At 41.7% G+C, this 144,179-nt stretch overlaps 2 protein-coding genes and 1 long non-coding RNA gene across 5 annotated transcripts; 2 read left to right on the top strand and 1 right to left on the bottom strand.

Annotated features, from left to right (window-relative positions):
- The first annotated feature begins 34,379 nt into the window (after positions 1 to 34,379).
- LOC135503285 (metabotropic glutamate receptor 3-like) lies at positions 34,380 to 78,880 on the top strand. Of its 3 annotated transcripts, none has more exons than XM_064796792.1 (11): positions 34,380 to 34,955; positions 40,514 to 40,837; positions 58,342 to 58,451; positions 59,295 to 59,455; positions 60,843 to 60,881; positions 64,982 to 65,131; positions 65,803 to 65,912; positions 66,979 to 67,178; positions 69,957 to 70,710; positions 72,363 to 72,482; positions 74,430 to 78,880. In XM_064796792.1, exons 2-11 carry the CDS (start codon positions 40,609 to 40,611, stop codon positions 75,740 to 75,742), a joined length of 3,186 nt encoding a protein of 1,061 aa, XP_064652862.1. In that variant the 5' UTR covers positions 34,380 to 34,955; positions 40,514 to 40,608; the 3' UTR covers positions 75,743 to 78,880. The 3 variants fall into 3 exon arrangements, with proteins under 3 accessions (XP_064652862.1, XP_064652864.1, XP_064652863.1); XM_064796793.1 differs by lacking the exon at positions 34,380 to 34,955 and adding an exon at positions 37,810 to 37,914; XM_064796794.1 differs by lacking the exon at positions 60,843 to 60,881 and having other exon boundaries at positions 34,382 to 34,955.
- A 197-nt stretch (positions 78,881 to 79,077) lies between these two features.
- Positions 79,078 to 127,819, bottom strand: LOC135503287 (uncharacterized). Its single transcript, XM_064796795.1, has 6 exons — positions 127,675 to 127,819; positions 89,393 to 89,439; positions 87,712 to 87,903; positions 87,023 to 87,166; positions 85,726 to 85,992; positions 79,078 to 85,175 (listed from the first exon to the last, which is right to left on the bottom strand). Exons 1-6 carry the CDS (start codon positions 127,724 to 127,726, stop codon positions 84,924 to 84,926), a joined length of 954 nt encoding a protein of 317 aa, XP_064652865.1. The 5' UTR covers positions 127,727 to 127,819; the 3' UTR covers positions 79,078 to 84,923.
- LOC135502957 (uncharacterized) lies at positions 104,533 to 110,376 on the top strand. Its single transcript, XR_010449841.1, has 3 exons — positions 104,533 to 104,653; positions 105,023 to 105,175; positions 110,220 to 110,376. It is a non-coding gene; the product is annotated as an uncharacterized LOC135502957 (long non-coding RNA).
- Positions 127,820 to 144,179: the final 16,360 nt, after the last annotated feature.

The raw sequence follows: 144,179 nt of genomic DNA, 5'->3' as shown, positions 1-144,179 counted from the left end.
CATTGGAAATGGTAATTGTCATGGTCCAGTGAAGTATAGACACGCTGTGACATACTGTATAAAGTCTTCAGGTGCCGTTCCGTCTTGGAACTAGCCGGTCTACATTTTAGATGTAACCCTCAATAAATATGGCTGTCAGCATCATAACAAACAAGTAGCTTTACCCATATTTGATCCATCAAATATCTGGCGTGGCATCGTCATCCAGATCTCACACGGTGTCAGAGGTTTAAACCGAACCTAAAGTTATACTAGCTCCAAAGATGGGTGATAAAAAAGCCAGTTTGAAGCAGCCAGACGGGCCGAACATCATGGAACAAACCAACCTGAGTGAGGGTTGGAAACGATGGTACCAACGCTTCAGCCGGACGCTGTAGACAAGACAAAGAAAGTAAACACGTTGCCTCATGTTCTGGGCGATGAAGGCATCGAAATCTACAATAACTTTGAGTGGGCACCAGGTGATCCTGATGCCGATCCAGTCGTGCCAGCTGAAAACAAGGCTGACTTTGATACAGTTGTGCACAAGTTTGAGCAGCACTGCCAAATCCGTGACCCGCAATTAATGTTGCGTGAAGCATTCTGGTTTAAGTTTAGCCGCCAAGAAGGACAGCCGTTTGATAAGTTTCTCAATGACGTCCGTACGGAAGCCCAGGAATGCAAGTTCCCAAATGTGCTTGAGGCAGTGCGGAACAAGCTCGTTTTCTCATGCCTGTCGGACACTGTGAAGAAACGCTTGTACAAAGACGGTGCTGCCCTCACATTAGATGAGACAATCCGTGTATGTCGTTTGTATGAGAGCACCAAAAAAGAGTTTGACTCCCTCAAGCCACCCAGTGCTACATCTGTAGACTATGTTTCTGCCAGACCAAAGCAGAAATTCGACAAAAAGCCAGCGTCGCGTGAAACCTATCACACAGCCTCCGGTCAGAGGTCATTGCCAAGTGACCGCTGTGGTTTGAACCATGGGCCTGTATAAAGGAACAGTGCCCTGCCCATGGTAAAACGTGCAAAAGTTGCAGAGGCCCCAATCATTTTGGTGCTTATTGCAAAACACCTAACAGACAAGGCAGGGGTCGTCGAGTACTTGAGGTTGCATATCAGGACGTCGACTATCAGGAGGACTGCCTATTTATCGAGTCCGTTTCACACCAGATTGGGGATGTTTCATCGACTGACGCCCCTAGTGCATGGTACACCACTGAGACAAGACCACTAATGAATATTCATAGGTTGGAGGGTCCAGGCTTATCTATTAGACGAGTGCATGTTTTTTACTCTCAAGTACATATTTGGAGAGGTATTGAAAAAATATTTGCTGTGGCAAGTCTACAGATATAAATAAATTGTTTGGTAAAAAAATAATGTTGAATTTTGACAACCTGGCCATAGGGAGTGGTTCAAATTTGGAGTGAAAATGGCCGAAATGGGTAAAAATGTCCACTTGTGTCAATTTAAAAAAAAATTCCGTGGTCAATCACCAATTTAAATCGCACCAGTTACTCGCAAGACTAACCCGTATATCATATCCGAATTTCAGTTTCACTACTTGACGCATTCTTTGATGGCGGGCATTTGAAATAACTGGAAATGGCTAGGAAAATCAATTGTGGTCTTGTCTCCACTGTTCGCATTGGAGATGCAAAGGTCAAGGTCAAGGTGGAGACTGGAGCCGAAACGTGTGTACTTCCGAGCCGCGTCTATGCAAAGCTTAAACGGGTCAACTGCGCACCGGCTGTCCAGCACTCGCCAGATAATCTACGTGCATATGGCGGTGGTAAACTCGACCACCAGGGAAAGGTTTCGCTCAAATGCACGGTGGGACCAAAAAGTGGAACTTTTGACTTTAACATCACAAACGTCCACTCGCCGTCTATTCTTGGACTCCAGGCATGCCAGGACCTTGGACTTGCAAAGTATGCCCTGGACCTAATTTAGCTATGAGTGGACTGTCCGTTGAAACCGATGAAGCGGAATGGATCATTGCAGAGTTTGATGATGTTTTTAGAGGTCGTGGTAAACTACCAGAGCCGTTTCACATCGAAGTGGACCCCAGTGTAAAACCTGTGGTGCATGCCGAGCGGAAAGTGGCAATTGGCATACAGCCGAACCACAAGGAAAAGCTCGATATCCTTGTTGATAAAGATGTCCTAGCTAAGGTCGAAAAACCCACCGATTGGGTTAATAGCTTAGTTATTGTAGAAAAAAAAGATGACAGCATGCGCTTGTGGTTCGACCCAAAAGACTTGAATCGTGCAATCAGGAGAGAAAGATTTCATATCAGCACGCCGCAGGAGGTGATCGATAAGATCGGTGCTAACAAATATTACAATGTGCGTGACATGAAAGACGCGTACTGGCAAATTCTTCTCGTGAGGAAAGTTCGTTGTTGACAACATTTAACACTCCCTTTGGGACGTATCTCTTCAAAAGGATGCCATTCGGCATCACGCCAGCTTCCGAGATACTGCAAAAGCGCAACCAGCAGACATATGGTGACATCCCAGGAGTATATTTCATAGCAGATGATATGATCATCGGAGCTGATGATGATCATGACGAAATCTTGTGCAAAGTCCTGACACGAGCTAGAGAGAACAATCAGAAGTTCAGTAAGCCGAAACTACAGTTAAAGAGAGCATCAGTTGCTTATGCTGGTCAGGTGCGACGGTGTTAAACTGGATGAAAACAAAGTTTCAGCCATCACTCAGATGCCCCAGCAAGTGGATCCAGAAGGGGTCCGTAGATTTCTTGGTTTATTGAACTACCTTGCCCCATTCATTCCGCACATGTCGTCAATCACCGCTCCTCTTCGCCAGCTGATCATATGGGGGCCCGAACAGAAAGTAGCTTTCAGTACTTTGCGCCGCCTGGTGGCCAGTGAACCAGTGCTTAGGTTCTTCAATCACAAAAAGAAAGCGACATTACAGTGTGATGCATCGTGCACCTGATTGGGGGCCTGTCGGCTACAGGAAAGCCAACCTATAAACTAATTACGCCCAAATTGAAAAGGAAGGGCTAGCGATTCTCTATGCAGCTGAAAAGTGTTATCACCTTATCTATGGCCGTACTGTCATAGTCCATTCGGACCACAAGCCGTTGGAGGCAATCTTTCAAAAGCCGTTGTATAAATCGCCCCCAAGACTGCAACTCATGATACTGCGCGCAATAAAGTACGATTTGCACATTAAGTACCTACCTGGCAAGCACATGTACACTGGCATCTGGGGACTCTGGTGAACAGTTTGCCGAGGCTGACAAACAGGTCCACACGGTGGTCACCAGTTTGCCGATATCCGAGAGCCGCAGAATGCAACTCCAAACCGCAACTCGTGAAAATAAAGTGCTGCAGGAAATCAGTCGCTATGTTCACTTTGGCAGGCCAAAGTATAAAGGCAAAGTGTCACCAGACGCCCGGTGTTACTGGCCCATTCAAGAGCAGCTCCATATGGCAGAAGACATTGTGTTTAGTGACCACAAGATTGTTGTTCCGGTCAGTTTGAGATCAGACTATCTCAAAATAATTCATGCAAGTCATCTCGGCATTCAAAAATGCAAAGCTCGCGCAAGACAGGTACTTTACTGGCCTGGACGGTCATCGGACATTGAAAGGCATGTTGAAGGTTGCGGTACTTGCAAAAAGTTCAGTCGCAATCAGCAAAAGGAACCAATGATCGCACATGAAATCAAGGGTCGCCCATGGGCCAAGTTAGGCTCAAACATTTCCACTTATGAGAAAGACTATCTGATTGTCGTGGACTACTGGTCGAAATATCCTGAAGTTTTTGAGCTGCGATCAAAAACTGCGACAGTTGTCATCCAGAATCTGAAAGAGTGCATCTCGCGACATGGCATACCTGAAGAACTGGTCGCTGACAATATGCCATACAGTAGCCGCGAACTCCGGTCATTTGCAGACGAATGGGGTTTTTAATTGGTAACTTCAAGCCCGCGGTATCCCCAGAGCAACGTTCTTAGTGAACGTAATGTACAGACTGTTAAAAATCTGCTGAAAAAGGCGATTGATGATAGGGCAGATCCATTTCCCGCGTTGTTAGATTTACGCGACTCGCCAGTATCGGGCATGAACTATTCACATGCTCAAATGCTAATGAACCGCCGCCTCCAAAGTTGCCAGTGAGTGAGGATCTCTTGAAACCAGTGATCTCTGTGGATGTGACAGCTCAGCTCCGCCAACGCCAGGCCGTCCAAAAGAAATACTACGACCGTGGGGCCAGAAAGCTTCCTGAGTTAAAAACTGGAGAAAACGTGCGTATTCGTAAGGACTGTCATTGGCAGCCGGCTGTCGTTAAAGACAATCATGAGACCCCCAGGTCTTACGTTGTCATATCCGATAATGGCACTGATTACCGCCGTAACAGGAGACATATCCGTCAGTCACCGGAGCCGTTTGTCCCAAAGCAGCCTGAAGTCGAAACGGAGGATGCAGACCCCAGCCACAGACAGAGTCGACAAGTGATGATATGCCCGTGACAAACCCATGAACTCCAAATGTTGCGGAGCCCATACAGCCGAGCAGAGTCAGTGGCAGGACCAGAACTCTACCCATTTGGGCCAAGGACTATATCATGACATAAACGGTGCTAACCGTAAATGTTGGCCACCTTGGGTTCTAAATTCTAAAATACCTTGGTACCGTAAAGTCAACTTTTAAATGGTAAATGCATAAGCCTCGTTCTGAGAGCGGAGTGTTTTGGACACGCAACCAAGATGCTCTACCAAAGTTCCCTCGGGTTGCACTAAAATGTGGAAACCATGCACACGTCACGTCAATGGAATTTCGGCTCACTTCAGAAGTTTGAGGCGCTCAAAACACTGCTTCAAACACAAATCAGTCAAGGAAGCATCAACCACCCTAAGTTTTTTAATGAGCACTACACATATTTGCCGAGAAAAACGCTCCAAATAGCCCATTTGCGCGGATTTTAGCATCACTTGAGCGAGCCGATGCGGACTTCCTATGCGCGCTGTACAAAATGTACATGTCTCATTTTCTGTAACGTTGCCGTAATATAATGTAAACAATGGCGCTACCGGCGCTCCGGCCGGGCCGGCGATGGATGGAATTTGCCAAATTCGCACATATTCAAGTTATTTTCGTGGCCTATCTTTTTAAGTTTGAGGTATTTTAGAATAGAAATTGAACCCTCGGCTTCGGACCTTGGTTGAGTTACCAAGACACTCTCGGGTGGAGCTAAAATTTCGTCCAAATCCTCGCCTGTCGGCTCGGGTTTGGACTGTATTTTAGCTCCACCCGAGAGTGTCTTGGTAACTCAACCAAGGTCCTCCGCCTCGGGTTCAATTCCTTAAACAATGTAGTTTCAGTGATCGAGCCTAAAGGCGCTTCTAAGACAATATTCTTCTTTCAAAGACTTTGTGTCTGCGCGCGAAGTTATGTTCATTAGTTTTCATGCGTTATTGTTAAAGTTAGTGTTGCGCAATTGCTCCGCGTTACTTGTGTGTGTTTCATGTAGTTAGGACAATCGTTTCGATCCGCGCCAAGTCAGCATAGTGACATCTATAGGCAGTGAGTTCAAGCATCCATGTTCTTGAGCGTTGCCATATATCATATTTTGGTTTTCAGTTAATAGTTGTATGGTTTTATAGTTAAAAGTGCTGGCGCCAAGTTGGACGGTTCAAAAGACTACAAAGAGGGGTGTGACATACTGTATAAAGTCTTCAGGTGCCGTTCCGTTTTGGAACTAGCCGGTCCGCATTTTAGATGTAACCCTCAATAGATATGGTTGTCAGCGTGTTTAACGCCGGGCAACTAGGCACATGCTCGGCGACCAACTGAGCTATAAGGACAGGCTTTTAGCCCACAACATGGCGCCACTCTCACACAGGCGGGAAATGTCAGATTTGTCATTTTTATTCAAATGTTTTACCGGTATGGTTGATTTTGACACAACCAATTATTTACTTTTTAGAGAAAGGAGAGGGGACCCTTTTATTCGCTGCCGCAGTTCATTTAGGACGGAAACTTTTTGCCGGTCTTTTTTTAATCGTGTCACTTACAGCTGGAACGCCCTGCCCATGCGCGCGCGTTGTGCGGCGAGTCTTAATGTGTTCAGGCGCTCTGTCGGCGTTTACTACAATGAGCTGTTGACGGGGCGCTTTGACCCGGTCAATGCGTGCACATGGGTTGGGCGTTGCAGATGTGCTAACTATAGATTTTAAATCTCTCTGTGCCTGTTTTTTTTTAAAGTACAATATTGATTGATTTTTATCATTATATGTATTAATTTTTAGGGGACCCCTATTATGGGTCTATGATCCCTCTGGGTGTCCCTATTGAGTGCCATCATTGTGTTCCTTCGTTTGTTTGTATTTTTATTGTTTATATTCTGTACGCTTGTATATTGGTGCTCAATAAACTTATATTAAATTAAATATAACAAACAAGTAGTTTTACCCATATTTGATCAATCAAATATCTGGCGTGGCATTGCCATCCAGATCTCACCAAAGCCTATCGGCGTCAGGTTCACAATGGGACTGGTTAGACTACACGCCACTCAAACTTAGGTAATATCGAGGGCCACATCCCAAGTGAGGTCAAAAGGACAACACAACAGAGCAACTCCCTTCTTAAACCCAAATGTCATGTCATGAAGTTGTCAAAAAATGTGTTTTATGGTGTACTTACTTCGTTTATGGCTACTTAAAAAGAGTAAGTAAATTAGAGCCACACTAATGTAAATAAATGTTGTAGTTCATGATGTAAACTTCAAAAAAAAACTTGTTAAAAATGTACTGTGCAACATTCTGATCCTCAAAATCACATTCGCTACTAAAATCCATAGGATGGGCACCAGGACCTGGGGGTACCCTCTCCCTCACTTTCAGACTCAAGATCGTGTGTACGTCACCCTGTATAGCGTAGCCTATATCAGGCTGTAGGCCAATATTGTACAGGTCAGATAGTCAAACTACCGTCATTCCTCCTCAGAATCGCTATTTACTATTTTTGCAACAACTTGATCTCAACTAATTCTTCCTTCGATTCAAATTTACCGCTTTGAAAACTTAGAAGGCGGTCCGCACTCACGGAAATATTCATTCGACGCAATACTCTATAAGGTGGCACTACACCGTGCGGAGGACGGTGTCAAGGGCAACGTCTAAATGGCCCCGGGCAACCGACAGGAGGTAGTCTTTCAGTTCCTGATGAGGCATAATAATACTTCACAGGCACCATAATCCATACATTTCTGGGTTCATATGAATCCAGAGAAGAAGTCAGCATTTTCATTGCATTTAATTTTATAAGTTCACCGATAGGTGGCGCCACCTTTGACACCACTTGGATCCTGAAAGTGGTAAATAATAGACCAAGAAATGGCACGATGTGTGCGATCTTCAAACGGGCCTCAATCGGTTCAGCTAACCCGCACCGTCTAAATGGGATTTCACTCCAGGTGAACTGACCTTGTCGGAACCGACCCGGGGTGGGTTTAGGCCGGTTCGGTTAAACACGCACCGTGTAAAAGGGCCTTATGACATCTGACCAGTGCATGGAGCCAATTTGACTGTTATCTCTGGTGCAGGCGGTTGTCTGTTGAATTATTTCTGAAAGCCATCATTTCTGAAAACCACCTCTGACATCAGTTCAAAGGGCCCAAATTGTCACACTGCGTAATGAGGGATACTCAGAACGGCAAATTAGTGACAGGGCAGCTTGCAGTAAAAATGCTGAACACAATTCCATTGCCAAATTTGATAACGATGCCTCATATTCGAATAAGAAAAAGAGTGAATGTCCAAGGAAAACCATCCCTCGATATGACAATCCGATGAGAAGAATGGTTACCAAGGATCCCGCAGCATCCATTCGACAAATTAAGGCTTAACTTCATTCTTCAGGGACAAATGAGACTATAAGAGCTACCGTTTCACGCCGCCTGAGCAAGAATTTGGGGCGAAGTTCCGCCAGCCAGCCCGTAAGCCATTGCTGACAAAGGTCATGAAGATGATGCGACTTAACTCTGCAAGGAAACACAAGTCCTGGACTGGTGAAGACTGAACAAATACATGTAATTGAAATGAAATAATCAACAGTGCAGCAGTTCGTATTATGAAAGCATGATGTCTGCATAGCAGTTGGCAAACAATTTGATTTAAGATTCACTGTCGAAACCATAATCTCTCCCCCCCCCCCGAGCCAGATGATGTGGGGTGTAGTGCGCATGCCTGATCGTATTCATGCAGTCAATATAAACAGAAGGGGGAACACAAAATATCAGACATTTCTTGCTGGAATGTTGTCATAAAAAAAGGCTCCTGAATGTTATAAACATCCAAATGTTGAACATTGAAAATAAAAATAAATTGTTTTAATAATTACTTGGTTTGAATTTCATTTTTATGTGACCCAAATCACATCACTTCCTTCAGTGTCACGTAAGGTAAAATAATGTTCAATATTTCATGACATTACTTTACCGGTGACGTGAAATCGCAAATGGCGACCATCAAGTTTTTGCTGACGAAATCGGCAAAGAAAAACAACATATGAACGGCGATTAACGCCAAGATTTTGCACAGTGACGCTGTAAGTGAATTGAAATATGCCCAAATACAAGGTAGGTTGCAATAAGTGTGATTGTTAAATCAACGAATAGAAAGTAAAAAGCCTTTAATTTCTAGTCGGGCCTGGACTCGCTTCAAACATTTACAGTACATGACATGACTGTACATTCATTTGCTTACGAGTCTTATCCACCGATTGAAAATAATTAGGATGCTACAATACAAGCACTGAAAAGATGATGGAGAAAAGCCGTTCGTGCCTTGAGGGTATTTATCAATGAAAAAGACCCCGAAATGCTAACAAAGGGAACGGCGGGAAAAGTCTTGTCGTGCCCAATAATGCGCCGTCACCATCTATAACGGCACTTTGATAAACTGTCAAAGGGAGTCCGCGGGAGAGAAGCATCGTGCCGACCAGGTACCGTATCGACCGAAGTAATTATGTTGCAGTAATTGAAACAGGTATTCAGTATGATAAAGCAAATATTTCATCCTATGCGAGGGAAATAGTGTTTTTACCTGACAAATAATTTTCAATATTTTATGCCTGGACGCGAAATATGCATATTTCCACAAAGGCATTGCATAGGCAACAACACGTTTAGGAAATGAATAGATAAGCACATGCTGCACCCACATTAGTCATCACAAGGCTCCATGCGCAGTGCGGGGAAGTCATAAAAACAATCCACTATACCCTGGCATGCCTGGGTTTAAGGGAATCTGTATCTCATACCTAATCTTGAAAGCACCATTCAGAGTGTAGACTAGCTGTACCATTGCAATCATTCCCCAAAGCATATTATTCAAGCATATTCTCTCTGCCAGAATTGGCGTCCATTGGAAAGGTATTGCATGAAGATTATCTGATAATTATCATATATCACATCAATTACCGGCGTCGTAGCCCTACTGGATTTTGTCGGAGATATATGGAATTCACTATAGGCTACTGCGCACTTATCTCTCGTGGGTGGCTTTTTCCGACTTATTAACGGTTTCTCTAACTTTTTTCCTCATTTTTCCGACATTTCTCCGACATTGTCCGACTTTTGCCCGACTTTGTCCAAAAGGTCGGATTCCCATAAAACCTGTGAAAAAAACCTAGGTCTTCCCAAAGTAGGCCACAACAGATCAAAGGCCTTTGTTAAAAGTCAGGGGTTTTGAAGAGGGAGTTGCTTCAACTGGGTTTGTGTGGGGAGGGCTCACCAACAAGATGGTCAACAAATGGACAAAAGGTAACTTCAGTCAAATAATTCATCAGCGAAATGGTAATGAACGCAAATTTGCAATGCTAACCTACGAAAGCCCAGAAGGCTCATCTGAAATCCGACATTAACCAATTAGAGGAAAGCTTCCAAAAAAGGTAAGTGTTCATTTCGATACTAATATAGCGGACATAGCTCAGCGTACATAGTACTAATGACATTGACTGGTTGCCGTTCACCCTCCGGTGAGGGGCTGTATTGACAATGTTGTATCAAAGCACTGTACTAGCGGTTCTACCATGTCTACACAATACTGCTCGTTTCAGTATAAAGTTTACAAGGGGCCGGTAGCATATTCAATAATGGTACATTTGTTTATACTATTGACACCTACTTTTGAGCAGCAAAAATCATCCCTTTTTGTTCCATCCTGTAATACTTCGTGCGGAGTCTCGATCCATTACCTTCTTTTATGCTTTAAAAATCAATAAAGCATACATTTTTACACTTTATTGTGGCAACATCTTTTATGTTTTCTGACGAATCAATATCAATAGCAGGACACCAACTGTCAACGGGCGATTCTGCCATCTCGCTGCATCAGGAAAAACGGCATACGAAAAGCTACGAATTACCAAGTACAGAGTATGTAAATGTATCTTATCGAGGATGGTTTTTCAAAGGTTCATCCATTCCCGACTGTTGACCAAAGAAGGCGTAAATCATGGGAAAAGTCGGTGCTACGCGGTGAGCAGGATTGAAGAACTTCACACACAATTGTGTGTTCGAGTCACTTTGCGGACACGGATTATGTTCAGCAAACCACATCTGGTTCGTGATAACCCCTTTTTTGCACCTTGTGATTTATTTCGTGCTCTGGGGCCTAGACTACACTCACACTCGCACTCACTGGCTCATCCGGCCTGTTGCATGCACACTCGAATGAAAAGTGTTCGAGCATTCAAACTTCATAAAGCATACATTTTTACACTTTATTGTGGCAACATCTTTTATGTTTTCTGACGAATCAATATCAATAGCAGGACACCAACTGTCAACGGGCGATTCTGCCATCTCGCTGCATCAGGAAAAACGGCATACGAAAAGCTACGAATTACCAAGTACAGAGTATGTAAATGTGTATTATCGAGGATGGTTTTTCAAAGGTTCTCTGATTGCTTGTGCTGCTAAGTATGATCACTGATTTAATACATGTCGAGCGAATGAATTCGCACATGACATCATGATGACACCACATACAATCATAAGTAGTACTTAGCCGTTCGTATGGGCTGCGCAACCTACCTAGTATTCCAAAACGACGACAGGAAGATATATTGACACCATCCACTTTACCGCTATTCAACTATTTTGTGAAATAGTTCAGGACACCAAATGATTCACTTAGACAAACGTCCCTTCACACATTAAGCGTAATTTCACTCGCAAAAAAACCTTTAGTTCGCTTAACCGTCCACATATTTTGGTAAGGTTACATTGCAATCTTTATGTGATATTTTGTTTACACAGTAGGTGATTGTTGGATTCTACCATCAAATCTTCGCTTAACATCTCTGGGGATGGTATTGATGCCATCCATTCCCGACTGTTGACCAAAGAAGGCGTAAATCATGGGAAAAGTCGGTGCTACGCGGTGAGCAGGATTGAAGAACTTCACACACAATTGTGTGTTCGAGTCACTTTGCGGACACGGATTATGTTCAGCAAACCACATCTGGTTCGTGATAACCCCTTTTTTGCACCTTGTGATTTGTTTCGTGCTCTGGGGCCTAGACTACACTCACACTCGCACTCACTGGCTCATCCGGCCTGTTGCATGCACACTCGAATGAAAAGTGTTCGAGCATTCAAACTTCAGGGCCTACATCACATTAGACTGGATCATGTAGCCTGGACTGAAGTGTTGCATGCCATAACCTCTACCACTCCCAATCCACATGCTTGTGTCTTTGTTTTGTAGTAGTATACTGGTACTGTAGGCCTGGTTATGTACTCCTACATACATGACAATCAATGCACAGGTCAAAGTCGACAAAGAGGACAAAGCCACGCAGGGCCCGGCTAGGCAAGACACATTATAAGCTCCCGAATTATTCAAAAAATTTTAAAAATTTAGGAACAGTATACTGTACCCTGTCCCACAATGTCCCGGAGTCCGAGGCTAAGAGAGGTCAAGGTCGGCCTACAGACCAATATATTTTGTAAAAGTTCATTCTTATCAATTGCAGGAACAGTCCACCTTCAGTTCACAAGAAGCTAAAGAAAGATGATCATGTATCCCACCTTTTCCGACGGAACACCAAAGTGACCCCCAGTGGAGCACGTAGAGTGGAGAAAGCACAGATTCGTGCGAAGGAAGCCGAGGTCAAGCTGAAGAAAGCGGAGGAGGAATTTGTCAACGCAGTTGCACCGATTGGAGCAGAGGAAAAGGTGTTAATGGTTGCAGATGCAGACAGTGAGGTTGGTGAAATACCATGCATTGCCAAGCTGTAAACCACATGGTTATGTTATTCGGTCTTAATCCTCGGCATACACCACTTTCTTTCAAAATCTATCATGTGTCTGTCCCAACAGTATTCATCACTGAAAAAATATGTATTCGTTTCCATCACAGGTAAGGACATGGTTACTTCACACTGACTATCACCCTTCATTTGGAAACAAAAGCGACACAGACTGACAACAAGAGCTGGTTTTGTTTGGAGCAATTCATGAATGATGAGAAAGTTTTACACTTCTATACGAGATGGAAACGCATGGCAAATTCGTTTTTCTCCTGGATATTCATAGGCCAGCAGCTGCAGCTGATCTGAAGTATTACTAGGGTTCAAAGGCTGCGCTCAGTGAACCAAATCAGCTCTTTTTAATGCTTACGAAACTGTGACGGCCTACAACCGATTTTTGAACTCTCTCACTTATTTGAAATCAGCGAGAATGCGAACGTCTTCACAACGTGGGTAAACTTCATTGCTGCTGACATGAGTAAAGTTGAATGGTGGCCCTCACGAGAACTTGTAAGATACTTCATGCCCACTGACTTCTAGGGGAAATTTCCTTCCACCAGGGTTATTTTAGATGAGACTAATGAGTGTCAAATTATGAAACCAAAGCAGCCAATTGCACAATAGATGACATTCTCATCATACAAAAATCGTAACACTGCCTAGGTATCGCTAGTGTCGTACGTTTCTGCAAGGGACGGGCAGATTATTGAACGGCCTTAAGGGCTAGTAGGGTTAATGTAGGTCAACTAAGGTGATGTCACCTATTCGTGTGTTCCAACATACTGGAACTCTCCAGTCAGTGAGCTGAAAGCCAACATTTTCCCCAAATTTCTCCATTTACAATCTCAAAATATTCAAAAAACCAACAGCATCATAAGGTAATATCATAGCTATATGTACATAAACCGTTTGAAAGAGGTCATATCATTTATACCTTTATTTTCACTATTTCTATACATTGCCACCCCTTGTTCATACACTTGCCTGCATTGATGCAGTGTATTGTATTCAGTCCAGAGTTCAATAATTATTTACATCAGATTTCTCCTCGTCTTAATTTTGTCAAATGTACTACATGTACTTGCCAAGCTCTGGAGGCAATCACGTACATTACATTTTGAATGATTTGTGATTATAAATGGAGAAATGTGGGGAATAACTTGGAGAGAAATAGATTGAGATCTTCCATGTTGGCTCTCAGCTCACTGACTTGAGATAGAGTTCCAGTATGGTAGAGGCTAATTCCCCAAAGCGCCAGGGACCTTCATTAATATTCATATATGACGTCATATTAACTTTTACGCTGTCAATGAGATCACGTGCCATTTGTTTACACCCACAATGTCACATGGTTCCTGTTACTGCTATTTTTAGAAATCCACATGGATGAAGTACTATAGTATACTCAAGTAGTTATCTGTATTTAAAAGTTTGGGGGTAGCCAATGTTCTTGAAATTTTCTTGTGAAAATATTGACAGGTCATCTTAGTACTTTGTTCGCAGGGTAAAATATGGGTTTAATTCTTATATCATGGGATAGTTTGGGGAGTTTGGGGTCTGCCCAACCACAGGGAATAATCTTCGACTCCTGATCTGGGTGTGGCCCAGTGGTAAGGTATCCAGAACTCAAGGCCTTGTAACTGGGAGGTGAAAGGTGTTAGGGACCTTAAAGGTGTTAAGACCTTGATACGCATTTTCACATCGGGGTTACTGAAGGCCAGTTGGGTACAATACTTGTTGTAACTTGAAAAAAGAACAGTTAGTAATTAAAATTATATTCTTGAATGCAATTTATTCTAACAGAACAACAGTCATTACTGTGGTCACTTTTTATAGTTTGATCATGTTGGCAGTATTCTGAGATGCAAATATGAATATAAAATATAAATCTGATAACTAGCAAATAAGGTCCACAAAGATTTCATGACTTTTAAAAACCATGCAAACCCCTCCGAAAAGCAGACCTATACCCTACAAGTACAGGATTGGACATCTGCAAGCTGCCTCTAGTGCAAGTATCAACTCCCCCCCCCCCCTTATTAAGGGTCAGAAATCCACACCTCATCACTAAAATGCCAAAACAGTTCGTTAAAGCAGCGACACCTGAAAACCGTGCAACATGTACAAAGTAACTAATACACAAGATTTCGAAATACTATCACCACAAGTATTGGAAAGATTGTCAGAGTCACCATCCAATCATGGGGAGTGTAAATATACACGTTGATACTTGCATATGCCTGTAGGATTCAACATTTTGGACAGATCCAGGATAATCCATTAATCATTGCTTGATTGGAATACTTGCAGAATATTGATGATACAGGGAATCACATCTGTCACACGCTCTAACTCCCTTGTCGCTGTACTTAGGAGCTGTCGAACTGGTATTCTCAGCCATGTTGAAATTCCCGCCGGTGACGTAGAATCACATGATCTATGATTAATACATGAATATTAATGAAGGTCCCTGGCGCTTTGGGGAATTAGCCTCTTCCGTTCCGGTATGTTGGAACACACCAATATGTGGCAGCGCCTTAGTTGACCTACATTAACCGAACTAGTCCTAAACAAACTAAGTTCAGTGACAAGGTCGATAAGGGTTTCAACATTGAGGATTTGATGATTCGAGAAGGTGTAGATGTGAATATTTCAACATTTTTCAAGAAAAGAAATAGACTATCTGGTGATGTTGTGGCTCGAGACAGGACGATAGCCAGTAAGAGGGTCCACAGAGAGTAAATCATTGTCTCTTTGGCCACACTGCCAGCATTCTTTTCTCCGCTATGTCAAGAGTTCTGCCCTGAACAATCTCCTGCTTCTGATTCTCCGTAATCAATGTAAAAAGGATACACTTCATAGTGTGTATTCCAGTTTTTGATTTGACCTAATTTTCAAGGTCACAGAGGTCAAATAGCCGTAAGCTGGCAGATATCTCTGGCATTGACTTGTTGTTATCAGAATTCTACTCTACCCACCGTAATAATCATACCTGTGATAATCATTATTACAATGTTAAAATTGTTTAAAATGCTATTATTTTTGAAGTACCGTAATCAATGTTTTGGTGAGTCTTGTATTTTGTAAGTAAGACTAGTGTTGAATCGTATATGACGAGTTTGTCCTTTATTTGGTCTGTTGGAGTGTTCTTCTCGGCAGGGAGGCTTCAAGCCACAATATAGTTTGTGATGCATTGTTCCCTTTAGTTGCTGTCCGTGCCATCTGAGAGCCTGAGATGTAGCAATAATGCTAATTATTTGAAATCCAAGTATAGAAAAACACCCACCAACAATAACATTGATCTTTTATGGGATTATAATTATGAAATGTCAACAATATAAAATATCACAGCAACAATGTGGAATTGCAAAGTCAAATGCAAGAAACGACATGAACAGTTCAGAGATTGGACATTGTAATAATGAATGGACTCAGTTCAGCAGATACAGATAATTTCTGTAGCTTATTCTGAAACATTCTAGTGGTAGAAGAATGTTTCAGTGTAGTCTCTATACATAAATCTATCAATCACAGTTTGTTTGAAATGTTCATAGGTACACATCAGCTGCCCTGCACCTGGTAAACATAATTGTGCTTTTTCGATCTTGACACTGTTGTGAATCAATCTGGTACAGCCCGTACTTAATTTATGCTGACACCTAACTTTATTGATTGTTGTGTATTGTATCCCTCCGCCTACCCGATGACGGGTCTATTTTGTAATAAGCAATCACATTTGCCAAAACCCTTTGTCAAGTGAGGTAATTTCCTTTGGCTGCTCGCCATCGTCTTCAATTTAGAGTTCTTCTTCCATTCCCAATGTCAAAGCCCTGATATTTGGTGCCGAAGCCCGGGATAACGCGTAGGTGGGTTGAAGATTGGAAACATGGATGACGCTCTTGATCAAGTCGAGGAAGACCCGGCTAAATCTTAGCTCACGCGAGCGGAGAAGAAATTGGCTACGATAAACCAAGATGGCGGCGCTGACGTGGCGGAACTCCAAAAGGCGATTGAGGATTTCAACCGACGACAAACTTCCCATCTGAAGGCCGAGGAGCTCGCTGAGAGTTTTTGCGTCGATATCGATGCTTCAAATCGTATTATTGATGAAGCGGGCAAGCATCTAGACGTAGTGTCTTATGAACTAGTTGAGGCCAACCGTAGAATAACGTTTTTGAAATACGAGGCTGCTTGTATTAACTCGATGATTTACGCAGTAGACATTTGTCGGCATCCGACATTTCTGCTGAGCCGGATGTTGATTCCGGTTCCGGTAAATCGAAAACTTCAGTACGTCTTCCAAAAGTTGAACTGCCCATGTTTTCTGGTGATGCCTTGTCTTTGCGCATACAAAGCCTGTTGAAGATGGGCACAACTCCTTCCAACGACATACGTTTACTTTCTTCATTGTATGATCTTCAATCTCACGTACGCAGTTTAGAGGCTCTTGATGTATAAAGGGCGATCGTTATGATATGTTTCTTACTCCTATGATTTTTATCTTGTCATCCCATTTTTAATCAGACTGGGGTGGGCGCGTAACAGCGAAGGCAAGGAAGCTGACCTCGATTTCTTCTTGAAAGAGCTCCGGAGAAGAGACTACTGCGAAACATTCCGTGACGACATGTCTCCAGCCCTTTTCCTACTGCTGCAGCTCTTCAGTCGACTTCAACAAACCCTCTGTCAAAAGGTAACGGTAACGCCAATTGCCAGGATCGTTCTCGCTCGTCTATAGTTTGTGAGGTGTGTAGTAAGCCTCAAGCTACGTCCAAATGTTGCAATCTTGTGAAGGCCTCTTTGCCTGAGTGGAAAGATAAAATTCGATCCGCTATGTTGTGTTTTAGATGTCTGGGCAAGTCGCATATTACCAGTGAATAGTTCTGCAAGGTGTAGTAAGTGAGGAGCAGTCGACATATCCAGGAGGATTGAAACGGGAGCAGTCGAAATCGAAACAGGATCGATCGACCTCGGAACCCAACGTCGTTACAGGTGCTCATTCATTACATGAAAATGTGTCACATGTTAGCGTTTCCAATGTGTCTGGTTCACAGTGTGTTGAAGATTTGAAAATGCGTACCATTTTGCCCATTGCGCGGGTTAGGTTCCATAGGTGTTGCCGAGACCACTCTATTGTTCGACCACAGTGGATCGGATCGCAGTTATGTAACTAGCGATTTAGTGAATAGAATAAGCCCAGAGTTTGTGTGCTCTGAAAATATTGGGTTTACTTCATTTGGTGGAGGTGTTGCGAGTAGTGATATAATGAGAAGTGCTTACTCGCTTCAGATTGTGAGTGCAGACCGTCGTGTCAGTGAAGATGCTGTTGTTAGGCAGTACCTGTGATTTGTGCCCCCTTGCTTCGGCCACAGATACCTGATGAAGTTATGACCTTATTTCCAGGTTTTGAGCTCACATGTTTCATTATGTTGCTGGTGAGACATCCATTGACATCCTCATTGGTATTGACAACTACTGGGATTTCATGAAACCTGGTTGTAGAAAACATAACAACCTTGGCTTGGTTGCGCAGGAAACCATATTTGGTTGGGTCCTATATCCGGTTGTCTGAACAGTTTCAAACCTAGCCCAGGTTTTACTTTTGGTAGTTCATGTATCTCATGCGTTTATATAGAAACGTATCTTTAAGATCAAGACACAATGCAGTTTTAGAAGAATGTGAATCTCTTGGTTTCATACAGGAAGTCAGTGATGATGAATTGCATACTTGCATGAATCCAGTGTTTTACATGCCTCATCATCATGCTGTCAACGAAAGTAGGACAACCACAAAGGTCAACCAAGTGTTTGACGCTTCGGCCAAGGGTTATAACGGCAAATATTTGAATGATTAATTGGAAACTGGACCGTCCTTGATTCCTAACTTGGTTGAGATGCTCATCGGATTCAGATGATGGCAGTTGGCATTTACCGCTGATATTTCTAAAGCTTTTTACAGATATGTGTTTGTCCTCAAGATCAAGATGTCCACAGGTTTCTTTGGGACCACAATGGTAAGATTAGGACGATGACATTTACAAGGGTGCCTTTTGGTAACAGAAGTCCATTTCTTTTTAATGCCACCCTCAAGCACCATCGATCTACTTATCCTAAGTCTCGAGCTGTAGATGAGTTGACTAAAAACATTGATGATTTTCTGTCTGGAGCTGATTTTGAACGTGAGCTTTGTGAATTGTATGAAGAGTCAGTAGATGTCATATCCAAAGCAGGTATGGTTATGTCAAAATGTCACACTAATGGTCAGTCACTTGTGGATAAATTCAGTCATGAGTTTGCTTCAAAGCATTTGGTAGATCCTACTGTTAAGGTCCTTGGCATGAAATAGTTGTCTGATGAGGAATGTGTTGGTTTCGATGGGTTTGACAGGAAACTGTCTGATGATATACCTTGTACTAAACGATCTGTACTGAGCTTCATACCTAAATTATTTGACCCAATGGGTCTGTTGATGCCTTTTTCAATAATGGAAAAAAATCCTGTTCCAAGACATTTGGATAGAAGGACAAGATTGGGATGAACCCTTGACCGGTGAGTTGAGTGAGAGATTCTCAGCTGGTTGAGAGGTACCGGGACACTGTTGAAGAAGAGAGTACCTCGTTGTATTTTCCCTGACTCCTTATGGTTGGAAACTTCGGAAAAACTAGAGCTTCATGCATTTTGTGATGCGTCTGAGATAGGCTATGGCTCGGTGGTGTATGTGAGACTCCTTTGTTATGTCAAAGGCTAGGTTTGCTCCTTTGAAGAAGAAAACTATTCCTCGCTTGGAATTGTTGGGTGCGTTGTTAGGAGCCAGACTGCTTGTGTTTGTTTGTAATGCTCTGAAGTTGTGGACTGATCGACAGAGTTAAGTACTACTGTTGGACAGATTCTATGATTGTGTTGGTTTGGATTCGGAAGCGGGTTGCTAAGTTACCTTCGTTTGTAGCCAACAGAGTAAATGAGATTATATACTGAGTTGATCAGTCCTGTTAACTGGTATCATGTAGATGGTTGTGATAATACTACTGACCTACTAACGCGGGGTTTGGCTGCTGAGAAGTCGTTATATTCCCAACTGTGGGAGTTTGGTTGTTGACGGACCTTCCTGAGACGAAAGTTCAAACTGCATCGGTCATGATGTATCCAGGGTCTGAGTGTGAACAAGAACCTGTTCCCTCGTTATTTCTGTGTCTCGACCACAGAAGGCATTTCCTAGTGGTCAGAGTTCCGTAATATATGTAGGACCATTGTCTTTAGAAGAACTTTCTCAGGCGAAGTTGTTGTTGTTCAAGTTTACTCAGGTTGAGTATTATCACTCTGAAAAGTGTGTCTTAAAAGCCGGTCGTGGTATACCATGTCCTTCTTCACTTCTTAGGCTGTCACCATTGCTGGGCAGTGATGGATTGTTGAGGATTAAGGGAAGGTTGCAACTGTCAAGTCTTTCCTACGAGGAGAAGCATCCTATTATCCTCCCATTCTGTCATCTCACCTTGCTTTTGTTTCGGTTCCAACATGTGTTGTTGAAACATACTGGAGTGAAAGCACTTGTTTCGAACCCGAGGTGTTCTTATTGGATAGTTGGTGTTAGAAGAATAGCCAAATATGTGAAACAAAGATGTTTCTGTTGTCAGAGAGAGGGCTATTTAGCGTGTAATAGATCAATTGCCCCTTTGCTTGCTATAAGTCTAAAGCAAGCAGTTGCTTGCACTATTACTGAGTTGGACTATGCTGGCACCTTGTACTGTGCAGATGAACCTGGTTTGAAGAAGTATTCTCGTCTTTACATGTGCTGCAATATGAGCAGTTTATCTTGAGTTGACTGACTCCATTTCACTACCCGATTTCATATTAGCCATTCGCCGATTCATAGCCAGGAGGAGATTGCCTTCTGTCTTAATTATTTTTGAGACAACGCTAAAACTTTCATTGCAGCCAAGTTTAAATGGAAGAAGCTATTTGGCATCGATGGAAGCTGATAGTACCAAGATCCCCTTGGTGGTGGGGAGGCTGGTGGGAAAGTTTGGTGCGTTCAGTAAAAACCGGACTTCGGATCATCCATTTGTAAGGTTTCATTGACTAACCTGAACTAGATACAGATCTCGCCCCCTCACCTTTGTGGGCGACACTCCAGACTCCTCCGTCTCATTTCCTCATTGGGAAGACTTCTAGCTACACTCCAAAAACCTCGGTCTCGAATTCAGAACCCATTGTGTCAGCTGATGACTTGAGGGAGAGATCAATACTACGTAATCTAAGATTGGACCAGTTCTGGTCTTAGTGAACCACTGAATACTTGAGATATTTGCCTCCAGCTTTTAGTCGATTTGATAACAGATCTAGATAGAGGCGAGTTAAAATTGGTTCTATTTTGCTAGTGGAAGATGATAACGTTCGTAGATTAGAGTGGCCTCCAGCTGTAGTCACTGAACTATATCCTGGTTATGATGGAGTCGTCCGCTCCGTTACTTTGAAGGCAACCAGAGGCACACTCTCCCGATCTGTACAGCGATTGCATTGTGTAGAGGTGCGTGATGAATATGTCCAGAAACTGGTGGCTTCAACAACAGCTCGGAGGATAAAAATCCTTTTGGTGGCGTCTTCCGATATTGATACAGGGGATAGCCAACCTGAGGAGGCGGTTCAGGTCAGTCCTACCAATAGTGGTTCCACTGACACTGATACATCAGTACAGGTAACACGATCTGGCAGGGTTGTTCGACCTAAAGTAAGGCTAGGTTTGTAAAAGGGTATACTACGTGCGCTGCCCTTATGTGTGTGCGATTCATTCAGTAATGGAATGATGGATGTTGATACTAATTCGTGACACGTTTAGCTTATTATGTTTTACTGTAGTGTTTATAAGACTGTTAAGACTACTGTAAAATATGCGATATATTGAATGAACTTGAGGCATTGTAAACGCGCGCTGATGTCTCTCTTCCCTCGAAGTGACTCTTGGACTAGAAGATGTGTAGCCATGCCTCGCTTATTACGCGCAAGCTAAAGTCTTGTGATGATGTAAGGGTTTTGCATTATATTCACTTGGTATCCATAACATTTAGGCCTACTTCTTCTTTTACCCTGCTTTAGTGGGTCCTAACAATATCTGAGTTGAATACTATTCTGCCTAAACAGCTCTCCCACATTGGAAGTTATAGTTATTGTTCTGTAACACTAGGTTTGTATGCAACATTAGGGAGTTTCCGCATCGCTTAACATTACGATTACGATTACGATTTCAAAGTCGAAATCGTAATATTCTCAAAACCGGCATGAACCAGAAATTTTGTTTCCGCATTCACACCAACGACTGTACATGGTGTCCTGTAGTGTAGGCCCTATACTCTGCTCGCATGCTCTGGGTGCACTTTTTTCGGCGCTAAAGGTTATTTACCAATGAGTTGCATAAGGTTATTTACCAATGTTTCAGCTGGTTAATAATTAACTCTAACTACCATGTAGGATTTTGACTTCCTCCGATAGGGAGAGTGTGTTGGGAATCAATCTGGAACAGCCTATACTTAATTTATGTAGTGACCTGACTTTATTGATTGTTGTGTATTGGATCCCTCCGCCTAGCGGATGACGGGACTATTTTGTAATAAACAATCACATTTGCCAGAAGCCTTTCGTCGAGTGAGGTTCTTTCCCTGGGCTGCTCGCCACCGTCTTCCATTTAGAGTTCTTCTTCCGTTCCCAATGTCAAAGCCCAAGCTTGCCATCTTATCAGCCTCACTACCTGTAGGAAGCCAACGGTGGTCTCATCAATGATGCTATCTTTGGCGGAATAAAGGCTCTTCACCTCAACAAGAGTTTTGGAATCCACAAATGCGTCAGGTGATGCTGCCAAATACGGGTGGTCCTCCATAATGAATAATCCACAAGACTTCCCCTCCAATCCCATGTTCTCATTGAACTTGTCTATTGCCGTTCTCTCGTATTTCCGTCCATGGAGAATAGGAGCTGTTCCTATGTCTTTGTGAGTAACCAGGCCATGTACCAACTTGTAATCATCTCCTCTGGTTCGTTTGCATATACTGCCGAAGTTAGATGATGTCATTGTAGTTCTTAGCTTGCCGCACCTTGTTCTTGGCGTGCGTTCTGTTCGCTTCTTCAATGGACTGAATATCATCGTCTGTTATCACGGTAACATGAACATCATATCGAATATTGAACTCAATGATTATATTACCCAAACTGCTTGCAAGGACCAAGTTTTACAACATCAAGTGCCTTCATTGATTAGCAGACCGTCAGCTTCGCAGAGGTGGTGTGGATTACATGCATCCAGAAATTATCTGTTTCCACCAGCGGGAAACCACATTCAATGCAATTTAGCTTTTTCTTTGCGGAAGACCGCAACAATTGTCATGTTTGAACGAAAACTGCTCTGGCGGAAACAGGCCATAATTTTCTCAAAACATGCATCTTATCTCCATTGTGTCAGTTTCTTTACAATAGTCATGATCTGAAGTCAAAGCTGCAGGATTGGCTGGGGGAGGGGTGGGGGGGGGGGGGACAACTGCATGACTGGCATGCTGCTGATCTGGAACAGGAGTAAAACTGTTTTCAACACTATTTTAACATTATTTGCGATTATTATTTGCAAGTAAGAGGTAACTCCAGTTCTCTTTTCATGAGATTGTAGAAAATTAAAGCGTACCCTTTGGTTCAATGCCAGGTTCCTAATCATGTCCATTTTGTCTTTGTTCCCGATTAAGGCGGGCTTTCGCGATTCGTATATGAAATATGTTTGCTCCCTCAATTTCTGGAATGGTCCACATTGCATGGGGCTCCCCTCTGAATGGCTTGGCGCGATGAAACTGCTGCAGTGTCTGAAATAGTGAACACAGAAATTCACGTTCTCATGATAATGCGATGGCTTGGCATGTTGCTGATCTGAAAAGGAGTAAAGTTGTTTTCAATACTGTTGTGAAATAAAATTGCAGAGTTTTTACTTTTGTGGAGGGTGAAGGGGTCCAATGCGAATGTTCCAACCAACCCGCGTGCATGTCTCTTCTGTGATAATGTTTCCATGCTCCCTGAACTTGATTAATGAGTATAGAACAGCTGCCATGTGCTTACAGTACGCAGTGTGGGACAGTATGAGTAGAGGCATGTCTACTTCTGCTTATTCCGCACAAGGCTAGGCCTACATCCGTGCTCTACGGCAATGCACACTCACATATATACCTAGTAAAAACGTATGGTAATGGTATTAACGTGGCATAGGCCTTCAAATGGTATAGGCAGGCCAGTTTGTCGTAGGAAAGACAATTTGGGATGTCCATCGATCCTGTTCCGTTCATGTATACAGTCACTGACTATCAGTGTCACTGTCGTAGGCCTATAATGCCTAGCGACCATATGATAGAAAGGTGCCCTAGCTGAGCTACATGCGCTCCTATATGCCCACCTGTCTGTGTCATCATGTCATCATGTCCGAATCCGCCAAAAGAACTCGAGCGTATTGCAATACCAGTATGTTGCTCTCTTTCAGGGTTGAATATTATATGATCAATTCAAATAAACACAGGGAGAACCTGAAGCCTGATAAACAGATGGAGCTTCCAGATAATAATATTGTTATACAATGCTTACCGCAGTTCGAGAAGGGTTGGGAGAGAAAATATGAAGAGCTTTATCAACAAAAGTGGGTCTAATTTATACCTGAATCAATAAATAAATAAATTTAGTCAATCAATGAGCATTGAGATATTGGTAATGTTTATGACGTTTATGACATGACGAGTTATACCTTGACTAGATGTTTATGTTTAAAATCTCAGCTACTGCAACTTGTATGGGCTGAACAGCGATTGACATTAAACGTATTTTTTCATTTCATTAGAATCGTGTGGATTTTTAAGACAACGAATGCCTGTTATTTCAATGCGGCTGTGTGGGAAGAAGTGTAAAAGAACACGACGTACAAACTTGCCATTTGTGTAAATTCTGAAAACACTGTGGTCCTGGAGACGCAGTGTGAATGCGGTGCAGTACAGGCGTCTGCAGTGCAGCGCATAGCCAAAGCCGGCCGGACAATGCATGCATGTTACGTGTATTGAGATGATCGATCGCGATGCGTGTCATGTCAAAACTGACCAACTCACCAAGTCTGAGCTTAGCCTTGTTAGCCACGAAGTTCCTCCTTCCGTTCAGCAACCGTCATTTTTTCGACCTCCATAATTACTGACTAAATTAAAGTGTCATTTTGACTGACAATTGGGTTATTTATTTCGGAGGTAACATGCATATTTCTATTCATTTCCGAATTAGTCACCGCAGCGCCACCTATCGTCATAATCTGGTTGACGTTCAGGTAGCTCATTGGTAGTTTGCAAGACAAATTGGTGTTTGCTTTTTGTTGTTTTTGTTGTTGCTTTTTGGGAGGGGGGTGGGAGGGAGGCTCTGAATGTATCCCAAGGAAGACGCTCCGGGACTTCACAACACGCTATAAAATGTAGGCCACGCTTGTAAGACTGTTTCCTGTTACCAGTGCCGAAGGACTCTAGATATCATGATCAAGGCCGTGTACGAATTTCAGCGTTCGCAAACAAATACATCAGTCTCATTCATTCAAAGGACTGTGGAGAGACAAGAATGTTATGGGTAGTTTCTTGATAGCCAAGCCGTTTCAGGTTAAAGATCGAGGTTCGTGATTCGCCTTTGGTGGTTCCGTGCTTTTTCTTTTTATTAATGAGTACCAATATGTGTTCTGCTCAGCTATTGCTAAAAAGTTTGTAATGTTAGATTTCACTCCGAATTTACCAATGAAAGAAAATGGCTGCAACTGCGCTTGTACGAGTAAATGTTTTTGAGCTGACATACAGCAGATACGTAGATGAACGTAAATCGGGAATGAAGCGGGCAGCTGATTCTGTCCTTCAGTGCGGGTTAACATGCGCGATTACTCAGGAGTGCCAGGCATTCTCCATCATAGGTCATGTCTGCCTCTGGGTTTTCCCATCGAACAAAGCAACATGGAATTGTAGCCGGAGGAAAACTGGTGTAAAATACCGTTATTGGGTGATACAGGTACATGTATAATACCGCTTTTTCGTTTCAGGATATCTAAATTTACAAATTTGGCTACTAGATTTGAAGAACCAAAGAATAATATAGCAATATGATTTAATTTGGGGCTTTTTTAAAATTAGCAATGATTTCATTCGGGTCATTGTTGTAGTTCCTGAAAGATGAATTGTAAGATTTGGGAACTTGAGGAAGGCCTAAAGGCTAATTGCCTTCAAAGAAAGGACAGTTTTATAAACTCATGCTGTTATTTGTATCAATGTTATTACATACATACAAAATAGCATACAAATAGCATTTATATAGCGCAAAATCCAATTAGAAAAATTGCTCAGCTGCGCTTAACAAAAACACTGTTCAAATAGTTTGGTTTTTAATCTTCTTTTGAACTCGCTGACGGTGGAGCTGTTGCGGGTGTTAGTGTCCAGCGAGTTCCATAATTTGCTGGCATAAACTGTAAAGCTTCTGCCACCAAAAGTCTCAAGGCGATACCATATTAACATATAACAGTGATGATAGTTACAGCATGAGTTTAAAAGTGTCAAATTGTATAAGCAAGATAGACAAACTGAATATTGTAAGTAATTCCTCATGTGGTCCTAAGCTCCTTAAACGACCATTGGTATTAAGCGCAATATTACCCTGCTGTCGGCTACCCAATCACATCCTATTCTACATTAGTAGTTTCTATCAACAAATTGCAGAAAAAAGGAAAAAAATAATCTGACTGAAATATCACGCTTTTCCGATGTTCACTCTAATTTTACCAAAGTAAGCTCTCCATGCGTCGATCCTTTCCTTTGGAACGATGCATTTGCAATGCACTTCCTCAAGCCATGGATCTGCCGTGTGACGTCTTGGTGTACATATTGATTTTCCGACGTCACAGTGATGGCGCTTGTTGAACCCGCTACTGCGGTATCTTCCACATTCGCCTAATCCACTTTCGCCTAATCCACATTCGCCTAAACCTTTTTCGCCTAAACCTTTTTCACCTAATCCACATTCCACATTCGCCTAATTCCCCTTTCGCCTTATTCCATTTTCGCCAATTCCTTTCTCGCCTAATCGTTTTTCGCCTATTCCATATTCGCCTAATTTTGGCATATACCTAAGCCCCTGTGACACATAAAATGGGTCCTTCCAAAATACCATCTCTGATGGTCAGTGATCTTAACTTGGGTTATGGAATATTCTTATTCATAATATGGACCATTCCTTTTCAAAAAGCCATTTCCTTGGTTCAGTGATCTTAGCTTGGGTTATCCATAAAATGAACCATTCCTTTTCCAAAGGCCATCACTCAAGTTAAGTGGTCTTAGCTTGGGTTGACAGGATTTCCACCCCTTTGAATAAATGATGAATCATCAATTATTTGTTTGTCTTACATAATTTGTGCTGATGCTTTTACTGATGCTTTTACCTGTCTAAACAAACTGAGATGGAATCGATCATATATCTTGATTTGATTAATGTCAAAAAGATTATGAATAGTACATTAATGCGCACACTTCTTTTTTCTGGGTTGAAAAGCATCAGTTACTAGCAATAAACCCTCCGACCCCCATCCACTAACCCCCCCCCCCCCCCCATCAAGTTAGGGCAACCCCTTAGTAACAGGACCTGATATTCAGAGATCCCCCGCATCACTTAAAAATTCTACTCTCCATAGTCTATACCTTGGGACTCGATTATGAAAATAATGAGCCGGTGATTTTTAAAAAAAGAGTCTACCGTATAGCTCAAAATCCCTCCCCCCAACCCTAACACCTGGCACAGGAATCTTAACCCCTTTGACTGGAAGGGTCCAAGTGATAGGGGTGGTACCTGTTAGGCGAATATGGAATTAGGCGAAAAAGGAATTAAGCGAAAAAGGAATAGGCGAATGTGGAATTAGGCGAAAGTGTAATTAGGCGAAAAAGGAATAGGCGAGAAAGGAATTAGGCGAAAATGGAATTAGGCAAATGTAGATTAGGCGAAAAAGGAATAGGCGAATGTGGATTAGGCGAAAGTGGAACAGGCGAATGTGGAATTTTTTAGGCGAATGTGGATTAGGCGAAAAAGGATTAGGCGAATGTGGCATAAACCGCTACTGCGACTATGGAAATGACGCTGCGTCGTATTACTAGCGGGCCAGGATGACGTCATCCTCATGCTGACGTAATCAGTGGTTTTAGATATACTCCGCCTATCGACATTTCAAACACCATGTCTTTTTGTGGGGTATAGCGGCAGGTAAAAACGCCCAATCAGAGCGTCGCTCTGTATTAAAAGCGGCTTTTGCTCGAGCAACATGCACAATGCCCTTCCCACGCCAAAGTCATTATCAAAGCGATCTTAGAATAACCGTCATCAGCTTAAACGAGAGTTTCTGAGTGGAAGCCTAATAGTCCACATGATCTATCCTTAATAGAGTAACTGATCCGCATCATACTTTTGAACAGGAATTAAGTAGGTTAATTTTTTTAACGCCCGAGAAAAAGTACGATAAACAGTAGGCTGAATCGGCGGTAGTATGGCGAAGTCCGCTTTTAAACTTAAGTTATCGAAGGCTCTTTCTTGGATTGCGTGTCCCCCGCCGCAAGTTTGTTTCATTTCGTAATAAATATACAAAAACACTTTAACAGAATGTTTGAGAGCAAAAAATCGATGAAGACTGAAGAATCAAAACGTTAGGAACGTGTTTTTTCTGAGGGTTTTGTATACGAGGTAGGGGTATAGCAAAAACCTGATCTCAGGATGGGGAGACGTGAACTCGGATCTCGGCGCGCATTCACCTGGTGGGAATGGCCTTTCGAGCCAGGACTTGTGCCCACTAAAAAAATGAATAACGCGTTTTTCTAATATCTAAGAGATGAAACAAAATTGGAAAAGCATCACACACGTTCAGAAAAATAGTTTACTGATTAACCAGAAGAACAAACATACTGCTAAGCAATAAAAAGCCGCCTATTCCTTTAAGATAAAGCAGATACATATATATACCTATTTGTCATAGTGCGAAATCCATTACTAAACTAGGCAGCCATTTTAGGCATATATATATATTATGTGACAAAAACGAAACAACATCCAGCCAATATAATATGATCGATAGCCATTGGGCCCAAAAACATTGTTTTCAGAATTCGGTACCTCGTACTAGATAATGTGCAGTTAGTGCTTATCATTCATTTATCACCTCTAACTTTATTGCAGATGGACAACGAACTATATAACATTAACAGTATTTCGTAACTCCAGAAATACCAGCACAGCTACAGTCCAAGTATCAAAGGACAATATCCAGTCTGGACTTCCAATTGGTACTACCACTTGAAGCTGAAGTGCTTTGTCGGTATAGCTCCTATCCGAAGCGTAGTGACATCAACTTTCAATGTTTATGTATTTTCACAAGAAAATGATAAGTCGCCATATACATTAAAGCACAATTTCTTCATAAAGAATCTCGTTGCTATTGCTGGCGAATATGAGGACGGGGTTATCGGTATTTGCCAGCTTGACGCACTGCAGTGGCAGCAATATGACCTACAAGCACCTGCATTTAGTTTAGATGGACGCAACCGCCAACAATTGTTGCTACCGTACAACAACTTCAGAAGTAGTCGTGGCCCCGGTAATTCAACATTTCGATATCTTCAGTTTACAGTTAATAGGAATATAGTCGTCTTTGCACTAACCTATCTCCTTGGTTTAAAAACGTTTGTCACTTCTTTGAACTTGTTCAGTATCAGAAATCTTGGTGTTGCCCTGAAACTTAATTTCTTAAAATCTCTCGGAGGAGCAAAGTATGCAACAGGTTTTTTATCAACGTTGTTTTCCGTCTCGCTTCTTTATCCTCAGTTTGACTCTGAAGGAAACGTATTCGAGTTTACATTCAAACCTTTCAAAATAACCATAACGGAAAGAAAATACATGTACAATACGGTGCGAATGATTCAACTTGAGGAGAATAGGTTAAGAACAATTACTTTTGCCAGGATATTTGGAACAAATATTATTGGCGTTACTTCAAGACAGTACGGTTGCGGCAATTGCTATCTAGAATCTGGCAAACGCAGAATTGAAAAGCTGTATATGCTCGAAGCGGATTCGTGCAGGGACAAGTCATCAGCTCTAGCATTTTCCATCAAAGCCAGACTTCGGCTCATCTCTACCGTCGTTGGCCAAGCTGCATTTTTATTCTTCGTCGACGAAAAGAATCGGCTGATACGTTGGCCGAAGAAATACAAATTCAGGAAAGGTCATACATTGAAAGCGAAAATTTACATCTAACACAAAGAGAAAGTTTTACATATTCAACAATGGTAACAATGGCAGTGACAGTTGTAATTAGTAACCGTGACCATGACTGCAAAATGAATCTATCAAATTAGAAAATAATTGTAATTTAGCAAAAGAATGAAAAGTTTGTTCACTTGGGAATATTGTTTTTGGTCAGACCGTTGTAGCGAATTTGGTGGTTCCTCATTTTTCATTGTTTCCTGACAGAAAATTGGACAGGTAGCGCGGTGGCACAACAGTTAAGCGTCGGCCTTGCGTCGGGTAAGTCCTGGGTTAGATACCAGGCCAGGGCCACTTTGTAGTTCTCAACTGGCCTGAAATGTATGTGCGTGCGTAAGATTGGGCGTCGCCCTTGGTTCCCCGGAAAGGCTCCTGGATAGGATGGGTAATAGTGATTGTTATTGTAAAAGCGATTGGAGACAGTAGATAGCACAGTGAAAAGCGCTTTATATAGAGAACTCTCTGATCATAATTATAATTTATACTTTGAATATGGGGAAACAGAGAAAAACATGTCTGTGCACGTAAAAGCAACCTATGCCCCCGGTTTCTCAATACAACCGCTAAGTATTAGTGACCGAACTCTACTTGGCGGCCACTCATGGTAGGCGGTGGCATTTATAGCGATTGCAGCGCGACAGGCCTAACGGAGCAAACTTGGTGGAAGGCTATGTTGCCGGTAGTTCAGCGCCCGCCAAACCATATAGTGAAGCTTCCAACAACCCAGCCCTGGTTTATTTCGGGAAAGCAATGTCAGGCTTGAAAGAAACTGGGGAGACTTTTAACATGTTTATTACCAGTCAACAACGTAGCACAAAAGATTTTTGAAGATGCTTTTCGATCGGAGGTTTCGGCTGCAGACCATTGTGATGTTTCTACGTCAATGTATAGAATATTCAGCTGGGATTCATTACTGTCAGTAGTTTTGTTGACATCAGTTGATAGATGCACGATCGCGGCGTGGACGAAATATTCGTCATCCGCTTTAAACTGATCATGCCGGTGTAATGTTTTTGAGTGTTTCTGTTTTTGAGTGTTTCCCCTCATTGTTTGGGAACGCTCAAAAATAGATTGACGAGTTTTTCTGTGTATCCCCCCTATTGAAAAGTCATGGTCTCTCTAGCTGCCTATTGTTTGGAAACACTGAAACATGGGGAACAACCACAGATGTTACACCGGCATGGCTGTCATCAGCGGAACAGCGAGAACATTTCACTCGACAATTTGAGGGAGGTAGATAGGGGCGGAAAAGGAGCACTTGCAAAGGGAGGTAATGCTGACTTCACGGCTAACTGTTCCATGGTATCTACGAACTACGCTGAACTGCTATTAAGTCCTGATTCAGGGTTCAAGGCAGGATCAGGGATAGCGGGTCCCTGAGCTCCTTCGCACACATCCGGCACATCCTTTGGGACCGTTGTCACTGTCGTTTGGTCACCAACTGTGGGTGTTAGTACATTGTACAGCCGTTCAGCTTTTATTTCATTTACTAAGCTCTCCAGTGTTCACATAACGTTCAATACGGCTTGTTTGCCTACCTAAACCACCGTCCGATTCGACACGACTCTGTAATTTATGAAACTCTTCTTTAAACTGATCAACTGAACCCGGTTGTTGTTCAGGTGGCAGTGGCCTTGGCCTTGGTGATTTACGTTTAGTCGAACTAACCGACGGAGTTTCCACCTCCTTGAGTGGATCTGGGTGATCTGTTGATGTTCTGGCTGATTTAGTTCTGCATGAGCGATGAGGCTAATGCCGACATTTCTCAGCCCAGGGGTTGTAGCACTGGTCTCTTGCAGTTCACGTGCAATGACGTTCATTTCTTTCTGCGTGCTTTGGAACCACCGATGTAACGATTCATCCGACATAAGCATATCTAGTCCATCTATGTTGCAACCTTGACTTGTGGTACACTACAGTACTGTTACTGGAACGTGATTTAAACGATGTTGTGGCTCACAACTTAAACAAACTCGACTGTAGACAGGATTGAACACTTGACACCCCATGTTACCCCTCATTGGCGGACCCCTTTATTCCTGATAACGATCTTACAATGACGGTTTAACTGGAAATACAAAAATAAAAACCCCTAAGTAAACAAACTTGACATACAAATTATAAACTGTCTCCATAGTCCACGTCACAACTGAAGACAACATATTTCACACCGTACGGTAGTGACACCTACGAGAAGGACGACAAACTAAAACTGATATCCACTGGTCCCAAATTACCAAATAAACCACAATAAAATGCACTGACTGGCAATGTCTATACACTAAGCGTTCATAAAGATCGCCTGCACCCTCAAAATGGGTAATTAATCTATTAAAATTACGAGTAGCAGAGAAATACTTGCTTTTTAAGTTGGTGGCGGGAAAACCTCGAACCACCCCCAGATAACTGAGGCACTTCTGCCTAAACACCACTTACACAGCCAAACTATGGGGTACCATACACATATTTCTTTCCTTCACATCGACACTTACATCACAGTTGTCCCTTCCACTGGCTAAATCGAACAAGGCGGCACAACTGGTGCCAAAACCCCAACTTTATGGGACAATTCTTCAATACTTCTTGGCAAATTCATGATATTGATGTTGCGTCGTTTCCTCCTCGAGGACACCGATTCCACCTCGGACGCGGTCCTCCGACAAGACATGAATGGCTTGAATGGCTGCACCACTCAGGCCAAACACATGCCTGTTGAGACCTTTCGAGAAACCATTAAGGGCTGAGATCACTATCAACTGTTCAGTGAGATCATGGGTCAAATGTAATAAAATGCTAAAAAGGCCCTGTCATGCTTGACTAAGGTGTGGAATGTTAGTTTTTTGGTTTGTAAACATGATATTAGGATTTTTTGATTTGGAAGAATGTTAACTAACACACTACACACTAACACACTACAGGTCGATTTTGAAATAGGAACTCCTGGGTGGAATGACATGGTCTTGGAGGCGGTAAACATGGCTCCACAACGTGTCAAATTCTGACATGTCTCAGACAAATGTCAATTACACAAATTAGAATCATTGGAACTGTTTTAAATTCAGACGTTGTCAAGATATATGACTATGCTCATGGAAAGTTTGAAAAAAACACAGCATTGAATTTTTTTACATCAGGAAAATGTATGTACATAGAATGTACAGGGAATGTATGTGAAAGTTAATTGTGTACAGGGCCCTTAAGAGACAATCGCGCAAGATGTTTGGTACTGCTGATTAAGAGTAGATGGCAGCACCACCCCAGACAGTCACAAAGGCTTTGAAATACCACCAAATGTTTAACTGACCGGTTGAAATTAGCTTGCGCTCAAAGTATATGTCATCTTCCAAACATCCCTAAATATTCTAGTGCATGTAGTTGTAACCATAAACTTGGTCATCTCCATCTTGTATGTATATTGTGTATAGGTTATTAAGTTTGAAAGTTGTATTTTTGTCAAACTGTAGTTTTTGTAATCGCCCTCTATGTACTATGTAATGTAGTTAGAGACTTCAACTTGAACTTGTCACCTACCTGTAGAACTGTAGAGAAACCATTACAATACAATGCAATAATATATTTGTATAGCGCCTTTCCAGGTTGTCCTGCCCAAAGCGCTGTTCTCCTCATAACTGACTATTTGAAATAGGTTTGAAACATTCTGAGACAATCATACAATATGTCTGGTTCTTCTGGTTGAGGGTAGATGACAGCACCACTCCAGACAGTCATCATAACTGTTGAGTACAATGTATCTTCCAATACATCCTTCTCGTTTTGTCTCGACCAACACTTGCCTAGTTAGCAATCAACATTGTTCGCTTATCACGCATAAGTCTTATTGGTAATTACCGGGGCGAAACTTGGTACTTACAGATCCACAAAACGCAGTATCACAGCTGGACTGATTTACAAGTCCACAAAAGCAGTCTCGAACGAAAAAGATCTCCGATATACAATGGTAAATGGCGAATCCATCCTGCACCATGGTGAAATCGGATTACTGGAATAAGCATAATCCTTTTAAGCATAATTTTATTTTGCGTAATCTTCAACCTCGGCATCAGAAATGATTCGTCACTTAGCATACACTGTTGCTACATACTACATTAATATTTAGCATGGTAACGAGGTTCAAGGGGAGAAAAAGTTATTTCCTGTTATAGAACCCGCTCATGCCAATTCGCCGCATAGCAAATTTTCAGGGTGATTTTCTGGTTAATTTCTCTATCATTTTAATAAGTACATTTCGATATTTCCAACTATAAGTTTACCTCTGAGAAAATAAAACAAACACCCATACGCCTATCCGTTCCCAGATTTCCTATCTAATCTACCTGGCAAGTGGCTTGCCTTGGCCAAGTTATTAATCTGGTTTCATTCACTATTAACAATGGCTGTGGTGTCTTTTTTGATTCCTCAGGGCTTAGTGAATATAATAGTACATGCATCACACTGCCATGTCACGTCATGTGTCATCACAGCAAAGACAAATTAAGACAGTATCCGATACTGGCCTACATATGATTATCCAAGACTCCCCGGGCAGTCCATTGCGTCATTCTAATTGGATCTCCTAGCGACTGGACGAGGCCAATCCAATGCGCCCGGAGTGTATATGCAGCGGCGCGCCGCTCTCTCGCTCTGAAATCGCCATAATGAATGCAATTTAAAGCGAACTTCGTACGCAGCAATACCTTCACCGCGCCTCAGTCGTTATCAAACCAATTGATGCATCATCAAGTCAAACGCGAGTTTCTGAATGGAACATATAGCAGGCCCTATTGTCCACTTGTTCATCAGGCCGAGTATAGCTTACTTTTTAATCAGGAAATGAGAAAAGTGCATTTTGACCGTCCGGGAGTTGTAGAAAGTAGGTTAAAGCGCTGGTCGTGCGAAATCCGCTTTAAGTCAGTGTGACGTCACCTGCTCCACCGTGGCCGGCATGTAAACATTGCTCAGCGAACACATTGCTTTGAACACACAATAACGCCAAGTTATTCAACCTACTTATTCAATACTTTGCTATTCAGCACAGTGAGATACCCGAGGTGCAATACAATGTAGAGCAATTATGGCCTGAACCCGGAAAAGCTGTGTTCTACGATACATGTTGAGTTGTTTGCTCTGCTTTGCAATGGGATATTCCAGTTGCCTGCTATAGGACTAATAGGTGATGAGAAAGGATACAGCAGCTACGGTGATGATGAGGCAGTCAGTTTTAATACTCTAAAGCAGAACGAGAATTAGTACTGGCGTGGGTTATTCTGGGACCAGTTCCAGTGATCGACAAGATACGAATGTTATGATACTATGCTAGGCCGCCATGGATGATGGAGTAACAGCACCCACGGTGGTAAGTTCATTTTGAACGACGACTGCATGTTTAGGCTCCGGCCAATTGGCTCTTCGACCAAAATCTCCATGAAAACGACGTTTTCGCCGACTTCTTTGGACAGTTGCCAGTACATGCCTATCTATAATAAACTCTCTGATAGTGACTCACTTTTGCCAATCTAAGAAACAGCAGAACTCCTCCAAAATCCCAAATAGTAAAAGTATTCCCCGGATGACGTTATAGTTTCACCTTGAAAAGAAACTTTATTGCGACTCGCAAATGCACATTTTGTGCTAAAATTGGCCAAAAAAAAGACCGAGTGACCTAGATGCCCGCAGCAAACTGGTGTTAGAGGGCCTACACGTATATAGGACCCGGGAATCTTAGAATGACCCCGGCCTATACACCTTTCCAGAAATGGGGCGCTGTGTGTCCGAAATAGTGATGTAATAAGGGGAAACTATAGGCCTTATGGTGGAGGGACAAAGGAGATAGTCATGGTTGACCAACACACTTGAATGCCTTAATGACGGACAAGGGGGAAAAAGTTAGTTCCAATGCAAGCCACCAATTTTGGGAAGCATGTATAGAGGTCCGTCCAGTGCCAAATCGTCGGACGGGTATTGCATGTATGATATGCACGTCTAACCCTAACCCTAACCCTAACCCTAACCCTAACCTTAACCCTAACCCCTAACCCAGCAATCTGAGTGGCTCCGACGATTTGGCACTGGACACTAGTGTATATATCAGCTGCCAATCAATCCCGGTAATCCTAGCTGTCCATTCCAGCAATATCTAGTCACAATCAATTGGTCGTACTAAAATAGAGAAGTCTTAGACTCTGACTTCTGACAGGCCGGTGTGCAAGGGATAGTAGTCCTAGGGCTGATAGTCCGTGTAACAATAGCCCGCATTGCTAAATGTTTTGGTTAGGGTTAGCGGTACAATAGATCATGCTGCTTAATTGATCAAATACAATGCTACCGGACTATGATTCCAGGGGGACTATATCCGCTGTCACACCGGTTCACAGGCCGCGATTATATCAGTTGCTTAATATGGACTGCGGTAGTTTTCGCAAATCCCCGAAACGCCTACCTTAACGCCTATCCTATTATTTGACCTACTGATAACGAAGTCGAACAATGATATAGGCGTTTGCGTCTACGTTTCGGAGACTTTGCGAAAACTCCCTATTGTTCACCTTTGATGCGTAACAAGAAGAAAGAACACGTTGTCACTTTTCACCCTCAGTTCGTGTTTTCAACCAGTCAGTTGACTCATAACAAGTGAAGCATGATTGATGCTTGTAATGTATATACTGTACAGAGCTCCATTCGTCGTCCAATGATGAAGTCATTAACAAAATTCGAACCCCTCTATCTCATTTACTCACCACTGGAAAACATTTAGAATTGGGTTTATATGGTCAGGTAGGCGTACTCTATCCCACAACATATTCAGATCATTTGTAGCCTGCATGTTGAAAACAGGTGACAACGTGAATCACGTTTAGCGCCGACATCTTGGGGTAGATCAGGCAGGCAAATCCATGTTTCACTTCAAATCCCTGGCGGTGGACCCTGTTGTAACCTGGCAATATACATACATGTACTTGGTGGTACAGTCCTTCCAGAAAGTAAATGTCCACCTTTTTTCAAAATATCACAGACATAAGATATTTGAATGCGGTTTTCAGCAGAGTGTTATGGTATATTTAGTTGGTTATATATATATATATTGTATTTGGATGCACCTTATTCCATCCCTTCATTACGTATGTAAGAAACATTTCTAAAAAGGTTCAAAAATCGCTTTTTTTATTTCATGTGCTTTTTCAAAAAGGTGTGCTTATGACAATCATTTGTTGGCACTTGCAATACCATAGAATGTGTTCGATAGTCATGACAAATGCACATTTTTACTTATGATGTTTATGTTATTTTTTAATCTCTTCCATAATATTTGATAAAGACCCCCCCCCCCCCCCCCCCCACAATCCTTCATGTCTGAGCTGAGTTGGCCCGGACTGACTGCATTGCTGCCCATGAGGAGTGTTCTAAAAGGTCATCAGCTGTCTGAAAAAATACTCCCCTGTAGCGAGCTAAAACTAATCTTCAAATTGAAGAATTTAGCAAGAATTTTCTAGTAATGAAAGCAAAAAAACCCTTTGTTGCATCATAGTTCACCCATACGTTGTGAAAAAGAACGAAAATAAAATAAAATAAAAAAGTTACTCTTTGGGCATTTTTAGAATTGCCTGTTACATAATGAAGAGACAGGATTAGCTGGGCCCAAAATACAACATATACGTGGCCAACTAGATATACCCTTCTCTGCTGAAAACTGCATTCAATTATCTTATTCTATCTCTGTGATATGAAAACAAACCTGTGAACATTTACTCTCGGGTAGGACTGTACATGTAGGTCATGACCAACCCACATTATTGACACAAACACAAAACTATGAGTTAATTGAGCATTATGGAGTATATAGATGGTTTGCGAGAACCCATTTTGGCCATTTTGTTGTGCCCTTTTCACAGGCAATGCACGTTCATCTTGACATAACGTCTATTGTTCCACCACTAAAATCCTTTCAGTTTCACTAAAAAAACATCATAAAAAGGTATCTTTGAGGGGGCGCGTTCATCAGTTGCAGCTCGGTCGGCAGAGATACCATACACGAACTATGAGAAAACGCTGATGTTTTCGGGAAGATGTTTCAGGACATTACTCCTGACCATTTATCTAGAGGTGAGCGGCGGGGGGGGGGGGGGGGGGGGGGGGGGGGGGGAGGGGCAAATGTTCCCCATAGGGTCACCAAGAAACATGCGTATTATGTAGATTTTGGCTGATTTTCAGACTGACGATGAAGACAAGTTGTGTCCTTCGCCCCATTGACAAAATACCAAGGTTAGGATATTATTACAACACAATAGAAACAAGGTCCATCGTCATTTTCTCTCCAGGTAAACATGTATTTTTCTTTGGCAAATCCATATTGAGGCACTAGAGGCGCTGATTTCGTTCCTTACAAGAGGTCCGTCGCGTGCCAAATCGTCGGACGGCTATTGCATATATTGTATACACTAATATATGTCTAAACCTAAACCTAACCTTAAACCTAACCCTAACCCCTAACCCAGCAATCTGATTGGCTCCGACGATTTGGCACTGGACACTAGTGCAACACCTCTAGAACTAGTAAGTTGCCACCATCTTGAAAAGGAGTACCGCGGATGTAGATCAGGAAAGACTCTTTCTTATTGCTGTGAGGCTATCGCATCACCACAAAGACCGCGAAAATTATTGCTGCCATACGCTGCGTATGTAGTTCTCAATGCAATCATCTTGAGACCAACCAGTGAGTGTCAAATTTTACTTATAAAGATCATATTTGGTTATCTGTTAATAAAACACACTGTTTTATGAGAGAAAGTGGCACTTATCAGCCTCAATAAGATTTACAGTCTGAAATGGCCACACAGTTTATGAGGATTGTCAAAACCCTGAATCTCTGGATGGCGGCAATTGATCAATTCCAGTGTCTGTATTTTTAGCTCAGCTGACAAAGTCAGCAGAGCTTTTCTAATAGCTATTCGTTTGGTGTCTGTCCATCCTCTGTGGACAAAATTGGGCATTTTGTAACCGTAAGACCTAGAGATTTCAATTTTGCATTTCTGGATACTTCTGGTCAAACTTTACTTTCAAAACAAAATTTGTCGCCATTCGACCTACTTCCTGCGAGCGAGAGTGCATGAAGGAAACTGGCCTATATCGGCCTAGGAGCAGCAGAATTAGTCGAAATATGCTCTAATATTAAGATAAAATTTTTGAAAATCTACTTTATTGAGAAAAAGTGCAAAATTTTAACAGGAGAGGGCGCTACCTGCCTTTTAATTATTTCTGCCGATTCAAATTCCCGCCCGATGACGTCAGCCATCAATGAAGTCTCCTATTTGCCAGTTCTCAAAACATGGCAGCTACACAACAAAAGCAGTAGCTCCAGGAATAAATCACTGTTCACTTCAGCTTCGTAATCGATTGTACCCCCACTTTATTGTGTTTTGTGTGGTGTTCCTATTCAATCAACGATGTAAGGCCTTATTATGTTGGTTTTAATTGAGAAGGTGCATTATAAGCGGCCTACGAAATACCGAAGCGGAGACAAAATGGCGGCATCCTGGAGCTCAATGACACTCAAGTACCCAATTTTCTGCTTAAAAAGTAGTCTGGTAGGCGATATTATCACTAGTTCGTTTCAGTGGTAGTCATAAGGTCTTTAGGGACTACTTTCAGAAATTAGTTCTTGAAAATTTGGCCACATTTCTGTGAAAACGATATCGGAAGTGCATGCTCTGTTCGCGATGACATCGCCGATGTATTTTGAAGTGGAGAATTCCCACAGTATGTGCAGTGAATCGGCATGATTCTGTTCGCCTATTAAGTCTTAGTTCTACGATTCTTTCATGAGTAAAAGGTAGACATTCTAAGCAATACAATAATGTCACTCCCATAAAAATTGATTGGAAATTGAGGGAGCTACGGCATTCTGTTCGGCAACTGGCAGCGCTGAAAAAATACATTGCATACTGTTCAATACCAAATGGCACATCTTAAAAAGCGCTCATTGGACAACGTAGGGAATCACCAGAAATGACGTCATCGCTGGTCTAAATAGAAAACTACGGTGGCGCAGTAGAGCACAAGAAAAGGTTTAGCATTAACTTCGTCATGCAAGCTTCAGCAACAAAACGATTTCTCATGAATGATTTATTTGATCATCATAAGCTTGTTTCCCCTGATAGATAAAAAAATGATTTACAATTTCCATCAAAGTTTTCTATTTTGTGTATAGTCACATGTTATCTAACTGGCAAGGAGCCAAGCAGTTTTGAATATTCGCGGGAAAATACTTCGTACTTGTAAACGAGGCTATGACAATGAGGATCCTCATTCATGGCATAAACTTCATGTTTCGGTAAATATTTTCATACGATGATTTCACCCGAATTATGGTCAGGATTGAGGAATGAACAGTGACATAATTATGTCAACCAAAAACATTGGTACCGTAGTGAACGCAAAAGGATATCAAATACCATGGAGCATGCCATTTTCATGCATAATGAACTAAACACCGGGAAGATATTAATGATATTAACTCAGCTGAGCGCCAGGCCCTTGGGCCTCTTGTTTAATTTTGGCACTGGGGCGAGTTTGAGGCAAACCGATTCCTTTTGCCACCGTGGTTACTGGTGGTCAGAAAGAATATGGAACTCACTGGCCAGATGGTCAGATGTTTGGGTGTTAGTTCGTTGATTTGGCCATAACTGGTTGGTTTCAACATTACTGGTTGATTGCACAATGTGGCCAAACCTAGATTATTTATTATGTTTCTTGTTGTTAAAAGTTTGGAGAACGGGATATAAATGTAACTCACTTCTCATCTGGCCATCTATCGATTTGAACTGATTTTAAAAGATACTTGGTCGAGCGCATCCCCCCCCCCCCCCCCCAGAAAGAATCTAATTTTCTATTGCAAACTATTTTTCTCTTTTTAATCAGATGAGATGAGAGAGGCAAAGACGATCACAAAGTGAGAAGAAAATTACGTAATACACTGCTCGAACGAATAAGACGGTCGTACCACTTTCTACAAAATGACCCAATTACCGGATTATCAATTGACTACAATTTTTCTGGTGCTGATATTATTTTGCCAACTACTTAAGGGGCAACTGGGTCCAGGTGCTGACGAGTATCGCTCTAGACGAACTTTGAGCTCGAAGAGAGCTTTTCTTGATGGGGACTATATCATTGGCGGAATCTTTCCTGTGCATACTGGGAGGAATGAAAATAACACTGCCTGCACAGAATTCAATCCAAAAGGTAAGTTCATACTCTAAGGTTCATCGAAAGGACTAGTGAATGTGGGGGTCGTATCTTACGTCTTCCTCATTGTTATTGACTCACTTGGCTGAGTGATCTATTAAATCTCTGCAGGCTATCTTTTGTCGACCCGATTTCTTGGCGATGGCTTAACCAAAATTCGTGCAAGAGGTATCAATGTGTTTGTGGTGATGTCTAGTGCTGTCTCGTTGAATCAGAAATGAACTTCAATGTCCACAAATATGTGTTTTCGCACTTTTGGAAATCGAACCTAGAAGCAGGGTGCAGCTGTGGTCAATGCTAGTGTACATGCCTTATACAAAGAGATGATAAAATAGCCACCTGTGGCGAGCATGACATTTTGTGGTGCGGATTCACTGAATGTGGTAAGTTATGCATTGGATGTATACGCGCAGAAAGGTGACTATTGAGTTTGAGGGTATCAACAGGAAGCATGTCTGTAAATATATGGGCCGTGAAAACCGCAAAAAATATGTACATGTTTTTGTAAGCGGTCGTCGCTCGCGCAAACTTCTCTTGCATGTTTTTGTGAAAGAGGACGTCGAAGAACGCGGTCGAATATCAAAACAGACGTTGGGTGGCGCTCGCGCAAACTTCCCTCACATGTGTTTGTGAAAGAGGACGTCGAAGAACGCGGTCGTATAAAAAAAAAGACGTTGGGTGGCGCTCGAGACGGGTCATCCTATTTAGCGTCCAGTGGCGACCATTGGCGTCCAACGCGAAATAATAGGGTGTATATGGTTAAAAATGTTTTCAAGCTGCTAAAGCACTTTCACGATCTTAGTATGCGTCCAGCAAAAGTACTGGACGCCGTGTTTGTTTTAGCTGCCGTTCCTTGGGTTTATAGAAAAAGCGGAATCGGGATCTGGCATCAGGTTGGCATACTAAGATCGTTTTCTGGTGATGATTATTCAAAAACTAGGTTTGCAAACTCCACCAAACTTCTAAATCTTGTTTATTGAAAGTGTTTTAGGAGCTTGAAAACATTTTTAACCATATACACCCTATTATTTCGCGTTGGACGCCACTGGTCGCCACTGGACGCTAAATAGGATGACCCGTCTCGAGCGCCACCAAACGTCTGTTTTTTTATACGACCGCGTTCTTCGACGTCCTCTTTCACAAACACATGTGAGGGAAGTTTGCGCGAGCGCCACCCAACGTCTGTTTTGATATACGACCGCGTTCTTCGACGTCCTCTTTCACAAAAACATGCAAGACAAGTTTGCGCGAGCGACGACCGCTTACAAAAACATGTACATATTTTTTGCGGTTTTCACGGCCCATATAAATAGCATGCACATTTGTAATCGAATCGCGCTCGTCGCATTGTTCATAGGGTATTGTGGATAGGCAGGCGGTGGTGGTCTCTTAAGTCACTAATACAGTTTCTGACCTTTCTTAGCATTACTTAGCATTGTTGTGTTTTGAGGACGGATTGCTGGTATTTGTGATCGGCTAGGTACTATCCTCACCAGATTCTTCAGGCCTTTTCAACATCAAGGATTGCATTTGGACAGTGTCCTGTAGTTACCATAGTGCTAGCAGACGACAACAAATGGAGTAGTAACATAACTGTTTATCTGTCTGGCTTATACTCTAAGTAACAAGCATAGATTTAAAAATCTATGATTGTTAGCAGTAAGAGACACATACTGACGATCTAAACTGACGGAGACTATCACCTCTGCGTCTATTATAGTAGTGATACATCGGTTACCGCACTCAAGGGTGATGCATTCTTAGTCTGAAAAAAATCTTTTTTCTCCTGTTAGGCGAGTGAAGTCCTATATGCTGTTTCATAACATTTGAAAATTCAATAGGTGTGGTATATCCTCGGGGATATATCATGCATTAAAAATTAGAAATTATTGAGAGTTGCGGATCCAGAAATCTTTAGAAGGGGTGGGAATCAGTGAAGGTGCCATCTTTGAAACCGAGGTGGTACGACGGCCCTGACCAAGAAATAATTTGATTCATAAGTGTAAAATATGTGGTTTTCCGGCCATCTCTAGGACCAGCTAAACTTGGGCTGAGTTAAGCACAATACATTATTGCTCTGGGAAGGGAAGGGGGGGGGGGCGACTAGTACTTAATGCGCAACCCTCAAAATGATCCACCACCGATTGATATTGAGCATGAGTAATCGACGATGTTTTCTAGATGTCCCAATACTACACAAAAAAATATTGGCCTCGATCATTCCTAGCCACAGAAAGCAGGCGACTCAATACCACTGTTGTCAAGGTCACCATCTGAAGCAACAATGAACTATCCACCAAAGTGAGTCCTTGTCGCCAAATGGCTTGTCATCTTATGATATTGTTTTTTTGTGCCAAAGAACTTCCCCCCCCCAAAAAAAAAACGCCCCCAAAAACGTATAAGCCAACTTCTCGCCTCCTGTTTAAAACTCGGGCGCATGAACTGTTAGCTAGATTTAGCCTGTTGAAGCAACCTTTACACTAGAGGCGCTGATTTCGTTCCTCACAACGCCTCTAGTACTAGCAAGTTGCCATCATCTTGAAAAGCAGTACCGCGGATATGGAAAAGGAATGTATTTTTCGATTTTCAAAGAGGCTATCGCATCACCACGGAGGCCGCAAAATTGGATGATGCCCTACGCGACATTTATAGTTCTCCATAAAAGCACCTATATATATATATTAACACTGACCAACAAGTGTGAGGTTTAATTTACAAATATCATATTTGGTTATTTATTGATAGAATAAACCGTTTTATGAAAGAAGCTGCACTTATTAGGCCAGATGACGCAGTAGATGACGTATAAGAAAAACCCTGAAACTCAGGATGCCGATATCCAAGATGGCGGCATTTGATCAATTCCAGTGTCTGAAATTTAAATTAAAATTCGTCACTGTGCGAGTTTGCTGATGAACAACTATAGGTATTCCTTATTCAGATCTAGCATGTCATGATACTTCTTGCTTTGATACCAACTTAGACAATTAAGGGGCATGGCTTAGCAACGTTAAAAATTAAGGGGCATGGCTTAGCACTCTTGGAAAATAGCTGTAATCCTTCTCCTCGTGTAATGTCTTCATATTACATGAACGTGTGCCGAAACAATCTCATCAAGTTTTGTGCTGATTCAAGCAACCTGATCATAGTGCTGTTGTGCTGATTTAAGCAACCTGATCATAATGTTGATGTGCTGATTCAAACAATCTCATCGTAATGCTGTTGCTAATTCAGACAATCTCATCATAATGCTGTTGTGCTAATTCTTTATTTATTTATTCGTACACGTAGTGAGTACAATTGAAAAACACATGTGGAATGCCGTGCAGCGTGCGTATATACATCATATATGTTGGTGCGATGTGAAAAAGTACAATAGGGTACAAAGATTACATTATATTTGATTATGAACAGGCCAGCCAGGTAATCACATCTTTCATTTCATTTCTTTCGAATATCCTGTAATCTCCTCTGTCCCTCATCATTAATATTTCTTTAAGAACTTTCGCAGTGTCATTAGTTTGGACCTCATACAGCTGCCTAATCTCGTCTACCATGAGTAGGTTATGCTTATTAATATCAAGTTGTCCACAAATCACATTTACGTTTCTCCCCACATTTCATCGACTTCCATTAATGGCAAGAGTTGTACAAGTTCTTACAAGTTCGTTCTCACTCTTCAGAGCAGTTATAATAAATTTCAATGATCAAGAGAACAACTCTTTTTCCGGGACCACGTCACCGCCTATCATTGGAAGCAAGGCCGAATGTAATATATATGGAATGTAAACAGCTTTCTAATGCATTTCCTACATGCAGTTGTGACCCTTTTCAGAAACCTGGCGGAGAAGTCCCATAAAACGCAAGCATCTGAACTCATAACATAAGTTTTGAACAACCGGTACTTGACCTCCATATCACAATGCCCAAATGCACTAATTGGTTCATTTGTTTTAGCGCACATATTAGAAATAGCCTCATTAATCACTACATGATCTAATTCAAACAATCTCATCAGAATGCTGTTGTGTTGATTTAAGCAACCTCATCAATGCTGCTGTGCTGATTCAAGCAACCTGATCATAATGTTGTTGTGCTGATTCAAACAACCTCATCAGAATGCTGTTGTCCTGATCAAGCAACCTCATCATAATGATGTTGTACTGATTGAAACAACCTCTCTATTCATAATGCTACTGTACTGATTCAAACTTCCATATCATAATGATGTTGTGCTGATCAAGCAACCTCATCATAATGATGTTGTACTGATTGAAACAACATCTCTATTCATAATGCTACTGTACTGATTCAAACTTCCATGTCATAATGCTGTTGTCCTGATCAAGCAACCTCATCATAATGATGTTGTACTGATTGAAACAACCTCTCTATTCATAATGCTGCTGTACTGATTCAAACTTCCATGTCATAATGCTGTTGTCCTGATCAAGCAACCTCATCATAATGATGTTGCACTGATTGAAACAACCTCTCTATTCATAATGCTGCTGTACTGATTCAAACTTCCATATCATAATGATGTTGTACTGATTGAAACAACATCTCTATTCATAATGCTACTGTACTGATTCAAACTTCCATATCATAACGCTGTTGTCCTGATCAAGCAACCTCATCATAATGATGTTGCACTGATTGAAACAACTTCTCTATTCATAATGCTACTGTACTGATTCAAACTTCCATGTCATAATGCTGCAGTGCTGATTCAAACAATCTCATCATAATGATGTTGTGCTGACTCAAACGACCATGTCATAATGTAGCTGTGCTGATTCAAGCAACCTGAGAATAATGCTGTTGTCCTGATTCAAGCAACCTGAGAATAATGCTGATTTATCATAATGCTGATGTGCTTATTCAAGCAACCTCATTAATGCTGCTGTGCTGATTCAACCAACCTGATCGTAATGTTGTGTGCTGATTCAACCTCATCATAATGCTGCAATGCTGATTCAAACAATCGCATCATGATGCTATTGTGCTGATTCAAGCAACCTGAGAATAATGCTGTTGTCCTGATTCGAGCAACCTGAGAATAATGCAGTTTTTATCATATTGCTGATGTGCAGCTGATTCAAGCGACCTCAACATAATGGTAGGTGATAAAGCTTGGAACCAGTGAAACCTTGAAACCAGTGATAAACCTTGGAATCAGTCCTAAAAATGCATAAAAACATGAAATAATGCGATTTGAACCGGTAGTTGATAAAACTTGGAATCAGTGAAACCATGTAACCTGTGCTAAACCATGGAATCAGTCCTAAAAATGCATAAAAACATGAAATAATGCCATTGGAACCTAAGGTGGTTACGAATCAATATTTGGAGCTTATTTTACATGATCAGATCGGAATTTGACGGTAGTTTAGAAATCAGTCGCATTTCCGATTCAACAATCTATATTTTAGAACAATCCAGTCAGACCTCGCCTCCTGATCTCCTAAATATGGGCATGCACGTCACGACACGCCCACCACACACCCATAAGATGGACCAATCAGCGCTCCGCTTCCTACGCCACCACACGGGGCATAACTGAACTACGGAGCGGTGTGATCATACAGGGTGATACAGAGAAGATTGACTATATCATGCAGTACCGGCTGGCACTTATCCGTACATCATCTTAAACATGACAAGTGTATAAGAAGATTTATTACCGAAGGTTTTAGCCGGGTTCGGAGATGAAAAATGAGAACGATTTCCTTCACAGTGAGCGATTTCGTACATTTTCATGTACACATCGAGGGATGTAGATATATTTTCGTGATGTCACCAGTTCTAAGCGGACACATTTTTTTTAGTGATTCATGTATACATGTTTGTCCTATATACCAAGCTTAATCAAAGCATTATATATACAAAATGATTCTTCTAATAAAAAAGTTTTATTTTGATAGTATATGGAATACAAAACAATCACAAAACCTTTCTTTTGCTTTCATTGAAAAGAAATCATTAGATATTTGCAATTGCGGCCCGTCATGAATATAAGTTTATTTTTTAACGACAACAACGCATTTTAAATGCATTCCATGATGACGTCATCCTCCACAAAAAGGTGGTTTCTGGAACTACTGGCAAATTGCTATCAATAAAGTCAGCTGGGACGAGATTGGCAGTTGGAAGGGTATAAATTTTGCAAGGAACGCACCCGATTTCACGCGGTACTTGCACAGTGATTCCACGGTTTAGTACTGACTATTCCATGGTTTAGCACAGGTTACATGGTTTCACTGATTCCAAGTTTTATCCACTACCATTTGAACCTAAGGTGGTTACGAATCAATATTTGGAGCTTATTTTTACATGATCAGATCGGAATTGGACGGTAGTTTAGAAATCAGTCGCATATCCGATTCAATAATCTATATTTTTGAACAACCCAGTCATACCTCGCCTCCAGTGTACATTACTGATCTCCCAAATATAGGCATGCACGTCACGACTAATGCTGTTGTGCTGATTCAAGCAACCTGAGAATTATGCTGTTTTTATCATAAAGCTGTTGTGCTGATTTAAATGACCATTGGCATTATTAAGGGCAATAATACCCAGCTGTCGGCAGCCCACCAGTCACCTCCTATTCTACATGTAGTTTTCATCAATATATTGCACAATTAAAGGAAAGATGCAAATCTGACTGAATTATGATGCTTTTCCGATGTTAACTCTGATTTGACCCGAGTTAGCTCTCCATGCGTCGACCCTTTCCACGTGGAACGATGCACTAGTAAGGCGTTGCCTGGGGTAACCGGAAAAACGCCGACCGACCGACCGACCGACCGACCGACCGACTGACCGACCGACCTTCCGACCTACCAACCCAAGGAGTTTCGTAGTTGAGTCACAGGTCTCTTAAGTCAATGTGATACATGTATATCCAATCCACGATAGCAGGTCACGTGAAATGAAATTGTAAACAAGCGCACGTGCGCTGGTCAAATGACAACAAATGCATGTTGCGCGTTGCAGTTCATGCATTGCATCGGTCGAGACACTCGAGTAGAAAAACTACAGTGCATAGATTAGGCCCAAATCATGTTTTCATATCTACCGACCATGTAGACATAGCATATCTTAAGAGTATCGTTATCAGTTCCTTACCGGGTGAACTCGTTTTCCCGGTATAATTGACTGGAGATGCTGCTGTCAGACACGTCGGACTCCATCACGTCCATTGCGCTGGGCACTACACAGATACATGTGCTATAGAGAAGCGAAAGGGATACTGCACTATGACGGTAGGTTGGCAGGTCAGTCGGTCGGTCGGTCGGCGTTTTTCCGGTTACCGGGCTATGAGGCGCGAATGGGATGCCGTAAGTGAGGTTGTCAGAGTCGGCGAGTAGGTCGGTCGGTCGGTCGGTCGGTCGGCGTTTTTCCGGTTACCGTTGCCTGGAGCCATGGATCTACCCTGTGACGTCTTGGTGCTGAAATCGATTATTCCGACGTCACGCTGATGGCGCTTGATTACCCCTCTGATCATAAAATGTCTAGCGGGGTGACGTGAACTCGGATCACGGCGTGTACTCACGTGGCGGGAAAGGTCTTTCGCGTCAGGACTTGTACGTACTAGAAATAACGAATAACGCGTTTTTTTCGAAAGCATCAAACACGTTTAGAAAAATGGTTTATTGATGAACCAGAGGAAGAACAAACATCCTGCAATAAAATGTCGCCGTTTCTTTATTGATTGATGTTATTTTCAATTCACGATTACAGGTCATGTGATCTTTGAGATTTCGCGGGAAAAGAAATTGTAAAAGAAGTACTTGTGAAGCTCAAGTGTCAACAAATGCAATACACGTGGGTTGCTAAACTTGGGTTATCTCTCTATTCCTTCTGATTGCATGCGTTCCTTGATAGCAAGCCCTTCACAGTCCTGATATTCAAAACTGCCCCAAAAATACTTCGGAATCAAAGTGAGCTCGGTGGTTGTATGAAATCTGGAAATCTTTGGAGTTTTGCGGTTTTTTACAATTTCATTTCCCGCGAAATATCAATAATCACAGGTAGTTGATAAAGTATGGAATTAGTGAAACCTTGGAAACACTGATAAACCTTGGAATATTCAATGTAAACCATGGAATCACTGTGCAAATAGCGCGGGAAATCGGGTGCGTTCCTTCCACGATTTATACCCTCCCATCTGACAGTCTCGTCCCAGCTGACTTTATTGATAGCAATTTGCCAGTTAGTTCAGAAGCCAACATTTTTAATGTGGAGGATGACGTCATCAATTGGCAATGCGCTGTGGTCGTTAAAATATTTTATTTCTCTTCAATGGAAGCAAAAATTAGTTTTTATGATTGTTTTGTATTCCATAGACGATAAAGGAAATTTTCATCCGCAAACTTCGGTAATAAACATACATTAATAGGCTTCTTTTATTCATCGTTTGTTATAAAATATCAGTCAATCATAGACAATTAGGCCTAGACATAGTCGTCAACCTTATCCATGCATAATGCATGACAGGCCCCCAATTTTCTCTGTATCACCCTGTATGAACAGACCGATCCGTAGTTCAAATAGGCCCCGCGTGGTGGTGGCGTATTTATAAGAGGAGCGCTATTGGTCAATATTATGGGTGTGTGGTGGGCGTGTCTTCCCATATTTGGGAGATCAGTACTGTACACTGGAGGCGAGGTACAACTGGGTTGTTCTAAAATATAGACTATTGAATCGGATATGCGACAGATTTCTAAATTACCATAAAATTCCGATCTGATCATGTAAGAATAAGCTCCAAATGTTGATTCGTAACCACGTTAGGTTCGAATGGCATTATTTCATGTTTTTATGCATTTTTAGGACTGATTCCAAGGTTTATCACTGGTTCCAAGGTTTCACTGATTCCAAGCTTTATCAACTACCATAATCACACAACTTGCGATCATGTGTTGAAAATAACATCAACAAACAAATCATGTCCACAATTCTCCCTTTCGTCCTCCATAAATGACACTTCCGTCCACAATTCCCGGCTATCTGATTGGTTGACTGCTATTGCTGAATAGACCCACACCACAATTCAGCTTTATGCCGTGGCCTAATTCACGAGATCCGAGGTTTTGATTGGTTGATTTATGGTGCACCATAATTGAGAGCTGCGCCACACCGCAATTCAGATTGTTGCAGTGGCATACTTAGGAAGTCTGTCCATTCGCGCCAGTAGTACTGGTAGATAACACCAACTTAAATCTATACGTGGAGAGGCATTCCCTGAACCAGGTGTAACTGTGGCTGTGACAAAAACAACGTTCATCATAACCACCTGGCTCACTTTGATTTCCTAGCAACTATCCTGTGTCCGGTCCGTGGGCATAGATTTCGGCCGTATTTAGCCGGTTGGAGGGGTTTGGGGAGGGACACCGTATTTTGGCTTTGTGTTTGCCCCCCCCCCCGTACAATTTCTCGGCCCTGTATACTTTTTCCCTCACCAAAAAGCGACTGCGACAACTCATGCAATACTATTTAGTGTAAACTAAAATCCTTACTCCGTTCCTTCAGTGATACGTTCAATGATAATAGTCGACGACGATGCAATCGCTTTAGTACATTTAACATGCATTTAACATACACTTGTGTGAGTCCTCCGTTCCATTACAGCAGTAATTGGTGTCTCCATGTGATTAATGACCAATTAAATGATACATCCCCAGATTAGTAAGTAAAGCAAAAGGGGCTAGTGGAGATTGGAGTTTTAATAGCGAAACCGAGTGACAATGCTATTGCAAAAACTCGCCCGCGATGGCATGTGGCGAAAATCAAGCATAGTTACTTGGCACAGGAACGAGGACGTTCTCCCAGGACGAGGGCTTTCCATTGCACTTCGGAAGGGCTGACCCTTATCTTCGGAAGGGCTGACCCTTATGAGCACCACAAATTTGGGTGAATCGGGTGCAGCATTAATGTTATTGGGTCGCTAATCTTTTCGTTATCGGGGAAAAACAGCTCGTTTGTCATCCGTCAGTCTAAAAATCATCCAAAACCTGCATGAGGCCTCATGTAGTGCTTTCAAAATTTCACTGAGTTGAACTGATTTTTCATGGATATTCATAGACCACGGTCGTCAACATATGGTCATTTATACGCACAACAGAATCATTTGTTCCCCGGACATTCTATCCTGGAAAATGTTAAACCTTTCACGCCACTCTAGACGATTCGATTGATTGGGACCTTAGCAATCGCCCACTTACAGTAGTCAGGAATTATACCACTTTAGTTGCTATTAAACTGCTACAGAGTTCTTAGGTAATGAGAACTGACGTTTGAAAGGATAATCATTAAATTGCTAATGGCCCCAATGATTTGCTCTAATGGGACAGACAGCTTCGAGTTGCTATTTTGTCTGGCTCTTGAATGGTGACATTCCGTCCAAACCAGTTCTGTATCAAGGATGTATGGCACGTGCCACACGTCCGTTGTTCTCTTTGGAACCATATTCTATATTTATCAACTCCTTTTTTCTGTTAATTGCTACCTGAAAGCTTATTGGTGAAAATACAAACCGACATTGATTGATTGGTTCTCCTCGAAATTACGTCATCGTGTCTAAAGTCATAGAAAATTGAGTTTAAGGATATTAGTCTATTTGAACCGCCATTCATGGCATTGTTACACAATAATCCCATGTAGTTTAACATGACAACGACATTTGATATACATAGAAAATATCACATTCACTGTCAGACCAGATTCTTTGTTATGCATGGTACTGAGGGCATTGAACCATGACTTTACGTCACGTTTGTTTTATCCAATCGAATGTTTTATAATCCGTTGAATAATAAGAATGGTTGTCATCGTTTTACATGCAGATTTAGGGATGTTAAAAAAAATTCGGGGTTGTCATACTCGGAAATAAAATGACCTATTCATCACTGATATCATATTGATATGTTTTTTTACATACCTTGGGGTGATTACCGACATTTTTCGATGATTTTATTTAAGTCGTTTTAAACTGTGGCGTAATTACCTATGTGAAATGGTTCAGCTAGCTGTGCGACTTCAAACCAGCGGATTAGTGGCTTTTGATGTTATTGCATTGTCGACTGGACGACGTCGTGTGAAACGCAGGCAAGAGCACGTCGGGCAAACCAGGGTTTTTATTCTTTTACCACATCAATATAAGTTCATCTTGAAGGCTTGCAATCTCGATGTCTGAGGCGATAAGGTGTTTGGATTTCAGTGCGAGTGGAATCACTTCTTCGTTTTGAGAGCACTTCCGTGTCAAAACACACACGGGCTTGTTGGTCGGTCTATGTTGGTCCTAGCGGAGTAAGGTCTAGTCTATATGGGGCGATGTAAAAACAAGTTCAATTCGGCCAGGGGTGATCGACTGCTCGATACTCGGGTTATTCCGGATCACCCTATCATTCGATGGTGAAAGAGTTAATTACACCATGTGGTTTATATAAAAGCAAATCAATGAATTACAACGGTACACGTCTGTATAGTCTGTCATCACAATATATGTTAGATAAATATTCTCGACTCGATATCAATGTCCATTTGCATGCATATATAATTAAGTGGGTTATCCATATAGCGCAAATACAGCTGGGACACGGCGGCACCACAATGGAGACAATGAGTTTACCATAGAAAATACAAGCTGAACTGTAACCCTCCGGTGTACACACCTGGGCTCCAACGGCTACACCTGGGGAGATCAGTGGCATGAGTGCTTGGTTAGAGCACCGGCTCATTATCAGGAGGTCGTAAGTTCGATTCTCAGGAGGATCACCGCTGTTTCGTCTTTGTGTCCTTGAGCAGAGCACTTAACCCTAGACTACTTGCTTCTCTCCACCAAAGAGTAAATTGGTACCTAGCTGGCTGGCAGAGATGGCAAACTATGAATGTTAGGTCTGGCGTGTTGTGTCGCTGCAGCTCGGATCTGTAATATTCCTGTCATCCTGACATAAGGAGTATCAGAAACCTATATCTAAGGATGGGGGTAATAATGTGAATCGCTTTAACCGACTGAAACCAGTTGGATTTAGCGCTATAGGGGCCTAAAAGTTTTATAATTATAGCTATCAAAGACATCGCACGCAAAAAAGGCTAAATACCACTGCAAATTTGGACGGTGTTTTGGTTTGAGTCGCTTTTTCTAGGTTATGCATTACCCGGTTTTACAAAATATATACATTGCAGTTTTTTTGGGGTGACATAGAGTTTTTCTTTATGAATTTTTCGGCGGAATTTTTTGCCTGTATAGTCACGTGGTGACTTTGATGGAATTCCATGACCGATAACCTCCAAACACGACTGAATCGCTGGCCTCTCGACTCACTAGGGGTCTCGCATCTCACATGGGTGTGTTACCAATTTTGCAATGAGAACGGATAGAATCTTACCCACACAATTTTCCGACTTCAGTGGAACACACTTTTCACAATTCTTCTTTGATTCACAGATGTGTAAAACTAAGGTGTTTTGAAACTCGCCCAGCTGTCATTTCCTCCAAATCATCGGCCGCCCCTCGATTTTGGCCTAAATTGTAGCTCCACACTCGCGGTGATTTACGAAATAACCAGAGACCCAGGACATCGAAGATGGCATGATAGGGGATAAACATGGCCAGAAATCCAACAGTTAGCTTGCATTGCTAGGCGCCATACACAACTGGGAAAATTATACCTCCAGCATCTAAAACGGCGTGTTTTACTGACTGCCTAAATTATTCTGGTTTTTCTACTGTTCCTCTACAAATGCCAGGGATAATTCCATAATATCCTTGGTTGAACGTGTCAAAGTGCCGACCGAGCTGGTCACTAGCTTAAAACCCCGCCATAATTTGTTTGCTCTCTGGCAGTAATCTCCGCGTAATGAGAGGCGAATCCGGGTGAGGGGATGCCAACTGAGTGGCGGTAATGGACTACTGATTGAACACGTCCGCTATCGGATGCGAGTTATCCTAGTCTTAAGCACAGCCATAGTCGGCCACATAATTGTGTTTCAGCATGGCAACATGTGGTGCAGTCAAACCATATAAAAAACGTAGCCGAAGATTGAAATAATTAGATGGGAAGTATGGTCCAAATATACTGTGTCGGTGCTATCAAGCCGGTTGAGCTGCATTCTGAGATGCATGTATTTGATACTCCTACCTCGTATACAAACCCTTGAGAAATCCAGTACAATCTGCTGGGAAGGATGTGGCTGTTCCGATTACTTTACACACCTTGAAGCGTTTATGTTCAGATTTGCCGTATAATACAATTAACACGTTTCTAACGTTTTGACTCTTCAATCTAGATCGATTTTATATATGCTGTTTAACTTTCTGCTGAAGTGTTTTTGGGTATCTAGTGCGAAACGAAACAAACTTGTAGCGGGGGACACGCAATTCAAGAAAGTGCCTTCGATAACTCAAGCTTAAAAGCAGATTTCGCACGACCAGCGATTCAGCCTATTATTTACTTTTTCCCGAGCGGTAAAATGTACCTACATGTACTTGATTCCTGTTCAAAAGTCTGGCACAGATTAGTTACTTTAATAAGGATTATCATTTTGACAATAGGCTACCACTCAGAAACTCTCGTTTGACTTGATGACGGTTATTCTAAGATCGCTTTGATAATGATTTTGGCTTGGGATGGGCATTGTGCATATTGCTCGTGCGAAATCCGCTTTTAATACAGAGCGGCACTCTGATTGGGCTGGAAAGGCATGGATTTCATCAGGGGTTTGTAATATCGATAGGCGGAGTATAATTAAAACCATTGGTTATGTCAGGATGTTTGAGCCGCGAGTGTCAATTATAGGCAAATTACATGCAATAGACCTTTTGTACTAGCGTCCCAACTGGGTTAGTTACTTTGACGCCGTATACTAAAATTGAGATTTTATGGCGTTATTTTACCGATGACGTCGTTGATGACGCGAAATTGCAAATGGCGGCTATCAAGATCGGCGATAAAACACAAAATATTTTCGGCGACTTACGCCAGAATGTTGCACAGTGATGCTGTCAGTGGCTTGAATTATGCCGAAATACAACATACAACATACAACATTGCATAGTGTGATTGATAAATCCACGAAAGGAAAGTACCTGTATCAAAGCCTTCTAGTCGGGCGTGGGAACGCTTTAATCATTCGCCTGCCAATGTAAAGAGTTCATGTCATGGCTACTTGGGTCTCGTTAGGGAGCTTTTCCCGAATGTATGCAATGATGACGTGCCCCGTTAACAGAACGTCAATCTATTTTAAAATGCGTTTCCAATGTGATTGCATGAGGACAAGCCATTTGTGTCGTATGCACTGGAAACGCTCGATTTCCCTGACTCTGTAGGATGTTAAATCGGGCAATTTATTTCTTTAAATAAATCATAAGCGTCGCATTGGCTCCTAGCTCTGTTCACCATCCCAAATGGCAATATTGCCAATTGGGTCGGACAATCACGGAAAAACCCAAATATTATACATTTCTTCCTGTATAATTCTTACCGTGACCATTCTCCCGTGAAAGACAGTTGCTGACGCTACACACACAAACAAATCGACGGTCAACCATTGAACTTTTGAGATATGTTGAATTTTGCACGAATCAGCGAAAAACGCACCAACTGGCACTGGACGGTATTTCAACACGGGTGGCCCGACGCACATCAAAAGTTCAGTGTACACATACGTCGGCAACAACAGTAAAATGTGTAGTTTCTTGTTAGCCGCCTATTGAGTAGTGCTCCAGGTTTCAGAATCTCCAAATAACATGTCTTTGCCAAAACAACTGCTAAATCCACACTGGCATACTGTGAGGACCAAGAAATCAATGATTTTTTAGGAACTACGGTTAAGGGTTGGCCGGACATGAACACAAAAAAACCTCTAGACAACCCTAGTCTAGACAACACCGCAGTGTCCGTCGTCTGTCGTCGTTGTTGTCTGTGTCCTGTTTCAAAAATAGTGGCACGTTTCTTAACCACTGAAGCTATGAACATGAAATTTGGTACACATGACTCCCTACGTCATGTAACCTCGGTCACCGGATTTCGATCCGATCTGATTTTCGACTTGGCCACCAGGAGGCCAAAACAAAAAATGTAAAAAGTGCAATATCTCGCTTAGAAGTGACTTGTTTTCGATGATATTTTTATGGTAGGTACTCCAAGCAACGATACATCACATATCATACCGACTTTGATTTGACCTATGTACTATGAATGGATGAATTCCTAACCACCAAATATCAATACGGTGAGCACAATGGCCGGACATTCTATTACGTAATATGGTGTATGACACCCCCATCCATGAACTTGTCATGATAGTCTGTATATGGCCTTCATGTGATGGTGGTTTTGTGATGTGATCGTGAATTTGTGATGTGATCGTGGTCCTGGGAAATTGTTCCATTGCGCCTGTGCGATCCGAATCACCTTTTCAACAGCAGTCGGCGTTCGTTAATCCCTCCGGTGCTTGAAAATTATCTATAATTACCGTCCTTTTCTCTAGGTCTGGCCTGGTTGAGGTCAAATGTCGATTTCTCTTTCTTGCTGCAAGTGGGGCAGGGTCAGCTGGTGAACGTGACCATCGACACCCGGGTTACACGCTCCGAAGGGGTTAGGGTTTTTCTCACCTGCAGGTCATAACGAAGTTCAGTTATCATTCATTTGAGATCATTCATTTGATAACATCTGTGCGTTATTAATGAGCTACCTTTTTGGGTAACCTTTTCCCCTGTACTATATCAAGCACTGAACTCATCACCTTCAAGATTACATTTCCCGTCACCAGGACGTACATGTGGTGTCAGTTAAATTTATTGATGTCTCGTTGACAAATTTTTGGAAGAAGACCAGTGAGGCTTTGTTCGCCTGGACAGAAGGCCCAGTTTTTTATCTTGTTTAATGATTATATTATTGTAGAATTTAAGTATCTTTAGGAGAAGCCAGTTCTATAAGTATTGTGACAATTGCACATTTCTCAGCATCTCAATTGATTTAGTAATACAAGGATTCATCATCATTATATGTATTAAGTACTCTTTCATTCAATTTGCAGATTGAACCATTACACTAGTCTTTACGCACCACTACTAGTATACGTCTCACTTTATAAATTCCGTACACTTTGTGTATTATCACGTCAGAGCTCATCTCTTCGACTCAAAATATCAGTTATGTCATTCAAATGGCTAGTCATAGTGCGTATTAATAAGCTGAGCAGAATGTTTTCGTTTGTTTTCTTTTCGTTCGTTGGATAAGCCTCACTCCCTCATATACGTTCGGTGCGGATCGTATATGTACATTGTATATTAGGGAGTTTTCGCAGTGCTCACGAAACGGCCACGGGAACGCCTATCCTTTTCGACTTCGTTATCAGGAGGTCATACAATAGGCGTTTCGGGGATGGTGTTTGCGAAAACTCCCTCTTGCACAAACAAAATACGGGTACAGCAGTTTCGTTGAAGAATTAAGCCATGACTGAAGCATAGTTGTACGTGTACTTTTGTGTAATATTTTCTTATCGTTTTCTGATAGTCATGAGGTGGTATCCTTTGGCCCCGGAAAATGTCGTTTCTTAATTTCGAAAGTAATAAATGCGAGTAAGATTCGTTGCTTATGGATAGGAATACCAGGCCAATACTTTACACAGTAACCCATTCTGTCTACGTATCTTTTACTTGTGTTACAAACCGGAAACAAATAATGGTCCGAGACAATGATACTAGTTATGTTAAGTTTGTCGGCGTTACTGGCCATGTAGACACATGACATAAGTAAAACAGCAATGTATTGGTCGCTGCAAAAGTACGAATCATTAACGCCACTTCATTGGTAATGGAACAAAATATCAATTTAGCTCGATCTGTGTCAAGTCCATTTATGCCGTGACAAACCAATCTCGTACCATCCCCGCCAATCAACTGCTAACCATGTTTTCGTGCCCTCAATGCCTCCCAGTCGTTTATCAATATTTTGATCATGAGCCGTAGTGAAACTGTTTTATGAAGACATGGTGAAAAAGGGTCGCTTACACGATGTACGATCCGTCTTGGCTAGAGATCGGAATGTCGTGTAAAAGCGCCTGGATATAAACAGGTCTGGTCTAGTTTGTAGTTCGATGTGGTCGAAAAAGTGGACTCTCATTGGGGTAGGATCGATGTGATGTCCATCCGTGGTTCGTAAACCGATCAAGAGCGATCTTGTTATCAGTTTTGTACGTGTAAAACGCGATCCTGGTGGCGATCCAGGTGTAGTCTTTGAGGTCAGGTGGTGACCCATGGTTACATTATACCGGTTTTATCGTTACCAGGCACTCATGGCCGCAAAATGCCTCGGTATTTATTTTACGCACGGGATTTCTATCTCGTCGGATTGAAAACATTATTCTTCTGCGATGTAAAATATGCAATAGTGTAAAATCTTCCAATCTATGGTTATTCCTCCTTCATTGTTAACTTGTTTAAAGCCGGTCACTTGCAAACAAACGTTATCTTCTCCCGTTTCTAGGTATGTCATGGGTTCTGGCGATGATTTATGCCGTTGAAGAGATCAACAAAAATGGTACATTCTTCCCCGGTGTGAAGTTAGGCTACGATATTAGGGATGGGTGTAATCAGGTAAGCAATATCAGTTAGATTTCGCATTCTGAACTGTTGCCCATTGTCTTTAATTGCAGGAAAGTCTGGAGTGTTGAGCAAAGACCCAATAAGTGAATTTCACAGAGAAAGATGAAAATCTAAATTCATCCTTCACTGAGTCATTACCCTTCAAGAACCAGATTTGTTTTGTATAAAGTGTCCATTTAGACATATAATATTTTTCTTTTTCGGGGACTTACTAGGTTTTTGTTCAATTCATCAACAGCTGAAAGCCAATTGAGATACAATGATACCGTAACAGTTATCCCTGTAGATAGGAAATACTAAACTAACATAATTACTCTGCCTAGTACATTCTCTAAAATTTGCTAAACACTCAAGAGGTGTGCATAGCCCAGAAGTAAGACAGGGTTTGAATACGTCTGTGATGAGACTTATTAACTGAAACATCTCTGAAACAACTTGGTAATGTAATGCTGATTTAAAACACAATTGATGTGTCTCACCATCAATGTCTTTAGAATGCACTGTTTCCTAATAAATAATAAATAATAATAATAGTCGGCGCTTATATAGCGCTCGAATTACTCAATAGCTGGGTATTCTCAAGCGCTTTGGGACTGTCATCATCCCGGTCTCCACAGAAGTCAATATGGGGTTTCAAGGAGCAGCTACAAAGCGCTCATTCAACCAGTAGGAGAAACAAAGTGACGATTAAGCCGGGAATCGAACCCACGACCTCCGGATCATGAGTCCGACTCTCTACCACTGCGCCACCGCGTCTCCTAATCATTTGCTATTGATGTTTGAATGCTGGTACATCCAAAAAGGCCAGGTTTAGAGATTATTTTATTGTTGCAGGTTGACCGTGCAATAGAAGCGAGTCTTGACTTCTCGCTTGGCCCAAGCCATCCTTCCCTCACATCCACCGGTTACATCCTTCCAGATGGACTAAATGGCGGACGCTACACCAGTTCCTCCTCTAAACCTTGTTGTGATGCTGAAGTTGCCACGCACGATAAGTAAGTTAACTGTCCTCCTTGTTTACGATTGGGCAGAGCATGTTACTTCTTTTCAGTATCTTCATGCTTCATGTACCGGCATGTTTTCAACAGGATTTCCGTTGATTCTTGATGCGATTGGTTGTGTTTGCATGGGACGCATTTCGTTTATTTAGGCATTTATCGGTTATCACTCCGGTCAGCAGTTTACCAAGGGCGGTATTCATCTGGTCTACAACCCCATACTTCCATAAATGCACTGAGCATTAGGATAGTATTACATAGATTTACCCGGTTCTCTCGAGGTTCCATACAGAGATAGACGCTTCGATCTTGATTATATAAACACTGCTTGGTGCACGGATATCAACTGAATGGGGTTTATGAATATTGTAGAATGTCTGATTATGATCGGGTTAGTGCTGCTCATAGCAGATATATGCAGCAATAGGGATATGGAGCTGCCTGTAATAAACTGCTGCTCCGGCGAATCATCAGATTCAGATTATATAGCCGCACCTGTCCAGCTCTTCATGTTTGACTTCAGGTGAACTTTTAACCTTAACAATGAAGCTTCCACTTATTTCGAGTTATCTTCATACGGGTTAGATGAACACGTAAAAATTCTTCCCCCTTTAACTTGCTGGCTAAACTGCTAATACTGCCAAGTTAAAGGAAACCTGTAGCGAAACGCTTATAAAAATGGGGAGTTTGAACGGCCCGGTTAAAAACTAAGGTGGGAATAAGCTTCCATTCATAAATATTAGCAGTTTCGAGTTCCCCAAAGTAGTTTATTATGTGAGCTGGACATCTGGGTAACATTGCATAACGTTGCATATTACTGACTCCAGTCGATGAACTGCAAGAGGTAATCACCAATTTAGTTAGTTTTGCCTCGTTCAGCAAGTCTAAAGGACTTTAGTCACGACTTGATCTCCTTAATCATATTTTTTGTGCCTGTAATTCATGCCATTTTGTGTCTGTATAATCACTTATAGTTTCTTTAGTAAGGAATATAGCAAATAGAATCCACCAACAAAAGAAATATTTATTCTAAGTATAGTAGAACCTCTCTATTAAGGACACCCTCGGGACTGACAACTGCTGTCCTTAATAGAAAAGTGTCATGATTAGAGATGTCAAATTGAATGGAAACACCCAATTTGGGACCATGCACACTAGTGTCCTTAATATAGAGGTTGTCCTTAATAGAGAGTTGTCCGCTAAGGGATGTTCTACTGTATACATATTTGTCGTAGATTTGTAAGGTCAGATACAGTGAAACTTGTTGATTCAACCTATTCATGAGCTCTAGATATATCTTGTTAGTATCTTTTGTTGTGTGAAGCCCAACGGGTAGACCACACCAAAGATGCATTTCATCTGATTCGAATTCAAATTTCTTTAGTTTCAGAACGTTTGGCTGTCCTTGTAAATTTTTGACGAGGTTAGATATAGGTGTCGTTTTCACCTCACTGTGCACCAGACACAAGGTTCATTCAATTGTCTGCATCGCATGCTGCAGTTATCGTTATCTTTATCACGTTTTGACACATTTCAAACCTAGGGTTCTGTTGTGCAGTGAATATTTGGTGGTAGTATATTAACATCAAAAAGTGCACAATGTCGTTCAGGGGGCACATTACATCACAAGGTTTTAAAGGAATTTCGCACGACCAGCGTTTTTAGCCTACTTATACCTTTTGATGCGCGGCGGTATGTCTGTCACCCCTAACGATATTTACCCCCGGCCCCTGGTTGTGGGTATGGTATTTATCATGATCATATTGTCTTTTTGGAGGCGTATACACACCGGGGTCTAATTTTGATAGAAACCTTGATTTATTCCAAGTCTGACGTAACGTCATGTCTGAGAAATTCGTTACTGCATTCTAGTATCGAATACAGCCTAGCAAAAAATTGAAATTTCTTACTCTAGTGCACTGGGTCGATTTTTAACGTGGTGTGATATGCGTGTCCTTCTTACTTTTGCGGTTTATTAGTTGCGTTATCATCAGCACATAATCCACTGTTAATTAAGTTTAAAGTGTCCAATTTAAGTTTAGGTGTGTAATATTTCATAATGAGAAGGATATGGTAATGGGTTGATGCTGGGTGTCTCATGGCTCGACCAGTGTGAGTAAGAGTTCTGGGGATGAAATAATCGTTTTTTAATATCGTTATCTCAAGTAATTTGTTCCCGATAGTCATGCGAACAGCTAGTTTTTTTTTCAAAAGGGCTAAATTTTCTTTCAACCCTGCGGATATGACTTTATATACACCACGATTATTCATATGCAATGGTTGGTTGATTTCGGTTTAACCAATAGTTTCAGGTTAGAGCAAAGGTAAACGATTTGTCACTTGGGGAAGTTGTGAATTAATGGATCTGGAATTCGAATACGTTGTGTGTTGGAACCGGTAATCGGAAAAACGCCGACCGACCGACCGACCGACCTGCCAACCTACCATCATATGCAGTATCCCTTTCGCTTCTCTATAGCACATGTATCTGTGTAGTGCCCAGCGCAATGGACGTGATGGAGTCCGACATGTCTGACAGCAACATCTTCAGTCAATTATACCGGAAAACGAGCCCACGCGGTCATAAGTCAATGTGATATATCCAATCCACGATAGCAGGTCATGTGAAATGAAATTGTAAACAAGCGCACGTGCGCTGTTCAAATGACAACAAATGCATATTGCGCGTTGCAGTTCATGCATTGCATCGGTCGAGACACTCGAGTAGAAAAACTACAGTGCATAGATTAGGCCCAAATCATGTTTTTATATCCACCGACCATGTAGACAAAGCATATCTTTAGAGTATCGTTATCAGTTCCTTACCGCGTGGGCTCGTTTTCCCGGTATAATTGACAGGTCGGTAGGTCGGTCGGTCGGTCGGTCGGCGTTTTTCCGGTTACCTGTTGGAACCTGGTGACGGGTCTTTGCAAATCCCATACAAAAATGTAATAAACCGCTATTTGACCTTTCGTATGGCTTCTCTGCTCTGACCTTCTTTTGGTTACTACACTGTATAATGCACTATTTGTTGTGGGGATCTATCAAGGGCCAGCGTTATATCTCTGGGAATTTGATCTTCTTCTCAAAATAAAGGCGCGGCGAAGGTCTACACTAACTTTCTTGTCTTATAGAGATTTTCCGAAGATCGTCCGGGAGGCCCATCCATGCGAACGCCTTGCCAATTTTTCGACATTGTGAGCAAGGTGTCAAGCAGTGAGAGAGCGTTTGCGCTTCGTTTTAGTTGGCGTTTTCGGGGTTTTGTCAAACCTTCCTCGACGCAGTACAAGTGACCCCGAGGCATTTCATGGACTTCATAAATTTGGTGTTTGTAAATTAACAAGTCTAAAGTGTGATGTAGATAACATTTCGCTCTTTACAGAACATCAGAAAGTAGTGTGACCGGTCGTTGATAAGAAACACGTTATACTTCTGATCATCCCCTTTTTAATAAGCTCCCCTCGATAAAAAAAAGATATTGGTGTTTTTTGTTTTCGCAAACTGCACTCACGTCTGCAAATTATTTCGTTTCACTTGATGATTTCGTGGCACCTCACAGATACCTATGCAAATGATCATTCCTTGACATTTCTTTTGAACGTGAAGATCTCCTTCCTCATGTCGTGCTTTTTGGCTCACCGTAGGGGAGTCTATACAACACCGCTGTGTCCGTCGTCCATCGTCGTCCGTTGTGGTTGTCAGAATCCTGTTTCAAAAACAGTGGTACGTTTCTTAACCGCTAGAGCTATGAACTTGAAACTTTGAACCCAGGACCCCCAGGTCAGGTGACCTATGACAATTAGTTTCGTTCCGATCTGATTCTTGACTTTGCCGCCAGGGGACCAGAAGTGGAAACCTAAAAAGTGTGATATCTCTCTTATGAGTGACTCGTTTTCGATCTCCTAGCAAGGATACGTTACATGTCGTACGGGTTTTTCATTGGACCTAATTTTCAAGATCGCAGAGGTCAAATTGCGCAAATTGGTCGTTTGAGTGTAACTATGGCACGCTTCGTAACCGCTAAAGCTATGAACTTGAAATTTGGTACCTCTGACATCGAATTTCAGTCTGATCTTATTCTCGATTTGGCCACCAGTGAGCCAAAACTAAAAAAGGTAAAAAGTGCAATATCTCGCTTACTAGTGACTTGTTTTCGATGATATTTTTATGGTACTCCAAGCAAGGGTACATCACATGTCAAACCGACTTTGGTTTGACCCATATACAAAACATGTAGCACATTTCTTAACCAGGATGAATTCCTAACCACCAAATATATATACGGTGAACACAATGGCCCCTAGCCGTTTCATTCTGTTTTTGTTAAAAATATGTTTAAAAGCTAATTGTTGAAGGAGGGTCCCTTTTCATACACTCATGTATACATTTGAAAGTTTTTATGGAAATTGGTGCATTTGTTTTGATGTTCTATGTTCAATGAGGTAACTTTATGTGTGGGTATCATTTGACACCCAGAGAGTAAAACATGTTTGGTGCCGAATGAACAAAATAATTATATCCGTCTTAGAAATACCTCCACCACCCCCCCCCCCCTCCCCCACATGGCCTGGATCCTTTGAAAACATTTTATTGTTTTTTCTCCTTGATGTGGTTGCAGTGTAGGTTTGTTTACACAGTGTTGGCTTGGCTGATAATACGATTAACACAGTGACGCTTCGATCAGAACGTTATTGTTTGGTGAAAGTTAATAGCGAGCTTTAGCAACTTTCCGACTCCGACTTTAACTACGAGATCGTAATTGCAGTCCGCTGAGGACATCGTCAATAAAGAAATGAGGTTATGAACGTTTTCAACGCACGAGCGAAATACCATTATGTTTGGTAGAAAGAATTAGCTTTGTAAGTTGGATGCGAGCATATGGCCATTCATTTTCCCCTAAAAATGGCTTTATGACTAGAAAACCTTGATCAAATCGTTTGTATAAACGAGATATTCGTAGCTGGCTGCAATTCACTCTGGTAGTTCAAGTCGGAGTCGGAGTCGGAAAGTTGCCAAAGCTCGCGATCGCTAATATTGAAATGCTAACTTCAATCCTATGTTATCCGTTAACGTTAGTTTACTGCATGGCTTTTAAATACAGTATGTGTTTAGAACGTCCTTAATTATCAGTCAGTCGTACATGTACGTGTAACGTGTTGTCCACGGTCAGTCGTACATGTACGGGTAACGTGTTGTCCACGGTCATGTTATAGTACATGTACATTAGTTTCCGTTAATTTCTGAAATTTTCTCTTCGGAACGGCATAATTCTCGTTTTCAAAAAAATGATCTTGAAAAATGAATGAGATTGGTTCGAAGACAAAAGCAAATCGTCGTGCTCGACACCTTGGAGGTACCTAGTCAGGTATGTCGGTATATCAATTTCGTTAGCCGTAACATTTTTACGGCATAACAGTTTTACAACGTCGAAGGGAATGCATGTTATATTCCAGATGTCATGTCGAATCAGATCACACTTACCATCACTTAAGCTCTGAATATACTTCTCTTACATCTTATTAGGTCAAAGGTGGTTGGCGTGGTCGGATCCGCCAGTTCCAGAATCTCCATGGCAGTGGCGACAGTTTTCGGCTCGATGAGCATACCACAGATTAGCTACTCGTCTACCAGTAGACTTCTGAGTGATAAGACCAAATATAGGTCGTTTCTTAGGTATAGTATGTGGAGCTTGTCCCTTCACAATCCATAGAATATATAGAGTTGATTTGAGAGCTGATGACATAGCTCTGCGACGATCATCGACATTTCTTGATGAGACCGGCAGCCCAGGGCCTTGAGGGTAGTTAAAACTACGTACCAATATTCGAGTAGAATTAAGAAAAGGGCCAAGAGGTTCAGAAATGGTAGTCTGACAGGGACCCTCCGGATGGAGCGATCGTGATCTGTTGCATCAAGGCATTGAACTGTGTTATGAGTTGGCTACTGAAGTAGAATCCGGGATTTGTACGGGAGAATTGGGTGCAATATACATCTGATTTTAAACGCTTCTAGATCTATTCAGGTCCTATTAATAAAAAGATGTTGCTAGCAGCGAGCAGTAAAGGTTCCTGCTACGAGAATTGGCGCCATCGCTGCGATGCTTTGGTATTTCACGCCTCGACAAAAGCCTTGCGATTCTGCATACGCTGTACGATTCTGTTAAAACGCATTCAGTGGAAACCCCCCTTTCCCGCAGATAAGCGTTCTTTGTTATGGCTCATCGTTGCAATAATTGCCGAAGGTCGAAGCGAGAAAAACCACTTGTTTGTGGGGCACTTAGAACCTAAATTGCATGCTGCAGTAAACAGTTATTAAGTAGTTAAATTCGACGTATTTTGCTGCAGGACTATCCCCTCCGATGTTCTTCAAGTGCAGGCTCTGGCTGATATTGTCGCCAGTTTTAACTGGCAGTATATATCCACTGTGGCCAGTGATGATATCTATGGAAAAATTGGTGAGTCGGTTGATTTGATTTTAACACTGGCGCCGCACCAGCTGATCATCACTTCAGTGCACACGCAGTAGGGGTATTTAGTTATATCCCATTTCACGACTAAAATGGCACTGAGTTGTGCAAAACAAGCCAGAAAATGGCCGAGAAAAAAGTTTTCGCTAAAAATTGATCGTTCTTGGTCATGCTTTGTCCGATTCAAGCAAAGTGCGTAGTTTGAGAGACCTTGGACATTGATGTCGTAATTGTTTATTCAAATATTTCATCGCACAAAGTCAGAGTGCCACTTTTTCGGGGATAAAATATAGTGTAGTCCCAAGGATACTTTTAACCTTTGGAGCCTCAAAGGGGATGTCACACGACTAACGTTTCGGCCTACGGTTAACATTTTCTCGGGTGATGAAAATGAACATTCTCATTGTCTGTTTATAAGTCCGGCGCACTCAGTAAGCTAGACACGGCCTGTTTAACACGTGAACTATTGGACCCTCAAAAGGGTTCTATTCAGAAACTTGCGTACGACTTGATGATGCATTCAATTGCTTTGATACCGACTACCAGGCGCGGTGAGGGTATTGCTCGTACGAAGTTTGCTTTAAGGTGGCCACCTGATGATATCTTCTACCCTATGGTCAGTATGCCTCCAATGTTACTAATTCAATGACAATGAAGATCATAATGATAAAATATGTTATATTTAAAGAATATCAAAATTATTATCATAATTGGAAGTGACTGCTTGGCAAGCCCGGCTTACCAAACAGCGACTTTTTCTTGTCCTGAATGGAGAGCCGAACTCATTAATATTAAAGTAAAGTCTCCAGCTCGCCAAACAGGGTAGATTTTTTACCTGTTTGGCAAGCCCGGCTGGCCGAACAGGGTGGCTTTTTAGTGCTGTTTGGCAAGCGGCTCTCGAAACAGGACAAAAAAAGATGCCTGTTCGGCGAGCGGCTTGCCAAATAGACCCGGCCATCATAATTATTCAGGCTCAGCGTGGCGAGAAATGTTTACGGTAATAGTATAGTAGCAATCACTGTTAACTTTGTGTATCCGGTTTTCTTTTTCCAAGGTATTGAGTCTCTCAAGCAGGAAATAAAAAACAGGGGCATATGTATAGCGGTGAGCAGTGTGTTTTCCAAGTCTTCCAAAGACGCCACCCTCCAGGACATGGAAAGAATAATCCGCAGATTAAAGAACACAGACGCCGGGAGGAAAGCCAAAGTCATCGTCCTCTTCTGTTCTAACCATGAAGCGGTGTCTTTCCTTGAGGTTAGTTGAACTGCTTTCTCTCCTTTAACGTCTTCAAAAAAGAAAACATAAAGCGAAACGTGTTTATAATGTAAAGGATGTCGCCCTTTCCGAGAGGGCCAACTTTCTCTCCTTTAACGTCGTCAAAAAAGAAAACATAAAGGGAAACGTGTTTATGTAAAGGTTGTCACCCTTTCCAAAAGGGCCATCAGGAATTGGCTTATGAGACACTCTTCACTTGCAATTTAATACCAGTCGCCTGGCGAGAATGCAGATTGTACTCAACATGCCGGCCGCAATGGAACAAAACAACTTGCTGGTCTCAAACCTTCGACCTTCCGTTAATGTGGCGGGCGCCTTGACCACTTGGCCATCATGATCAGGTGGTGGTTTAGCATTGCCGTTCGAGGGACATGTCGACGGGTCGTCACAAAACGTTGGGCCGGTGTAACACTTTTAGGTGTGTCTGTATTAGCAGTAAACCTAGCTAATCATGACATGTTCATGACCCCTGACGTCGGCCCAGGCACAGGTCATGGCTATTTAAAGAATACGTCCGGTCTTGCTGTTTGAGGCAGTAATGCCATCTCTCTGCCGTGGACGTAGCCTGCTTGTATAGCAGTCAACTCTAAAACCGCGCTCTGTTTTAATAATTCAGTATGGCTGATTACATTCCGCACCTCATATTGATTTCATATCAACACTCACAAACAAGTCTTGCTACATAATGGGTACCAAGAGAACATAGCTCCCGTTGCTCTAGCTTAACTCATGCCACCAATGCAACCATGATTGATCGGTGCAGGCATTTGCTTGTCAATGTTGGAACTAATGGCGACATCTGTCTCATGTGCGGACACAGAACGAGTCACAGGAAATTATAAATGTCATACATTTTGACTATACAATTCGTCAGAAAGCTTTCCGGCACTTGTGGATGTTCGTCATGTTTGGTTGTAGTGCTATCATTCTAAAGATATTTGTTGTTTTATCTGAAATAAACACGATTTTTGTGGACCATTTCTTAAATGATTAATTAAATAACACGCTCCTCATTGTTGACATAATGATCAAATGAAAAACGGATAACGACATTAGGGGCGTAGCTAGCTTTGTGGCTGGTTGAGGGGAAGGCTCTGGGGGGGGGGGGGGGGGGGGGTTAAATGACACATTTTGTCACAAACGCATTTTTGGTGACTTGGGGGGGGGGTGGCTGCTTAAAAGTTTAGGATGAGACACTCTGAATTTATCGGTGTAGTTTAATCAATCACCTTCAGTATCATTTCATTTTTAACAATGATAAATGATGGCTATATTTTAGACTATTGTGATGGTACACAATGATGATAATTTGTCAACAAGAATTTCTGATGCCAGGCAGTTTTTGATTTGATGAATACAAGCTTCAAAACAAGCAGGCATTTTGCCTTGGTGCCCTTTTACTTGTTGTGTGACCACCGATTTATTATCTGAACACAGAAATATAATAAAACGGTCTGTGTTTGTCCGCGGCTGAGAATTACCTCACCTGCCCCTGACAAGAGATTGTAAATTACACGTTGTGTTTGTTTGATATTACTCCGGGTTGTCGTCATAACCTATCTAATCACCAGCATATCAATAACTTTAGTGGGCGCTAATTGGCCGAATGGTTGGTGTTATTCTCTGAGGCACGAAACGGAGAAGCTGCACTGGCCGAACAGCTTTGATCGAGTTCTCGTGGCTGTAATTGAGAACCTGCACGGCGGGCAGCGTTTAATAGCGCAGTGGAAGAGAGTCGGCCTCATGTCAAGAGGTCGTAGCTTCAATTCGACTCCCGGCCTAGTCACTGCTTGGTTCCCCGACTGGTCAAGTTCAAGTGAGCGCCTTCTGATTGCTCCTTGAAACCTCTGATTGATTTCTTTGGGAACCGGGATAATATATGGTATCTCAAAAGCGCTTTGAGCAGGGAAACATGGAAAGCGCTATATCTCGATATTATCAATATTTTTATATTACAGCTGATTGTTAATGCAAACGAGCTTATGATTTGGTGATATCAAAATCATGTTTTGACTATGATTTGATATTTTCCAATTGTAACTACGTACACTGGTATACCAAATTTGAATTATCCCAAAGAAACATGCTAAAAGGCAAGGTTTTGTTGTTCACCTTCTGTTAAGGTTTTTGAGCTTTTGATCATGAAAAACCTCACATGGTTTTTGACCAACACAAATATGTACTCCTTAGAGGTTTTCAGCAATGTGAAAAACCTGTGATCTTAAATACAATTGTTTTGTTCATATTTGGGAGTTTTTGTAAAGGCCCCGATATACGCCAACGCCAACGCGTGTCTCATTGTTTGAACTACTGATTTCAATTTCAGACAATGAGATAGGCATTCGCGTCGGGGTATTGGGGCCCTGACGGGGTGCATATTTGTGTTGGCCGAAACATCTGTAAAGGTTTTTCAAAAGCTAAAGGTCAAAAGACTTCGACATCGAGTGGTTGAATTTTTCCAGTTGGTTACTTTCTTACCACTGCATTTTGACTTCTTGCAAAGCGTTGTGGCACACAATGAAAGAGTGACTCAAATAGTCGTGTGTTCGAGGCTCGCCCATGTGACACTCGCCCCGGCGGTACTTTATCAACTGGCCTGAAGTGGCAAAGTGTTGCATATATGCGGTCCTTAATTGGTTTCTACAGAATAGTTTCTAAATTTGGCTCGGGGATGGATGTGAAGTGCTTCAAGACAAAACATGTACAGTTAAAAGCGCTATATAATCATACATTTTATTTTTCATCTGTTTTTGACAGGAGGCTGAACGACAAGGCCTGACTGGAAAAACGTGGATTGCATCCGAGAGTTGGGGTGATGAGGCAGCAGTATTGAATATCGACCATAATGTTGTTCTTGGGACCATTGGGTTGCTACCGGAGAGCGGAAACACTGATGGATATAACCAGTACATCCATAACTTGTCTCTGAATGAACTCATCCGCAAGCATCCATGGATCGACGAAATCATGATGACTGACTATAATTGTTCCTTAAACGGCTACGATCCGAGCAACAACCGAGTTGAACGGGAAGCAAATATTGACTCATCGGTGGTTCTGGCACTGAACGCGACAGGTATCCCTACAACCGACCCAACGCCACCTCGTCTGCCGAGTGAGTTTGTCCGATGCTCCCATTTATTAGACTACAACCTAAACCCAGCTTCTGCCACCAATAAAAATGGAACGTTCCTGCCGCTTGGGAAGACACCTTACGTCATCGATGCTGTTACTGCTCTCGCTCTCGCTTTGAACCCCGTGATCTGCCCGAACGGCGTATGCCGAAAGAATTTGACCATCAATGAATATGACTTTTTGCGGTCAGTCAGAAATGTGAAATTTCAAGGACTCCAAGGTCAGATGAAGTTTGATGAAAATGGCGATCCTTCTGGAAGTTATCGTCTCAACAACATCCAACGAACACGAGACGGGAAGTCACTCATGTATGTTGATGTCGGTGGTTGGGATGGCAGACGAAAAGAGAGATTAATACTCAACCGAGAAAAAATTGGTACGTAGAAATGGCCGCGTAGTCGTGTGCTACCGCTATGAGTGTTCGACCCAATCAGTTGTGGAGCGTATATATATGACAGGTTGTTCAAAATAATCATGAACCAAGTCTAGTTTACTGTTAGCTGATGCTTATGCATAATGTTAAAAGCTTTTTCTAAAGTTGGGGTTGATATCAACTGTGAGCATGACAGTATACTTCATCTGTCTTCGCACTTTAAGCCCAGTCTGACACCTTTCAGTTGAACTTGGATGAGCTTAGCATAAGCAGGCTTTACTATGGCGGATGGTTACAGTCACAATTAATATATGCTGTTCAACAATAAATACATAGTGTTCAACAATAATTCGTTTTGATTTGTGTACGACAAAAAGCATTTCCCGGCTGTTCGACCAATTCGAGCACCAGCTGAACATCACGTGGTCGATGAGTGGGTGTGGTCTGATATCTATTTGGGTTGATGACAGCGAGGACCCCTTTCGTTCGGTTCGTCAACTGATAATAGACACGCCTTCTAGTGGACCACGTGATGTTCAGTTGGTGCTCTAATTGGCCGGACAGCCGGGAAATGATATATGTTGTCCACAAATCAAAAAAAAGAAATTAGTTGCATTTCTGCACTGATGTTTTGTGCTCATTTATCCTGACCTAAAGTGGCCTTTTTTGTTTCTCTGATGTACAAAGCATCGTCTGAACACTTGTTAACAAACCCTGAATCAAAATCCTCTGGAACTGAATTGAAAGGATTTGTTCAAATATGGAGAACATTAGTGTTAGAAAAAATGCACGAAGCAAGTCAGATAAGGAGGATCAGACCCAACCTCAACAGGGATCAGAGTCTGTTTCTGCCTTATGCATATAACCGGATTATTCAATCAGACAATTGGTTTTCCTGTGCATATATATTATACTCATTACACCAGAAGACGCATTTGAGAACGCAAGGCAAAACGTTGTATGGACTGCAAAAGACACTCAGAGTTAAATCCATAACATTTTTGAAGTTTATTAGACGCACTCTGAAAATAAGTCACTCAATGACCTTATATGTATTGTTGAACAGCATGTATCAATTGTGACTGTAACCGCCCGCCATAGCTTCCCTTTTAGAAATTGCATGGGTTAGGGTTAGAGTTCTCAAGCGGTCTACTGAAATGCGGGGAATCACCACTGATCTCATACCTCAAGTGAGATTCCGTGAATATGATTGGCTGATACAAGTCGCGTGACCGTGTGGTATTCGCAATGTTGCCAGCTCCAGCCGGTCGACATTTTGCCATGTCTCCCGGCGTGACGACATTCAGCATGTTACACTCCGTGGCGGGCAATATTTGTATAATATGCCAAGAGTGTGTCGTTTCTCATAAAGCCTCCCAAAGCCTCGGGAGACATTGCATCCCTACGGGGCGACATTCGGCATGTTACCCTCCGTGACGGGCAATATTTATATAATGTCACACAGTGTCCATTTATATACGTACCCCTTGGTTGAGTATAGCAAGTAAGGTAAAGCCTGACGCATAATAGAATTCATTTCCCCCGCACATCAAACGGCCATACCACACCAGCTAGATCAACACTCCCTCACGCAGGGCTGGTTTTGATCTTTTAGTTTTGCATATTGAATATTGTGTGGATGTGTCGACTTTCAGTATGGAGCGACGGCTCCAACAACATCCCAGTGTCCGTGTGTAGCCTTCCTTGCAGACCGGGAAATCGGGCTATCTATGGTTCCACGAAGTGTTGCTGGACATGCGTCACCTGCGAAAGAGGTATGTACTCGGAGAGGCGGTGAGAACCAAAGTCTACTGACATTCAAGTTTTGAGAAAAATGGGTCGGTTCTGGCCTGGTCCTCAACCACTCAGTTTTCATGGAAAAGGAAAATGGGGTGCTGCGATATATGAGTAAACGGCCATGTAGAATTAGCGGAATAAACGGAATGAGCTGATTCGGTGCTTCAATCACCTGGAAAAGCCAGTATTTATCGCGATGATCGTCGCCATGCCTGAACTCTGAAGACGAAAGGAGGTACGGTAATACAGCGCTGCGCACGGCTACCGACTGAACTAAACTGTCCCTACAGACCAGTTTCATGCCCTCATTGCGAGTCATGGCTTAACGACTTTAAAAGGCGATTTTCCAATAATCTCTGTTGCGTATCGAGCAAATTAAAACTCAATGAATTCATTAAGCTCCATTTTGTATGAAATTATATCATATTTTGTACAGAATCCGCTCATTCCGCTCATTCTACAGGGCCTGAGTAAACACGTGAAGCTGCACCAATGAGCCTCTGGCAGAAAATAGTATTCAAGTCCGAGGTTGCTACACACGCAACTCATTTTTGACCAAAGTTTCACCTAGTAGACTCTGGTTCTCCCCGCCTTTTAATGATGATAATGATGCCAATTTAAGATTGAGTGAGCTGACCGCAAACTAATTCAGCGATCTTCAATGCTTTCAAGCTCACGGAACAAGCACTGCAGTGACATCTTTTGGAATAATCAAAAAATGGTATATTGCAAAAAAATCGCAGTGCCTTTAACTCATGTACCTGTACATATTCATTTGCGGTATTATCGTATAAAACCACACTGAACTTTCATTGGCATCGCCCCCCCCCCCCCCCCCCCCGTAGCCTATGCTGAGCAATGTCAATACAGAGTGTCAAGATGTATAAAATTGGCGCCACGTAATATTCGGCGGTCGGAAACATGTACCGAGTGTCAAAGGCTCCATCATGTCGAAGCGTTACTGGGGTCAGCTCATATTCGCTCATTTATTAACTTCGTATAAATAATTAAACTTTGTATTGTTAGTCCTTGTATTGTTAAAGCTGAACTGCATGCACAAAACCAGAGCGTCCCATAGTAAGAAATTAAAACGATCGAAGGGTCCTTCTGAATACGGCCTGAAACATGATAGACCTCCAATGCGCTTAATTTCACAAACCAGCAAGCCAACGGACGATGCGGATAGTCTCAGAGAATTATGGAAGAGAAAAAAATCAAATTCTCCGGGTTTTCGAACCCGGGAACTCGGGCTCAGAATACGAACGCTTTAACCGTCTGAGCTAGAGGAGGCTTTCTTGTGAACTGCTGCCTGCAAATATATCTTATATGAAATGGCGATTATGCTTTATATTTGAGACATGAACCAGAAATTTTCTCAAGTACATGTAGTAGAAGAAGCTACCAAGACAAAGGTGAACATTGCTAAGAGAAAACAAAGACTCCGCATACATAATCCCGCACAGCAAAGAAAACGTGACTTTCTCTTTTTTGCAGTTGCCCACTGGAAGCCGTTGAACAAAGATTACACACAAATGTTTGCACATTCTATAAAAGCGTATAAAACGACAGGTATTTCAAGCAGCCCAGTGGCCTTGAGAATAAGAGTGTTGGCAAATAAAACCAGAGGTCTCGAGTTCGAGTCCCGATGAGAGGACCTTTTTATTTTTTTCCTTCCAGAATTCTCAGCGAAGGTCCGCATCGTCCCACGGCTTGCTGGTTTGTGAAATCAAGCGCATCACAGCATTGGAGGTCTATCATGTTTCAGGCCGTATTCAGAAAGGGCCTTTCGGTCGTTTGAATTTCTTACTATTGCCACATGTGGTGCTCTGGTTTTGTGCATGCAGTTCAGCTTTAAACTTTGCATTGGCAAAGTGATATGTTTATGACGTGTTAGTGTTGTTATAGCATACATTTCGTATTTCCAGGTGAGATCAGCAACGTATCCAACTCTGGTGTTTGCATGGACTGCCCTCTCGGCGAGACCAATAACTCCGACCACACCGAGTGTGTGGAGATGCCTCTCGAGTTCCTCCGCTGGGATGACGTGGCGGCCATCTTTGCCATGGTGCTCTCCTTCCTGTTCTTCCTGATCACACTATTCGTTCTCGCAGTATTCATCAAATATCGTGACACCCCTGTCGTCAAGGGATCAAACAGAAACTTGAGTTATGTATTATTGACTGCCATTGCCTTGTGCTACGTGCTGCCGTTCTTGTATATCGGGATTCCAACTGACCTTTCTTGCGCAGTTCAGCCGGTGTATTTTGGGTTTGTTTTTACCTTGTGTGTTGCAATTATGTTAACGAAGACGCAACGACTGCTGACTGTGTTCTACGCAAGGTTCAGTGCGTTGGTGCGCTCACGGAGTTCAAGATTCAAACACGAGCACAAGCAGGCAGCGTTCGTGACAGGGTTGACGCTGATTGCCCTCATTATTGGGGTGACCTGTTCCCTGATCTTGACCCCCGAGGCGGTGAGAGATTACTCTTTCCCTGACATCGTCGTCATAAGATGCGGATCTGACTGGTTCGCTGTGCAGCTTATCTCAATGTCCTACGTGGCATTTCTCTCGATAGTCTGTTCGTTTTTAGCTTTCAAGGCGAGGAAACTCCCTGAAAACTTCAACGAGGCCAAACATTTAAGCTTCTCCATGTTTATGTTATGTTTAGTCTGGATCGTATGTCTTCCGGCGTATTTCGGGTCTCACGGAAAATCACGAACGTCAATTATGTGCTTCGCGGCAATTTTCGCGGCTCTCTTCATTTTAGGCTTCATGTTCTTTCCGAAGATTCGAATCATCCTTTTCCAAGCTGAGAAAAATGACCCGAACTATGTCCGAGAACAGACGATTCAGCATACAATGGGCACTGACGTAGGAACAAACATAGGCGGCGATTCTCGAAAGGTTTCCAATGCGTCAACCATGCGGGTCAACCAGATGAGCGCAGGGACGCCGAGGCCCAGCCCTAAACCATCTCCGCGTGGCCGGGAATTGGCCTTCGAAGGCAGCCGAGAGCGGGCGGATTCTGCTGAGCCACGGATGCAAACTAAATACAGCCAGGGGTCTCCCAAGTTGGATCCACTGGACTGTGCCTCAAGGCCTCGGCGGAATTCTGATGGTTCGGCTAAATCTGCCGTTTCCACGTGTTCGAGTGTGACAAATCTTTGTGTTGTGCATGGTAAAGAAGAGAAACAGAATACTAAAGCTGTTGAAGCAGTGGTGTGTACTAAACTCTGACATGTTTGACAATACAAACCTTAATATTTTATCGAACGGAAGAGGAATGCAACTTTGATTATTGTCTAGAAACCTGCTTTGAACGGCTTAATGCAGGCATGACAGAGGTGTTGGGATGATTGCTCCTAACTAAGTACATGAACGATAACGACGTAGATCATACTATTTAACTATAATCTCAGGTAAAATGGATGAACTCTTTCCTGGTCAAAGATTCTGCGGAAACTCACTAATAGTCACAAGAATAAGTCCAAGACGTCCCTTGACCAAATCCAGGATGACGACAGCAAAAGACGATATACCGTACGTCAAATTCGTGGAAGCGTGATACTTTGCGGACGGCCAGTGACTCATCAGGCCTATGAGCAATAGTCAGTTGACAGGGATGGCCTATATCTGCATCCGTGTCGAGTGGTACAGTGATGCTGGGCTAAATCGAGTGGACGACTAAACTAAATTCTACATAACATTGAAACCCCTTCTGAACAAGAGGTATGTGGCAGATATGATTCGAAGTGCTATCAACGTGTCTATCTACTACTGAATAACTATCTACGGACGATGTAGCCGGCCATTACCCAAGGCTTGACTATATGTAGATACCGCCATTTTTGAACTTGAAATCCTCCTCAGAACTCTTTCAAAACAAAGCAAATGCCAATTTCAAGGGTGGGAGTCAGTTTTTCCTTTTCTAGATAACTGACTCCCACCCTTGTCATTCTCTATTAGAACCTCACGCGTCTCGAACTGTAGGTCTAACTTTGGGTGTACGCTTTTGATACCATGACCATAATTTACATTTAAATGAACAGCTGGCTTTTTATAGGCCCCAGATCCCGTCTGGGGACTATATTGTTATTACTGGAATTCTCGAAGCTGTTATTTTCTTCCACGAAATTAAGACATTTATTGCGGTAGTCCAGCAAAACGGCTAAATAAACCAGAAATCAATCACCCTTACACCACCAAACCCAATTCCATCTATGGACTATCGCAAAAGTATTTTAAAAATCCTGAGTATTTCGATACTTTTGAAGCATTTTTTTGCTCAGATATGATACCGTCTTCTCCCAACATGCCGAAGCCGCGATTCAATCTGACATGCGCTGTGACATGCGCAGAGGTGAGACGCTGATACATTAGCATAAGCTCCGCCCCGTCATAATGACGTCATTATTCTCACTCTCAGGAGTTGGTCGAGCGATGGGACGGAGGTATTATAAAGAAACCTAATTCGATTCATGGACTATCGCAAAACGATTTTTCGAAACTCAGAATATGTCGATGCTTTAGATGCGTTTTTATGACTCCAGCTCCTCCCTCTGGGAGCTGAAGTCAGTATTGTTTTCGCTCAGGTGTCTCGTACAATCAATCACGTGACCTCTCCAACACTCGATAATGCACTCTTTTCGTCCACGTTTTAGGCCAATCTTCGGCATGAACATGAAATCTAATAAGCGAAGTACTTAAATCAGATGTTTCTCTCGCCTTGAAAACATTCCTGGGTAAAAGCCATTGAGATTAGCCGAGTTAATCTACTTTTTCCGTGCTTAAAATCTCTGCCGCTGAATTCTATAAATAGAAACTATTAACATCGCGGCAGTGTGGTTCCCATTGTGCGCCCTCCCACTTCACACCATGTCAGTAAGTTTTGCGGAGAGGGAGGGCGTGCGGTAAGAAGAATTGCCAAAATGACGTGACGTTTTCCTGGCAATGCCTCTTGCGAGACCAGTCAAGCATTGGGAAAGCATCTTTAATTCAGACAACGTTTGAACTAGAAAAACGAATATGTTAATTTGCAAAAGTAAAAGCAGATTTCACCACTAACCAGTCAAATCGGAATACGACGGCGCAAAATGTTCTCGCTTTTTCTGGCTTTCCTCCTCGCTTTCCTCCTTTGACTACAGTCGAGTTTGTTACTCGGTTTCTACTCGGTTGACATGACGACTACCTGGGGACTATCAAATTTGCTGCCAGCAAATTTCGGAATTCTAGTTACTGCATGTTTGTTCTTCTTCTGGTTCATCAGTAAATTACTTTTCTGACCTGTACCTAAATGTATCGGATTCGCGTCTTGCATAACATCAAGTTATCCTTAAACATGTTTAAATTGATGATCTTGAAAAAAGTCACCATGCATAATGTTGTTCTAGTCGAGAATGCGAGTTCAATGTCGTCGATATGTGCATTTTAAGTTCTGTTAATGGTTACACGGACATCCGTGGCTTCTAGCTTTAGTTCATCGTAGTTATGTTCTCTTTTGAAAAGCCAAGCAATTATTTTCACTATCATTATCATATTACCGGATATTTAATAAATACGATGTAAATTTTATGTCGTGTTTGTTCTACTGATCAAGATCGCTGTAGCCCATATTTTGATCCTATTCATGCTGGTTTGACCATCGTCCTGAGTTCACGAGGCGTATAGAGTTAGCCGAACCCGTCCAGCTGACCTTTCCGAATATCGCACCAAATTGGCGACACGCGGACTCGATATAGCACCTTGTTGGACGTTATCAGATAGAAAAGAAGACGGTGGATTTCATCCCGATCATTGTATTCTCGTAATCATTTTACAACCCCCTATAAAAATTGTATTAATACAGAAACTGCAGTCGCCCATGATACTTTGGTCAAGTGTTGCATATTTGGTTTAGCTGTCATTGTGCCAAATGTCTATGGGCCCGAAACGCCTCTAAAATGCGTAACCATCCATGGTTCGTGAAACAAAGCTTCTTCTTGGCTTAGTGGGGTGGTTAAGCCACCACAGACGGGATCCCCTTTACGGAGAAGATTGAAAGGACTACCCCCAACCCCCCCCCCTCACAATTCACCCTGGCGCGCCCTATGGTTAGCGATCATTGGATGGACAAGACCACAACCGATACTTCTTCCTTCCTCAATAACCTGAAATACTAGCACGACCAGCAACCAAGCCAGGGGCGAAACGACCATAATTTGGAGCGAAACGACCGGGGACGAAGGTCAGGAAGCCAGACGACCAGATACCCTTAAGTTTCCTTGAGCAGGTATATCGCGGTGCGTTTACTTTTGCAACACAATAGAAACAATGTGGTGGAGGGGTTCAATCGGATAATAATAATAAATGCGGGCCTTATACGCCCCTCAAAATGAACTTATTTCGTCTATGTTTCTTTTGTGTCGTCATTTCATCTATAGGTAAGCACGTATTTTTCTTAAGAGGCAAACCGATACCCTTATAGCCACCGTTTATATCATTGATTACATTTCGAAACCCGTGACTCTGTGGGCGCTTTTTGATTATTATTGGGGCATGACATATTACCATGTCAACAAGACGGAGGAGGAATGTTTTCAATTCAAAATATTTTATTACAATAATAAGATGACAAACAAAACAAAAGCCGTGTTATTATGCAACGAAGAAAAAACTTAGTCTATGATATTTGATGATGCGCCTTTAAAAACAGTATCCAAATGCAAGTCCTGACCGATTTACAGTTTTTGAATCCCATCGCTTACTCGTGCGGAGAGAGATTATACAGATATTGACTGAAAACACTTCTGCATGTGTGCATCCTCAAAGCACAGTGCCTTGCACACAAACTACAATCATCATTCCGGTGTGTTTAATTCGGGGCGCCGAGAAAAAAAACAACCTGAAATATCGTGTTATGCGCGAGCCTGGAAGCGCAAATATTCTCAAACGACATTAATTTATGCCTTTATATCGGGATAATCATTGGGATATTCCCTAATTGGCGTGAGCCCACGACTAGTTAGGTAGTACATGTTTATCCCAAGGACACAGTATACATTGATGTACCGGTACACCCCTTAATCAATAAATCAATTCAAGTCTTCATTCGGATACTATAGTGATGTAGATTACCTTTGAAATGATTGGCCAGCAACGCGTTGGCATCACCACCACACCAGTGACATAATATGGCGGGAGCTAGAGCTTTCACTTCGACTCCTGGCCGACTGTGCAGACCTTTAACACTGTGGACAACCGTACAGTGCTATACATACATTGATAATAATTCTCTATTAGATCGCTCAAATGTTTGTATCAGCTATACACATCGATGGTGCTATCATGCACGTGTCCACCCAAATATAACAAAGAATGTCGCCAGTGGAGTGTTCTTCCGGTGTGTATAGCTCTGTATGGTTGTAACGCGCTTATCTAAAGTTGTTAATTTTCTGGTCTTGTCTTATCTCTGTTGATGAGAACAGCGTCATTAAAATGGGGGTATCAATCGTCAATGTCTGTTTGTCATCTTCCCAATAGGACCATTCGATATAATCTGTGTAGTTTTGTACAGTTCATTTCCGATTCCAGCGGAGGTATTTTCCTCTCGAATTATATTGGCATTTGTGGGATGGGATGAAAACAAAAATTAAGGATTCTTATATATGAATTGTCCAACATCACACTAACATTGCGCCTAACTACTTTTTACAACAATATATTCACAGAAAAGCTGGACCGTAAGGGGTCAAGGTTGGTAAACCTTTAGAGCCGACTGCTCTACAGTCGCTTTTGAGCATGCGCTACGATTGATTGCTCGATCCGCACTGAAAGTATCTTTCCAACCTCGCTCCGCCTCCCTTGTCCAACAATGTTACTGCCGGAAATGGCTCACATGATGATGAGGTTGTACTCCCTCCAGCTGGACGACTATTAACGAAACCGCCATGTCATTTTGATCAATGAAAGATTCGCGATTAGAGAAGTCATGCAGTTACTTGCCTGATTTGCAAATAATCGTATGGTTGTTTCCGTATATCTCCTTTAAACGGGGTAAATGGGTAAAATATTCTAAATTACCGAATATGACATTCGTTGGGGCACTATGATGTTCTGTAACATTTCCTACACTCACTTTCAACACATCTGAACAATGCTAGAGGTGCTGAAAAAAGGGCGCTTGAATTTATCAGATAGGCATAATAAGCTGCTGACCTCTCCTGTCGCGATGTTGTCTTTCAAGATCACCATGAACCTTTTGAACCACCTAGTTACAAGGTTCACTCATAGATGGCGTGCAGGATATCCTGCAGCAGGTAATAGATGGCGTTCTTTACGTCGTCACATAAAGCGCCCAAACGTAGTGCTGTGCATTTTATATAGCATTTATTAATACATAACATCTAGAAATATTCGGTCAAAACGTTGATTGATTTCTGAACATTAATCATGCTATAGGAATACAAATTAACACTTTGTAGTCATAAATATATATAGGGGAAGATAGCTGAGGCCAGCCTATTTGGATGTTGCACTGTGATGTTTTCCTAAATGAATGCACCAGGCATATCAAATCGTCGGTGAAATTGTTAATGTACATGTAGCTTCATCAGATAATTAACCTTTATTCAAAATATTGAACTTTGGCGTATTGGCTTGAAACCCTATTTGGGTACGGAATTACCGGCTACAAGATATAGCCATAAAGTGTTAGGTGACCTGTAACAGAGCATTCCCTCTAGTGCACACTGAAATGCAGAAGGACCGATAATTGTGCGGTTAGTGAAGAGGCTCATTCGACATCCATTTTGTTCAAGTATCTACCAACGTTTCGACGTCAAGTAGGACGTACGGGTTGCCAGGCAACCCGATTACGTCAATATTTATCTATTTCTCTCATTCACCTCAGTGTTATCTAAATGTACATTCATCAGTTTGTAAAACAAAAGAATCATAGTACATCGATTACATGCAGAATGGGACTACATTAAACAAATATAACATCTAAATAAGAAATAAAAAGTTACGTCACTCGCGAAAATCGGAATGTTGTGAATGAAGTTTTAAAAATATGATCTGACGGAGGATTGCACCTTGAATCAAAACAGTAATTGTGTAGCAATGTATATTCCACACAACAACGTTGTTTCAGGCCAATGTGAAAATACCCCCTGTCGTCATGGAGACTACTACTGAACTACGTCATTTCCGCCCAAAGGAAAAAATGAAACTTATAATAATACCCCTAACAGTACTTATAAAACCCTTTTCAATGGTTTAATCGTGAATTGTTTGAACATTAGGGTGAACCGGAAGCAGGTTATGACGATTTTATCTCATCCTAGACCTTGAAGGTAAACGTCTCAGAAGGAAAAAAGGCTAGCCAGCATTGCACCTCATCATCTTCCTATTTTTTATCCTTGCAAGGAACTTCTGATATAGCTCAAATTTGAACTCACATAAAGAAGTAGATTATTTCAAATAAAATAACAGTTTTCTTAATTTTAACGATTGATATAAGCCACTTATTATGATTATGACCTGCAAAAGCTGGTTTATCAAAACACCTCGGATTGTGGCTTATATCATGTATATAGTAAACAATTTCAGTAGGTAATTACACTGCGTTAAATAAGTCTCGATTAGGTGTTTTCATATATCTTTTTAAAGAGTTTCCCCATTCAGGCTGCTTTGAGAATCAGTAGTTCAACGCAGTCATGTCAGCGCGAGGTCCAGTAGGACCTGCAGCACCTTCACGAACTGAAATATATATTTGATATAAGTGCGTTTTTAATTAGATTATTATTCAACATTTTCTTCAGGTGTTACCTTAAAATTGAGACATTACTTTAATAAAAAGTATATGTATCTTAAATTATCCTTTAGTTACTTGCATGTAAGAAAATTTCGAACTAGAAAGTTATAGTTGCTTGCAAGTAAGCTTACATCGAACTGGAAAACTCCCATGGCCTTACAAATATTGTGTTATCAACACCACATGGGGGCAACACAAGGAATTGTGGACAACCGTCGTGTTTAGAACAATATTGTAAATGATGTGAGTCATCAATCAGTTTAAAATGTTCCAGCTATCTATTTATCTTAACTAATATCTTTGAGACAATCCCATTGATAATCTGAATATGCTGAACAGAAAATTTTCTTGTTACTTTCTCTGAAAAGTCATGATGATATTAGGAAGAAAATCTCTTGATATATGTAACACTACCGTATTACCATTGATTGCCTACGTAGGTTAACGTCGGCACGTGTGGCTAAAGTTTTCAATGATCAGTCAGTAATAGACAGCCAGCAGCTATCGCCGGTACCACTTTAACTGTTACAAATGGGGTACTTCAGATATCACAGGAAAAAAGGGTCCACTGATGACCGTCTTATTTAGAGTGGTCTATTCAAATCGGCCAGGAAAAAGTCTTTCCCCAATAACATACTGGCCTTTGTAGATGTATATGCCGGTGTTCCTTGTCAAAGTATGTGTACGTGTGTACGCAAAATGCCTGGACAAAGGCCTCGACGGGTCAATTTCAAATATCTAGTTGGCGTGTACGTAGGATAAGTGTGTATGAGGTTATATCTTGCCGAATTAGTATGTGCATCATTGCTACCATTACACAACAAATAACATAAATGAACTCTTTCTCCCTGTGATAGAGCTAGTACCCCATTGGCCAAAGTGATGTATCATTGGAAAGAGTGGGCTGCGAATCGAGAGACAGTTTGCCTGTGGCGTTTTTCCCTGTTATGTATATGTGTGTTCGCTTTTGAAACCCCACACAAAAAAATGAACATTTTGTTGTTGCTTATTGGAATTCCCATTGGTTGTGTCAGGGAACACACTACTGGGACAATGGAAAAACGCGACAAGTCAACGAAGTCACAAGAGAAAAGCCTGTGGGTACGCAGCCGAAGCCCTGTTATTCAAGCGGAAAACCAGATTCACTATTTAACCTCCTCAATATTAAGCCGGCCATCAACCCTAAACCGCAGATAAGCCAACACAACACTCTGTATTATCAGAGCGAATTAATCCTAATAGCCACTTTCTTCCCCTAACTGGAGAGTGGGTCTTCCAAACGACGGCAGACAATGATTTGGCAGCTAAGGAGCGAACCGTTCGTCATTTTGGAAAGTATGCGCTTTCTCAAAAGCAGTAACTATATTGGCTGTTATCTGTAAAATCATTTTGAAGGAGTTTGCCGACGTGCGGTGTTTATTCTGTCATTCATACTGTGCGCCAGAGGAGTGTTACAACGCACACATAACAATGGTTATATAGAAGACGACGGAAACCTTTTAGTGTTTTTTTTTGGATGAGCGCTTGAACTGCCTTGGCTGGGATCCAGTGTAGGAAAGAACTAAATAAGATGAGAAAGTTATTTCAGCGATAGAGGAGGCTACGTACGTGCCACTAGCGTGGACGGTTTGGTTTGGATGAAAATTTGCATAAAGATGAGAAACGTGAGCGCCCCCTGGGAGCACACGTGACCCTCTGGACCCCAGAACAAGATGTAGGACAAGCGATGAGTGAATTTAGAGGGAAGCTTTAATTGCCTGCAGACACAACACTTTATTTGAAATAAAACCTGTCTTTAGATAGTCGTGAGATAATTATTTGTTTTTGCTTTTGCTTTCCAATTCAAATTAAATATGCCAGGATGTATGTGTCACGACTGTCTCAGGAAGTCATAGAAAAACGCGAGTCACAGACTGAGGTCATACTGTCAGTGTCGCTTAGTCACGTCTCACCATCCATGCGTGAACAAAACAATTGTATCAGATCCATCCGAATATGTGCAAATGCGGAAGGAATATCTCCCAGGCATATGGATTGTGCCCATATGAATTTTGTGTTCTGTCACTAATCTGATCAATACATCTGAGCAAAAGAACAAAAAAAGTTTTTATTTGCTTTTTGTGATTATTCTAAAATGATTAATGGTACTAAGGGGACCAACCAGCAAACGTTACCGCTACAGCCCGGTTTATATGTCTCGGGGTAGTGGACTATAATGACACTATCAAATCGAATATGATATAAAGAAATAGATTATTGAGAGCATAGCCTTTGTATTTGAAAGGCTCTGATGGTATTGATCACGTTTAAACTGTTACATCTTTACATTGGAACAGAGACTTTCAAAAACATTTGAAACAAATTATTTGAAAGACTCTGATTGGATTTAAACGACAACCCGAAATTTCTGTGTGGGAACCTTGGGAGCTCCATTCATTTTCTGTTTGGTGTATATCCGAATGGACATGGTACAACCGCCTGTTTAGGCTGCTAATTAAAAACAATTCTTGACTAAAAAATGCATTCTCCAGCTCACGCATGCGTAACCGTGACTCAAGATGACAGCGTGACTTCGTTGTGAACGCGACCCTGTTTAAGAGTGTTGAATCTTGGACAGTGTTTCCTTTACAATAATTTGGACACAAATACAGAGAGTAGGAGTGCTGCAAGGGTGAATGAGAGGCCTGATGATCCACACGTGCTGGGCGAGAGGTACGTGGTCTCAATCGTCTTGATGTCATCTTTTCCTTTACCTGTGAACAGTTTGATGGTCGCATCTATTGCCGGCTTCAACTCAACTTGAGCTGTTGCTGCATCTTTGTTGATTGGAAAGGCATATTTGCAGGCGCCTTTTGGAAACATGCCGCCATCAACGACCTAAATAAATAAAGAATAATTTGATCGGGATCGCTAAAATATTAACCCTAGAATTGTGCATATAACAGAATGATTGCCAATGGTTTTACAGCGTAATCAGCAGATAAAATGAGATTTCATGGTTCATGGACAAGATGGTGTTAACTTAACAGACCAGACCTATGACCAATACAGTATACAGAGTCCTTCCACATCAATATACAGCAGGTTACTTCGTCTTCTTCCATTTACTGGGGCGCAGTCATCATTGACTATGCCCATGGCCTTCGGCCAAGGAGGGGGAATCCACGCAAGCTACTCAATGTTTCTTACTTGGTGGGGTCTTTTACCTGCCCTAGCATAGACAACAGATACAAGGAACATCGGTTTTAAGTTTCATTCGAAGGACTGTGAAGGGCCAGCAATTTTAGTTCCTTCAATCCACGCCGGTTCATATAGAATACAAAGCCTGGGTTTCCCCGGGATCTAACCCGGGCCCTATTGCGCGGGAGTTCACAGTGTTATAAACCACTAGGGTACGAGGCAACTCATGGTTAATGGGCATACTAACCTTAAGTTCGCAGTTGAGTCTAGCGTGGTACTTGGCAGTCGCCCCATCCGTCAGAAAAACCATGTCCGAGTCTTTTTCCTTGACTGCCTTGAGTGCAGCAGCGGCGTCTTTGACCAGGAGAGTTGCATCCGCGGTAAACTTATCGTTGATAGCCTTACATGATGTTTTCTCGGTGGCATCTGTCAACAGGGTCTCGCACTTTGTAAACATCACATGAATCGGTCCATCTTTAACCACTACGAAGGTCATGTTGTTAGTGTGACCATCCTAGATTAACAGACATAATATTCTAAGTTAAAATAAGTGATGATCGAGTTGATGGACATTTTCCCATATAGTATAATTGGGAAGACATACAGCTTGGGGTCTGGCTGTGCTCTTCATTACGGGATAACTACTTGTCGAATGGGTATTTTAATACCCGCTGGCGCGGCTGCGTCATTTGATGAAATCCTTTTGCCAGCTAATCATGCTATAGTTGGTAATTTACAAAAAATACTAATCATTCACTTGGGCCGAGCATAATTTTCTTATACTGGGTAGACATAGTTATATCGGTGGATTTTCCTCAGGGTTTACGGTATCCCTGACTCCTTTTACGACTTCGACAAAAATTCCGCTTTGTAGGATGGTCATGTTGAAGGTACTGTACTTCAAAAAATATGGCATCGACCCATTGGTGAATAATCCTTGCTGATCAGTTTTGCCCCTCATCATATGGTGAAGACCGTTGCGGAAGAGGGAAGGACGATGCAAGTGGAACAATCACCCTATTGGACAAAGCAGAGGCTTTGACGGAGGCACCGTATGGGGGAAGGAAGCTAAAATCAACTCCGGGGACAATAAAGGAAGACGACTACGCAACTGCTGACGAGTCAGTTCACGCAATGAATACAATCAAATACCTACTTGAGACACTAAAAGGGGGGAGAGGACCAAATATACCTTCCAGAGTTGTTATGCTCTCCTGGTGTCGAATGCAAGGCAAAATAAGGCATGGTGCTTCAAGGCTAAAGAACAGTGATTGAGCCTACTTTTTACTTTTTTTCGGGCGGTGAAGATGTACTTAGTGTACCAATCAGTTCCCTATTTTAATGTCCGGCGCAGATCAGAAAGCTACATTCGGCCTGATGTGGACACCAGAGCCCGCAATAGAGTTCCATTCAGAAACTTGCGTATGACTTGATGATGCATCAATTGCTTTGCTCCCGACTGCATGCAGAGCGGGAAGGGCATGGTATTGCTTGAGTGAAATTCGCTTTAAGGTTACAGTTTGTCGTAGATGGACCATTCTCACCATAATAGATTTTACATCCTTATCTTTTTCCATCAGCATGGAGACGTTGTATGTAAGGTATGGCATCGACCACATCAATTTGGTTTCGGCCTCCAAGTCGTCCGTGATCATGACGCCAGCGGCACCCATCTGCATCCCATCTTTCTGCAGGAGGAAACATTGAAGGTGTAAATAAACAAAAGTTTATACAGTGCAACAAAGAAACAGTATTTCAAGTTTTTCAGATTTCAGCATCATCTTTATGGGCATTTGCTGCCGAAGAGAAGTATCGGGCCTTTAAAGCAAATTTTGTGGGTACTCGCATGTTTTGGAGGGGTTTTAGGACCTGATTTAAATATCGTTTCATTATTAGCTCATTAAGCTGTTCTGAATTTAGTCAAACAATTTGAGGTATGTATTTTGTGACAAAAATCAATTAATACCTAGCCAATAGGAGCGATGGCCCCCTATTGTCAGAATTTGGAACCTAATGCTAAATAGGATACAAACTATGGTATGTGCTTCCATATTCTTAGTCCTCATCAATTCTTGCCAGAAGGTAGATATTCATTCAAATAATCACAATTCCAATTATAACATGCAACACCAAGCTAGTTTTATAATCACACTGTATGTTGCGCCATCGGATTTCCCGTGGACATTTATACATATTCTCGGTCAACAAAAATATTGTTTGCAATATGACTAACCTGGGCTATAAGGTCCTTAATCAACCCCGCAGTCCAGGCCCCATTTTCCTTCCTACCAATCACGCCGTCAGCATCTTCGGTCAGCTGCGGAGTGAACTTATCCTTAGTGCCTTGATATTCGAATATCTTCATGAGGATGTCCACAGCGAGGCCTGTCTGTTTACCATCCTCTGTGTACGACCATGGTTTATTCTGAAGTATTATAATAACAAAGATATTGCAACTTGAACAAATGCTGAAAACTGTAACTATATATCGGGTGATCTAAAAAAACACGTCCCACTTTTTAAAACAGGATGATATTTTAAATGACCCCATATTCATGCTGTTAAAAACATGGCCATAATAAAAGGGTCTACAAAATCTGTTTAAAAGAGCCTGAATAATCATCTATGGCCCGATATGAGGTCGAGTCATTCGTGCATGTATATTGTAGCCACCCGGTAGTGACACCCGTATTACATTTTGTACTAAAATCCAACCAATATATGTTCATATCTATCATTCATTCCTTCACGGGGACCCTCCCCTAGGGGACCTAGATATTCATGGCCAAAAATATTTTAATCAAAGTTCTTTAGAAGACTTTCACATCCCCTTATTCTCGCACACTTTATCCTTACAATTTATGTCCATATCTACAATTTATTCCTTCACGGAGACCCATTTAGGGGACCCAGATGTTTGATGAAAACAATGTTTTCAGCTAAGTCCCCTAATAATCCCGTGTGGCCGGAATACATTTGAAAATAGGTTGGATGTAAAAATATTCAGTCCCTATAGCAAAAGGAGCCCAAACAGAATGGTATGACTCGGTATTTTTTCCAAATGATGATGATGAGCAAAGAACGGTAAGACAGAAACACCTGCAAACGTTTTTTCTATAGTTTCGGTTATCAAAAATGGGCATTATCATGACACCCAAATATATATTGGGGCAGCGGTGTAGGGCAGTGGAAGAGATTCGGCCTCATGATCAAGAGGTCGTTGGTTCGACTCTCGACCGAGTTAATGCCTGGTTGATTTCAAGTTAGCGCCTTCTGGTTGTTCCTTGAAACCCTAGATTGATTTCTGTAGAGACTGGGGCAAAAAGGATATGGTATCCCAAAAGCGCTTTGAACAGTCAGGGAAACATGGAAACGCGCTATATAAGAACTCAATGTTAATCATTAAATAACCAAAGTCAACAATTGATATGGATGTAGGCCATAATAAAGTCAAAAAACGATATCCCCATTTCAATGACTTCTTTTATGGAATGACGACAAAGCATTAGCGCCAATATTCTTTTGAAACATATTCAGAAAGCTGCCACCATCATTTCGTATACATTTTATCAACATGGCCAGGTGTTCCTTCAAACGCCCAGTAAGGTGGTCAGTGTCAGGGGTGATTACACCTAAGTCATTATCAAGATGTTGGGGATCGATTCCATTACTGTGTTATCTCTACGTCCTAGGACAAAACGCTTAACCTGAATTTGCTCTCCTCGAGAGTTTAGATTGATTCCTAGAAGACAGAGATGGAAGATGCGAAGTAGTTCTGAGTGGCGAAAGGTTTCATGCGCTCCGACGTGTAATACAATGAAAACGGAACATCTGAATTGATGTAAAGAATGAAAAAGTACCCTTTTTAGCTTCTTCTTTGAAGAAATTATACACAGTCCCGATCATGTTCTTACCGTAACAGTCCCAATTGTAACATTTTCGGCTCCCGTCGCATGGTGGACTAAAAAGAGAGAGAAAGGAGATACCGGTAACCTGAAATTCATCAATGTGACCAAATTGTTCAATCAATTTCCAAATACTACTCCTGGTGCATAATATGTAGCCTGTAGAAATGGTCGACACCCGTAAAGAGACAATATTCAAAGCACTGTATGTTGGCGTTGAGCTTGTAATGTAATTAGCAGAACCTTGCGCATTATCCGATGTTGCAGTGTGCCCCTGGAAAAGATGTCCAGCCTTATTTTATTCTGAAGGCTTATGATACATTATTCAATAGAACCTATGACGGCAGTCAATACTTCGATCAGAGTAATTGATGAATTCCCAAACTTCAACATAAGGTAAGTCTCGTTTAATTATCAATTTTCACCTTAAATATGTCACTCGTACCAACACGAGACTTTGAAGCACTGAGGACAAGGGGCAACCCCAAAACAGCAAAACAAACCAGAACAACTGCTTTGAGAATTGCTTTAAACAAAGTGAAAATATTGATAAGACTTAGCGAGATATCACGCAAGGTAATCTCACTGAAAATCGGAATAGTGTGCATATTACGCACTAAGTCAACGACTCCTTACATGTACTTAGGTCAATGATATCCAGCGTAGCCACCTCCAAGAGTCAATGCCCCGGAGTCTGATTCACGATCCTCAATAAAATAGTACAATTTGACTTCTATAAAGCACGGTACACATAGAACCCTTTTAATTTTTAGGCACATGGAAGATGGGACGCAAAGAGATGACCCCTTTCTTAAAACTAGCGAGTGTCGTGCACGATGTCATGCTTGGTTGAATAATAAATCAAACGATGTGCACGGTAATGAGATCGAATGAGCTGAAGCCCAAGATGCAACAAGGTTGTCTGTTGTACTCATCGTACTCATCTATAAGTAATGTATCGACACCGCGTATTAATCGAAGCACGGCCGCGAAGGAGAGCTTTTGAAATTCGATCTTTTTCCAATTTGATTGATCTGTGCGACACTGACTCATAAAGGTGTTTCTCGGGGCAGATTGATTCATTGTAGTAAGCTGAAATTACATCTATTTTTGCACACGAAAGGACGTAAATCTTTGCTTAGCTTATTAACAAGAGTATAGAACGTTCTATACAGGGTACTTGTAAATTGATACATCAGCGTACCAAGCTGGTCAACTCAGGTATACATGGTACAAGTGTAAATGGACTACTATTTGGAGCAAAACGAATGGGGGCGAAAAGGTCAGGAAGGAAAACGACCCACTTCATAGGTTCAATAGAGACTTTGACAACCGTCAACACATCGAAGATTATGTTAAAGCGCACGTGCGTTGCATATCAAGTCGTATTTTCAGCAGCATTAGCAATATAATGTGTCGACACGCTAAAGCCAGTTGAAGGGCAACTGTACCAAAGACACGTTGATCGGCTGTAATAAACCTGTGTACAGACGCGCCTCAATCGGCCATTTATGTGTATTTACTAATCAGAATCATGTGGGCAAAATAACCGCACCAAACGTACTTCAATGTAATACTTCTCAGTCTAAGATGTTTTGAAAAAATCTGTCATTTACAGGCATGGCCGTCGCCTGCTGTACCTTCTCATTTAATTCATTTTTCTCTCGAATTATCATTGCGGTTGAAACTATTACCGCCGCGGTGCAGAATACTTTTTAATCAAGTTAAATAGAAAGAAATGCTGACATTTACGGGCCATCGTACTTGCATGTTGCATGTATGTGTAAACATTTTTCATTCAACAACTAAAATCTCTTTCCCGAAATATTAAAATGAAATGGAGACATGATCGGGAAAATCTGGATTCCGGAATCTCTTTAACTTTTGTGGTGCGAATCATATTGTAACTGACATTTTTTGGTAATTTGGGAACAGGCAATGCGACTTTTTGGTTGAAACTTAGTATTCGCAGGACTCACAAATCAAGTAATAAAAGGTAATAACGGATCAATGAGGTCATCAAGATCAAAATGGAAATTTGTTCATTTTTTGCTACAATGATTCCTGGCTTAATCTCACAATTAAAACGTTTATTTGCCATTGCCGATTTAGGTTTGTCGTTCATCATATCTAACTACAGTAGAAATTATCTATAAAGGACACCCTCGGGACTGACATGTGATGTTCTTAAAAGAGAGGTGGTACTGATCATAGAGGTCAAACTGAATGGAAACAACTACATGTACATGTACTTTGGGACCAATGCTATAGTCTCCTTAATATAGAGAGGTTGTCCTTAATAGAGAGGTGTCTGCTGAATGAGGTTCAACAGTATTTATTAGAAGACAAATAAAAGGTTTCGGGGGGGGGGGGGGGGGAATGCATATTCGGACAGACAAACTCGTATTATTTTATCTTTAACACAAACTCCATACCCATGTGACCATGGTGATTGAGAGGGCCTCGTAGATTGAAAACTACACCAAATGCTACGTACTTGAGGTGATATGAAATAAATTGTGTGAATTTTACGGAATTTACTGGGCCAAAACACAAGCCATCGATATCAGACTTGTTTCCATTTGTATAGACGTATACTTCAATAATAGTAATTTGGTGGGCGTGGTACTCTAGGCGACAATAACCATATGCGTGAACTTTAACGCGATATCAGTACAATATGGAACCAATCGTCGTCCGGTCAATAATCCGGATTTTTTTTGCAGCATTCTATCTATTCCCAATGAGTCAGTCGATTATCAGGCTATCAGATTATCAAGAATGTCTATAATTTTGCCTATCGATTCCCGTGGATCCTCCCATACTGGTCACAATAAAGAGTGGTCGAATTTCTATATCGTTACCATTGGTTACAGTTGATGGATGCATTCGTCAGTAATTTTGTCTCTCCGATTTTTTAAACCTTGTTCCTTGAGAAGCGTTGGACCTAAAGGCCAGCTTATGAGAGCTGAATTCGTTGGTAAGTAACATGGTGACAGGGTTGTGTAGAAGCATGCCCAGAGGCAAGGACTTTGCTGGTGTCATGTCTCCGAGATATTCTGAGAATATGGAATTAGTATTTTACTATGACACTACGTTGTCCGTGTTCTTCTGGCGCACGCTATAGTTTCTTGCTTTCTTTATTACTGACATAATCAAAAACAGCCCTCAACGAGAGGCAAACTGGTAAAAGACGATACAGCAGGGAAGGCAGCTCATCGTATGGTGAAACCATTGATCAGTTGACAAAAACGTATAAACTTTTGTAAAGTGTTATATTCATTTTACAGACAATGAATGAATTTCTTGAGATCAGAAATCATTTGCAGAAATCATTTAATGTGAACGTCACTGCCAAAAGGTTGAAAAGTCATACCTGTTATGTCATCTTCTCTATTGTTGTGATATTCCCAAACAACCATCTCGATTTTCAGGATCTAATTTTTCTTATATTTTCTTTGCTTCGAGCAAGAGAACCATTTTTCTCAAATTTCCTACCAAGAAAGGACCATGTTGGCCGCAAACTGTTTTTGCACGATTCACGGCGATGTCATTTTATCGATTTTAACCAGAATAACAAAAAGGTCATCTTCAAGTTCTATGTTGTTGTATTTCTAGGCTATGGAACTAAACAATCTTGATTACTTTTATGATATAGATCAAATCGCTGCAACGACTTTTTTTCGCTTGTTTCATAATCCACTGCTTCCATGGCTACGTTCGCTATAAAAAAATAAGCAGCTTTGCGTTTTAGCAAGTTTGCTGGGAGTTTTCCCTACACTATCCTAACAGCCAGATAGTACACTATGCGGTCATGAAGCATGCTTGGGGGGGGGGGGCTTGGCTGGGCTTGAGGTCAGTGCGCAGCTCGTCAATTTTGGTGTGAAGATGATGTCGTACATCACAATACCGGGTGCTGATCATGAAAATACGGACGTTATGGGGGATATTTTGACACTGGTAATTCAAGATTTTTTTTGTTTTACTATTGATGAAAGTTGTTTGGAATTAAACTATAAATTCATATAATTGCCAAGTGTTTGCTAATCCCCTTTAAATGGTTTTTCGAATCGTACCCTTTTCTGGCTGTCTGACGGACCCGAAGTCCAACATCTCAAGTATTGCCAGTGTCGAACTTGCAACAATAGAATATTGATGAACCGAGACGCTGCCTAATGCCGAGTAACCCATTTTGTCACGTTTGGTCAACCCTACACAGAATAATTCATCACTTGGTAAGAGGCTGTGACAGCCATGATTGATTTTCTGACTCTGACTGCACATCACCGCCAACATGGCGTCGCCCTGTCTTTTATGCAGCAGTCAATGTCAACTCTGTACCCCCTCTTCGCTCAGGCGATCGACACTTAGTCGACGCTTGGCATATTTTCAAGCGCCTGGATCCGAAAAAAAATCAACAAGGACTTGAAAGAAATCTCCTCGGGCTCACCTATCTTCCGGACATCTTCACTGATTACAAGTACATCTACTTCTCTGCTAACAAAGATGAGCAAGTCGACAAATATTCGACTCTACATATTTTTTTGATCGATAAATGTCGACAGACAAAGTACAAGGTTTACATTAAAGCTGCATTAGAGTCACACATTGCCCTTTTTCGTATGCATCGCCGATGTAGTCACAACTACATGTTTATCATCATCAACCTCTTAGTTATGCCTTCCTTCATTATACTTTACCCGAAAGAAGCCATTAGCATTCTCAGGCGAGACTCCATGATTTCTATAAATTCGTCGATGATTTTACGAAGTGACCTATTATTTTTTATTTTAAGAAAACTCCACTCAAAGATTCCGTATTGTTGAAAGAAGATAATGGCACGAAATGCATGAATAGATGGTAAAGCATGCTTCCCGAAATTGGTGGCTTGCATTGGAACTAACTTTTCCCCCTTGTCCGTCATCAAAGGCATTCAAGTGTGTTGGTCAACCATGACTATCTCCTTTGTCCCTCTACCATAAGGCCTAGTTTCCCCTGATGACATCACTATTTCGGACACTCAGCGCCCCATTTCTGGAAAGGTGTATAATTGACATTGGCTTTGAATATCATGATAATTGGTGTGTATGTACAACTCAGATGGCGCTGTTATCTCAATTTCAGAAAAATTGCAGACTGGTCACGAATTGTCGGTACATCAGCTTGCGTTATATCAAATACAGATACGAGAATAATGAACGACTAAAAAAACCTTTAATGAATGGGCGGCTTTTTATTGCATTATGTTTGTTCTTCTTCTGGTTAATCAGTTAACCATTTTTCTAAACGTGTTTGAACCTTTTCCAATTTTGTTTCAGCATAACGCGTTAGTCGTTATTTCTCGTACGCACAAGTCCTGGCGCGTGAGGTGCACGCCGAGATCCAATTTCACGCCACCCCGCTACTAAGACGCAACGTCTTTTCTACTTATCGTCGCAGTTGCGGGTTACAAGCGCCGTCAGCGAGACGTCGGAAAAATCGATATTACACCAAGACGTCACAGGGTTGATCCTAACTCCAGGAAACGCCTTACTAGCGCATCGTTTTACTTGGAAAGGGTCGGTGCATGGAGAGCTAACTCGGGTCAAATCGGAATCAACCTCGGGAATGCATTCTTTTGATTTTTCAAAAAACGCTTTTTCAATTGGAATGATTAACACATTTGGCATGCGAGGAATATTGAGTGCGGGGTTGTAATGATACAATTCGGGCAGAAGCTATCCAATAATATAGTCACCTGATAATGAATTAGAGCTAATCTAATTACCGAAAGGCCCCTTCATTCCGCATCATAACTAAGTACTAGTCTAGCAGCTTGATTCATCCGTCCATGACTGAAAAATACCATCAACGCAAGTCTGTAATCTTATCGATTTCCATGCAGTTTTGCACTACATGGTGGCCCAGAAAACTTTTCCCTTGCAAAATAGAATAGAATAGAATAGAATAGAATTCTATCGTGCATCCACTTGTAATTTTGCAAGGGAGAAGTTTTCTGGGCCATCCTGTAGTTGATCGAGCATTTTGGGAATCGTTCATTGAAATCTCTCCGATGCCGAACATAAGAAAAAGTACACTTCTCTCTGCGCAAAACTATATCGATACATCATATAACATGTATGAAGAGCGCGTGGATCAAAGCTGCTGTGAATATGCCAGACAATGGACTATCTCAATGTGTGAAATAACTAGAATGGTTGACAATCGGTTCAGTAAGGTCCTTGCCTGACAACACCCAAAGTGGAAATGCCAATTTTTACCCTAAAAATCCGCTGTACAGTAATTATGAACTTGGGGATGGTAAGGTTAAGTGGTACAGTTCAAATGAAGCCCCTACAGTGTTGAAAAGAACTGGTAGGATGTACACATCATTGAACACTGATTGTACCACCTCACCTTGTACCATGAGAAAACAAAAATAGGTCTGTGTCATCGGAATCAATTAACATGACGTTCGAAGCCAAAGTCATTTGAAAGTCACCCGCATGCACTTTCATGAAACTAAAAATATACGACTTGCCTGTGGCATAAACGTTAATATTTGCGTAATAACTGAGTAAACAATTGCTTTGTGTTTCAATACTTGCCATCTGAAATAATAATGATAAAAAACAGGGTGTTGAAACTACCCTGGATATACATGTTCACTCAAATAATTAAGTACGATGCAAAAACAAAACAGACTGACATCATATTGATATCTTAACCTACCTTCAGTGCCGTTGTGTTTGATGTGGATCTGGCATTATGTCTGGTGTGATTTACCTATAATAGCCAGGATTAGCAGCCGCCCGACTCCGACTCCGAGTACGAGTACGAGTCAGAGTCGGATCCGTGCGCGAATGTTCAGTTTGATCGATTAGCAACATCACGACTCCCGGTCAGAGTTGATCTCAGTTCCAGGTGTTTTACGTTAGATGTCGCTGCGAAACGTAAACATAGCAGACGACGGAAACAATCGGCTGATCGGCAGTGATTTTCCTTTGATCGTGAATTAAACCAGTTATAGAGAAATGGCAGATTTTACTAGGCCTACATCTTGGACTTGGGAGCAAAAAATAACCCAAGGGCAATTGAATGCTTCCTCACTTGTAATAACCATTGATAACTACTACCATGCACATGATGAATGTCATGTACACATGATGTACACGCATCGCATGCGCATCGATGTGCAAAAAAATCGCGAGAATGCCACCCAACAAAGATGCCCATACAGAGCACCCTTTTTCCACCAGAACTACATTGCTGGGCATTGACATATCCTTGAAAGCATTTACATTTAAAAACGATCAGGAAATACTCCGAATCTACGATGATAACAGAAATTTGCACTGGGAGCGCACTTATAAATAGAGGTCGTCCAACTCGGAGTTTACGAGCGAGTACGAGTGACCACTTGGGAAACCCCCGCACTGTTGATGACGTAAAGCGCAAAAAGGGAATCACCTCGTACTCGGAGTCGGAGTCGGGCGTCTGCTAATCCTGTCTAATGAGGCACTGCGAGTGGTGTATGAGGTGTTGAGTTGGGAACGACGTTATTCGACGCCATTTAAGATAATTGTCACCCCTAATAACTTTTTGCTACATAATTAAAGGGGGGGGCATTTAGTTTTTATGGACTTCAAATCAAGCACATAATACATCGTAAATGTGAAGCATTGTTTAGGGAGCTCCTTTTTACAGGCTGATCAACAAAAGCGAGATATGGAATACTTTGACGTTTTATATGGAACCCATATGTTTACCTTCCCAGTTGATGTCAAAACTAATGACACTGCGAAAATACTTAAAAAGATGTTAATTGTGAGAGACAGAAAAGACTATAGAATATTCGAGCGAAACGAAATGATAGTTGCGACTACCTGGCTGGCCTGTTCGTAATCAAAATATAGTGTAATATGTGTACCTAGTGTACTTTTCACATCGCACCAACATGTATATACGCCAATTGTAGCCTACCTACTACGTGTACTTATACATGTAAATAAACAAGTTATTCATAAGAGTGGTCCCCGGATTATTTGGCTGAGCTAGTCTCGTATCAAATGAAAATCTGAAACAAAATATGTTTTGTGACAACCACCAATACCACTGTATGATCTAGTCATCTTGAAATGCTTGATTGTATCTAAGATACCCCCCCCCCCCCCCCCCCCCGTTGAGCCAGTTTTGCGAATAACGTTCTCTAAGATGAATATGAAGGACAAATGCAAGCAAACATAACTTATCAAAATGATTTCGTCCGCCATTGCTTGGATTTTTTTTCCCTTCCCGGGATGTACGGTCCAATTCCTTGAGCTCTTTGCTGATCGAAGGGGATAAAACTTCAAATGCATTTTGTTTTAATGTTGTGATAATGGCAGCTGCATGAGGTTGGGTATTGCACGGTAGGCCTACCGGTATGCTACACTACAGCATGGAGGTATCTTAATAATACCTCCATGACTACAGTACGGTAGGCCTACCGGTATGCTACACTACAGTACAGCATGCAGTGCCAGCTACAGCAGCTGTGGGTGTGCATACGATGTCGATACACGTTTGAATGCCTCTGCTGATCAATGCAAGATGTTGATTTTGTAGGGATTAGAAACCAATCAATATACGGACGAATATCATATCCTATTTTCCGAACGATCCCCAATCCAGGCGGTGGTGATCTATGAGTCACAATCCAATGAATCCAGCAGTCCAGCGATCCAGCTTTTTTCGGATACCTATATACATATACAAGGGCGTCACGCCGTTTTAACATTGATTCGAAACTAAGAGGTGGTGGGGGGGGGGGGGGGGCTGGAAATATACATTTATATCATATACATGTATTACTTGCTATTCTGAGTCACTTGCAAACAACATCCTACCAGGGTATATACCCTGAGTAGCAACGTAAAACAAGGGCTTTGACCTTGTCTTTTATATCACCAAGATATCATGAGTGTATCGCTGATGAAAAAAACATCAGACAATAGTCAAATATATCAAAGGGGATATAGTTCCTTGTAATCTGGCGGCTAGCGCATAAAAAGGGGTATATACTGTACACAATAACATATAAGTCTATTTCTGGTTCTGATGGCTACCTCAATGCTTTGATCATGATGAGACTGTGGCCTTTGATGCACGAACATGACGAATGCAAAGCGGTAAGGTGTATTTTAATGCAGGACAACATGCAAGCGGTGGCCTTTCATAATGGTAAACGAATCATCTTTCAACCTTTCCTTTTTGAGATGATGGCTTGTTTGCCAGAATGATGCAGCGTACACACATCAGGAACACGATACCGCCGTAATATTTCCAAAATATTTCCACTGGCCAGCCGATCCATAATCAATTTAATGACCTGGACGTAAATAATCTGTACATTACTGACATATATATATTGACATGATTAACAAATCTGGACGCATTCTGTTGTGATGGAATTCAAGAACAACAATATGAGGTATCTTGTGGGCGAGAAACTTGATTTGGACCAACCTACTCCAGTTAATCGCTTAATGATAATAATTGTATCTCGACTATAATACAATGTATATACATTGCACATTATAGTGCGAAAGTAAGGATATTTCCTTTCCAAAACCCCATGTCATCCTTGCAAATAGTGCAGTCTCTTGACCATGTTGACACTTCTGTCACGGAATTAGCCATAGGCTAGCATGACTTTTTAAAAGCACAAAAAACACATTGATGCTTTTCTCTATCTGAACTAAATATCTTTTGGGGGAGTGGTGAGAAAAGCTGGCAGGATTCGAAAGATATCGTCCTTGGAAATATTGATAATCAAGCGATTATTTTCATCCTAAGCCAAGTGGACTTGCAGCCATTGTTTACATTCAGTTGCCATCGATACAAAACTATTTCCTTCAGTGTATAAGAGCCATTATGCACACTAGCATATACCCATGGAGCGGGCAAAGTTGAAATGTAATAATTATACATTAGTTAAATGGGCACGATGATTGAACTACATTAAATTTCTAACGTTACCGAAGTTTTATTAAAGGTTAAACACGAAATGAACTGCATTTAGGGACTTATTGCTGCTATCTACATGCAACCCCCAATAGATTGATTGGAGTACGCTATTTTGCACAATGCATTGAGACCAGTGACAGCAGGTCCTGTTCCAAATAAGGGCCTCACATATTAGGCATATCACCTACCCACTCCCGTACCCAATGCCACTGTCGGACCAAAGCCAGGCGCATGGAGAGATGCAGAACGCAATTCAAACTGACAACATCAATCAGTAAAGAATAAATCAAAGAGCAAGCGCTGGCCACTGTACATATTTTGTCCATCCTGGCATAACTGTTTATTGATACCCTGACTGCATGTTCCGGTAGGCCACCCTGCAGAATTTGCCTTATCACTCCGGTCAGTGTTTCTCGAATAGAACTAAAATAGAATAGGCTAATCATTAATCTCCCTGCTAATACCCTGCACCATGGACCAGGTTGTATAGCACTACATACGTGCTGGAAGCTAATACTGATGTGGCAGGGAGAATATGCGTGAAGTTTGTGTATGCTTTTGAGAATGAGCGGAGCTCTCCAGTCGACGTGCTCTCTGAAAAGTTGTTATTTATTCTAAAACCACGAAGATATTCGACGTATGACACCCTCAGTGACACTCTTACTTATGATCCACACCTACGAAGCCAAAAGTTGCAAGAATTCGACGCATTTCCGAGGCCCAATTTTGAAACAAAAATCGCCTCCTATTTAGCGGCCACAACGCGCATTATAGTATAGATAGTCGAGAGTTTCAGTCACAATAAAGCACCACCTTTAAACTATGTGTTGCCAAGGTAACAACAATGAAGCATTGCTCTCCCAGCAAAGATGAAATCGAACAGCTATTAACATATATGACAGATTTCTAATTCAATACGACGTTGTATCGCAGTACTAATATAGTTTTTTTGTACTAATATAGTTTTATTTTCTAAGCTACGAGTCGTATTACAACCTAAGCGACGGTTTGGAAATTTACTAAAAATCGCTGAATACTAGTAAACACAACAATAAGGGTCATGATTCTTATTTCAATACATACTCGGCTTCATAGGTAAAAGTCATTGACCTTTGTTGGCCGTTTGTTGTGATGGTGTTTTACTTTATCGTACAACCATAATTTTAGCAAGAAAATATATCCTGGATGTATTTACTATTGGATTACCTTAAATTCTGTAAAGATCACTCAATGCAAGGCTGTTGTGATTATAATAGCAAAGGTAGCCACATTAAGTCAACACGACATTCATCGTGTACACATAACCTTTCATTGGAGCCTGATGTGAGACTCCGAGGAGTTTTAAAGGGTTCTCCGGATAATGCATAATTAAGGTCTATAACTGGATATAAAGCGATGCAGGCTTGATGTTCGAACCGGCAACCTTACCATTAAGTGACCCTGAGTGTTCTGTTGACTCCAATGAACGGTGATGTGTACATGATGAATGTCGTTTAATCACAACAGCCTTGAATTGAGTGATCGTTACAGAATCAAAGGTAATCCAAAAGTGAATACATCCAGGATATATAAACTTTTGCTAAAATTATGGTTGTACCATGTGGTAAAACACATTGATTATAATCTTTCGATAATTGATCGCTGAGTACCATAATTTTGTAGATGTGTTGGCTCATAAATTTCCAAAACGTATTATTCCAAGTAATATAGAATGCCGTCACGATCCTCACTCGCAATTTCGACTGAATTCATGAAAACTTTAGTCTAAATCCGCCATTGATGACGTCACTGGCGCCAACAATTCTTTCTTTTGAGCTCAGTTCGATTTCTTTCCTTCCAAATGGCAATTCAAATGTTAAATTCAGGTAAAAATATTTGTTATCAATTTACTGAGTTATAAGATAAGGGTATCAATAGGAAACACCGCACAAATATTAAAATGTAAAATTTTTAAAGAACTTTTTTGCCAATTGACTTTGCCACCTGCCCCATCTCCTCACAATCACCGTGAGATGATTTTTTCTTTTTCATTCTTCAATAATAATGACGACGAGTAATGGTTTTCACAAAGGGACTAATTCAACCTCGTTTCCATGTATCATAAATCCTGTCCGCAGTAGCAATTCTAATATTAGTATGCACGATACCCTTCATTCATAGCTAGAGTGCCATGACTGTTTCATACCACCCAAAGATACTAGCTAAAATAACACCTCATCGTTGATATAATCATGGCAATCCTGAATAAGTTATGGTAAACATAGCCGGCGAAACGGTTTATGGCTTTCTAGGGTCATGCATTGACAATTAGAAACTGTCCCATCATTTATAGCCGACATTTTCATTGATTGGTAATTTTGCTTTTAGGTCTCTGGGGTAAATGACATAAATACAACCATGATTGGAGTACATGTATTTAGGTCTACAATTAATAGCGTGCCATAGAAACACAAAGGCCTTTCTTGCGATGCAGATGATGAGTAAAAGAGGTCGTAGAAGAGAGAATAGTCCGGAATAGAGAGGCTCTTTATCAAGGACACCCTTGGGACTGATAAATGCTACCCTGAATGGGAAAGTATGAGTTACTTTCAAATTTGCCTATTGTTGAGAGCTCGGGTGAGGGCTGTCATTCAACTAGGGCATTGATATTATCAGTGCAGTGCCCAATTAAGCGTGCAGCGCCTTTGGATTGGGAGGAAACCCCCAAACCCCCTGGTTGGGAACCTACTGTAGTTTCTTCCGGCATATTTTTGTTTCGATAGGCGATTTTCTCCGTGTATCTCCTTAGCAGTACCTCAACTGCATCGTCACAATAACCGGTCTAGAAATGGAAAATGTCCCCCTGGAAAGGTGTCTGGACTATCGTAGTCTGGCACTCTGGCAGATTCATATGTAAAGTGCAAGCTCTAGTGAACTCACGCAGCTGTTTACATGGGGAGCCCTTCAAACACCCGTCCTTCTGACATGTTTTAGCCGGTGCATTGGGAGGAAGCCCCCCCCCCCCCATTGGCCTCTCAATAAGTCCTTCCGAGCTGCTTGGCCCGGGGTGATGGTGGTTACGTGTTTTTCTGTAGAATGGGTGACCTCGATCCAAATGAATAATCTTCAATACCAGAGCGCTCAGTAAGACAGTGCATCCACCGTATGCACTGAAAATGTATGCCTCGTCTCGAGTAAATCAACGAGGCTTCCTTGACCATCCGCTGCGTGGCGGATAGGGTCACTTCGACTTAAGTTTTTGCTTGATTAATTCGGGATTATATCAATTGTAAGTGTCTTTTGGATATTACTACTGTAGTTACAAAAATCAAAACACATATTTTGGGGGGACCCCCGAACCCCTCTGAAATTGAAGGTTGATTAAAAAACAGTGTAAATATTCATGTGATTCTCTCTCGGAGCTTCGAACAACCGAGTTGCTTCATTCGCGCGTTTTTCTCTTTTGGCGGCAATTTAAGGTCAAATCTAAGCCATGGCCATCTGAATCGAATGCATGGACATGATTAGGTTGTTGTTAACATTGGACACGTACACTTTAACTACAGGGTGTATCAATAAAAACGGAACAGTTGCTATTTTCCCTAATATTTACAACTATAGGATAGATATGACTAATGCATGTAGGTCATGTTTATGCGTAGGGATCTTAGCTTCAAATTGACACCAATTACGTTTGAATAGCGTTCCGCGTGGCTGGTCAGGCACATGTTTAAACATGATGACCAAAAATCCCATTTGTTGCAGGGTAAGGATTACGTTTGTATTTGACGCTCGGTGTCTTATTCACTGCATAACATTCTTAAGTAATGCTCAAATGGTAGGACATATAATGTAATGCACATGTGCATGATCATTGGAAAAATGGGGCAACTCAACAGGAGAGTTCCTTCATGATTGTCACTGTATATGCGCGCTTGGGAAGTTTGGCAAGGGTGATAGAAACCATCGCCCGTCGGGTATCCCAAAAGACCTGTCCCATCTCGGAAAACCATCCACCATTCACTTCCGATAGGAATGATTAGCGCTGAAAACTGACATTTTGGCTCGGACTTCGCATGTTTGCCGCAATGGACTTTTCATGATCGGGTCCGTGTTCTTTGAACGGAACATAAACGGCGAATGTTACTTGGAAATGATAAACCTTGAGATCATTCCAGTGCGGAGGAATCAGGCTGGAGGTTTTCGTCATCTTTGGTGTGTTCAGGATGGTGCCCCTTTTCAGTGACCACAATTTTCCTACCACCTGGGCATTACATAAGAATGTTATGCAGTGAATAAGACACAGAGCATCAATTACAAACGTGATGCTCACCCTGCGACATAGGATTTTAGGCCATTTCGTTTAAAAAGTGCCTGACCAGCCATGCGGAATACTATTCAAACATGAATTTGAAGATCCATACGCAAAATATGATCTACATGTATTTATCATATCTATCCTAGAGTTATAAATACTAGGGAAAAGAGCAACTGTTGCTGGCTTTTTTTATATACCCTATAGATATATTATCATACAGCTCTTAAAACAATATTGGCCGAGTTGTAATGTTAAATAGGAGGAAACAAACGCTGTCGCAAGAGTATGCCCTATATCCGATGAGAAAGCTTGGGCTGACTTAAAATCGAACCCAGGACCTCAGAGTTGACAAGCGTCGATGTCTTCACTGCGCCACTCCGACAGTCTGATCACTTTCGACCAAAACAATTTAGACTTCAAACTAGTTGCTTGAGTGGCATTTTCAGAGGGGGTTTTCAAACTTAGTAAACTATCAGTATGGCGTTGTTTGCTTATCCGTTTTTTGTGGGACATTCATGTGTTTTTGTGGACGATGGTCACTTCGTACTTGAAAACGGACAGGGACACTGCAATTCGAAACGTCGTGAAAAGACACTATACAGAAGGAGAACCAAAAGAAACTCAACCACTGAAAAACAATACCATATGCGTACTGTTATCAACATTTACATTTAGATCTGATTGCGATTGCTGTGGTTAATATTTCATCGACAAACAACCAAAGATCAACATTGCCAATATTGTCAATACCTTCATTTGTAATCTCAGGCAAGTAATATGTACATTTGTTAAACGTGATAGCCTTCAAAGTATTCTCGCTGGTGAACCTATATATATTTGCTCGAGACTTTGAATACAACATCTCTGGCGGAGTCGAAGTTCGGATCGAGCCACCTGGCCTTCTGATAATCAAGGACTGCACAATTGCCATTCGTCATACCGACGTCAAGATGTTGAAAGCGCTGGTCCTTTGTTTCCTACTTGCGGTAAGTATGTATCTGATACGTTCTTCTAGACTCCGTGTCATCAAAGGTCCCAACTTTTGCGTGTTGGTCGCAAGAACAGGATTGATCATGGCTCCGAGACTGCTTGTCGGCCGAGATGGGTTCTGAAAACTATTGCATAACTCTGCAAATATCTGCCATGTTTACAGACCTGAAAATCATGCACAGGCCTATAGGGCCATGGCATTGCCTCTCCCCTCTGAGACCAGCGGCTTATGAGCACGTAACCCGAATCACGTACAGACTGTCCTCCACGTTGGCCTTATGGTGATTGAACTTTCGAATTTGGCGATGTTGCCCGTTTAAATTCCCTGCAAGTACTAAATAAAGTTAATATATTTGTGTTTTCAGGCCGCGGCATTGCCAGGCCCCTCCGAGGCCTTCATGAGACCTTGCGACCCAATAAATGATTCAGCAGACTGTAGCGATCGTACTGGATGGGTTTGCGGACCATTAACCGTTGGTGGAAATAAAGTAATATATGTTTGTCAAAATGGCAGCAAAGTAAGTACAACTAAAATGTGTTCGTAGTCCTAAATATTCCTGCAAGAACTCATGTTAATTTAATTAGCCACATTACTGGAGAATGTGATATAAAAACTCAAAATGAGGGCAGAATTCTAAACTTCCGAGATTCGGTAAGCCGCAGTGAAAATACGTATATAAGACTTTGTATGAGAACCACCTTAAAATGGTGGGATGTCCTCTTTTGGGTCAAGTTTACGCCACATCCAGAATAGACAGAGAGCTGAACCTGCTGACCCTGTTGTGATGCAGAGGGCTTATTATAAACCGCGAGATGCGGAATGCGAAATCGCGAATGGCCAGACTCGGTGAGATTACCATGCGCCACACACAGGATGTATTGCAAATATGGAACCTGAAAAGGCGAGCATTCATGATATCGATGCTGTATTAGGGAGCTATCCTTGTTTTGATTGGCCCATTGAAATCAACACCCTCCGCCAGCCTACCTCTCTGGCTGGGCACCACCTCCACAGCTAGGAACCTCTCTGACCAGGAACCACACGTGACTGGTAGTATCACTTCCAACCGTTTGAAGAAATGACGGTGCTGTTGGTTGATGTTGGCGTGCAGTAGTAGCTCAGCTCATGCTCCGCGTGCGGGTGTAAAAGAAATGCTGGTCCCCATGAATCTAAGTCCAGTCTAGAATTCTTTTGTGAGGAATATTAGTTCTTATGGGAAAAGGGAGATATATTGTTCCGCTGTGATAGAATCAAATGCCCTCCCTTTCCTGATGCCCGCCTGTATTGTTCTTCTTCGGATAAAGGGTCTTGGCCTCTTTAGAGTCCTATTGAATGGTGCCGGTGTTCTATTGTTGAGGGCATTTAATATCAGGGGGCATCTGATTCTATTACACCGGCATCTTTAAATCATATGTTGGGTTTCTTTGTTATAGAATATAATAGGGCCTACATGCAGCATAGCACCTTTCCTTATTGCCCTGCCCTTACTTAGAGTAAATTATACTAGACATCGTACAGGGCCAGGGGCGTAGCTAGCTTTTTGGTCTGGCGGGGGGGGGGGGCAAAAGGCTCTCTGGGGGACAAAATGACCCTTTATGAAATCTTTTGGCCAAAAACACATATTTTGGTGACCTCGGGGGGAGGATATAATAGGGCCTACATGCAGCATAGCACCTTTCCTTATTGCCCTGCCCTTACTTAGAGTAAATTATACTATACACCTACAGGGCCAGGGGCGTAGCTAGCTTTTTGGTCTGGCGGGGGGGGGGGGCAAAAGGCTCTCTGGGGGACAAAATGACCCTTTATGAAATATTTTGGCCAAAAACATTTGCCCCCTCCCCTCTGCTACCTACGCCCCAGCTTTCCCGGGCCTGCTATATACTAGTCTCGTTACTCTAAGCCTCCTCTAAGCCCTGCCCGAAACCATCACTATTGTATTAGGTATAGGCTATAGATCACTCTGAAACACTAATTACTTGAGAAGTGTTCTGAGCACATTAATATTGGGTTTGCTGCCCGATGTCCAGCTTGTTCCAGGCTTCTGTCTAGGAATAAGGAGATAGCGACACCCCCCAGATCGAGCCAATGACTGTAGAGCACATCCTGGGAAGATGCCCAACGCTTGCAGCGTTGAGGAGGGAGACTTGACCGGCTGACGAACACCAACTCCGCTTCTGATTACTAGTAAGTCTGGAGAGTCTGTTAGATGGAAATGAACACAAAGAAGAAGAATTTCCAGGCTGAAGGGTCCAAGTAATGAAATGACCACACGATTTAGTTTTAAAGATGTATTTATTAATCAATCAATAGACATCATTTGAATTACAACAATTTTGTTCAGTGGACACATTCGCATATCTATTAATAAAAACCTCCTGATGAGAATTGAACATTTTACACTGTGACCACAATCAATGAATACCACTCTTGACTTTTTAAGTAAAATGACTATAAAGTTATTACCACAATCCACCCAATATTGAATATTTCAAACAAGTTTCTTCCAAACTGATCAATAACCCAATTTGTTCAATATTGGGCAAACTGTGTTAATTACAGAACATTTCATAGTCATTTCACTTGAAATGGTCGAGAGCAGGTTAGCTCAACAGCCAGGCACCACCAAGTGAAAACAGCAGTCTATGTGTCCCTTGCCTTATACAATTGAATACTTGGATAAATAAAACTTTGAATCTGTTCAATATTGGGTAAACTGTGTTAATTACAGAACATTTCACAGTCATTTCTCTTGAAATGGTCGAGAGCAGGTTACCTCCACAGCCAGGCACCACCAAGTGAAAAAAGCAGTGTATGTTTTCCTGGCCTTATACAATTGATAGCTTTGATAAATAAAACTTTGAATCTTTTCAATATTGGGCAAACTGCCTTAATAATCGAACAATAACATAGTCATTTCTCTTGAAATGGTCGAGAGCAGGTTAACTCCACAGCCAGGCACCACCAAGTGAAAACAGCAGTCTATGTGTCCCTGGCCTTATACAATTGAATACTTGAACAAATAAAACTTTGAATCTGTTCAATATTGGGTAAACTGTGTTAATAACAGAACAGTTCATAGTCTTTTCTTTTGAAATGGTCGAGAGCAGGTTACCTCCACAGCCAGGCACCACCAAGTGAAAAAACCAGTGATTAAAAAAGGCGTGCTTGTTGTCTACTGATGGGAGGCTAGGAGCACTCGGCAGGAACTCCTCGTCAGTCTCAGCTGATCTTGTTGCTTCTGGAAGCTGGTTCCAGGTTCGGACTGCTCGGTGACAAGTTGGTCTCTTGTGCTGCAGTATAGGCAATCAGCTTCCCGTATTTAAAAGTATGCAATCAAATCAGTATTGACCCCTTCTGTTCTGTCAGGATTACCTTTTTTGGAGACGCCCTTTGCTGTGCCTGTGGCCTGTATTTCATGATTTACGTTACAGTACATAGTATGACTGTCTATGTCTATGAGGCATCAACCTTACTACTATCACTATGCCATGATTGGGCACTGCCACTGCATTTCAGGCATTAGCTACGCGAAATACGGATACGATATTAAGTTAATATTTTCCTCAACTTCAATGCGCCTTCGTTACCGGAAGTGATCAAAACGGAAACGGAATAGATCCAAACGGAGCATGCGCATCCGTGGTGCCTGGTCAGAGAGGTTCCTAGCTGTGGAGGTGGTGCCCAGCCAGAGAGGTAGACTGGCGAACCCTGATCATTGAAATAGACTCCGCTGTGCGATGTGTGGAATTTAACCCAATTTATAGCCTGCTTTCGATGGTCAGACTATCCCGGGCTATTTTTAGGGATGACCAGATCGCATGCCCTGTGTTATCGGTCAATCATGTGTATAATGACTTGTGCCGCCAGGTGTAACGGGTAAATAATATTGATACATGCAGCATCCTGAACCTCGTGGTATTATACTCACAGTACATCTTGATAAATTGCAAAAACCTTTTGTGGTCAAGATGAACATGCAGTTGCATGTAGCCTTTGCATTGTCTTCGACCCTACTATCATTGAATAGAGAAGTGGACAGCAGCATCAGAAGTGGTGATTGATTGTCATTGTCCAGGGAAGTAGAAAATATTGTTGCTGAAAATAATGGTTACTCATCTCGATTTCGCGATTTCTCATCTCGCGGTTTATATTAAGCCGTTTCAAAGGGGGCAGTTTATTGCGGATCTTATCAAATTAAGAGATGAATTACAAAATGAGAGAAGGAATTTGAACGAAATTTTCGATTATCTTTGTACGGTTTGAGATGTCTTAATGTGTCTAATTGATTGTATTGCTTTGTCAAAGCACCCTTGCACTATGCACCTTCTGCACGAGATTGTATGCTTTTTTGTATGAAATAGTGTACGCATATAACTTGTCAAAATCCTGGTTTGCTTGGGGCCTAGCAGTTTATGGCGAAAGACATGCGTGTCCTGCTTGAGAGCTATAGCTATAACTATAGCTGGGTGTAGTCAGAATCGTATCAGCCTGCCCCAGAGTGGCTGTTCTGATTATTTGACACACCCGTACATGTAATAAATAATTCAATAAAACTGATTTTAAAATGTTCGACGAAGTTTATAATTATGGTTTAATATTTTATACATTTAGGCAGTTACACAAACGGCTCGAAATAGTTTATTGTTGAATCTATTAAGCATGCAGTGGGGGAAGTATAATTGGCATAGCGGCAATCACCTATCGCAGTGCAGATGGAACAGAAAGCAATTGAAAACCCGTCTGCATGATATCAAACAATGAAAATGCGTGTTTGGATAACGTTGATGAAATTGCGAGAATCGGATACTTGTACAGCACTATCCTCGTGTAACCACTGGTTTTCAATACGCTCCGCCTCTCGATACTATGACGTATATGACTGACAAAAATTAATCTCAGGATGGCGATGCTGGCTTGGATTCCGACCGCTAGACCATTGCCCACCAGGGGAGTGAAATATCACGCGGCGGAGTGTGAACACTACTGGTTGTTACGAGGATGGCGTCTACCCTGAGCCCGGTGAGATAGCAAACATTTGATACTCCGATGGACTAGTCTCACGTTTATTGTTCGAAAATAAAATATTATGGTGCATAGCTGTAAACAGAGACCAAATGCTCTAGCATGCGATTTCAGATGTCTAATGTTTATTCCTTGACCTCTACAAAAACTTGTGAAAAATATTAAGGGTTTCCCAAAATAGGTCATTGAAGATCAAATGCCATGCTCAATGGGGTTAATGGGGTGACCAAACTGGGTGAGCTAATTAGTATTCACACTGAGGGTCACTCTGAGTAATTGACTCGCACCTCATTAACCCCATTCAACATAGGCCTTTGATCTTTATTGCACTATTTTGGAAAGCCCTGGTATTTTTAACAGATTTTTTAGAAATCCGACCTTTTAGGAAAAGTCTGTCAATGTCTGACGGAAAAATCAAGAAAATGTTAGAGAAATCGTTACTCAACAAAGCAAAAGGGGCAGGTTGGAATCATTGTTTTTTTCTTTTCTCACATTTTTTTCTGTTCATTTTCATGAATACATATATGTTATATTTACAGTAGTCCTGGTCAAAACGATTATGATGAACGCAGGCGAAATAGAACGAGTTCACCAAAGCGACAGAAGTCGTTGACAATGGAAAAGTTTTGATTCTTGACACATTGTTGTCAATATGCTGTATGGCTTGGATGTTAAATAAAGACGACAAATATTTGAGTTTTGTTTTGTTTTCCGAGCTTTGTTTTATCATGATTCTCCTTTTTCGAATGCTGGCAGTTGAATGCACGGCTTTTTGAGTTGTCTCCAATTCGAGCTATCGTCCGTTTATTTGACTACTCACCGCAACAAGATTGACAGGTAATGTCATGTTCAATCCAATATTCAAACTGCCGCAAAGCGAGAAGGTGAACCAAGTAAACGACTAAATCATATACCCTATGTGCCCTGGCACTAATCTGGCAGACAATACAACGAAAAACCAAAAAAGAAGTCGATGATTTTCTCTGGCCTGAAAGCACTCAACATGCGGTCTCGAGCCTTGAAGCGTGAGAAAATCATCTCTTGCAATACGGAGACTCGGGTCAGCCACCCATGAAGTTTTTAATTCAGGCTGACCCAAAAATATGCAACCCATAACAATTTTGGTGAAATTGACTATCGCGTAGATTTCAGCTCCCGCTTCATGCGCATCATTTAATAAGCCCCCCTCTTAGGAGGGGCTCTTAAGATACACGTGTGTGCGGGAGTATATAATGAATGATAAGAAATAAAGAGAGTAACTATTGTATATCCTACAAACAATTTTTTTGGTATTTTTCTGAATTAACTCCGTTGAGTTTACCGATTTCTCCGCGATCTTCCGGTGGTGGTTGCTATCCCATTGGTTGAAATTAAGTTAAATTAAATTTAAATCTTCATGGGAATTCGCTACATCATATGCCTAAGAAATTGGCCAATTATATTAATATTTTTATTAGAGAAATATCCGTCCTAAATAATGACAGAAAAGGGTGGTTTATTTCAATTTTGTGTCGACATGGTCGAGGTCACGTGACAAAAAAGGCACTTTAAGAAAAACAAATACGTTTTTCCTGCTTAAAACCACACTGACGACTAAGTTATTTTAGTCTACTACCCAAATCTGAAGTATCAAAATGAATTACAAACTAGAACTAGCTCTATTTAGCAAAAGTTGCGTGAAAAATTCGGGTGAGCGACATTCTGAACCCTAGCGGCCAATAATTAAACTACTTTCAGCCGTCTGCTCCGGTCTCGTTAGGGAGTTTTTCCCAAATGTACGCGATGATGACGTGCCCCATTAACAGGACGTGACATCTATTTTAAAATGCGTTTCCAAAGTGAATGCATGAGGACAATCCATTTAAGTGTCGTATATCACTGGAAACGCCCGATTCCCGTGCATAGGGCCTAAGGACAATCACAATGTATTACATTACCAAAACAAAAATGTGTCGGAAGGAACTATATGGATGGTCCCATCGCACCCCCCCCCCCCCCCCAGCAGTATGACACAGAAGGGCTAGTTGACTGTCCACCGGGGGGGTTTGGGGGGAGCTTCCCCCCAACACACTGGTAAAAACCTATGTCGACGGAGGGGGGTTTGGGGGTGTCCCCCCATTGTAACAGCTGTAGTTGTTAGAGCTTGCACTTAACATATGCTCGTAGGGGGGTTCGGGGGAGCTCCCCCGACCTAAAGGGGGGCTCACTAAGTCCTTGACTTTACATATTATGCACTATAAAATCTGGAGTTGAAACCTCCACAACTATGAAATATGTAAAACAAATGTATGGGTTGCATTTTTTGGGTCACCCTGTACACGTGGTTGATTACAAGTATATGTAGGCAAAAACGAGAGCGCAAGGGTGACTAAATATATGGCGACTGTTGGAGCGGTAGAAAATCTGGAAGAAAACGGAGGTGCGTCACGGTCTTGATGACTTAATTCGTTTTATTCATATGGGATGGAACTAAAAACGACTTACGCAACAGAAAGTGGAGTTATTGATTTGCACTCACTGCCATATTCATATTTGCCAAATGACTAAACATCTGTGGCCGATACGATGAATATTGTTGATCGAGGTAATGAAGAATTTCGGCGACAAATTAAAGCTTAGTGAACTGAGTTCTATGTGGCCCAAAAATCCCTCTCACTATGAATGCATTTGTTCGATTTAAAACAAGGATCTCTCAGCACGTTGTCAAAAAATCATAGTCATGCCTTAGACATTATAACTCGTTTACTAGCGATTATATGTCTCGGTTTTGGTCTACATTTTAGCTCCACCCTCGCGGTTTGGGTGAGACAACCAATACCTCCTGTTCGGTATCAATTCCTTAAAGGGACAATATAGGCAGCAGCTAGGCAGGCAAGATAAAGTTACACAAAGTCGCCGATAGGGGTATCTCACATCTCACAGTACGTCGAAATGTTTTACGTTTGTACGAGGATTATATTTAGTGCTGTGCATGACCAAGGCAACTTACTGTGTCAAATTAGCTTCCCTGCGGCTACTTGTAGTGCCCCTTTAAACGATATAGGCCTACATTCCCATTGTTCAATAATGATAATAGAAATAACAGTATTTAGTTATTTTAGCGCTTTTCCAGGTTTCCCTGCTCAAAGCGCTTTTGGGATTTCATATTATTACCCCGGTGTGACAGCGGATATAGTCCCCCTGGAGTCATAGTCCGGTAGCATTGTATTTGATCAATTAAGCAGCATGATCTATTGTACCGCTAACCCTTACCAAAACATTTAGCAATGCGGGCTATTGTTACACGGACTATCAGCCTTAGGACTACTATCCCTTGCACACCGGTATCCAGAGAAATCAGTCAGGGGTTTCAAGGAGCAACCAGAAGGCGCTCACTTGAACTCGGCCAGTTAGGGAAAAAAAGCAGTGACAATGGTCTTAACAAATGGACATCAAGGCAAAGGTTGATAACCCCCCCCCCCCCCCCCCCCCAATGATGTGTTTCGGACTGCAAAACATATTTTTTAAACAGACTTTCGATGTATTGACTATTCAGGGGCAATTATACATATACCCGCACCAACTATCTTATTCCTGCTTCCAACCCTGACCGTCCCTAATCCTGACCCTTACCCTAACTCAAATTTGAAATAGATAATGACTCAATTTGCGAAGGAAAACCAACAAGGCACAAGAGAGGTTGGGAAAGGTCTAAAAATAAGCACCACGGGCTTGCGTGTTAATAATTCTCGGCGGGTCTCGGGAAAACAAACTCTCCGCCTTGAATGTGTTATGTCAAAAATCAATTCTCATGCATGTCTTCCATAATCTTGGTTAGTGTAATGATTGTTTAGAAACGAATCTTGATGGTAATCTTCACGACCGTCCGATCAATGCCACAGCCGAAGAATTGACTTGTTAGGGGCGAGTTTCGAAATCCACCTGTCTTATGGCTGAGACTGCTGCTGTGAGCTGTAAGTGTTTCAGTGAGTCAGGTAGTCTTAATTCGTGATATGAGTGACGGTACAAGGGTGACAAGAACACAACCCAGGCAGGAGACCAATCTAATCCACCACTCCAGTGTTCACGAATGCAGCTCGTCTTGGTGTGGCAGTATGATGAGAAACTTGAATAGTTTATTGTTCGAGTTGATATATTTGGTGTGAAATACCGAATTTGAAGGCCAGAATGATAGTTAATGAACAACCAAGACTTCATCTCATATAGATTATAATTTTCTCAATATGATGCATGTCCCGATCTAAATACGACCTCCAATGCAGGCCTGAGCTACAGAAGTTTCTCGAAAGATGTTAAGTTTTGTTTGAGATTGCAAAATTTCCGTTCTCGTCCGTCATTCAAATTACCATAAAATCAGCAGTTTTCAACTAAGACTGCTAAGATTCCACTGGTGGTAATAGGGGACGACTGATATCGGTCACAACAGCCTCATCGATTTTACATGCACCGATTCGAACAATCCTCGCAAGTGGCCCGCTTCAAACGCGTGGAATCATTCTGTAGACAAAAATGTTTTATCTTGGCAGAGAGAATATAGGCCTACGTGTAAATCGACAAAAAATTTTCAGGTGTATACGCTACCGTGAAGTGTTAGACTTACAGGTGAAAATATCACGAAGTCCAACAACAGCAATGCCGGCAATCTTTGCATCTTTTTTAGAACCATGCCTCCAATCGCGAGTCGCAGGATAAAACGTTTTCTTGGTTCACGGACCACGTTCATCAATCTCTATCCCTCGTAGACCATCTAACGTTTAGATTGCCTGACTTTGCACTCATCTTGCCCAAGGAACGAAGTCACGGTGAGTCTGGAAACCACTTCACAAAATAAAGAAAAAGACTAAAACCTGGGCGAATTTCTGGTGCCCTCAAATACCGGTAGGACGACCGATTAATGACCGCAAGTCTTCGATCTGAATACCTGTCCATATTGTCATGTGCTCCACACACCTTTCCGTAATGTGCTTGGAAGTTACCTGGTTATCGCTGCGTCGGCTGATACCTGTCATCTCGATACCATGAGTAGCTATGCAAATGCGTAACCGCATGGGCCTACACGCGCATCTACAATTTCATTTTAATTATCGATTTAAGTTGACCGGTCATACACTTCGGACAATCAATACATACACATACACATATATACATGGAATATGAACGGTTGATAGAATGTCACAAAAGGTCGCTGAGGGGTAAATAGAAGAGCACAGAAGGTCACAGAACTGTTAATAGAATAGCACAGAAGGTCACTGAAAACCAGATGCAGGAGTCCAGAAGGACAGGTCTAGTCGCCCAGGTTAGCCGCATACAGAGCTGCGCCCCCAGGCACTTGCGGCAGTTCGAAACCCCGGATTCCGTAGATTCCGCCACTATACTGTGTAGTGATAAAGTACTTCGACGATTGAAGGAAAGGAGCCATCTCGCAAGTCAACAAATCGTTAATGAAAGGCAATTGAATGTTATCTCAGGAACTTGTTACTGTAAACCTTGACATTTTTGAAGGTTCTTTTTACACGGATTTGTGGGATTTCCTTAGAGAAAAAGATATTCTCTGCTTTTAGCTACACTGATCAGATGAAATCCCTCAGTTCACTCCATGCAGTAGGTCTATCAAACTCCTGACTGTCGCCATGAGTAAAATATATTTCTCCCTGATGATTTATGAATGAAATCCAATTATAATCTCGCCTTAAGCCTGTAAATTGCCGCATATTCCCGGCATCAGCATCTTATGCAGCAGTCAATCAGAACCCTGTTCCCCCTGGCCAGGGTTCGACGCCAATTCTACGTCGAATTCGCTTCGAATCCCGAGTTGGAATTTGTTTTTGTTACGTCTAATTCCTGTCGAATAACAAAAAATAGCACGACGGATTCGCGTCGAATGCCTGTGTAACGTGGCGGTGTTCATCTGATGAAGTCCTGGCGAACAGTGACCATATTTACGGTGGAATCCTACAAGGCATTCGAAAGCTTGGCTGTAGATTGTAACTTCCCTGCCTGGATGTCACAGTGTGTGACACCCGTTTGGTGTCTTTAAAACTTGCCACTTTCTTCTTTTCCTGAAGGCGCATTGCCAGGGTTCGCTTCAGGTGAAACACCTTGGAATCTCAAGCATCAGGCCCTAACCATGGCCCTAACCATGGCTGACCCCCCCCCCCCCCCCATTGAGACGGCAAGATTATTTGGAGACGACTACAAAACACATTTTGACCCCAAAATCTATTTGGAGAGTTATCACACGCAGGAAAACCGGTTCGCCAACAAGTTGATGGAGATGCTTCATGAGCTCACGGGTAAGAACCTCCGTTCTTTTACTTTGTTGTTGTATTTTTGGCATACATGTGGATGCAGTTCCATGTCGATATAAAAAACTTCAAAATATCAAAATATGCCACGTACGGCGGCCATCGTGTAGCCATGATGTGTCCAGGTAGTTTTGCCCATGGAATGTAGTTTTCCTCAAAATAATCTTACATTTCGATATTTGTTTAATTTTTTTCTCAATATCACGTCTTTATTAAGTTCAATAAGTTGATAAAAATATTTGTAGCTGATGTTATCGTTTGAATAAATTTTTTTGAAAAAGCCTTTTGAATCGAGGTCAAGAAAAATAATTTTTTGGCTCCAATGACGTCGCCAGCACATCCTTCACAGCCAGTTCCGAGCTGCTCACTGAGTTTCCATGCTGGCTTTGTTTATCAACAGAGCAATCAAGACAGTCTAGTTATCTGAGACACCAGATCAATAATGTCCTCCAGGACAGTGCTCAGTACGATGGGTCAGTTAAGGACTTCCGTTGATTAAGATGAGATGATTCAACTTTTTTGTTTGATACCTACGACAATCATGACATCTCTACTAATTGAATTTCCCAAGAGGAAAAAGGAAATTCGAAAAGAAAGATGACAAGTTTGGGGATTCACGGGGATTTCCCCAAGTTCTAAGCACCTTTAATCAGTTTAATTATTCAATTTAGACATCGAGTAATTGAAAAACTTCAACAGAAATTGGTATTTGATAACCTTCTAGTGTGAATACTTTTGACCTCATACCCAGACTATTACTGATAAGGTCTTAATCAAGCTCCTCCTTTCACCATCGCCCTACCCTTCCTTTGCCTATTCAACTTGGCATTCTTGCGCAGGAAATTCATATACAAAGTGGCTATTCTTACGACTAGTCGTAACTTAGGATTTATGCGATTTCAGAGATTAAACTGAGGATCTAGGGAGATAAGACTAGTGTAAAGTAAGGGTTAGGGTTAGGGTTGGCGCTAGGAGTGCGTGTTAGGGTCAGGGTGAGCGTCAGGGTTATGATTAAGGCCCAAAAAGGTGAAAATGATCGTCGTAAGAATAACCAGTAGTTTGTATGTAAAATGCATTGGGATCGTCGTAAGAATAGCCGCGGCCATTCATATAAACCTGCTGCAGACACGACAAGGAATCCAAAACGTGCTGTTTATGTCCTCACACTCCTGCCAAAACTACACGTATCTCGTTGAGTATTTTGGATCCGTTGCATGTTGTATGTTTAGGACACACCCCTTACATACAATGTAAGGGTCATGGACATCACCAATATCAGCTGAAACATTTATTCCGTAAAACTCAAGGATAATATCATTTTTGGGAACTGGCGGTAGCTTTTTTTCCCTCTTTGTTTGTACACAGTTTTGACAATCCGATATATTTCATGCAAAGTATGTCTATGTTGGTCTATGTCATTGCTGGGTGCATCCACAGAAGCAAATAATCGAAAAAATATCAATTTCGCTGGTTGAAAATCAAAATAGCATGGATAATTATATTGTATACTTTAGTTGGAACAAATATTTTTGTAGTTGGAACAATTCTGGCGTTGGCACAGTACAGACGTGAAGTGTAACGAACATTCCAAGTACGTTCATCAATCACTAAATGAATATGACCTGGATACAGAAACAATCGAAACCATGACTGTTGGTTGAAGGCCAGGAACCATTAAACAGTATTACTGTTTATCTCAAAAAGTGGAACATTTTTTGTCCGAGTCATGGACACTTCCTATCGAAGACCTCGTGACCTGTGCAATTCAAAGCAGGTGCCGGGTATAGCGTCCCAAATACCGCCAGGTCGGCCTAAGTCATCAGTGATAATGCAGGACGCAAGGACCCAACGCGCCGCGTAGCGGCAAAATAGCGAAGCTGGCGAAACATTTTAACGGGTCACGGTTATGGCTGGCGCGAGTGGACAAAATTCAGAATTATGCCACGGCATAAATCAACCAATCAAAGCATCGGATCTCGTGAATAATGGCGCGGCAGAATTCACAATTATGCCACGGCATAAAAAGGAATTGTGGTGTGGCATATTTAGACCAATCAGAAGGTGGCAATCGTATCATTTATGGTGCGGCATAAATCGCACTTCCGTCCATAAATTCGGCTCTCTGATTGGCTGTCTGCTATTACGAATATAGTCGTGGGTCTAAAACGATTATAGTCGTGGGTTGATTCATTTATGTCGTGGTATAATTCAGATTTAATGGTCACCATAATTCATGAAATGCGGGGTTCTGATTGGCTGTCTACTATTATGAATATAGTCGTGGTATAAATCTGATTTATCCCGACCCTTAATTCTGATATTTGTCCACTCCCGCCAGCCATACACGGTAGCCTTATTATGGACTTATAGCGCGATTGTGGGGTTGTATTATAACTATTTTGCTGTACATTGTCACGAGGAAAGATGAAGCGGCCATGGCCGTTGTGCTCACCAACATACGCTAGTTTGTGACCTTGAAAAGTAGGCTTAGGTGGGTTAGGGTTAGGGTTAGCGTTAGGCAGACACGGCAACCACTAGGGTATTGGGGCAAGGACATGTTGTCCATGATTTTGACACAAGAGGAATCGGAATAACAACCAACACAACCTACATCAATCCCCGGCATCAATTAAAGATTGTGTCCTCTGTCATAAGTGTTGACAGAATTATGATAATTTTTTTGACTCTTCTTTCTTTCTCAAGTTAGGCCAGATGAAATGTGGGGAACAGCTGTGTTTATGACATGACTCATTAGCTAGAGTAGGCCTACTTTCGTGTCCGGCCACCTAGTGGTCAAATTTGAAAACTGGCCGTGCCAAAATTTGGCATGCGCTTGGAGGTCATATTGAGGTAATGTATCAAAGATGAACACCCTAGATCAAATTGCTATTGAGTTATAAGCCCCCCTTCTTAGGGGGGCTCTTAAGATACATGCGTGAAGGAATTAGTGCATTTCCATTAGAAATTCAATGTATAGCTTGAAACAAAATTTTTTGGTCAAGAATGGCGCTGATAAATATGCGGGGTAGTTTCATGTGTCTGTGCGTCACTCCAGTGGGTCGGTGGGTCGCGCGCCCATTGGCTGATTTTCAATTTTCAAGAATTAATTTCAATTTTAGGGGGGTTCGGGGGGCCTTTCCCCCCGACACATGCCTAAAAAAATCAGGAAACATTTATTTGTATTCTAATTAGAAAAACTGCCGCCTAAATCACGCATTACTCACAAAAATGCCGACGTTTTATTTCAATTTTGCCGAGGTCACGTGACATATAGTTTATTCCACACACGCGCGCGCTCGCCTGGTAACTGTTGCCAAGACGTGTTTCTTCAGTGTTTTCTCGAAATCACACTAAATCAACAATACAATATGGTCCAAATAATGCAAATACGCTTTTCGTGCCATTTGACATGCACTTGACTGCCCACTGCGCGTGCAAATTAGCGAGAAAAAATTATTGTTATTGATTTTTTTTTCAAATATATACACCAGCGGAACCATTTCCACCTCGGCCGTGGCCTAATAATCCCAACAATTTTAGGGGGGGTTCGGAGGGATTTTATCCCCCCGACATATACTTCAGGACAGATCAAAGAATTTCATTTGCATGTCCGCCTTAACAGCTTAAATCCTGTACAAATGTGCTGTTTATTTGCGGAATTCAATAAAACTCGCGCAGTACAGATGACATCCATCGCCCCCCCCCCCCCCCAGCGGTAAATGACATGGAATTGGAAGGGCTAGTTGACTGTTCACCGGGGGGGGGGGGGGTTGGGGGGTGTCCCCCCATTGTAGCCTAACAGTTGTAGTTGTTAGAGCTTGCACTTAACATATGCTCGTAGGGGGGTTCGGGGGAGCTCCCCCGACCTAAAGGGGGGCTCACTAAGTCCTTGGCTTTACATATTAGCACTTGGATCTGTTTTGGATCAGGCCCCTGGTGGCCATATCTGAAGTTGGAACAGGCTGAAATTTCGTGCCCCGGAGAAGGTATTCCTGTTATACATTTTTCCAGGTTTTGAAGTTGCTATGTAAAACAATGACAAAACGTGCCACATTTTTTGTTTTTTCCAACTTTTACCTCTGTGACCTTGAAAAGTACGTCAAATCAAAACCCATACTATATGTGAAGCACTATCACTAGGTGAACCGATGATAAAAGTTTCATCATAGTAGCTAGCAGCGTTCAGGAGTTATGGCCAAAAGGCCGCCAAAAGAGATAAACGCGCGAATGAAGCAACTCGACTATTCTGAGCTCCGGCAGAGAACCACATGAATACTCACACAGTTTTTTAATCAAACTTCAATTTCAGGGGGGTTCCGGGTCCCCCCCCCCCCGACATATGCGTTTTGATTGTTTTTGAGATTTCAATAAACCTTTTGAGCGAATTCCACATGGGCCGTGGTGGGACCCGAAGACATATTATGGAGGAATGTATGTATTTAAGAGGTACCAGTGTCTACCACCACTTGGCAGTCTTGCCAATATCATGCCAGTGAAAATGAAGGGTAATGATGGTTGTGGGTTGGGGTACCATCAAAGGGGTATCTCTTCCTCGCCCTGGGTTAAACGTGTCACAGGACTGTACCATCATGAAGGTTTGGGGGTTCCGCTCGAGCGCCCCGGGGTAAGCAGCTCGGAAGGACTTATTGAGAGGCCAATAGGGGGTTTGGGGGCCGGTAGTCTGGACACCTTTCCAGGGGGGGGGGGGGCATTTCCATTTCTTTGCTGGCTATTGTGATGATGCAGTTGAGTTACTGCTAAAGAGATCGCCTACACGGAGAAAACCGTCTATTAATACAAAAAATTGGCGGAAGGAACTATAGCAGGTTCCCAACCTAATGGCACGCTTACTAGGGCACTGCACTGATAATATTAGATTATGCTAATGAGCATACCTTCCTCATTTTCCTAGAATGGTCCATATCGCGCGAAGCTCCGGACCGCATGGTTCTTCTATTGCACGTGTAGAGCATTTATAATTGTAAAAAGTATATGCCTACGTCACAGAGTCTCTATAATGGTCAATTTTTATCCCACCGAACGAACATATGTTCGGTGGGATATAGCGTTACCGCCCGTCCTTCCGTCCGTCCGTCCGTTCGTCGGGCCGGCTGGCTGTCGGTCCGTCCTTCCGTCCTTCCGTCAGCAAATCTCTTCCGGACCATATCTCCTAAACGATGGCAGATATTCGGATCATATTTGATGGGTTGATATATTGGCGGCCAAAGGCGTGTCGCCTGGTAGAATCATCGCCCTGACCTTTGACCTTGGATTATGACCTTCCCCCTGAAAACCCTTCTGGTCCATATCTCCTAAACGGTTGCAGATATTCGGATCATATTTGATGGGTTGATATATTGGGGGCCAAAGGTGTGTCAGCTGGTAGAATCATCACCCTGACCTTTGACCTTGGAGTATGACCATCCCCCTGAAAACCCTTCTGGTCCATATCTCCTCAACGGTGGCAGATATTCGGATCATATTTGATGGGTTGATATATTGGGGGCCAAAGGTTGTCGCGTGGTGGTGTTTCTTTCCAAAGAGGTGTTTCTTTCTTCTTTTTCTTTTGATAGGGTGACGTATTAATTGTCACATTTGTTGCGAAGCAGAATTTTCATGCTGCATAACTTAAGTATTACAGATCAGGTCATTAGTCTCGTTTAGAGTACTCCTTTTCATCATACCTTTCAACTTGGAGTAATGACCTTGACTCCTGAAATCCCTTCCGGTCCATATCTCCTAAACGGTGGCAAATATCCAGATCATATTTGGTGGGTTGATGTATTGAAATATCTACTCTCATGAACTTTCAATCCGACTAACAGACTAGAAAATATCTACTCTCATACAGTCTCAGTCCGAGGATCAGACAAGAAAATGTCTACTCTCATACAGTATCAGTCCGAGGATCAGACGAGAAAATGTCGACTCTCATGAAGTTTCAATCCGACGATCAGACAAGAAATATCTACTCTCATGAACTTTCAATCCGACTATCAGACTAGAAAATATCTACTCTCATACAGTCTCAGTCCGAGGATCAGACAAGAAAATGTCTACTCTCATACAGTATCAATCCGACTATCAGACAAGAAAATGTCTACTCTCATACAGTATCAATCCGACCATCAGACAAGAAAATGTCTACTCTCATACAGTATCAATCCGACCATCAGACAAGAAAATGTCTACTCTCATACAGTATCAATCCGACCATCAGACAAGAAAATGTCTACTCTCATAGAGTATCAATCCGACCATCAGACAAGAAAATATCTTCTCTCATACAGTCTCAGTCCGAGGATCAGACAAGAAAATGTCTCTTCTCATACAGTATCAATCCGACCATCAGACAAGAAAATATCTACTCTCATACAGTCTCAGTCCGAGGATCAGACAAGAAAATGTCTACTCTCATACAATATCAATCCGATGATCAGACAAGAAAATATCTTCTCTCATACAGTCTCAGTCCGAGGATCAGACAAGAAAATGTCTACTCTCATACAGTATCAATCCGACCATCAGACAAGAAAATATCTACTCTCATACAGTCTCAGTCCGAGGATCAGACAAGAAAATGTCTACTCTCATACAGTATCAATCCGAGAATCAGACAAGAAAATGTCTACTCTCATACAGTCTCAGTCCGAGGATCAGACAAGAAAATGTCTACTCTCATACAGTCTCAGTCCGACTATCAGACAAGAAAATGTCTACTCTCATACCGTATCAATCCGACTATTAGACTAGAAAATATCTTCTCTCATACAGTCTCAGTCCAAGGATCAGACAAGAAAATGTCTACTCTCATACAGTCTCAGTCCGACTATCAGACAAGAAAATATCTTCTCTCATACAGTCTCAGTCCGACTATCAGAGAGGAAAATGTCTACTCTCATACAGTCTCAGTCCGACTATCAGACAAGAAAATGTCTACTCTCATACCGTATCAATCCGACTATTAGACTAGAAAATATCTTCTCTCATACAGTCTCAGTCCAAGGATCAGACAAGAAAATGTCTACTCTCATACAGTCTCAGTCCAAGGATCAGACAAGAAAATGTCTACTCTCATGAAGTATCAGTCCGAGGATCAGACAAGAAAATGTCTACTCTCATACAGTCTCAGTCCGAGGATCAGACAAGAAAATGTCTACTGTCATGAAATTTCCAATCCAAAGACAGTAACCATCAAATGATATCATATCCATAATATCTACCCAGTAAGTACACGTCTAACTATCTTATCCGATCACTTTTTTGTATTTAATGTTATTTTTAATTAGTCCTATGTAGTCTGCACTTGTTTATGACGTTTTTGTTGCCCTCTGTCTGACTTTTCCGTCTGCATCGGATCGTTCATTCCCAGCATTTGCATTGTAGAGAGCAGATGGATTACTGGTTAATAAGAGGCTTAAGTATGATATCTATTATATTTATCCATCCAGAAATATTAAGGTAGCAGGAAGGGGTGGGCGTTAGTGGTTTCTGAGTGTGAGGGGGTATAGTGGTGTCTGTTGACTGTGCTTTAAGAGAGACTGCAGTCTCTCTTAAAGCAACAGACACGTGGTTTCAGTATTAGGTCTTTCATTGTAGCAATGCGAAAATGTAAGCAATTTTGGTTAGGTCCGTCATAACATAGGGTGACTCAACCACTCTTGATTACAGCGGCCGCCTCAGCGCCACTACGCGGGGCCTAATGGTATTAGGCTAAGTAGCTTCGCGCGATAAGAACCATTCTGGGAAAACTCAATGTGGAAGTATGCTTATTAGCATAATCTATTCTAAGCTCCAGCTCGAGGTAATCTTGCGCAGTGTTTCTTCGGCCCAGATACATTGCGGTGGAAAACGTCTAGGTCTAGTACAATGAACGCCTGGCTTGCGCCAGACTAATAAGTGAAGAATGTCTGGCTGCGCGAGACTACTGTGATAAAAATGACCATTGCAGAGACTCTGTGACGTAGGCTTATACTTTTTGCAATTAAAAATGCTCTCAAAAGACGATAAGGAATGATTATTTATTAACATTTCCTGAACTATAAACCTTCTGATTCTGTATAGTGGTGTCAGTTGACTGTGCTTTAGGAGAGACAGGCATGATGCCAGTCTCTCTTAACATTTCCTGAACTATATGCCTTCTAATTATCACTTAACATGAATAGGTTGGCGTTAGGTCGCGTGCTTTTCTTTCCTCGTGACAATATACAGCAAAATAGTTACAACCCCACAATCGCGCTATAAGTCCATAATGAGATCACGGTGACCCGTTATAAATGTTTCGCCAGCTTCACTATTTGCCGTTACTTCAAACGTATTCACACTTCAATTGATCGATGTCACCTACGAAAGGCATATTATAAAAAGCGAGATGCGGAATGCGAAATCGCGAGATGCAGACCTTGGATGGGAGAACCACCCGCCACAGAATGTATTACAAATATGGAATGTGAAAAGGCGAAGGTTCATGTGACATAAACTCCTAAAGATGACAAGGATGACCAACTTGATTATTTAAAGTCCCGGTCTAGTGGGCATTCTTTGTCTTTTCCTCGCATAAATAACATTTTCATATTAGCCTTATGATCGCTACTACATAAACGAGATATACTCTCTGAGGCATGTATTTTGTGATAAAAATCATACAAAAACCAGCCAATAGTAGAGATAGCCATTGCAAAAGCCCCCTATTGTCAAAAATACTAGAGCTAAGATGCTGTAGTATTGCTCCAGTCTTTGATAATGGTAGTGCTGAGAGATTTTGAAGAATTCAATATCGGTCATTGAGCAGAAACCTTGATCATGATATCCCACACACCTTTGTTAAAACTGATTTGCTTTTGGCTATGTTATTATTCTCAGGAAGTTTAATTAGACTAATTTGTTGGGTACGTACTTAATTAGCATAATAATGGAAACGATTAACATATTTGAGCATGACTGAACAAACAGGACAATCAGGACTGTTAGATATATCCTGCCCCAGGTTCGAACTCTGAAAATAAAACACTCATGACACACAGAGACACACCCAGCCACGTTTCATCGCCTATTCACGCCGCCCCAAGTGATACAGTTCATGTAGAACTACACCGGTAGAACAATAGGCACGAGACGCACGACGGGTCTATTTTCTTGTCAATAATTATTTATTTTTCAAGGGTAAACGGCGGGTGTGTCTGAAGCATTTTACAATATATATAATAAACACTATTTGTTCATTTATAAATCGTTTGCGTCAGCTTCGGTGTGATTTGTGGACGACAATGGTTGAAAACTTAATCATGTAACTGTTATACATAAAAAGGGATGTGTCCTATGTCCCTCAGGCTCCATACTCCCAGGTTCTATGTTCCCTGGACATAAAGAGGTTTCCATCTTCCCCAGGTTCACAGGATATAGAGGGGTGTCTATGTGCCCCCCCCCCCCCTCCCCGGTTCTATATTCCTAGGTTACTTTGTTCCCGGGTCCGATCCCCCCTCCCCAGATGTGTTTCGGACTGCAAAACATATTTTTTAAAACAGACTTTCGATGTATTGACTATTCAGTGGCGAAAAGAAGGATAGAATACACTGACCCGGACAATGACCTTATACCTATACCTGGACCAACTATCTTAATATTGGGCTTCCAACCCTGACCGTCCCTAATCCTGACCCTTACCCTTAACTCAAATTTGAAATAGAAAATGATTCAATTTGCGAAGGAATACCAACAAGGCACAAGAGAGGTTGGGAAAAGGTGTAAAAATAAGCGCCTCGGGGTTGCGTATTCATAATTCTCGGCGGGTCCCGGCAAACTCTCCGCCTGGAATGTGTTATGTCAAAAATCAATTCTCATGCATGTCTTCCATAATCTTGGTTAGTGTAATGATTGTTTAGAAAAGTATAGTGATGGTATTCGCCACGACCGTCCGATCAATGCCACAGCCGAAGAATTGACTTGTTAGGGGCGAGGTTCGAAGGCTGAGACTGCTGCTTGGAGCTGTAAGTGTTTCAGTCAGGTGTCTTCGTGATATGAGTGACGAGACAAGAATGACAAGAGCACAACCCAGGCAGGAGACCAATCTAATCCACCACTCCAGTGTGCATGAATGCAGCTCGTCTTGGCGCGGCAGTATGATGAGAAACTTGCTCGAGTCATATTTGGTGTGAAGAATGGGGTTCATTTCGCCTAAAACGTAGACCTACATCGTTTGAAACGCAAAGGTTAATCAACTTGCTCAATTGGCATTTCCATGATCTGCATCTAACACATTTGACAATTGGTGGCATCAACATACATTGTATCATAATCAGCGGTAAAGGCCTATGAATAAAATTGGAATTATATAATCACAGGTGAAAAAATACAATAATCGTACTAATTATTTCGATATTAACAATCATGATGTAAGAATTTAAATATCGCCATTCGACTAATTATAAAATTAAAGATCAGCCTCTGAATTATGTATTCAGAAAATAAATGCTGATCATGATTGTCGAAAGTATAAAGAGATGACGGCACCAATGTGTTCGCACTTTGATGAGGAATTCTTTTGTTTAGAATGAGGAAAATATTTTGTCCCAATAAATTGCTATCTGAAGAGCTCGTAGCCGATTATCGCCACCCCACATAGAAGAGTCTTTACATTACCAATTTTAGCTGAGGAAGAAGAACGACCCTGGCCTTGGTGCATTTCGAGGTGATCGCAGTTGATAAAAATTGTGAGTGATTCTCAAGATATTCATGACTGACAACATAGAAATGATGGCCTAATTAACAACCCTCCTTTCAAGTGCGGTCTTGTACTATCAATCTAGACGTAATTACCTTCGAAAAGAGTTCGCGTGTTCAAATTATGGGCACGGTTTTACATTTCAGGTCGGCGAAGTGACTGGGCATCACATAACAAAAGCAACGTGGTTTTATTTCATGTCGTGTTTAGTTATCACGCGTCTTTACGTACACTTGGTGGTCGACCTATGTAAATAAACTAAACAAAAGACATCGAGGAGTCCGTCCGTGATGTAAACCGTCGTCCACTAAGAGTATTACGTTGCTTAACCCTTACCACGCCTAATATTCACGGTCTATGTCTTTAAAAAACCGCTAGGGCCTGGGCCAAAGTTTCTATTGTTCTACTCCTTATCAACGGATTATCAGGGCTAATCTTGATAACATCAACCTACACGAAACAGCTTGCACAGTGGTCGATATGCCGAAACCGGACAAATAAGCGTTACGAGTCCGTCGATAGGACCAGTGTGCATATACACTTATTAATCAAAGTACCACTGACCTTTTACTATATCAATTCTATTAAGCTAAAGCTAATCAGAAGGAGAAGAAACAACGCCCTAAATTTAAGTGGTTATGATCATGAGACTCACAGATTGCAAGTATGCAGCAGAAGTAGAGAATTAAGTTGCTCATCGAAAGAGACAGAACGTACTCAAATAGATCAAGAGGTTTAGTTGATCATGATTAAACCACGAGATATTCTATACGTTCGCGTCGAATCTTCTGTGAGGATGAGTTGAATACATGTAACATTTACACCTGTATCGACGACGTGCATCATGCGCGCATATCGATCCACCCGGATCTACAGCAGACGACAAACAAAGAAAATGGCAGAATACATTTCTCGATGATTCTGCCAGTTTCAATTGAAAGCAAATAGAATAAAGAAGTGGTCACTCACCCGCTGACACAGCAAAAATTACACACAAAACTGCCAAACACTTTGATTCCATTTTGAGTTGATGTCTCAATGCGTATCCGAATTGTCACGCGAAGTAAACGGCGAGATTCTCGTGCCTCCTTCCCTCAATGCGCTCCTACTCCGAGTGGCGGTTGCCGAGTCGCGCAAGGTGCCTCATTTGAATAAATCATGCAAATGAGGCGTGGCGGCGATGTTACATCTTCTACAACACTGGGATATTCAACCCCAAAAAGTCTTCGGCAAACTTCAGCTATTTTCAATTGGTAGTTTACGGTTTATTTGAAATTAGTCAAATAATCATTTAAAAAATGTGATCAATGAAATTCACAATTTTTGTTATGGCACGGAAAACAAGAGATGGAAAGTTCACATCTCAGGGCCCACATTGCAGCTGCGTACACATGCTAGATATATCTTGATAAGGTGTCGGATAGTCAGTCGCCACTTCCAACTAGACTCTGTCACGGGACTTGTTCTTACCAATGTGTAACTGGACACAAATTTTCGAAATTCTGATCCAAATTTGTTCCATCTTTAACCAAGCACAGCCATGAGAGCACGGGACATCAAAGGAATATAGATCAGTGACACTTACGTAAAGTCTGCGTTGGGCAAAGATCACCTGGATATTCGATTCATCGAATATTATGTCTCAAGGATTGGTTGTAGCCCACTACGAGAACAGCATAATATCAGAATGCAGACTCGTTGCGCAGGACCGGAAATCTTTATACTGATCAAGTGGTTTCGTCTCTGCTTGAATTGGCCGCCATTGCCGCCGAATGACTAGGCTAGGGTATTTCATCTTTATGCAACTTTCAGTCACCCGAAAATTTGTAACATGATTAAAGTGATGCTCTAAAAGATTTTAGTTGATTCGATTTTAATGCAAACGACATAAATGTCTGTAAGTTTTGTCCCAAAAGTCAGTATACGAATCAGTGGTCGCGGTCAATTTCAGTCTGGTTACACTTCGCTTTCGCAATTTATCGCACAGTGGCATCACAATAATGAACCTAATGCTGGCGGAGAGAGTACGTATGAATATTATGTCTGGTTTGAAGCATGCTCCAAATGGTAAGATTGACTATACAGACTCACTTTACTCATAGCCGCACCCATGTTTCCCACTTTCTCATGGTATCAGCGCTTTTTCATGGACAGTGTAGGACCAGGAGGAAGGGAGGACGGGTGTCATTTTTACTGTCGTGGTAGGTCAGTTTGACTGATCGAGCCACAATACACAATCTGACAGCAATGACAGCAGTGGTGATATCACTTCTTCCTTTGAGGTTAATTAGTCACACATTGAACATTGTCATGAAGAAACCGCACCCAGTCTGAGCCCAAAGCGACATAGTTAGATGGGGGTAAAATGAGAATCATCGATTATGGTTTAATAATAATGTATTGATCAGGCAAGGCGTTTGGATTAAATAACAGTGCTCTCGGTAATATAATGATCACACACGCAGTACCTGCAACAGCTTGAAATGTCACCTTAAAATAACGCGAAAGCAAAGCCCTATGTTTTGCTACTCTCATGACCGTCGGCCAGCTGCTACTGATTTCACATTTACGCTACATTTTTGCACCGAACTATACATTTCAAAGATTATACAGCAAAGACGACATGATTGCTGTCCCCAATCGAGAAATTGTATCGTTGATACTTAATCACCAGGCGAGTTTCCCTGCCTACTCCTGATCAGAGTTGTTCGATGTGGTACCGCGCCCAGCCGGATATAAACTGATACGGACGGAAATTCTCCCTTTCACTGTATGGACAACTCATCAATAACATCCTAATCCTAAAACTTACAGTTGCTACAAACTGACTGTTAGATACAAAATGTACTCCTGGCAGAAACAGCCCTGTACACCCTTATAAATAATTCCGGATTCTCTTTTTGCATTGTGTGAAATTCGGTACATATATAAATCGTACTAATTCTACAAAAAGGGGCAGGAAGCTTTTGTTAGTCTCCATTTGACAGCCAGTTGAAGAAAACTTGTCAAAATTGCTTTGTCATTAATTAGTCCCCAAGGTGTTGCCAGTAGGTGTCCCTGATGAGCAGCTAGCTGTCAATCAAGTGTCATGGAGCACCTTCCTGGTTTTTCTATCTGTTAATTTTTTCAAACAGACAATGGTCATACAATATAATGGGAAACAATTCTTCCCATCGGTTGGTGCATGGAAGAAAAGGCCAAGAGCAATTTGGCAGCAGGAGAGTGGGCCAATTCATTAAATTGCCATAGGACTCTTAAGCATTGATTTTGACATTATGACCGGCATTTTTTTGAAAATATCAAGATGAATTTACAAACACTGTACACTGTACATGTATAAGAAAATAATTTAATTAAAGAGATCCAGATGTGGCACAAATTCTTAATTTAGACTAGCTGAACGTAGTAAAATAAATAAATTGGTGATTACATCTTCTGCAGTTCATTTGTTATGCAACGTTATGCAAAGTTACCCAGATGCCCGGCTCACATAATCAACTACCCGAGGGAAACTCGAAACTGCTAAGATTTATGTCATATGTTTATGTTTTAACCGAGCCGTTCAAAACTCCCCATTTTTATAAGCGTTTTATGATAGGTTTCCTTTAAGAAATGCATGAACTTGTTAGGATTGGTTGGGCGCCTTTTGAGATACAGCGCTTTGGATTTTAATGGGATGACACTCTTCTTATTAAAGTACTCTGATTCATGTGCGTGCGTATAGATATTCGCCAAGCATAAAGACTATGAGGGAGTTTTTGCAAATCCCCCAAACACAAACGCGAACGCCAATAAATCCCATTGTTCGAGCTCCTGATCACGATGTCGAACAAAGGGACAGGCGTTCGTGTTGGCGTTTCGGGAATTTGCAAAATAAACTTCACTAGTACAATCGTCCTTCCTCTCTCCTATCAAAACATTTTTAGACCTAAGGTGTAAGAAACTACGAATCATTGCTTTCCATCCAACTGTGTGCATGTCTGTTTTTATGTTTATTATGAGAAAGTTTTCAGACACGCGGTAAAAAATAAGCTTTCATTTTTCCATAATGGTGTTGCGTCGGTTTCCATGGTTTCTGAGCTAAAGGATGTGCTAAAGCTAAATAATGTTTTTTGTAAGAAACATCGGGTGAAGATACTCCTTTGTTGTATGAGACACATGCTGCTGGTGCACAATTTTATGATAAACTCGGGTTCATTCCAGGGAAAAAAGCTCCACAATGCCGCAAACATATGGCAAGGAGCACTGGTCTGTGAATGAAGTCTCTCATTGCATCTTTTGTGAAAAACTGCCTGTTTCTTCTTCCAAGCAAAGTCCCCGATCGAGCATGGCTTCAACTCAGAACTAATTTCAGTCAAGAAAATAACGTTTATACTGCGGTTGTTTACCATAGTCCTTTATAATTCATGCAATGACAAAAAATAATCATGATTTATAATTAAGTCACTATAATTATAAGAGAGGTCTGTGGGAAGTTCTGAAAGTAGATGAACTTTCTTCTAACCAGCAAGTGCGAAGGACCCCTCCGGGCGTGACGTCAGACGTGCCCCTGCCGCGGGACGCATGCCATGTCTCGGATTGACCAAGAGGCCAAATTGTTGAAATGAAATACAAGAACTTACGCATTTTTGGGTAGGTAGAACGCTAGGGAAGGTCTCATTGGCACATTCGAGGCAACTAATTGGTTTTGTGACCAATAAGGGGCGCAACCTTCGACACGACCCAGATCCCACAAACGGTCAGAAATTATAGATATTTGCCCGAGTGGGGACCAAGGCGCGGGCTCGTATACTATGTAAAGGAGATTTTTCGGGCACATGATCGAGCTGATCTCCATACGATAGCCAGATATACTATGTTTCCCCACGTATACCGTCTTCCTATACCGCTAATACAAAATAACAGTGCCCATACATTGTGTTGGGTACGCAATAGGGTTCACCACATGCGGGGTGGTGTTTCTTTGCCCACGTGAAGAATGGGCATTGTCCATTTGCTCCGCCTCGGTCACGCCATGAATAAAGCCCAAACACGATTGTCTGGTAATACAACCCATTCAATTCAGAATCCCATCGACCAATGGTGGTGGACTGCAAGTGGTGGGTGTCTCAGGTCATAGGTCTGCGCCGCGATCTGAGCCAATCAGTTCAATCCACAGGGCCTAACCTTTGTACTAGGTATGCGAGGTATTCATCCCTTCGGATCTCTTAAATATGGCGCCATAAGACGGTATACGTGAGGAAACAGAGAATATCCTTCGAAGGTTAATTGCAAAAAGTGTACCAATCACATTTTTCGCTATATGGCCCAGAACACGAACCAAGGAAATTCGCCCTCAGTGAACTTGGACAAACCTCGCCCCGAGGCTTTAGCGTATCATCGCATATGAGGCCCAAGAAAGGTTGGTGACTTGGTCCCAAACTCACAGAAGATGGCCTCATAAAATCACCAAAGCATCATCTGCAAAGGGAAACTAAGATCTTGACGTTAAAGTAAATAGTATCTGGGACAGGACAGGCCCATTCATATCTATGGAAACGGCATGCGAGAACTATATTTTTGGGGGGAGGACACAACGGACATCGTACTCACTGGCTGGTGAGACCAATGTTTAGGTTGATGGGTGACTAAAAAGAGCTTCCGACTCCGACGAGGGAACATAATCAGGACTCGTCTTTACACGGTCGTTTGAGAGAAATGACCCCAAAGCTCCCGAGAGTTCTCCATGCTCATAAGGCTACTGGGGTACAGTACGGTATCAATCCTCAACGCCAAGTGGTTTTATTTCCATTGTGTTGCAGAGTAATATCCAATAAGCACGATAAAGATATATAATATGGTATTCGCTTGGCCACTCATGTCGTATGTAGAACTCATTCACCTAAAAAAGACTATATTAATCATGGAACATGGAGATGACCAGTTTGTTTACGAATTTCCGATTCTTTGCAGGTGAGGCATCGATAAAAAGGCGTCAGGGAATCCCAATTTAGATAGAATGGTGGGGGGTTTTCAACTCGCCCGATCAGGAAAAAAAAACATTTTGAAAATAGGGAACCGTTTGAAAAATATTCGGTCGATAAGGAAATAGATCGAGCCACAATTTATTCTCCTCCTTCAAGAAGAAGAAGGGGAGGTCAGGTGCGTGGTGGTTAGAGCACCTGGCTTATATTCAGGAGGTATTGGGTTCGATTCGAGGAAGGTTCACCACTGTTTCCTATATGTGTCCTCGTGCAAGACACTTTACCCTATTTGCTTCTCTCCACCTGGTAGTAAATGTATACCTAACTGGCAGAGATGGCACACTGGGTCTATGCATGTTATTTTCTGTGCACTATATAACTGGAGCTCGAAACAGTGACATACTCCAAGAGAGTAGAGCTTGAATCACGAATGTACAGGACAATAGCTAGGGGTATGAAGCGCTTTGAGCGACTGAAATCAGTTGGATATAGCGCTGTATAGGTCTCAGAATATATAATAGACAAGGTGTTGTCACAACAATTACATGACAGTCTATTCAATCCATGACTCAACCTGATTAAATATAAGTGAGAGTTCTTATTTCATTTTTTTCTCTGAATATATTATATATCATTTAATACCACTGCAACTAATGATTGTAAAATCATTTATTAACAACGGTGCGTATTGATTACCATGGTGCCATCTCCGCAGGAGACCGCGAGATTCGTGGGAAAGCGACATCTCGCAACGTCTGCCTTGCCAAAGTCAGGTACATGTGCCCACATATACTGCTCACCGTGAATCAACTAGATTTTAATGGACCACGTAACTTGTTTAGCTCACATGTGTGACGAATACATGCCATTTTACGAATATATTGTACATACCATTCGGTCATTCTTTAAGAATATGTAGATTTGAGCTGCACTGTTTTTAACTTCCGAGGCAAGAGTGAGCACTGAAAACGACCCACAAACTTTGCAGCATATTTAAGGTCGCTTATGACTACTGTGGTATTACAATCATGTTGGTTTTTTGGCAGAAACATATTCCTGCCAAAAAAGAAATTGGTTCGCGGGGGTCCCATTTACATTGTGTGACGCATGTACTGCTTTAGTGCAGAGCAAGCAACAAATACGGGCTACGTACATCGTACAAGTCATTCTGCAATCCTAGCCCAGACGAATCTGGAGAGCGTCCACAATGAAGCCTTGCGCAGCGTCGCAGCAACAACAAAGCTAAATGTCCAATTTTGCTTCATGCAGCCAAGAAATGTCTCAGCCAGAGTTCAGATTTTTGCAAATCACGTCCCTTAAAGGCCATAACTCCAGGTATTTTGCCATTTCCTGCTGTAAGACGTTTTCAAAAGTGCACCTAACAATTTATATAATACAGAAAACCCCATGCAATTTGCTCCATTCATTTTGAAGATATAGCCTTTCAGGTGTTTGACAACCAGATCACCTAATCAGGCTAGCAACTGGCTTGTTAGAGCCAGGCGGCGGGTTCACCAAAATTGTGATGTAGATCAGGCTATTGCCCTACTTGGGAGGACACATATAAATTAATGCTCTTAAAATTGATATATGAAGTCTGTTTTTCATTGACATTTTCAATGTTCAAGTATGAAAGCATACCTTTGCCCATAATAAATGAGTTTATTGTATTCCAAAAAATATTTTAATTAAATATTTTAATTTTTTTGGAAAACCGGTTATATTTATTTTAGAAGTCAACTCTCACATCTAGAAAGTGTTATTTGAGCTAATTCATGAAGTGGGGAAACAAAATCAATGCGAAAAAAAACATAGACCCCACAAATATGGTCCAATTAGGTTTTCTAGACAATTTAGGCAAATTTATAGAACTTAATTGATTTTTCAAATTCGATTCTTTTTACAGAAAATTGCATCAAATACATCAATTTATACAATACTTAAACTATCATAATGTATTTCTAATTTAAAGCTTCGATATACCTTATAATAAGGTAAGGTAATACAGACAAATTTATACTATTTATAGTAAGAAATCCAACGTCAGCCTGATCTATGTCAGTAAACCTGCCGCCTGACTTTACTTAGAAACCTAACCAAGGCTGTTACATAACATGTAAACAAAGCCGTTAATTTGCTATATCTCTGGACTGGGTTCTTCAATTTTGATCAAACTTGATTTAATGCGGAGCTTTAAGTCCAGTGTTTGAGGATTTGTACATGTCATGCAATCATAAAAGCAGGAGTCATGGCCTTTAAGCAGAAGCTGAGAGCAAGGGAGGACCCAAGCGCAAGACGGAGCAAAGGGCGAAAGCAGCCCAGTCCTGGGCGATGCGTAAGAGACATCGTCAGGGAGATATTCCCTGAAGAAAACATCCGTACAGAAGACTGGGTACATTTCAGGCTCGACCGCATCTCGACTCACTAAATAAGCGGTCGCTGGAGAGACCAATGTGATTTGGTGAACCAATCTTGTGTCAAAAACAATGATCACGGAGACGGGTTGACTCGATTGAAATTAACCGCGAGAGATCGACAATCGTTTGTCAGAAGAGGCCAACAAAACGCAGCTTAAGTTCTGGTCCAGGGAAAGTTTTATTGAGAGATGATGGTGTCGAGCAGCGACTGCATGTGACCGAGGTTTGAAAAACGCGTTATTCATTATTTTCAGTGCGCGCAAGTCCTGGCGCAAATGATTCTTCCCTGCAATCAATGATATATTATCTTGTTCCAGCGCTCCTAGCCGAAGAACATGAAACCATCGTAATCAATATATCCTTATTGTTGCTGGGGGGAATTCAGATGACATGCGAGTGACATGAATGAATTGGTTGTCATGGCAACAATTAGAAATCCTATTACATTGATCGGCATGGTAATGATGTGAGGACACTTCTGATCGAATGCTAAGGAAAATCTTGGCTCTATGTATCATCTTCTGTTTTATACAATTGTGTTGAGTGTTAATGGATGATAGGATGGATGTATAACAAGGTTATAAAAAACTCTTCACTGAGAAATGGTGATTAGCCCATTTCTAAACGATGGCCAGCGTCATCGGAATGAAATATCAAATGTGAATCAACCAAATTGAAATGGATAGTAATTGCGTGCTTGATACGAGACGTATTAATGATTTACTACTAAAATTTGTAAAGAGCTTGGTTAATCCCGATCGGATACGACGTAGTTTTATCGCCTTCAACTATAAATCCATTGAACAATTGCACTTATTTCGTCAAATAATGACCAATCCAGGGGTGCATGGTGCAATTTTATGATGATAGGAAGGTTTTTTTCTTAGTCCTGCGGTTAACCAAAAATAACCAAAGCTATCTAGGCTTGGAGCCGTAGTTTTAGTATACCTCCTTAGGTAGTACCGTTAGCTTTTGCCAGTTTTGGAGCATCTAGCCGCATATCCCATGTGACCATGTGGTTTGAGTACTGTCGATTCGGTGAACATCACCTTGGAATTAATCGCGGGCTCATCAACGCCAAGCAGAACGGTTGCCATGGTAGCGTAGTGTGACCAATATTGTTCAGGTGGCGCTTCGGCCTCAATATATTGCAACCTCACCACCAGCAATATCAAATTACCAGAACCTGTATATTGGTAATTACTGCGTAAATGGTTCATTGGTTTTATTTTACGGGAGTCATAAGGATATTGCGCGGTAAGCAAAAGAAAAGGTGTCAATTTGGCAAAGTATAGTATACAATGGGATACTAACAATGACATTATGCGATGAAGAAGAGCAATAGTTAACACTTTCACCTAATCAGTGCGTCTCAAAACATGAGTTTTAATTAGATAATAAATCGAGAAACCGCGGAAGGAATCGATAATATCTATCATATACATCAATAAATATACGAACCATCAAGCTCTTTAAAGATTAAAACTTATACGAGACTGACCATGTAAGTTGAAGTGTAATTATGGTCATGTGAATCTCAGAAACACAAACGGAGGGATCCCACTTTCTGGAAAAAACAAACTTTTTATCTTGTTTTTTTAACTCATGTGATCACGTAGTGACGTGATGAAGAGATGAAACAGATTCATAAATGAAGCAAATACCTCAGTGTAAAAGGCGACACATGACCATGTGTACCTAACAGATTTTTATCGACTTGAGTCATCATCGATCAACAGCCGATATTACGAAGAAAAAACCCTCAAGGCGGAAGGTAGGTAGAATGGTGTCGATTGAAACGGTGGGCGTTAATAATTGACGGTTTATGGAAAGAAGTTGAAAATTACTTGGTATAATCATATAAAAACTACCAATCCTCTGTGTGTTTTCGTGCCTTATTTACTTCCTGGATTTGCTATGTTGCTTGAAACTTCTGCAACATCTGCAAGCTCTCAAACTAGTCATTTTAACACTCATTTAACGCTAAAAAGACGTCACAATCTCGGAAATGGCCCATCAGGCCTTTGACTTGCGAATGAAATACCTTAATCGTTAATTTGAGACTGAACATATAGTTTTAGTCCAGTATAGCAGGATGTGTTCCGTAATGTTACATATAGCTTTGACACAAACATTGCGCTATTCAACCAGATGGCACTAATTTATTGATGTTCAAAAAGTATTGAAGTCTGTAAATATTATTCCGGCGAGCTATATGCAGTTGTTTGTTGTCATCCGATTACAAACCATTGTCTTGCCAGTCGTCGCTCAAAGCAGCACCTTTACTAGTTTGGTGGTTAATATTATGGAATCGTTTAATCTCGGAACGTATTATCTATGAATGCAAGGTTTATTTTGCCTGGGTCTCCATATTGCCGAGGGAGACTGTTCTCTTGAGCGGATAATATAAGGGAGTTTTTGCAAAACCACCAACATGAACATCTACCCCATTGTTCGACTTCGTTAGCAGGAGGTGAACAATGAGACAGGAATTACGTTTCGGGGCATTTACAAAAACTCCCTGTTATGGAAATATTTGTACTAGAATTAACTGAAATGCATAAATATGTCAATCATTCTAAAACATTTGTGCACCACAACATCGCTATGACTGACATGACTTGACCTTTATTATTTGCTGGTCATGTTAAAAATGGCCAGGGCCATTGTGCTCACCTCATGTGGAGGAAAGATGGATAAATAGCATGGTATTGTGTCATGTAGTGTTAGGTTTGATGTAGGTCCAAGCAATTACAATTTCCCCAAAATGGCCAATTTACAGTACATTCGACCTCTGTGACCTTGAAAAGTAGGTCAAATCAAAGAAGACCCGGGTGACACATTGAATGGTTGTTAGAATTAGATGTACCTATGATATAAAATTGGTGCCAATCGGGCAAGTCATTACTAGGAATAATGGCATTTTGAAGAATTTAGGATTTGGCCCCCTCCCTGGAGGCCAAACGGCAAATCAGATCGCACCAAACTTCGGTACCTGAGGTCACCTGACCAAGGGGTACATGTGTACTTAATTTGTGATCAATAGTCATTGCAGTTAAGAAACGTGCCATAGTTACGGCCTGACGGCGAATCTATGCCATTTGACCTCTGTGACCTTGGCAAGGAGGTCAAATTAAAAACCTGTGTGACATATACTGTATGGTGGTTAGATGTACCCATGATATCAAATTGGTGGCAATCGGGCAAGAAGTTAAGGAAAAATCACATTTTTAAGGTTTTTAGATTTTGCCCCCTGGTGGTCAAGTGGTGAATCATATTGGACCAAACTTTGTTCCCTGAGATCACCTGACTAAGGGGTAAATGTGTACCAAATTTGGTATCAATAGTCATTGCAGTTTAGAAACGTGCCATCGTTACATCCTAACGGCCAATTTACACCATTTGACCTCTGTGACCTTGAAAAGGAGGTCAAATCAAAAACCCGGAGGATATATGATGCACCTTTGCTAGAAGTACCTACCATATTTTTTTCAAAATTTCCCGACTACTATTAAGGGAGATATTGCATATTTTCACTTTTAACATTTTGCCCCCTGGTGGCCAAACCATGAAACGAATCGGACCGAAACTTGGTCTCCAAGGTGTCATTACATAAGGGTACATGTGTACCAAGTTTCAACTCAATAGCTCTCACAGTTACGAAACGTGCCCTGCTAACGGACGACGGACGACGACGGACGACGACGACGACGACGACGACGACGACGACGACGACGACGACGGACGACGGACGCCACGGTATGGGATAAGCTCACCTCTGCTAAGAGGTGAGCTAAAACAAACATTTGTGGATGCACTAGATAGCATTAAGAAGAAAATCATTGGGTCACAATTCTGATTCTTATTTTTGCCTCTAAATTATTTTCCTTCGTTGATTTTCTCCTTGAAATCTATCACTACAGGTCTTATTATTTTTCACAGCCTAGCTAAATTTGTGTGCAGTTTTGTCCCCCGTCAGATTCATTTTGTCTAAATCGCTAGTTTTCGGAGAAAATGTGTTTTTGTGGTCATTTGTCCGTTTATTCGTGGATATTTTGGATGCTATCCGTTTACACGATAACTGCTTTTAAAATCAAATAAAAGGTTTTTGAGGTATTTGATATGAACTAAAAATATTACTATTTGTCGAGTGGGATTGTCGTTGGAGGTTGATTGTTGAACAGTTATGCCGGGATGACGAAAATATGTCCACAATGTTGAGAGTGTATTCACTTTATGAATTAGAACCTTTCCCTTTGAGAACGCTGAATTGTAAAATAGAACGTGATTGACCAACCTAGTGTTTTTCGCCAAAATTCCTGTGTGCACGTTTTATATGTTTCTTGCAATTCATTTCTTATTTTTGAGGATAATTTCGACGTGTTCTTAGAGTATTGCGTCATCAATTTTCGTAAGTACGGACCGCCTTCAAAGTTTTCAAGGTGGTAAAATTTGAATCGAAGGGCTGAAACCCGAATATATAATCGACTACTATACGGTAGGGTTTTGGTCCGTAAGATTGCTTTTATTTTCAATGATAACTATACCTTCGTCATCCTTGTTTTGAATTATGTATCCAATCTTTTGCAAGAGAAGATCAAGTCCGTTTTTGTTGACAATTTTCTTGTTGAAATCTCGCTATTTACAATTTCGGGTTCGTCCACCATTTTGTATGTCATGTGACATCGAGTTTTTTCGTGGGTTAGTTCAATAGGCTACCTGGCGAATGGCAATTGACAATGGCGATGTGCCAAAAGTATATCAAGCTATAAAACAGTACAGTGGTCTGTGGTCTGTGGTCTAACCACTCCAATTGTGAACCTGAGGCCGATAGGCCTGTTTCTGTTCAGGTCCAGCAAGGTCTGTTGAAAGTATCAAATGGATCTTTGGGGGTTTTCCTCTCGATCGGAGACGTCACGCAGGGAATTGCCAGCTACTTCTGCTCGAATGATGGCTGCTTCTTATTATGATATTTCTTGTGATATTGGAGACATACAAGAAAATGGACATGTACTTCTATCATCGGCATCACTACTATAATAGACGTAGAGGTGTAATAGTTTGTAAACTTACTCCACCGTCAGTGTAGATCGGATGACAACAAAACGTCTCCTGAGAGTCGAGCTTGATGCAGAGTATGTCTTGGCGGGCTTTGATTGTGGAATTCTGGAGCGATTATGGAGAAATTGCAGATGTTGCTTCCGTAAAATAAGGGCATGGTCATCATCATAAGGGGATTGTCAAAAGTCAAGGAGTTCTCATCAGCATATGGAGGCATTGCATGAGCCAACAGTGCGGCAATATACCGAAATAACAATTGCAAAACAAATATCAGCATAAATAGTTCAGGTACCTACCAATGCTATCAATTCTCCCATTCCATGTTAATTTCAGTTGCTTTATTCACTTTTAACTGAGAAAAAAAACCCGTCTGACCAGTTGATGGCTTTGCATGTGACCATGTGATCCACCACCTTCACCATATGCAAATATTTCTAAACACCTACCAATACACAACTTCATACAGGCCTCTGTGCACCAAACAATATAAGGGATCTACATGTATTGTGACGTTAAGGATACATGTATAATAATATATTTTGGGCGAGATTGAGAACCTATTTTTAGTGCAGCAGGTATCTCCGGGGGGCCTGGTTGGGTGAAAATGTCCTGGTTAAGGGGATATTCCGAGGGACACGATGGGGGCATTATTGTTTAATGGTGCTGTGTTAGCCGGAGGCGAAATTTTTTTCTGCAGGATACTTCTGCCACAGTGTACATCTGACAGCCAATCACAATTGGCGCAATCTTTGACGTCACACTGTTTATTTATGCATGATAATACAAATACAATGGACGATACCGAGTCGCATGCCGAGTGCCACTTCAACTGTGAATGTGACAATAGTTCATTGTCTGACCCCAATTATGCTCAACTCAAGGTTTGTGTCGTAGTGTTAAGGAATGAATTGCACAGATTCATTGTAAAATTGATGATATTATGCGTACAAAAGAGGCATTAGCTGATCTGATCGCTACATTGCAGTGCATGCATTGATTTGTGAAATTTTAAGGGGCAATGACACTGACAGTGTTGCCAATGTTGATAATTATTAAAGGGACAGTGTATCCGATGTCTCGCGATTTGTGAAATTTTAAGGGGCAGTGACACTGACAGTGTTGCCAATGTTGATAATTATTAAAGGGACAGTGTATCCGATGTCTGCTGTTGAAGGTATCAAGCCTATTTTGGTAGTTTGAACATTGTTGAAGGGCCATTGTATAAAACACATTTTGACAAGCAAACAAAATAAATTGAATGGTGGCGCCACCTATGCATATACAGCAGAACTAGTTACACGGTTGACAGATAAACATTCAACCTCGGCTATTTTGCCGAGCACAGTGCGCCTTTAACAGACAAGTCCAATAAATACAGTCCACTCGACAATGAAAATACATGTTAAGATACTGCAAATAAATATATTTTAGCTAATATACTCCTCTAACCATTTGCTAACTTGTTCTTTCCAAGATTATCAGAACACGTGGCATTGTTGACATTATTGCGCCATGTGGAAAGATGATGTCAACAAAGACACGTGCTTGCCTTGAATTCTGATTGGCTGTCAGATGTACACTATGGCAGAAGTATCCTGCAGAAAAAAATTTCGCTAGCCAGAGCTAGCCCTTGATTATGAAGGTGCTCTACCACAGCCTTCAATACTTGATGTATCTGAAGAGGCACTCTTGGCATGGCCTGTCAAGGAGCTTCCCACGGTGCTGAACCTCTAGCTTACCCATTGACTAAGTGCCATGCTCAAAATCTTGCATAGAGGAGCACGCATTTGAAGTTATAGTACTGATATTGTAATACGTTTGAGCCATTGGGCAGTCGACATGCGTAGGCATATCTGAGTTCTCCTTCTTCTTCTCCGTATAAAAAAGAGCCCATTGCTGACTAAGGTACAAGGCATGTTGACATATATTGCCTCGTCATCTCTATCGGACCAATTATTATACTTGATTATGCAAGCAATAGCACAGGGTCCGCGTCTGTGGACAATTGGTTGGTTTAAGTTGTCTCTTCGATAAGGCCCCTTTGATATTGCATTATATTTTCATTGCAATTCAATGTTTTGGCCGATGCAATTAACGTATAGCCCATTTCAACCTGCCACGGGTATAATGCTAGTTTGAAAAATGGCTACTCAATCCGAGTAGGCTTTCCTCGTGATATGGGAGACCAGGCAGGAAATGACCACCTGCTTCTGATCAAATGATGGCTCCCTTGAGGAAACTTTCCTCGTGATATTGGAGACCAGGCAGGGAATGACCACTTGCTTCTGATTAAATAATGGCTCTCTTGAGGAAGCTATCCTCGTGATATAGGAGACCAGACAGGGAATGACAACCTGCTTCTTACCGAATTATGGCTCTCTTGATGAATCTTTCCTCGTGCTATGGGAGACCAGGCAGGGAATGGCCACCTACTTCTGATCAAATGATGGCTCTCGTGAGAAAGCTTTCCTCGTGATATCGGAGACCAGACAAGGAATGACCACCTGCTTCTGCCTAAATGATGGTTCTCTTGAGGAATCTTTCCTCGTGCTATCGGATACCAGGTATGGAACGACCACCTGCTTCTGCCTAAATGATGGTTCTCTTGAGGAAGCTTTCCTCGTGCTATGGGAGACATGGCAGGGAATCCCCACCTGCTTCTGCGTAAATGATTGCTCTCTTGAGGAAGCTTTCCTCGTGATATGGGATAGCAGGGAGGGAATGACAACCTGCTTCTGACCAAATGATGGATCTCTTGAGGAAGCTTTCCTCGTGATATGTGAGACCAGACAGGGAATGACAACCTGCTTCTGACCAAATCATAGCTCTCTTGAGGGAGCTTTCCTCGTGCTATGGGAGACTAGACAGGGAATGACCACCTGCTTCTTATCAAATGATGACTCTCTTGAGGAAGCTTTCCTCGTGATATGTGAGACCAGGCAGGGAATGACCACCTGCTTCTTATCAAATGATGACTCTCTTGAGGAAGCTTTCCTCGTGATATGTGAGACCAGGCAGGGAATGACCACCTGCTTCTTATCAAATGATGACTCTCTTGAGGAAGCTTTCCTCGTGATATGTGAGACCAGGCAGGGAATGACCACCTGCTTCTGATTAAATGATGGCTCTCTTGAGGAAGCTTTCCTTGTGATATTGGTGACCAGGAAGAGCATGGCCACCTCTGCTTGAGTAACGGCTGCGCCTCAGTGGGCTTTCCTCGTGATGGGAAACCAGGCAGGGAATGAAAGGGGCACATAATTCAGCTAAAATACTGGTAGTTAGTTGGCTGTTTCTTGGTACGCTTTTCTCATTTGATGAAAAACCAAGAAATGACTACCCTACTCCATCCGGTGCAAATCCAAAAAAAATCAGTTCGGTCTCCACACAAACATACAGAGAAAATACGAGGTTGTGTAAACGCATTTGTTCTCACAGCGTGTTAGCGACCATATTGAACATTGCCACTGCTGAACCAAAGGTATTCGGCCAATAATCCCACTGGATTTAGCCGATCAGCATTGCTCTATCTCTCGTCACTGCAAGGGGAGCCGTAGATTACTGAGAATAGAAAATCAATACTTTGTATACCACAGAGATAGAAGTGTGACCCGGTACACAAACTGAATAATTGCCGAGGGCTCGTCCCCAGGAGAGTGACATTGGTGTCGGCTGCGGGGGTTTCTGGAACGCTAAGAGACTGATTGACAGGATCTTATCTGTTCCCTCTATTGAAAAACCAAAAACGTTACACCGGTAACAATTTCAGCTAAATTTTCGTGTGTTCACTGTCATGACTGTGTCCATGATCACACATTGATCCGAATTGCCGTCTTTGTGTGAGATCGTTATCCCATTTGCATATGCATTTTCCCTGACGGTGATACAACTTCGTTTCTTTTGTGCTGTATACGGCAAACATCAATATTTTTACAGCCATTTTATTTCGCGTATTTCGCGAATAACCTAGGCTCACGAATATTACGTAACGTCATTACGCCCGTCGCCGTGGTTAGCCCGACACTTTAAACAAAGT

This window comes from Lineus longissimus, chromosome 19 (genome assembly GCF_910592395.1).
Source record: "Lineus longissimus chromosome 19, tnLinLong1.2, whole genome shotgun sequence".
Lineage (NCBI taxonomy): Eukaryota > Metazoa > Nemertea > Pilidiophora > Heteronemertea > Lineidae > Lineus > Lineus longissimus.
The sequence above is the reverse complement of the archived record's forward strand: the minus strand, read 5'-3'. Positions and strand labels throughout refer to the sequence as shown.

What these genes read in the sequence shown, in the direction of transcription:
- LOC135503285 (XM_064796792.1), top strand. Translation starts at nt 40,609, where the DNA reads ATGACCCAATTACCGGATTATCAATTGACTACAATTTTTCTGGTGCTG. An exon ending in CACAGAATTCAATCCAAAAG is followed by an intron (nt 40,838 to 58,341) that starts GTAAGTTCATAC and finishes TCCCGTTTCTAG; the next exon opens with GTATGTCATGGGTTCTGGCG. An exon ending in TTAGGGATGGGTGTAATCAG is followed by an intron (nt 58,452 to 59,294) that starts GTAAGCAATATC and finishes TTATTGTTGCAG; the next exon opens with GTTGACCGTGCAATAGAAGC.
- LOC135503287 (XM_064796795.1), bottom strand. Translation starts at nt 127,726, where the DNA reads ATGGAATCAAAGTGTTTGGCAGTTTTGTGTGTAATTTTTGCTGTGTCA. An exon ending in AATTTTTGCTGTGTCAGCGG is followed by an intron (nt 89,440 to 127,674) that starts GTGAGTGACCAC and finishes CTCTCTTTTTAG; the next exon opens with TCCACCATGCGACGGGAGCC. An exon ending in TTAAGGACCTTATAGCCCAG is followed by an intron (nt 87,167 to 87,711) that starts GTTAGTCATATT and finishes TTCCTCCTGCAG; the next exon opens with AAAGATGGGATGCAGATGGG.